At 34.0% G+C, this 144,179-nt stretch overlaps 1 protein-coding gene across 1 annotated transcript; it reads right to left on the minus strand.

Annotated features, from left to right (window-relative positions):
• Nucleotides 1-10,926: 10,926 nt before the first annotated feature.
• LOC124369707 (alkaline phosphatase-like) lies at nt 10,927-120,544 on the minus strand. The gene is made up of 3 exons (XM_046827762.1): nt 120,511-120,544; nt 76,589-76,698; nt 10,927-11,106 (listed from the first exon to the last, which is right to left on the minus strand). The coding sequence occupies exons 1-3, from the start codon at nt 120,542-120,544 to the stop codon at nt 10,927-10,929; spliced, it is 324 nt and encodes a 107-aa protein (XP_046683718.1).
• Between the last annotated feature and the right edge of the window lie 23,635 nt (nt 120,545-144,179).

A 144,179-nucleotide genomic window follows, 5' to 3' on the forward strand; every position in this document is an offset into this window, starting at 1 on the left:
CAGGAGAAAAAAATGGAAATCTCTTGATTAGAAATGGTTGAAGATGACAATATGGAATTTTTTCAGATGTTGTTTTATACGACCGAAGGGATGTCACGTTTTTCTAAGTAAAAGTACATTCATAAATGAACACATAGTATATTAAGACATATATTAGATTTAAATTTTTATTTATTTAAGGCATAGTTCATTCAAAATAAAAGTAAAGTAAAAGATAGTGTGTGGAATTACGCTCATAGCTAATCAATAAAGTTAGCTAATCAATAAAATTACAATAAACTAAATTAAAAAGCACACATTTTATGTATAATCAATTACTCGAAATTATTTAAATAGCTATTATTGCTGCTACATATGAACCATAAATTTAATCAATTATTTTGAGTATTTGAGTAATGTGAGTTGTTTTTTAATTTGTTTACGATGGTGATGGTTTATAGTTAGCTAATCAATAAAATTACAATAAACTAATTTAAAAAGCACACATTTTATTTATAATCAATTACTCGAAATTATTTAAATTATTATATTGCTGCTAAATATGAACCATAAATTTAAATGCTGTATTTGAGTAATGTGAGTTGTTTTTTAATTTGTTTATGATGGTGGATTGTGCCAGGTATTTTTAGGTCTAAATTTCTATGCATATTTGCTTTCCAAAACTCTTTAATTATACACTGTAAACTGCAAACTCCGCTTGACAATATGTAATACAAACAAAGGATGGACATGAGAATTGCATCTAAGAAAAGTATGGCAAAATAGAATGGGATATAAAGTCGCTCATATGTTTGAACATTTGGAGAACAAACTTTTATCTATGGCAAATGCCAATAACAGTATTTTAATTTAAAAATTAAATACAATATTTTACTGAAACCTTTGAACAGTTAAACTAATTTACTATAATTAACAAAGAAGTACTATTAAAATTGAAAGTACAAATACAGGAATCGCTGACAGAGACACTTAAGTTTTAAAACATTAGAGATAAATCCTTTATGTTTAAACAAAGACTAAAACAATTGACAACAACTTACAGCGGTACTACAAGTGAATAAATTATATTCTGTTATTTATTTTTAGAGAGAAAAATACGATACTTAAAACACAACTCAACTCATTAGTAAAACACAAAAAAGGAAAAGTTATTAATATAATCAATTACTCTCAATACGTAATACAAAGCGTGCATTAATATTATAGCACTGGAATACCTACTTAAATCTTTGCTATTAATAGATCACACCACTGCCACTTTAAAACAATGTTAACACAATTAAAATATTAAGATATTTCAATCTCGTCATGTTCAGTTAAAGCATGTAAAAACAAAATTCACACCTGCTTTGGCACAATACGCACAAAACATCGCACTCGGAATGTATGGTGTCCCTATGGAAAAAATGAAGATATAGTAAGTGCACTGAAAGAGGCAAGAAGGCACTGGATTTGAACATTTCTGACTCGATGGTGGACGCTTGACACAGAGTGGGAAATAAGCTAAATTAAGGCAATCCATCCGGAACAATAGTACAGTTCGTGAGGCATGCGGCAAAAGAGGAATTCATCCAAAAACTGCTAAGGAACGTACTCCGGGTATGAGCCACATACGAGAACAACTCGCTGTCGGAGAATTCTCGCCATGATAAGGGCACCCTGCAAAGAAAAAATACAAGTTTCTTTAGGTCCGGAGTGCATAAATCTTCTTTCGGAGAAAATGCAGCCGTATATCTAGTACATGATCAAGCTGATTTCAGTAAACTTTAAACCCCACATGGTAACAATAATCTAGGTTTGAATAAACTTTATTGTTTAAATTTTGGTTTTTTCATGTAAATAAATAAATATAATTAACATGCATATATTTTTAGTTAAAACTGGATTACTTTATCTTTCATTGTGCTTAAAAGTTTTACGTGATATAAACAAAAACACTGAGAAAAAAGTAAATAATTAAATAATCATGATATTATACAGATCCATGATTATTATTTATTTCATGATTATTTTTATTTCAAGTGTCTACCTATTCCCCGGTTATATATTGTATTTTATTAATAAATGAGTGTGGTACATAATTATTAGATGGTATTACAAAACGGTACAAAAATGGTAGAAAATTATTATGTAACTTTAACATAAAAATATTGATGTCGGGTGCAAGTGTCCACCTGTTCCCCGGTTTATACATAGTACTTTATTAATAAACTATCGTTGTACAAAATTATTTATTGGTATTACAAAAAGGTACAAAAATGGTACAAAAATATGATATAACTTTAACAGAAAAATATTAATGTCGGGGAACAGGTGGACACACGTGTTTATAAGCCTGGGGGATCATTTTATAATATGTGAAATCACATATTACAAAATCAAATCAAATTAGTGTTAGTAAACGTTATCTTGCAATTGCTTAAAGTTTTATTTAATTCATTTATAAAACGTGTGTAATATTCCTTAGGATTTTTTTTATTTGGGTAATTGACTAATTTGAAAATGCTTTTTGTTTTCAATTCGGGAAGAAGTATAATAATTCGCTCTCGGCTAAATTTTCTTAAAACATATATCTTCTACACTAATTACCTTTTTACTTTCTTGTCTTATATTTTATAAAATAGCATTGAACGTGTCAAAAGCAGACGATGCATCACCCTGACTACACAACAGACCAATCAGCGTTATCTAACAGCTGATTAGGTTAGGAGTAATCAAATCGGTGGTAGAGTGTCGGGAGCGCCAGGAGACGGTACAGCTCCCCCTCCCCCACCCATACAACCAGCCTTATCACAGAGTGATCAGTGATACTCACATATGCAACTGCCGCATACATGATCTCTGGTAGACTTGTGATTCGAGCAGCATTAACTAAACTCTCCAAACCATTCACCAACAACACGGTTTTATACCCTATTGCTGAATTGGTATGATCCAACAAATTAATATTTGTGTTACATACACCGATCTATAATTATCATTACACTTAATACAGAGGGTATACTTGGGAATAGTCTACGAACTAGTTTCACTTTAATTAATCCAAATTTCTGAAAGTATAATTACATCGGGAAAATCTTTAAAGACTTGATGTAAAGATAAAAATCGTTTCCTAAAGTTCTAATAGTTTTTTGAAATAATATTTAGTTTTGCATAATATAATGTTATGGTAAAGTGTTTTAAACAAAACAATTGAAGTTTAGGCCTTTTGTGATAAAGTTAGTAAAATTAATGAAACTAGGAAATTGACTAAACGCATTCATAATGATTTAAAACTAAGAACCGAAACTGAAATAAAAAATTAACAATTTACAGGCCTTTTTGTCATAAAAAATTAAAATTTAAACAAGCGTATGCACTATTACAATGACAAGTCACCTGAATCGTCATCTTTTGGTAGGAAGATCTTTTCCTCAACCCCACTGGTGCCGATCATCATTGTCACTCTTTAGCTGCCTCCCCATCCCCAAGAGCCGCCTCCTCGCTGGTGTTAGGTCCTTGTTCACGAAGATAGAGTTGTGAGCCGCTCTGTCACCCATCCGATGATACGCATCAAACATAGAGTCCACGACGTCCATGTCCAAGGCCTTCCCTACCTCATTAACTGCACTCAATACGTCCTCCTGAGGTTGCATAGGGACACCATATATTTCCACGAAATTCACTCTCGAGTACTTTCCATTCCCTTTACTCGTTTTTTCAAGAAATTCACCCTCTTTCCCAGCTTGTCATTAAGTTTCAGGAGACCACCAGTGATCTCCAAAATCCCATTGAGCAACCTTCTATTGGTATCCAGTTTTTCATTTAACAATTCAATTTTTTTGTTTAAAACTTTCTTCCTGACTTTTCTGATTTTTTTTTTTTCAATTTTGAATACTTTCTTAGTGATGTCTTCCAGGGAAAGCTTTTCTCTCCATCCACATCGACTCGCCGGCGCTTCATTTTCTGCTCAGTACAGTTTATACATTTCCAAGTATCAGCCGTTATACACCCCATTTTGGCTTTGTTTATATCCAGACAAGTGCAATGAAAACCTCTTACCGCACTTACAGCATGTCAATGTCTTCTTTTGTTCAAGGGGGTTCATACAAATTCCACAACTGGCCATTTTTCTAAAAGGAGATGAAAGTGAATAGGTTCAAAACTCACCACTTAATATATTTGACCTGATCGCAAAAACTAAAGGCTTTATAAGTTCAAGACAGGAGCACGATCTCACGACTATCCTTATCTGAACGCCGCCGACACAGCACTGTAACTATATGGATAACCGATATAGGTAATGGAAATTTCATTTACAGTTTTACTTGTTCTGCCGATAGTGGAGTGTTGTGTTTTACCGACGATGCATGGAATTAATTAACTCACTTCTTGAACGAAGATTTATGTGCCATTCAATTGTGATAACGAACCATATGCTATTGTATCCAGAAGAAACTAAATTTATCAACTTAGAAATGGACGTACATGTTTAAAATAATATTTTACAAAAATGTGCTGATTGTTGCTTTAACAGAAATATTGCAACTTCGAATATGCTCGGTTTGGGTATAATAACAATACTAAATAATTAATTATGAATTATTCTTGATCAAAAAAATAAATTAGAAAATCATGTAAAAAAAATCAAATAGCCATAAGACATGTTTATTTTCTAAAATTATTATACAAGGCAAGAACGCAGAGTATTTGATTATGAACTGTTTTACTGGTGTAGAACTAACTAGAACAATATGAATTCTATATTTATTCAAACTAAAGATAATTATGTATAATCTAATGACTTTTTCCATAATAGTCATGTTTGTTTTATGACCATTTTTTAGCATTTATCTGTTCCAAACCACACCTAACTTTTCATAAAAATTTGTTTTTGTTTGTTTTTTTGGACAAACAAATTATTAATCGGATTCCAACAGATGTAAAATTAAATTTATCTATTTAAGAAAAGAATTCACTTTTCGTTAAAAATATTAGTAATGATCATTTTCATATTAATTAAAACGATTGGAATCTCTAAATAGGCATTTATTTTCTAGCCGCCCTTATAATTTTCTAACATTGCTGTAATTTAATATAATAGTATTTTATAACGAAAATTATGAGTATCGTCTTGGAAATTACTGTTCAGATATCAAAACGTAATTTTGGTGTCACGTTTGTCAAAAGATTTTTGATAAAATGTTTTATCTCGGGCTTATTGTAGAGGGTCAACTTAAATGAGAGTCAAGACAAAAGCCGCATGAGCCTAAAATGTATGATTATTTGAACTGTGTTTAATAGTCAAGTGACTTTACTGATTACAACAATCCTACTAATTACACAAACAATCCTGCAAACAAAGTTCAACTATTAAAATATAATTCATATATTTTGCAGCTTTAATGTATTGCTAAACAACATGCTTCATGAGAAAACAATAATTGAGAATTCCAATTATATATTGCTCCTCCCGCTTGCAAAACTTTGCTACAATAATCTGGTGATTACAAATATTATTATTTAAGTATTACCCTACATTCTTAAGGTGTCGAACGCATGTTTAAAAATGTAATTGTACATTTGCCTAATCCATAGTTTTATCAACGCTATTAATATATTATCGTTGAATTTGATTCCATTCTGATTTTATTAACAAAATATAATAAAATGTTTCGTGAAGTTTAGATCATAGGTAAAGATACAGTGTGTTGCCAATTATGCTTGCCCCCTCCCCACACCACACGCACACTCGCACACACACTCACACGCTCTCTCATACACACAACAGTTTTTGATGTCAAGTCATTCAATAGTTTAAAAAATTATTTATAAATCATACTATTATTACCATGTACGATGTATCCTTTAAAAACACTGATATTCGTGTTTATTAAGGGAATAACATTAATATGTCTACATAACGTAATATTTATATACCTTATAACAGAAAACAAATATATAGTTGGGATATTTTTCTGAAGAAAGCCTCATTAATAAAAGGAAGAGTTTTCATTTATAAATATATAAAACTGTTATAATAATTAAACAGATGGAAAACGAAACGATTAATACGACAATGAACAGCAATAAAATACTTAGTTACATTTTCAAAGCGAAAAAGTATATTTATTTCATAGACATTAATCTTTAGCAGTAAAAAATAAAAAAATATTGAAATCATGTTAATAAGCTTCACAGACCTGAGATACTACTGCTGCCTTGTCTTTGTCTCTTAAAAATATCATACACGTTAAAGTTCGCCCTGACTAGGCTAGACAAGTTTAAAGTGAAGCACCACAAACTAAATTTCAACATATTGTGTTGGCTTCCGTACGAATTGAAATGAAGTCACACATCGGAAACTTCATCTCTTTAAAACCAAAATGAACCAATAATAAAGAGGCCCATTCCCGTTTCCTGTGTTGTCCGTAACTTCTGCCTTGACGGTTGTCGTTTACAACTGACCTCTGGTCAGTTCCTAGTGGTTCAGTCGCAGACCTGTTGTGAGCGATATACTTCAGTTTGATTTTAATAGCTTTTTTTATTAAGTACATGTTTTACAGATAAGTGTGCATGGAGTTTACAATTGACCTCTGGTCAGTTCCCAGTGGTTCAGTCGCAGACCTGTTGTGAGCGATATACTTCAGTTTGATTTTAATAGCTTTTTTATTAAGTACATGTTTTACAGATAAGTGTGCATGGAGTTTACAATTGACCTCTGGTCAGTTCCCAGTGGTTCAATCGCAGACCTGTTGTGAGCGATATACTTCAGTTTGATATTAATAGCGTTTTTTTTATTAAGTACATGTTTTATAGATTAGTGTGCTTGGAGTTTACAATTGACCTCTGGTCAGTTCCCAGTGGTTCAGTCGCAGACCTGTTGTGAGCGATATACTTCAGTTTGATTTTAATAGCTTTTTTATTAAGTACATGTTTTACAGATAAGTGTGCATGTAGTTTACAATTGACCTCTGGTCAGTTCCCAGTGGTTTAGTGGCAGACCTGTTGTGAGCGATATACTTCAGTTTGATTTCAATAGCTTTTTTATTAAGTGCATGCTTTATAGATAAGTGTGCTTGGAGTTGGCTAAAGGTTTAGTATGATTTTTTTATTTTAAAGTACATTGTAATTATTTGTCAGGTTATTTAATAACCTGAGCAAGATATTATATTTGAGATTTAAAAACTTATTGTTACTGATTTATTATATTACTGAATGATGGCAAATGTCTGACAATTGTTACTACACAACAAATAAACATAAAATTTAAAAAGCTCATCCATTCCTTAATGAAGGTTCAGTTTGAACGTTCAGGACACTAGAGTCACACCTTACTGAAAACGGTTCTGCTGTAGAGAATGGAAACTATGCATGGAGACTAGAAGCGTCTCTTCACTTTAACGTACTCAGTACACAACGCCTTGTTTATTGTTTAAATATTCCGCAGTGGAGGGCAAAGTAAACTCACCCTAAACCGGATATCTCATTACCAGAAGGCAATCAATAAATCTATTCAGATTAATAATGTAACTTGATTGTGATTCCCTTGTGTTATCTCCTCTAATGTATTTAATCAATGTTTTGATTATTATAACTAGACAAACACTCCCTACCAGTTAAATAAAATAATAGTTTGTAGAGTAAAACTCGTCATATCCGATCTTGACAGCTCCGAGACATGGTCGGAACAAAAAAATTCGGATAACCCTAGGAGCGAAACCTCATATTCATAGAAATGTCGTGTATATATTTGACGAAGTCGATGCTTATATCAATGCACAAAAGTGCATACATTATTGCAGTTCGAGATTGTTTCTGATTTCTTCTACCTTGGAAAATGCCCAGATAATTTGGTTTCCTTCATAATGTCAGAATTTTTATTTATCATCCCTATACAGGTTGAAAATGGGACTCGTCACGCTATTGCAGAGTTAATCAATTGCGGAGCGCGGCGTAATTGCAAGAACTAAAGTGTACGTGATAAGCTTGGATGTGAAGAAATTGCCCCTTTATCGTACTAGACCTAGACAGCGCCGTTATCGTCCATCAGAAGATAAGTAAAGGGTATGTTCTTAGCGTTTTCACCCTAAGAAAAGGTTAATTCTTTACTTATAAAACTTTAAGTTAAAACTAATTGTTTTTGTATTATTGTACTACTTATTACTATAAAGCTAGTCGTGTTCAAAGATATTTTTAATGATCATTAATTAAAGTGTAATAACCTATCTTATTAACTTCTTTTATGATAGTTAATTTGTTAAAACAGCGAATGATCATATCTGTTATCATGAAACATGTGGCTCTGTGGGAATTATAAATTAATTTTCAAGCGTTCTGGAGTTTTGATACCATTATCATCCTCACAGTTACAATTACTGAGTGAAGTAGATGTACCGCTATAACTGACTCGACGAGATCGTACAACGGATGTCTATTAATACAAGGCCGCATATTATATAATAAAGATTATTATATATGACTAAATGAATATTCAAAAATCGCGAGGATATGTTTAAAACTTATAGTTTTACGAGATAGATTTTCTGACCCTTTCACTGAACTGACAACTGGCAGCCATATGGCTTCTTTATTGTGTAGCTTACGATTAAAATGTTCAGGTATTAATATAATTTATTTGTTAGTGAATGTTTATTATAGTATTTATTCTCTTTTGGTGGTCACGTAATAGATCTATTAGGTTGAAAATGTTATTATTCATTGAGATATTTAATGTAAGTAAGACCAACTATCGCAATTAATTACAGTCTGAAGAATGTTTTCCTGGACCATATTCAAACGGCTACAAGTTTTTATCTTTAGGCTGCATCTATTCTTAAGGTATTAACTCTGATTTAAACCTCTGTCGATTGGTGTTATTGATTTTACATCTGTATAAGTCTATTACATGACTGTTAATGTTTGAACTGACTATAAACCTCAATTTCGAATTTAATATAATTAGTTTTAAAAAATCATTCAAATGATCAAATAATCAAATGGTTTACAGTTCACGTGGGTCTAAATTAATTTATAATACGTGAGGACGACAGTATTTATTAAACTTTCACATTCAAGATTCATAAACACATATATTTTAAATACGGTCTAAACCGAAATCGATCCGATAAGAAAGACCTCTCACCTCCCAGGCTACAATAAGCTACCGTAAACTAACGATAGTCAGGCGGGAACAATTTCCTCATTCTCTCACCACGAGACATACTGCAAATGAGGTGGCGCCCTTTTTATAAACAGCTATAAATACTTTAAAAAATTCAAACAGCTGTCTCTTTATTGTGGCCTCTAGCAAAGAGTACAATATTCTCACAATACGCTTCAGTAATAAATGTGTAAATCTTAGACCAATTCATGCATTTACTGATATTAAAAACGCGAAGAAAACCTGAGGACGCGGCCTTAACCATAAGGGTAATGTCGAATGATTCGAGATGTATATTTCAACAGTTTTTGCGTGTTGTATAAATACATCATTTAATTTTTCACTCAGCTCAAACATAGTTAAATATTTTTCAAGTTCATTTCCTTTCAACAATGTTTCTTAATGTTTTATTTAGCTGCTATGCTTGGTTATGCGGAAATTGTGCCTTTATATTAATCTTGATATAAAGGTTTAAGACTCTACATGTAGGGAAATGCACCACACACAATAAACTTTGGCATTACAAAGTTAAACATAAGATTATTTTAAATCTTCATGTAATTTTAAAGTTAAACTAAATGTTTTTAGCATTTAACTAAACTATAACACCAGGATTGTTTTTTACATCTAAATTACCTTTCGTTGATATGTTAACTCTATTTTTACGTTAATTTCCTATTTTATCCTGATATTCCCTATAAATATAACGCGTGAAACAAATATATAAGTCAAAAACAATTATCATTTCTTTCTAATCCTATTTAGACATGTAATTCCTTTCGTACATGCACACCAATTCAGCCCAATTCTTCATAATTCGTACCTTATAATATAATGTAAAATACGCTTAAAGGCACAAAAATACTTTACGTAAAAATTTCAAACTTATCACATAAGTTTTTAAAATCCATTGAGGTCACGCAGATTTTACACGATATACAGTATTTTAAATACTTCAGTAATATTCTTGTAGCTATTTTTATGCCCCAAATAATCTACAAATTCTTTATATACCTTAAACTTAGCTTCTACCCAGAATGAACATTAAACTAGTTAATTTAGTAATACATTTTTAAACCACTGGTTAATTTCTAGCCCCAACAGAATTTTTTCATATTTTTAGGTATTAAATCATCTTATAGAGTAACTAACTTGTACTTATTTTATGTTCAAATATTCTTGTGGTAAATTATCAACGTATTTTTTATTATAGGATATTTAATTTCTTATCTTTTATATTTAGACTCATGAACATTTCTGTCTCCCATCCACGTGTGTAGTCTTTGTGGGGGAAACATTCTCTAGTTATGAATGTTTGTAGCATTTAAAACGTTTGTTCTTAAATAATTTGTTTATATTAAATTGAATCAAATTATCTTATTAAAAAACTAACTGACAGAACGAGTCTTAACTAATGGCTTACATACTGTAAGTTTTAATACTCTGTCTCAACGAATACAAAGAAAATACATCATAGATATGGAGAACATTAAACGGACATGTTTCAAAGTTCACATCCTAAAAATGTAAGAACATTCTATTTAGGTGCATTATAATGTGATATAACAAGTCTTAACTGATGGCTTACATACGGTAAGTTTTAATACTCTGTCTCAACGAATACAAAGAAAATACACTATAGATATGGAGAACGTTAAACGGACATGTTTCAAAGGTCACATCCTAAAAATGTAAGAAAATTCTATTTAGGTGCATTATAATTTGTTTTACAACATGGGTTCTGTATGGTTTCTTAAGCCTTAAAATAATGGTTACGTTCTGTTTCACCTTCCTGTTTGAGCCCAGTCAATGAGGGAATCCACCCTCGACACGAAGGTAGACGTGCAGTTCCCGAACTTCCCTCTAATGTCTAGGCCGACAGTCTCGAAGTTCGCCTTTACACCGCAGAGGTGTGCCGTAGCGAAGGCGGACGACTCGCCGATCTGAGCGTCGAGATTGTACGTCTAAAAATAGAGTAGTATAAATAAAGTCTATTAATACAATTACCGGGAAAAGCTTTAATTTCGCTCTTATCGTTATCCTCCTCCTTAGAATATAATACATCCCAGAACCTAAGATGAAGTAAAGTACGACCCCTCCTCATATCTGACCACAAGGCGTGACCGACTCCTCGGGATATCCGACCGAATCCGATTGTTCCCGGTATCAGGCGATAACTTTATTCATTAGTCCAATTAAAAGTTTCACATTGCGGTTACATTTATTTTTGTAGAGCTAATAAAAACATGTGAATTGCAATTATAACACCAATTAATCCTATTAATAAAAAGGAATATAAATAAAAATAGAATTTTAAAATATTATACTGTTTATTAACTTAAAATATTAACTTAAATGTTCTTTTACGAAATGGTACACTCGGTTTTTAAGGTACAACGTTAGGCATTATTAAAGGATTTTATGGAACATTAATTTTTTAAGGAATCTGTGCATTTATGTTTAAGTTATAATGCAGAATAATACATTAGCCAATCCACAAGCTAGTGTAGAGAATCAATATACAACATGGCTACCTGCCAATACTCATAGTGATAAGTGATCCTAGGAAACTGTGAAATAGTGATGGTTTTAGGTAAATTCAACAAATTACCTACAAACTACGCTTTACCTGAAGTACTGTAAGTGATCCTCACACAATTATTTCACATCTTAATTTCAAGACTTAAGAGAAACATTCAATTAACTGATTTCCAACAACTGACCTAGATGATGATGTCACAAATACCACATAGCAATCTAGCTGAATCATTGCAGCCACATAAAATCTAGAAAGCAAAGCTAAAAGAAAATCTTTTCTCATATAACATGACAACAGAGGTCAACTAATCACAAACACAATTTTAATGAAGAATACAAGTGCAGTCTATCGTCAACATATGTTGAACTGACAACTCGCGCCTGACCTCATTACAACCAGCTCCAGCATTTGTTACGCAACCTGCTGACAACTGCTAGCAGCTGTGTACTTACTGACCTAGCTTAAGCTGTACTCCTGCTCTACTCTGTACCTAGCTGTACAAAATGCCCACAAAATATCCTTGTGGCAACTGTGATATAGGTGTCAGATTTTCAGGAATAAAATGTACAGGAAAATGTAAAAAATGGTACCACTCAGGATGCCAAAACTTCCAGAAAAAAGCTTAAAAAAATGGACCGAATCTGAAATTGCAAAATGGCAATGTATTACCTGTAGAAGAGACCAACAGCTTGATCAAGAACATAGTGATCCAAATTTAAATTTAAGTACAACTCCAATCACTCCAGACCGTTCTTTTCAAGGCCTTGAAAATAGTTTTACTCAATGTGTTAGTTTTGGAAGCACAACTTCCTCTCTCCCTCCCTCCCTGACTGACTTAAAACTAGACGAAGTAAAATCTAAACTGATTGACCATGAAAAGCTAGAAGATCAGGACTTAGACAAATCTCTGACCCTAGCTGCAGAGGCCGGAACAATCTTACTACAGGAGAATAATAAATTTAAAAATAACATCCACTATCTAAATAGTCCAATTTCTCTACTTGACGCCAACTCAATTAGTATGGAAGCAAAAGTTGAAGAACTCTCAGCCATAGAAATTAAACATATACAGAAAATTGAAATCCTGCTAAACAAGTTGGAGGATGTAGAGCAAGAGCTTATTAAATGTAAACAAGATAAATCTGACTTACAAAATATTTTTGAGGAACACGACATAAAACAATCAGAAATGCTCACTGGTTATCTATATAAAATAGACGAGCAAGACAAAATCAACTCAAAATTGAAAATAATGACTGAGCAAACTGACAGTTACAATTTTAAAACTTTTAATGACATGGAAACCCAAACAACCTTTGTTAGCTCACAATCGACAAATCCTAATCCTGCTTCTTTGTTGGATCTAGCTCTTGTCCTGGAAAAATTTGACCATATGGAGCAGTCCATGGCTGATCTTGCGAGTTATGTCATGAATAATTATGCCCCTCTGCCAGCCCTTAAGGCTGATGTCCTGAATATAATAACAGGACAAGAAGACCAGAACAAAGAAGTAAATATAAGGAAGAAACAGAAGGCTCGTCTTACTAAATTAAAGCCAGTTTCAGAACTAAAAAGTAAAAACTACCCAATAAGACAAACTAGAAAATCAAATTACTTTAGTGTTTCATTACAAGTAAAAAAGTGTAGAGACCACAAAACACCGGATTTGACCTAATTACGCCTGACCAGACTATACAGAAGAGTAGGGGAGCCAGACAAACCCCGTCACAAAAACTGATCAGCTCTCTTGCGACGCATGGTTCCGGCCCAATACCTGACCAGCATGAACAGAAGAGTGGGGGAGCCAGACAAACCCCGTCACAAAAACTGACCAGCTTTCTTGCGACGCTTGGTTCCGGCCCGATACCTGACCGTCATGAACCGAAGAGCCAGACAAACCCCGTCACAAATACTGAAAACACCAGACACTCCAGTACTAAATAGCAATAAGATAGTTGTTGAAGTGTAGGTACATTTTCCAAATGACTATTCACCACCTAGACAAAGTACTTTTTATAGAGTTCATCCGGAAAAACATTTTTTAGGCAAACATCCAAAGGCATTTCACAAATTCAAACCAAAATACAAAACCAGGATCTTTGTAAATCCCCATCACCCTGCAAACAAGTTAACCTAAAATCACTGTTCTACATCAAAATATCCAAGGACTGAAGAATAAAACTAACAGATCAGTCCACCTTCAAGAAGGTGTTCTACTATCTACTATCTTTGTTCTACTAAAGTAGGTGGCAAGTGTGTAGCCAGAAATATTGATATTTTTAAAAATGTCTTCTTTAAGTCCATATTCTGTGAGTATTAAGATCCTTGGCTGTACTTCTTCTACAGCCAAGGATCTTAATACTCACAGAATATGGACTTAAAGAAGACATTTTTAAAAATATCAATATTTCTGGCTACACACTTGCCACCTACTTTAGTAGAAGTAACCATACTAAAGGAGGAGCAGCAATATATGTTGACAAAAACATATTCCACCTGTCAGAGACAATCCCTGTTTCAGCATACTGTCAAGAATTAATCTGCGGAACAGCAATGATTAAGCTAACATTGAACAAAAAACCATTATACATTACTGGAAATTATAGACCTCCTTCTGGTAACCTTCATCAAGCAATGAGTCTAATATCAGATATGTTGAAAAAACAAAAGCAGAAAATCACCCCATTCTGTTATTAGGTGACATAAATTTTGACTGCTTAAAGACTGACAACGAAAACAAACAACTTAATAATGTTTTGACCAGTCACAACATTTATAGATTGAATCTACCTCCTACTAGGATTACATCGAATACAAGGTCTTCAATTGACTGTGTTTGTACAAATCTACCACTTGAAAACGTAGAAAGTAAGGTATTTTACAGCCGCCTATCTGACCATACTGCACAACTTTGCACGTTACAAATAAGGACTTGTCAGGAAAACACCTATTACAGTGGAATGAGCCGAAACTATTCCCAGAATAACCTTAGTATGTTAAAGGCTTTACTGCTACAAGAAAATTGGGATGAAGTGCTCAATGCTTACACTGCAGAAGAAGCTTATACTAAATTTATGTCAATAGTTACCATGGCTCTCAATCAAGCATGTCCATTAATTAAAGAAAATTAGAAGGAAAAAGAAGGTGACAAATAAACATTTTGTAGACCATCAGGTAAACTTGCTAAAAGAAAACTTCCTTCAGAAACTTCTAGTATATGAGAAAACAAATAATGAAGAAGATAAACGCAATCTAGCAAAGGCTAAGAAAGAATATGACGAGGCTGAGAAAATTAAGACAAGAGGCATCAGCCAGTTTCATAAATAGAGCAGAAAATAAATCTAAAGCCTTGTGGAAGATAATAAACGATTAAAGACAGACAAAAAATGTAATACAACAAACACTCAAGCTTTAAATTGATGGACATGTAGAAGATAACCCCTATAAAATTGCAAACCATATGAATCACTTCTTTACCAGCATCGCTGAGAGAACGCTGAAAAACAATCATGAACCATCTATAGACCCACACACAACCTCGCACACCGGCCATGACTTACATAACTACCAACACGCAAGCCAAATAAAAATACAAAATATTATAAAAAATCTCAAACAAAAAACTTCTGCAGCAACCGACAATATCTCCACAAAAATACTTAAACATTGTAAGGAATCACTAACGATCCCCATCACAAGTATTATTAACAAATTTTTGAGTCAAGGTCAATTTTAATCAGCCTTAAAACTTACAAAAGTTTACCCAAAACATAAAAAGGGAAGTAAAATCGAAGTTGGCAATTACAGGCCAATATCAATATTGCCAACTTTCTCTAAAATCTTAGAAAAAGTTGTCCTGAGAAGGCTTTTGGACCACTGTGAGAAGTTTAATTTATTAACTGAGAGACAACATGGTTTCATCAATGGAAAATCAACCATGACCGCCCTGACCGATTTTGCTGACTACACAATGGACAACCTTGAGGAAGGAAAACATGTTACTAGTTTCTTCCTAGACTTGAGTAAAGCGTTTGACTGCTTGATCCATGATCTCATATTACACAAATTAGACAAATTAGGAATTTAGAGCACAGCCAAGATGTGGTTTAAAAGCTATCTTAAAGACCGAAAACAAATAGTAGAAATAAAATAAGCAACAAGTAAAACCACAGCAATAACTAGATCAATACCTTTACCTATAAATCGAGGAGTACCCCAGGGGTCTGTTTTGGGACCAGTATTATTTATACTGTTTACAAATGACATACCCGAACACCTGGACAAATTTTGTACAGTTTCAATGTACGCTGATGATACCACCTTGCTCTTGAGTGGACAAAAAGACAACCTAGATATCAGATCATTCACAGCCTTGAACATGGCTTATCAGTACTGTCAACCCAAATGACTTAGAGGTAAATCCAGACAAAACTAGTCAAGTCGCATTTAGGAGAAGATGTGATGAAGTACCAACAATACCCGACGTGGAAAAAAACACCCAAGCTAAATATTTAGGAGTCATTGTTGATGAGGGATTTACCTGGTCACAGCATGTAGACAATCTTCTCTCCAAATTAAATTCCTCCCTTTATATGATTAAACGTACAAAATGTATAAGCGACATATCTACTGCGAAAATTGCCTACCATTCCTTGTTTGAAACTCACATCAGGTATGGCCTAATGATATGGGGAGGAACTTCCGCAAGTAATCTTCAGAAAGTTTTGATTCTACAAAAGAGGGCCGTAAGAACCTTAGCTGAGCTAGGCTACAGAGAAAGTTGTAGAGAAGCCTTCAAAACCCTGAAGATTATGCCAATAGTAAACCTCTACATAAAAGAAGTCATCTTATATGCTGTTGGACAACCCCTGACGCAGAATAGATACCTACATGACTACAATACTAGACACGGTACTCGTTACCAACTACCAGTTCACCATCTCTCCCTATATGAAAAGTAACCCTCCTACATGGGCATGAAGCTGCACAACCTTCTACCTGAAGAATTGAGATGCCTCACCGGGAGAAGACTGAAGACTACTCTTACTGACTGGCTAATTAACAATCCTTTTTACTCACTTAATGAGTTTATTGAAAGAAGACAATGAACATTGCCATTTGAAAAACTTATTTTTGAAATTGCAACAACTGTTTGTGATGATTTTATTTAACGCCATTTCAATACCTAATGTATTTGAAAATAAAGAATATTTGTATTTGTATTTTTATTTGAGTATAATCTCTTGTTTCTAGGAGTGACGTAGTTCATTTTTATGGAACTGCTCACTATTAGAGAAATAAAAACTTCCTACTTCAAAGGTGTAATAAATAAATATACTTTTAAGTATGAAAATTGAATTATATTGGCTCTCGGGATCGAGGTTTTAAACATTATTTTCCGTAAGCATATAACTTTTATTATTTTCATCAATGAATACTGTATACAGAACGCTGTATAATTTTATTTTAGCCAAAATCATTTCACTAATGATGTATAAACTGTTACATACATTACTGTATAACTGTTCATCTTAAAATATATACACGATTTTGCTTAGAAAAAATGGGACTTTGCTCCTAAGGTTACTCAAATTTTTCTTGCTCCGACCATAGCTCAAAGCCGTCAAGATCTGATATGACGAGTTTTACTCTATAAACTATTATTTTGTTTAACTGGTACGGAGTGTTTATCTAGTTATGATAATCAAAACATTGATTAAATACATTGGAGGAGATAACACAAGGGAATCACAATCGAGTTACATTGTTAAACTGATTAGATTTATTGATTGACTTTTGATAATGAGATATCCAGTTTAGGGTGAGTTTACTTTGCCCTCCACTGCAGAATATTTAAACAATAAACAAAGCTTTGTGCACTGAGTACGTTAAAATGAGGAGACGCTTCTAGTCTCCATGCATAGTTTAAATTATTCTGTGCACCCTTAGAATGCTGAGTTTGACATTGAAATCTATTTGCACAATTTATAAAGAATTTTCACCTTCAGTTATTGCTCTACAGGTACTTATGTAGAGTTTATTTCAATGTCCCCGTATATTTCAGACTGTCATTCTGTCCAAAGTTTAAAGTCGATATTGTCCTTTTAATTTTGTTATATTTGGTTGTTCGGTATCGAATTCTAGGTTCGTAAAACCATGCAAAAATCATAATACTAATTAATATTATCTTAAAATATATAATTTATCAACAATGGAAATGTATTGCTAACAAAAGGAACTTTTACTTTTCAAACAAGAAGAAATTAGACCTTCTGTGCCATATTTCTTTCGTTTTGAGTGTAATTGGATTCTGACATTCTATTAATGACTGAGTGCAACTAAACCAATGGGATGACTTTGAATGCTTTTCTATATTTGTGTTTGTATAATTAGTTGTGTTAAAGAAAAATATAAAACTAGATTATTATATGCAAAATCTTAACTACTAAGCTATTATTAAATGTTTTTTTTTATGTATTCCATCAATGCTAGCCAGATTACTATTAAACTAGTATAGACATATGGTCACAGCAATATGGACAGTATATACACCTGAGTGTATTGCTCTCACTTTAGCATCTTGGCTATTAAGGGTTACAATAATATTAATATATTCTATTAAAGCATTTTTATTTCAGTATAATTCCATAAACATTACTTGGTTAGCTTCCATATTACTGACTAGAATCTATTATTTTTCATTTTACTCTATGAACTGTTTGTTGGCAAATTTATTTTATTTCTATCATTATGGTTACTTATAAGGCCAATTTATAATTATTTGCTAACACTCAGCATTGCTTATATATATATATATATATATATATATATATATATATATATATGACTTCACGCTGGAAGTCATTTGGAATTTTTTAAGCCCATGAGTGATAGGCTTCGCTAACGCTCAGCTAAGCACATTTCTTCTAATAAAATAGTTTCAGTATCATAAATTCTTAAAGGAATTTCCTAACACATGTCATCAACAGCTCATAGAGATAAAGTCACTGTTGATCTGTGTGGTTGCCCCCTCAAGTGACTAAAGCCTTGTTTTTTGTCCTCATTCTTTTATGAGGCAATCTCCGGCCCCATTAGAGTGAACTCAACTCTCAACTTCCACAGCCATTCTCCCTTCCCACCATCGGCTTCTCTCAGACCGCATGAAATAACAACCCTCCACGACCAGGAGATCATACGAGTACGTAATAGGCACCACCTAATAAACCGGTTGTATACTGTCACACCATCGGCTTCTCTCAGACGCACGAAATAACAACCCTCCACGACCAGGAGATCATACTAGTACGCATTAGACACCACCTAATAAACCGGTTGTATACTGTTACACCATCGGCTTCTCTCTGACACATGAAATAACAACCCTCCACGACCAGGAGATCATACGACTACGTAATAGGCACCACCTAATAAATCGGTTGTATACTGTCCTAGTATACTGTAAACTCTAAAGTTTTTTTGCACCCTTAAAATATCAATTATATGAGGAGCCCACACTTTTCCCTCCACAGTACCACTAACCTTTCTTAAGTTAATTAACGAATTTCTTCAAAAAAATTTTTTAGCAATATATGCTTAAAGTTGTTAAAATTTTAAATCTCACGGTAAAAATTACAAAATCTAAATTTACAACGAAAATGGGAAGCTTATGATGCAAAATATAAATTCTAAAAGTCTAAATTGCAGCTGAGGACGCATACTTATTCTCGGATTCTAGTTTTGACTGTTTTATCACCGCACTATTCTATACGTATATTAAATGATGGGATACGGAAATACAAACAAGCATAACTTTTAAATTCTATATGAGGAAATCATTTAGAAATATATATTTTGCAAAATTCATCCAAACACAACCATACTCTAATATATTAGATTTACAAATTTTCCTGCTGCACTGTATGATGAATATCCGAGCAAAGCATGCTGACCACGTCATTGCCGGGTAGGAATGATATTATTTGTGAATTCCTGTTACACAGACTGTCAGCGTATCTGTACGTGGCTCCTCTGTCAATTCCTAAGTTGTAAAACATTTCATTCATGGATGGCTTTATCGTGTTGAAATATGAATATTCAATAGCATTTCTTAATCCTGGAATGCCGAAGACCTCATCCATTCCACCCCACAGTCGACATTTGTCATTACGCCGTCTGGAAACCATTTGTAGCAACCCAAGCCCTTCATTCCCAGTTGGAGCACTCCAGCCGTTGTAGGAGGGACTCCCAGGATAGGAGGGACTCCCAGGATAACCCTGCGTACAAAAAAGGAAGTTGCTATTATGAAGTACTAAATTAGTAATTATTAATCCGATATATATATATATATATATATATATATATATATGTGTGTGTGTGTGTGTGTGTGTGTGTGTGTGTGTGTGTGTGTGTGTATGTGTTTTTATCTACTATATTTTTGTTGTTCCCTGGACACGGCTCACTGTTTTGTAAAATGTGAAATAATGGGAATGTTGAATATATAAATAACTATTACCACCAACGTTAAGGCATAACTGGAAATGGCGATTAAAATGTAGGAATAATTAATAGTTCATAACACATATCGAGCCCAAGAACTATTTTAAAATTATTTCCTCTGCAATATTGTAAATAAATTGTTATTCTTTGGTAATTGCATGACTCGATAATACCCGCACTGATTTGGCTTTTTTGTTATAAAATGTTCGTGATAATCCAAATTAGGTATTCATCGAAAGACAAATAGGAAATTATGGAAAATGGGAGAATTACTTACTAGCTGAATAACCGTGCTTTACTACGGGACTAAAATATAAACTTGTTTTACCTAGTTTGTTATGTCCCAACTATTACTGTGTTGAATTTTTAGTTTAACTCCAGTTCACCTTCTTTTTATTGCAGCATATTCTGGTATATGACGCTGCCTCAGACTTCACTCCTAGAATCCAAGAAACTCAAAATGAAACATTGACATCGTTTCGACATCAGAGACACCTATAAATACTTAAAGTGGTAGTCTCATTGTCTCATCATCAAGTACACAACAAAACAATGTAGATGTTTCGTTATGACCTTCTTCGCCGTCGACTTTTTTCAGACAAACATGGCTCCAAATTCGAGGAGTCAAGTCTGAGACAGCGTCAGATACCAGACGATGCAACAAAAGGAAGGTGAACTGGAGGTGAACTCAAAATTCAATTGAATCAACACTTCTTACCATAGCTACGTTATTATTGTGTATTGGATAATTTAATAAATTATTTAATAATTAGTATTGCAGATCTTTCGCCTGAAACATTCCATTAACACGACATTACTTCATCACGAGCGAAGTCTAGACCAGGCCACATTCAGCTGGCCGTGGAAGAAATAAGGGTTCCTTAAATCCACTGTGGCTCTGTTTAACTAGTCGTTGAGCTTTATTCACCGTCATAGAAAATCAGCGTTTGACTGGGAACTGTAAGCTTTAAATTGAAAAGGATAATCTGAGGGACTCATGTCTATCTACCTGCCCTTCTGTCTGCGATAACTCTTGGTAGAAAGAAACAAGAGATTTGAAATCTGGTACATGCGTTTCCTAGAGTCCAAGAAAATCCTCTTTTGATCAAAAGATCAAATGAGAGTCAGTACATCTGTCTTTCCCTATGCCCGTCTATAGACAACTCTTGTTATAAATAAACCTCTTGATATATTGGTTCCTCACGGTTCAAGGTTGAACCCTATTTGTATTTGGATAAAACAACATTCAAACATTCCTTTTACCCCAGAATTTACATTCCAGTACGTACATTATGGCCCCTGGAAAGATTAGTTCACAGGATTCGAGTTCTTATATGGATTTAAGTACAAATAACCGCTTAACTAGGTCTTAAAATTGTTCATAACTGTACAAGTTGGTTTACTATAGTACAATATATATATATATATATATATATATATATATATATATATATATATATATATATATATATATATATATATATATATATATATATATTCCAAACCTGGTTCTGGCAAATAAACTGTTCCTTAATGCACTTAGACCTGACGTACATTGTTTAATTTTGCATAAGTATACACGATTTATTTCTTGAGATAACACCAGTATTCAAATCGTTCCTTCGGATTTATTTATATTATTAGTAAATGATGAAGCCAAATGACCAGGATTGCACTGGTATACCTTGTAATATAGTAAATATATTATTAGGATTCACCTGATAACTCCAATAAGGTTGTGCGTCCACTGTTGCCACATATCCGGAAGCAGTAGCGATTATCGAGATTGTCAAAGGTACAAAAATCCACATGATTGAACAATGTTTCTGAAATAAAAACATAGGATAGAATAAAAAATATATCAAATCATATTATCACTAGCACTGATTTGTCAATATTTTTCTTAAATATACTAAAAAAAATCCATTATAAAGTGTCCTTATTAATATAATCGTTTCTGTGTGTTTTCCTGAATTGTGATCTTGAATGTCTCAGGCGTGCCAACTTAAAACCCCCAATCGTACAGTTACCTACAAGTATTCATTTCCCATAAACCAATAATTTTTTGTGTCAATCAGTGTAAAGAAACCGTCTGGAACGGTAATATTCACACCTGTCACTCAAAGAAACCAGTTCAAGCAGGGAGCAGACTCCCTCAAAAATGTTCCAATCAAAAAAGCATAACAGTATTTGCCATCTTATTTGATTCCTTCTTGCTGATTAGCCTTTTTTAATCAACTTAAAGGCCCATGGGTTAAAAGCTAATAATGTCAGAAAGCAACGCAAAGAATAAAGACTTCTATACATAACGTACTCTATGGTGGGAAGGGTTGATTCAATGTGAATTTGAGTTTAGCTCCATTTCACTTTCCTCTTAGTGCAGCGTCTGGAATCTGACGGTATTACAGACTTGACCCCTGGAATTTGGAGTCATGATTGTCTTAAGAGATCCACAAGTAGCGGTGTCGAAGAAGCCTAAAATGAACTCTTTTTGGATCTCTTGAGATGACTCCAAATTCCAGGAGTCAGTGACAACGTCAGATTCCAGACGCTGCACTAAGATGAAGTTTTACTGGAGCTTAACTGAACTATAAAAATTCATTAAAATTAAAATTTCAAATCTGTAGCAATAAGAAAATTTGTTGACATAGTTTAAGACGGTGCGATTTTTAAGAATGGTGAGAAGATATTTTTATTCTTAAGAAACTCGGGTAAATCTCTTAAATAGGTTACCAATGTTTTTAAAGATTTACAGTATTATGATGATAATAGAATGGAAATATTTAGATATAAATTACATTAGGCAAATTTTTTAAATATTATTTCCTGATAAATTTATAAATAGTATAATATTCACCATATTTATTTTCAGATATACAATGTTTGATCACATTTCCAGCTATTATTAAATATTACGTTTATGTTAAAAGGTTTGGTTTTCTAATTACTTGCAATCAAAACGTTCACTCCCACATCTTAAAACGGTAGGTTGCGCTACTCGCCATTTCAGTAGACAGTGTGCAACTTGGGAGCTAAATTTTTGCAAGGTTCCTCTGCTAAATCCATTTGAACTTAAACTACCAAACTTTAAAAAATATTTTAAAACTTTTCAAGATTTTTTTGAATGTAGGCAGTTAGTATAACATTTTTTAATTTACACTAATGTAAAACTGACAGTTTATAACGTATTTTACATTTTCATCTAAATCAAGTCTCTCGAAAGGTGACTAAGATTTTATAAAATTATCCAATACATATTATTCACTTTAGGCCTGACTTCTATAGCTCTGCTATGTGCTCCATAAGTTCAATAATATAAGAATATTTAGTAAATAATAAACTGTATAATTTCAACACCTGGACGATAAAGAAATTTGTAAAAACAAAATTGATTTTGTCTGAGAATTGCTAAAAAATAATCTAGATTATCCTTGATTAAAATACTCGTAATTATATAAATTAAATTCAATGACTGATCGATGATATTTTACATAGCAGGCAGTGAAATGTGGGGAATAATACATTAAACGGATGGTTATAAGACTAATATTATTTTCCTTGTTAGACAGTATATAGTTTTTTAGATGGTCTTATGTTGTTTTGGGTTCGTCGATACGGTTTTCGGTTTTTAGGAGGAAAATTTAAATCGTCTATCTGATCTGGGACGCATTGCACTACAACCCGCAAAACGATTAAACAAGATCAATTTAACAAAATTCAAATTTTTATTAAACACGGACTTCTAGTAGCTTATATTAAATAGTTTCTAACTGTTTTGATATAAAAATAGCCCATTTCAAATGTATTGACTCAATAGCCTATGAGCCTCGATTTTGAGTGTAGTGTCAATTTACTGGATAACCCTGGTTTATCCCGGAAGGATTTGGATCCTTAACGCTAAAAAACCTGTAAGTATGTCAGTGCAAAGCTGAATTTTATATTTTATTCAAAACAATTACTATATTAAAGACTCTTGAAGCAATTGAAAAAGGTCTACACAAGTGGTCAGTAAAAAACACTTTAAAAATGAATTATTGGCTAAAAATAAATAATAGTATATAATATTTAAAGTAAGTAAAACATGTATTGGTGTTGTTTTATCAACTACTAATTAGTACAATGACAAACTACAATTTTAACTATAAATAATAGCCTATATAACAACCAAGCTTTAATAACTTATAAACTATAAACTCAAATCTAGCAATGAAGTTTATTTATTACTTAATCTATTATAATATTTGTCAACTTTGTTTTAGTACATATTTACATACCTACGTAAACATGCACTCATATAAATTCATAAATACATGCATACACACAACGTGAATATTCTATTAATATATACAACGTGCTTAAAGTAGAATGGAAAGATTACGCTATGTTTATTACCATTATCAATAAATAATAGTTTATAAAAAGCAATTATTCTATAGATCTTTTCAAAACAATTTTAAATTATTAACGGTCAAAACTAAGTGTAAATCCAAAATAAATGTAGAATAATAAAACAGAAATGAAAGAATAAGAAATTGTTAAAGAATACTGGTACTTAAACTAAAGAAGACATTTACCTCAGTGCACTATTAAACATTCTATTGTACAAACATTCAAAAAGCCAACGTCTCAATCCATCGAGGAGTACATGTATATTATTTCATTTGTGTCATTTCCAAGGTTAAATTATCTAAAACATTTAAATGTGTATAAATAAAACATTGTTCAAAAAGCTATAGGCCATTGTTTCTCTAAATATATTACGGACAATCTGTATGTTTCGTTTTTCCTATAAGGTCTAAAATATGTTTAGTCCAGTTTAATTTATAATCAAAAATCTTCCTATGCATTTTAAAATATATCTTTTTATAAACAAACAAATTTATAATATTTATTTCTTTTAGTACTTTTTTATTATACAGTAAGTTAAGCAAACTTACTTTTACTGAAAAACATATAAATTTATAGAAAAATTGTATATTTGACTTTTTTGTGATGTGACTAAATGAAATTGGAAGTAGTTAAACACTTTCATTTTATGTAACGCCAATTGATAAGACTTAACATTTTTTCGCGATTCTTAAAATTTAGAATATGTTATGAAAAGAAATTTAAATCTTTACAATTAGTTGAACAGTTGGTAAAATTAAATACATATATGTGAGTCTGCACAATATAACATAGGATTTCTAACAGATCCCTTACAGTATATTTTGATGGATATTTTGAGCGTATTTAAAAACAGCTGTGGTCAAAAGAGATAAAAAAAGAATAATATGAAAATGAACATTACAATGGTTTGGTAGACTACAATGTATAAACTTATTCTACTTACCTGGTTCGAGTAAAATGGAAAAGGATGTTGTCTATTTGAACTTGCAGTGTTGAACGTTCTCTGAGGTATGGGAGGTTCTTTTCGAATGGGAAGAATCAGAACACGAAGTAATAACCTGTCAAATAATATTTATGTACCGTAACATTTGTGTTCTGCTGTTTCTGTTGATAACAATGAGTAACCTGTAAAACAATATTTATGTACCGTAACAGATGTTCTGCTGTTTCTGTTGAGAACAATGAGTAAAGTGTCAAATAATATTTATGTACCGTAACATTTGTGTTCTGCTGTTTCTGTTGAGAACAATGAATAATAATTGATAACCTGTCAAATAATAATTATGTAGCGTAACAGATAAAAAATTAAACCTAGAAACAGTTTTTTAACTGAGATATGAAGCTGAGGAAACTTCTGCTGCACCTTAACGTGAAATGTATTCTTCGCATATTTTGGGGTGACAGAATATTGAAGTTACGCCAAAGTCAGGGTTTTTAACTGTCTCCGGTACTGATAATATCTAGTACTAAAGTGGCCATGGGGGTATGAATGGGTATTGAGAACTATCTAGATACATAGAATTCTTTTCTTGCAAGAGAAAATACCATGTATTGCATTGGAAAAGTTAACTGATAATTTTGACACGCACACCACAATTTCCCTCACTCAAACATACAAGGATAGTACAAGTAAATTTATTCGACTCAACCATTCGCCAATTTTCCAATCCAAGTCCCAGCTACGCGGTCAGTCACCCAAATGGGCCGTGAGTCATGCCCAGTTATATCCCTAAATAACTAAAGAGCGTTTTAGGCATTTTTTGATAGAATCCGGCAACCTTTTAATGAAGTGATCACCCGCTTGTGGGGGAAAGTGTTCAGAAACTACAGTCCTGTCTTCCAGTTTGCTAGCCTTCTATGCCCCTAGTATTATACTTATAAATGCCTTGGCCTCTTGTCAAGGCGGGTGTAGTTATATGAAACAATGTGGTTTCAAAAATGTATAAAGTGGGAGCGTTAACTGTTGCAGGGTTTTGAAAGCCACTTTGCATGACTCTCAAGTATGCAATACTTCGAACAGATATTTCCGAAACCGGAATGACCTCATGAATTCTGAGTTTGCCCAAAGCACTACTCCGTAAAAGTGGTGTGAGCAAATGAGCCCATAATACGCCGTCATCAGCACCTGAATTGTGTAATGTTTAGCTAACGATATAAGAACATACATGCCTGAGGATAGCTTGTAACAGACAGCATTGATGTGGTCATTCCACGTAGTCCAAGGAAGTTTATTTACAATCAATAGTCTGCAATCATTGTGAAATTTTTAAATCTCGGAAAATAGGACAACAGATGCCACTAAAGTTAGCTTGTTATACTATTGGTGCTCATTGAGAAACGGTTTTGCATTCTAGCTTCAGAACTCCAATATATCAACCTTTAAACGTAAAGCACGTTTTGCACAGGGAATATCTGCTCACCACTTATCCCAGTAGGATTTGATATTCCATTTGATAAGGGGTTCTATACGAAGCCTAGATAGTATCTATTTATTGAAATTATAACCTGCCATTTACAACGACACAATCGTAACTGTATTGTTCCATAACAAACACCAACCTCCTCTTGCAACTAGCTTATTAGATGGTATGTATAGCCGGCTCTTGTACTTCAAAACAAACAGAATTCAGTAAAACTCAGTAAATCTTGAATTAATTTATTGGGATTTTTTACAAAGACTCTACGACACTTTAATAATATTAGATCTACCACTTGTCCAGAATATTGTTTCAAGCGTTCAAAATAAAAGTGTATTTCTTTTTACATATATGTGTTGCATACTTATTGGTAAGAACAAAGAATTAAACAATTTTATTCGTGGAGATATTTAGACCCACATTAATATAAATGTATTATGTATAAAATTGTTTTCCTCTTCTAAAACTAATTTTAAAATTAGTCATAAAAATTTCAACTTAAATTAATTCAATAAAAAAGCATTTCAATAACATTAGTACGTACCGAAATAAATGGAAATTATACTATATATTTATACACTGGCTTGGGTTCACATTTCTGCAGTAAATATATTGACTGATATATAGCTTTTTGATCTGTAATCCACGTCTTACAGTACAAGATTATTTTTAATTATAAAATGGGCACAATGGTATTAGACACTTTGTATACGCTAGACTTATAAATTTATTAAAAGAATTATAACACTTCACGCTAATAAATAAAACACACAGAATATATACATACATGCATGATTCAGTATAAATATTGCATCATAAGAGTTCAAAGTACATACATCTGCGTAGCTTGGTCAAACACAACATACGAAACACAAAATAAACGATTACAAGTCGGAGGGTATAGAACAATTCCGGAATACATAGCCGACACCAGACATACATACATGCATAAATACATAGCATACACCAGAAATATATACATACATAGCAGACACCAGACATACAAACATACATTAATACATAACAGACTTCAGGCATATATACATGAATAAATACATAGCAGACACCAGCCATACATACATACATAAATACATAGCAGACACCAGACATACATACATGAATTAATTCAGAGCAGACTCAAGACATGCATACATACGTAAATACATGGCAAAGTTACTGGAAATGTTATACGCCCAGTCTGAAGGCAATATATAAATAAATAGAATTTTCTGGCATATAGTTTTCACGAGACTACTTCTACAGACTAACTTTGCATGAACTAATTTTATTTTGTGTTAATTAAGAAATGAATAATGAATTATCATATTTTAAAAAACAGCAGTGAATGAATGAGCTCTTTTATTTTACAGAGCCATTCCTACACTTAAACTTAGATAAACTGTAGTTACACAAATTATATTATTAATTGGAGTCATTATTGGAGCAGTGATCTAATATATAGTATGTAGGTGGAATAAAATACCATTCTGAAATTACTCCAGAAATTAATATAATGCTTTTAAATTAATTAAATATTCAATATTTGAACTAATTACTCATTCACTCATGATACATTATCAAAGTTAAATTGTGTTTCGTTTATACAATATATTTTATATGGATAATTCGGCCATTTTTGCTACAAGGATATTCGTAATGGTAACTGTTATACTCAGTATAGAATATTTTATGGTGTGGTTATACATTTTTTAAACAAATCTAGACTTGGGCAACATTTCTACGGGTTGTCCCTAGGAATATACTTAATTGCTTACAAGTAGAAGAACATAACCTACAATTTGTACAGTGTATATTATGATACGGAAAACAAAATGTATGTCTTATTTATTTCATTTGTATGTGTTGTGAATTTTATGCATGATGTGCCTACATGGCATTGTTTTGGCAACATTACATGCAAAAACATTAGATTGCCTAGCAAAATACATTATTACTACTGTAAATCTTCTGTCTCAGAGAATTTAGGACACATAATTAAACCATTGAGACATGATACATTATTACACACCTTATGACGTCAGTAACTGCAATTAATTGTTTGAATTGTAAACTAAGACAAACAGTAAGTTATTTTTCGTCACTTATTGAACTATGCTCGTTCTCTATAAATTTAAACACACATTTTCCGTATCGGACAGAAACAATCTGATAAACTTATCAGCGCAAGTCCAGAAGCTCAAAGTGTGATTATAAGTTTCGACAAGGCCATATTGACTTTCCCACTCCCATCCAATTATTCCATTTGAATGAAACAAAACAGCTAAAGGACGCACCCAGAAGCCGTCTTACTTAGTGAAGTTCTTATTTTTTTTGTCTCAAGCTTATTATGTTCTTTAGTCCTTGGCAAGCATCAAAATCGTTATTATTAAAATTAATAATACTTTATTTCATTATGTTAACAATATAAATTGTATCACAATTGTCAACAGATTTCTCAATTCAATAGGAAGTTCCCTAATCGAGACATTCATACATTCAGACTTACAATTATACCCGCATACATCCAACACACAGTCGCACTGACTTCAGATCCACCACTTTCAAGTATCAGTTAAAGTTAGTTTTTACCATTGAATGATACAACTTTATGTGTAAATAAGGATAAAATGTCATCCTGTCTTGAGATAGCACCATTAGTGTATTTTAAATTTACAGTAGTCTGAATCGAGAGTAAAAGTGGAAATAGTTTAATTAAAAGGTATCAGTTTGTATGAATTAATCTCTTAACGTATAATGATACTCATAACTCCTTACTCTAGGTATAGACCTTAAATTTTACTTACCCCTCCTAACACACACAACCTTTTTATCCTAGTTATTGCTATATTCTAGTGTTCTTACTTGTTATCATTCTCGTATTGGAACTTTATTATACTACGCAGCATTCGTCTTCTCCCTTAAATGTGGTCTATTGCAGATATTTACTAGCATTATTTCACTATCACCAATTCATTTAAAACAATTGACTAATGTAAGAGATAATAAAGTTAACTCCACTTTGCTCCTGGGGTCTTAAGTTAGCCAATTATCGCAACCTCTTAAAATTATAAGTTAATTAAATGGTGGACTTCAGTAACGAGTGCCTCTGAAATCAATCTTATTAATCAACTACTAGTTTATCACATACTGGAGAATTAATTTAGATTCTGTGAAACTAATTATACATAAAAAACAGGATTTTGTAGTACAACAGGTTGCTCAAGAAGCAAAGTTTGAAACGTACAAATAAATTATTTCTTTACGCCTAGTAAATTATCTTACATAATTGTTCTATTTTTGTATGCTTCCCCGACAAGGTACACCAAAAGAAACAAGGAATACTCTGAAAAAGAATCAAGTTCCTAAACCTATCGATGATATAACCTCGTTGTGAAACGTGAACTAAGCAAAGATTATGGTACCGATGGCTGAGCGGTCTAACGCGTCGGATTTAGGATCTACGTTAGAGGCATCGGAGGTTCAAATCTGTCTGTGATCGTTGTACTTTTTATCAGTACTATTGACCTTGTACTGTGTCGACTCTCCCCCTTATTCTGTTTGATACGATCCTCGCACAGGCCAGTGGCCCATGAGGACGGCTAGGCTAAGGCTTAAAAGGCGTCGGCTTTCCTTTAAAAAACGAAAATGGCAGCGCCGTGAAAACGCTATTGGATTCGTATGTGATCTTATTCTAGTTTGTTATCATTTAAGAGAAATAAGAGAAGAAAAACGATAAAATTGGGCTGTTAATTTTTTGGCATTTGATTGCGGGAACTCTTAACATTAGAAACTATAAATAGTTCTGAATTTACAGCTATCAATAGATTAATAAATTACTAACATTTACAATTTTATATGATACTTCTCAAAAAATTACATCTTCCTCTTTTAAATAAAATATAAAGGTTTACTGTTACAAATTAATTAATATAAATTGAACACATTTAGTAATTTTTATATGTATTTGGATATAATTTTCAGATGGTAAATTTGTGTAAACACATTCTGAAATGTTTTGAAAATTTATTGTTCCTGTCAAGTTATGCAGAATACTTCAGTCAGATGCGTACAAAAGTGTAACTACATTTAACTCTTAGCCGTATATAAAAAAATTAACCCAATCCGTTATAACATCGTTAGCATCAATTGAGACTTTCAGGAAATTACATTAAAAATCTAGATGATAAGAATAAACAAAATTATGATTGAACAGATTTAGCAGTATCATGAACTATTCCTTTATCAAGAAAACACATTTTCGATTACTGTTAGTGTTACTTAGTATAAAACTTGCCTGTAATGAATCTGTACCCGATATATCTCAGATAACAAAGGGTTCTGACATATATGGCCAGTCGTTGTCCTGAGAACATCACTATTTGGTAGTGTTTTGGCAATCTGACTCTTGGCCACCGATTGGTCTGATCATCTTTGATTGCCCAAATTATGTCGCATTGGAACCTCTTCCGCAGTGATTCATGGACTTTAGGGAACACAGTAATAAAGTAAAAATAGTTTGTTTTGTACTTTCCTATTACACAGTATAAATGACTATTTTCAAAATTTTCAGAGTATTGTTACTTTTATTCTGATTAAATTAAGAGATTATTTACAATTAAACGTATATAATAAATTATACAAGACAACAGTTAAGATAAAGCACAACGAACGCTACTCTATGTTATTTCTTGTGAGCTGATTCTATTATCTTCCTGTTAAGCCTAATGGACACGTGATTCAGGAAATAATAACATAAATTTAATAATAAGTTAATATTATTAAAAATGAAAAATATAAATTTATCAAAGTTATTTTTGGTGGAAAATAAAATTATATTATTGGAAAGTAGCTACACTGAAATTATTAGCAGCGATAAATCGGCTTTATTTATTTCAACGTGCGACAAATAATAAATACAATAATGAACTCCGATCTAAATTAAAACAGATAAATATTATTAGTAACGTTGAGTCAGTATTCATGTTAGATATCCAACTGAGCTAATTTAGTTTAGTTCTGTCAAAGATAAATATGAACAGGAGCAGTTAAATTAATCCTTAAAGGAAAATGTAAATGCAAGCTAGGAAATACCCAGAACAAATCAAAATCCTACTTAAAATGAGATAAAAGCCATTGATTAAGTTTAACTGTACCAGTTGGAGCTAGTAGACCTACAGAAAACATTTCATCAGTTTGTAACTTTGCAAACCGTCATGGAACCAACGAGCATAACTAATTATTAATCCTCTAAGTTTACGTCGTAAATTGGCATATCCTTTAGTATTTGTGTAAAATGTCATTTTAGTATATTTAAAAAAGCAAAAATGTTAATGGACTTTTATTAACCAAACTAATTATTTGCCTTTTATCAATCTTGTATCCCTAGCATATAAGGAATTGGAAAAGAATCAAAAATTTGAAGAGGTATTTAAACTATTACTTATAGAAGTATATAGTAATGTAGAAAAAGAACATTGCAATTTAGATTCGTATTTTTTTACCAAGAGAATGGGTAAATTTAGTCTAAGAACTGTTTACAGATCAAAAATCGGAGAGTCGCTGAAACTCATCAACTAATATTTTAATATACCAAATCTGAATGAACCAAATAAATAAAAGTGATGAATGTCAAATTAGTTCGACTAAAACTGCTCAAGGAAAGTATCAGGGCGAATTATTTTCCATACAACTCAGCAGTAATGTGGAGTGTTTGTTTCTAGACTTAATTGGGCCACTAACCAAATGGAAATACTGTCACAAAAATTAAATATCCTACCCAGTACCCTACCCTGTACGTAAATCTAGTTTAGTCCCTTAAGCGAATGCACATCTGAAAATAAGCCAAATGTATTATGTTCAACACAGTTTGTATATCTAAAATAACTGTATCTGGAAATGCCGCATATTTTACTTGTATATACTGTAAAAAGTGTTACAGCTGCGTCGCAGGACATTAGCTCACAAAGCCAGTGGTAAAGAGGTTGAACGTTGTATTCGAAATGTAAAACACTGCATTTCGGAATATTATTACAACTAAGACTGATCAGAATACAAACCAAGAATATTTGCAAAAATAAGTTTTCACAAAGCATATAGTGAATTCTTATCTTTACATCATGTAGTTTATGGCCCAATCAAAACTGCAATCAAGTCTTATCTAAATTAAGAGAACTTAATGGCCTTGTAAGCGAAACACTGCCAGCCAACACTGTTTATTTAAAAAGGGCTGCATATAAATAAAAAGTTGAAGTAATTGAAACATTTTAGTAATTGGCAGTTGACATTTTAATCAATCAATGTTTATCGGGGAGACATGATTTCCATGTATAGCAAACTTCAACAATTAGAGTTCAGAGCAAAATTTTTGAACATTCTCACTACATCAGGACTACACTCAATCATACAATGCAAAATTCATTAATTCTTCATCCATCTACCAATTTTCTACCTAAAGCGCCAAAGTCAATCCCCTGATTGGGTGATCTCCCAGTCAAATGCAGAAAACTCGGTAACATTATAAAATGCTAGTGTGTAAAAAGCGCTTCAACCGAATTTTTTTTTTTTTGTTCATTGGGTTCTGTTGCATTCTTTATCGCATTGAGCAGCTTTTTGATGAAGTGAACACCTGTCTTTGAGGGTAGATAATCATAAACAACCATTTGTGCTTACCAGTTCGGTAGTTCATCTACTTCTGGTCTCATACGAATAATTGTCTTGGCCAGTTGGCACATTTAGACATACAGAACAGAGTTTAGCACAATTTAGAGACTTGGCAGAGTCAACAGGTGAAGATTGTTGAAGGTCTATAAAAGACCGTCTGAACTTCAAACGAGCGATTCGAATCACTTACTTCTGCAACTTTAACACTCTCGTTAACTGGTAGTTAGGCACCCCATAATACCACTCCATAGGTAAGGTGAGGGTTAATTAAGCCATTCTATGCCGTCATCTCAACCTGAGTAGGGCAATACTTTGCCAAAGTCCTCAAAAAATAAATGCCAGAGGATATTTTGCCTCAAACATGGTGAATGTCATCATTCAATGGCAAACCTCGAACAAGGTGTATTTCAAGGAATTCAGTGCTGTAGCCTTCTTCCAGAATTGAATCTACCAACATGACAACAGGACCACAGTCTGAGTCAGCGGTACGCAGAGTAAAATTCATGATGTTGGTGATTGTTTGAGAATGAGGCTGTTGAAATTTTGATCACAATAGTTGATTTCTACAAAGTTCTGTTTTTCCGAAAGAGATTTTGATATTACACAGAAACAGAGTTATCCATCAGCATACTGTACGACTTCCTTGCATTAGTGATGACCTAACGTCATTGAAGCATATGAGAAGCAGAATTGGACTGAGAGTTGGATTTAAGTTTTCGCTTGTCGTCGAAACGCACACACTACATTTGTTACACTAAGAATTACACTTTCACGCAATTAATTAATTGGATCACTTTTTAATTGAAAAACATAATTATTATACACTAGCAATACGCCTTTTTTCACGCCTTGACCAACCCCCTCATTAGCGAAATCATATCATTCACATCAATCAGTGGAAAAGACGTACAGTACAAGTAATTTGTGATGACTTAATCAGTCCTAAACAGAGTACCATCTTAGAAACTGACTTGGTATTGGGTTGCAACCAGCAATCACATAAGACCACTGCTGCAACGTCTATTAAGAGCAGCATCTTACAGGGTTAATCGATCGATCAGTCTATCGGTTAGTTCCGTTCGTACTGCCGATAGCTTATCTTATCATAGTGCGTCGCGTGTCAAAGCTTGCTGTTCAGTATGCATTAAAGCGTCATTTAATGTTTATCTAACTCATATATTGATTGTTAATAGAAATTGCTTACTATTTGTTTTCTAAATTGTATTGAAACACTTTTTTTCTTGATTTACATCAATAGATAAATCTCAAATCCAAGAAATGTCTCATTAGTGCAAGAAATGAGATGAGATATATCTCATCCGTGAGATTGATCAAAGTACCCGCACTGTAATATAATGTTTAATTACGGATGTGTTTCGCGATCGGATCGAAGATTACAGAAAAATACTAAATTTGTCAGGTGTCTGATACATGTCAACCAATATTCAGGCGCGAGGGGATAGAGAGCTCGTCTTCACCTCAAGATATCGCTGTCTTTAGAAGTGGAGCGCGAGAACAATGGCGTGAGGTTCATTCATTCACAATTATGCAGGGTTCAACTCTCATGTGAATGAAAGACCTTCCTCGTGTGTGAGACCTTTCGAGTGTGCTTGTTAAAACCACTGATTTACGAAGACAGGAAAGACAGAAGTAATTTGTGTCTATTGGTAAATACATTGGAAAGTGATAACAAGGAACTGAAAAACCAACTGACCGCGCTAAAACAAAAACTAAAAATGCAGATTCAATAGCGTGCTAAAATACTAAAATTTTGCGATTCACTTAATTTTTAGGATAACTTTTTCTGTGTAATCGTTTAATCGTTCAAAGAAAAGTATAATTCTTTCTTGTCATGATCTAGATTCGGCTATTCTCAAATCTCCACCCGATCGAGCATTCGAAGTCAGTTTTCAGAACATCTACCTGTTCTGGGTTAGCAGGCGCTGATGATCGAGTTAACTCACTGAGTGTACAACATCTTCACCTTAAGCCTCAGCAATAGGTTCTCCGCCTTACACTTAATCTTTAAGGCGTCCGAAATCAGAGTTGCTCATCTACCTCGCAGTATACCTCCTACTTGTACTTGAGACGTTTATTTGCCGCCGTGCAGAGCGCCTGTCTTTTAAGATGTCATATCCTTTTGGAAAGCTTTTTTATATTTTATATTTTTCAATGTTTTTACTAGTTACTAAGATATGAAAAGAGTACTTAAAGTTTACTCCATTACTTTATGATCTATAACGAAATCACCACTCAGCAAGTGCCAGGAATGTGTGGTTAGAAGCATGTTTTGCAAATATTACTACCCTAAGTAATTTAATAATTAAATATATTGTGAGAAATAACATGTATAAACATTTGAACTACCGAAAGCAATTTACAGTCTTTATCAGCTATACCAACTCGGTTCTAAAGCTTACATAATTTGTGTAAGAAGTATTTAGAGACTTGAACAAAACAAGATTATGATAAACAATACACAGCCTGGAGTGGTAGGTTTAAGTTGTATACACTAAACTTGGTTTACCAGTCATACGAACTTAGTTCAATACCTTAAACAATTTCTCTTAAAAGTATTTAGAGACTTGGGCAATACAAGATTATGGCAAACAAAGCTGAGTTAAATGTACGAAGTTCAGAAATGAAATACAAAGCGGGAGTAGAAGTAAAGTTGTGGTACCGACCAAAAGTGGAGAAGTTGGTGTAGACCGTATAAAGTAGACCAACCTCGACCTAAAGTCCATTAAGCCACCAAAAGTTTGATTACTTGGTAAAAAGGTTAGGCATAATGCAATGATCACTCCATTTTTAAATCATGTACTGTACTTAGTATTTATATATTTAGTTTGTTCTTGCATATATTTCATCAAAATAAATTTTTCAGAAAGTAAACACTAAAAAACAATACGTAAATATCACCCCTGTATATTTAAGTTTGGTATTTTCTCACTGTATTTGTGTTTTATAAATATTGTCTCAATAACCCTTAGCTCTGTGATAAAACCTTATAGATTGGATTTGCCTTTAAATGGCCTAATATTTTGTGTTTTGACTTTTTTAACTTGTAGATTAACATTACTTTTGCAGTTTTTTTTTACTGTCTTCTTTTTTAATCGGACACCTGCAGGAAGGTAATGTTTGGTGTTAAATAGATATGTTAAAGTCTCTGCCGAGTTTCTTAGACTTTCTAAATAGTTATAGAACTATATTCGTTAGCAGTTCCAAACTTATAGATATTTGGATTTTATTACAGATTTATCGACCAAAGAATGGGTAATATATCTCAGGGAATAGATATTCATTCTACAACACAGGGACGTTCAGATTGGATTTAAAATTTCAAATTTAGAATAATATTTCATTAATAAGATTAGTTCCATAAGGATTCAATGAAAATTATTAGTTCAATAAATATGTATTACTCATTTCGTGCCTGTAAGGGCTACCTTTTGCGGGAATTTACAAATTTATAATACATATTTCAGCAGTAAATATGTTACTTTTAAGTAATTATTGTATAGTTATGAACTGTTTTAATCATTTATTATTTGTTTCATTTCATTTGAAAGAAAATGAGTTTGTGTATTCCTGCAATAAAGAGTTTTCTATTCTAATCTATTTATTACATCGTTTGTTTGTCATCTCTCCTTATAGGATTATTAAAGACGTTTAAATTAATAAACAACATCTTTTGCGCGCCTACACTAAACATTCTCAATCATTATATTACAGTAAATAATTAGAATGGTAGGATATTGTCAGACTTGTGATAAGCAACACAGAAAGAACCTGGTTGTTGTGGGGGGAGGGGTAAAACAGAATGACTACATATCGAGTTTCCTGCCAACCTTTTTGTATTGGAAAGTTTTGTAAGGCAGTAAACAGCAGAAGTATACGAGAATGGAGTTTAAATAAATAAGATATGTTTTTTACCGTATAACGTGGACTAGATACAACGAACAATAAACAACCTTCAATGTGTCAGACTGTTTTACGATTTGGCTTTACTAATTTAATATATTATTTACTACCCATTGTTTGATATTTGCAATATGTATAGTTAGAGAAGTCTCTAGTTTCAGTACTTAGAATAAGACTATTAGCTATAATTTAAAACAGTTTAGAGCATTCCTATGTAAATAATTCGATTAGCCGGTTTAATGGACTTTGGCTTTGTCGTACGATGTGACGGCTTTTTTATTGGTGGACTGATATCGCGTGACGTCATTTTTAGATCGACCTTGTCTGACAATTTCTATGTTTTACTAAACAGCTGATTCCAAATATGTGTGCAGTGAAATATCAGTCAGGTTTACCAACTATCTGAATAGTAGAACAAAAATTCCCTTATTACAACCATACAACCATGGGTTTTATATGAATTATTTTAATAATGCCACGAGGAAAGTATAACATAAATGGTATTATTTTTAAAATTAGTAAAATATCCACTTTATTTCCATTAAGTACAAAAAGGGTACTGTTGTATTTAAACAGTTTGTCACGAACCCTAGGCCTCCTGCTTGTTGGTCTCGAAAAATGTTTCCTTATAATACTAAAACACTAGAAGACGTTTCTAGGATTAATAAGAAAGCTGTGACAATTTGACAATGCTAACCAAAAACCGTTTTGAGCGGAGCGAGTGAACGACGCAACCAATAATCAACTCGACCACATTAACTTTTAGGCCTTATTACACACAACTTTGTCCGTTTTATCTTTGTTGCGTCTCTTATAGTTTCCAATATCCCTGCAGTGTGCTTAAAATGTGGAACACACTGTATATATTCGTATTACACACTATTGTAGTAGGTTTATAACAAAGAAAAATTATAATTCACCGAAACACCATAAAAACTAATAGCGGCAGGCCAGGTGCATCAGTGAGGTTTATGGCAATAAACAATGAGTGCTGAAACACTGGATCTGCATTTTGGGACCATAAACAATAAACAAGCCTATCTGTGATCAGCAGATTTTGCGGTTTGGTTTTTATATACACGTAAATTACATTTAGTGCAAGTTAAAAAATTGCTATTTTTGTAATTGTTTTGTTAATTTTTTTCACAAATAAGTACCTAGCTCCTGAATTTAAATAACTCTTATCCTTTATTGACAATAAAGCTATATTAGTAAGTGATATAATTCTCCTTTCTTGTTTTATTTATTTATTTGTATTTTCCTACAAAGAAGTGGCCAATCCGCTTTCACTGCTATAACTAAAAACACTATACAGACAGTTTATAGAGGTGCAAAGTTTTGGATCAAACTCCACGAAACTGCTCCTTTGTACCGATCAAACTCTGTTGTCGGCTTGTAAATATAGCCTTTGATACACCTTCTTCTGTATATCCTCTACTTCTAAAGAACATATCCAAGTCCGTGAGTTTTATTCGATTTGTATTCGATTCAAAATATACCGCTTTGAATGTATTAAAACAGGAAACAGCCTTTATTTACTTTTATATTGTACTAAATAGTAAAAGGTTCTGATTATTAAGGCGCTATTGTATTAATCTGTGTATGTAGTTCTAAGCGTGAGAAAAAGATACCAATTTCTGCATTAGCTATATATCTATATATAAAGTAAATAAACAACCAAAAATATTGATCAAGTATTGTTGAATGAATGAATAACATACGTGTAACTGAAAAAGAATTTATTAAACACGATTTACATGTGTTATTGTTTAGTTCTCGTCTTGAAGGGAATCAAATATGTACTAATCATCCACCACTGCTTGTTTTTTTTTTTTAATTTTGACTTTTTCATGGCAATTAGTTTAATTTATTAATCACACCACCTGATATTAAATAATCTTACATAGAAATAACACAGCACTTGGAAATTAAAGTATATATCAAATTCTATATCTATATTAAATCTTATCATCAGTATTATTATTTATTAGTGAACTTTGTACACTTCAATATGCTTAACTGACGTCTAAGCATTATACATTACAAAATTTAATTCATTGAAACCTTACCTAGAAAAAATATTATTATCCCAAATGAATAAAAGTTATATCATTTGTAATTACTTTCAAATATTTATACCAGTTCATCAACGAAAATAAAGTATAATGGGCAGTCTAAACACATTAGTAAATTTGCGATATTTCTAGCCTTTTAATTAACTTAGTCAGTGCACTAGAGTTACTAGATCATAACCACTTACACTTAAGTACTTCATTGCGTACTTGGAATCAATCAAACATACACAATATATGACAACTCTTCTCTCACATTAGGTGAACCAAATGTATTTAAAACTCAGTCTATGAAACTTTCAGCTAACGGTTGAGGATAGTGTTTGGTGAGGCAAAGCCGAAAACTCAGCTACTTCTACGAATGCAACTTTCGCTTTAGGTATATGTTACAGGAATTGAATCAAAAGTAACAAAAATACATCTTCTCTTATTTAAATTAAGATTTATTGTATGAGACTTGCGTTTTTAAGATGAGCTACTCGAGAATAGGCACCATAAACACGTTGGATATACTTCTCCTTCCTTCTAACCTGTGAAAATGTCACAGTGTACCAGATACGTCATACCAATCAAACAAGGTCGAGCGTGGCTGCTGCTTGAATGGGTGTCCGCTGAGCGATCCTGTCCTTGCAAGCAGCCCGCCTTCCCGGCCATTGGTGGTGGTTCGGAAGTCACCTTTAAGCCGTTGGTATACAGATTAAGTATTAGGGACAGGGTGTCTCAGCCCTTACTTCCCCTGGTATAATAAGACATTCTTTGACTTTGGACTATTTTGACGTATCAGATGCTCAAGCACCCATTAGACAAAGAGCTAGTCTCCCTTGTTTACTCCATAAGAACAGTCTCTGAGATTCATGTTTAATTGGCTGAGTTTTGTGCCAGAGTCCAAATCTGTGTCCATTTTTACTTTTTGCTAGCCCTCTAAACACATAATCCAGTAAATAACAATTTTTTTACTTAAATTTTTCCTGAATTGTTGTTTATAAAATACATGTCATCGATGTTTAAAAGTTAAATCTAATACATTTTTGCCAAGTTATAGACCAAATGGATTTTCAGCTTTTATGTTGACGAGTATATGTAACGCCTACTCAGAAAATGTTGTAGCTTTATAGCCACATTTCAAAACTTCAAAACAGTCGTGCTTTGTAAGAATTTGTATTGTTCAAGAAACGTGGTTTATTACAGACCGAATCCATAGCAGAATCACTCTTTGTCATCTCAACCTCTCTGCAGTGAATCTCGAACCCCCCACTTGTGCTACTATATGCAAAAGTAGCTATTGTTAGAGAAATATATTTATTAAATTTTCTTAATTAAAAAACTGATATTTGTTGTGGCTCATTGTATTAAGTACATCTTGATGTTTTCTTAGTATTCAATACAAAAATCGTGAACAAAGGAGTGTTTTGACCTACAATCGGTTCCCACGGTGTATATACGGCTTGTAACAAGGAATAGTGCAATTCTAATGAAAGTAAATGTGAGTAACAACGGTATAAAGACGAAGGTTTAAACATGACGGTATCTCTTTGAAAGGGAATGAGATTTTGATGCTGTGTGGTTGGCGGACTTATTCGTCAGTCCTACCCACAACCCACAAAGGCGAGCATTCCCTTTATGTTGTGGCATTTCGCAATTACAAATTTCTGCACTGGTAACACGTGTAAGATATGGTGAATGATAATTCACTGAGTATTCAGTTTAGCTTAACTGTTACCAAGGTGAGGTACTATTCAGTTCTGAGCAGTTGACTTGATAATACAGACTTCATATAACATGCATTATATTACGTTATAAGACATTATAGGCTGAGCGTTAACTAAGCCTATCACTCATGGAGCTAGAAAATGTTCATTTCTGTCTGTATGTCCTTCCATCCACACGATATAGTGAAAATGAACTGATCTATAGACCTAAAACTATGCACAAGCTTTATTCGATATGAGCAACACTGTGATCGATTATGGTACAAATCACTCCATGGACTTGGCTGAGCGTTAGTGAATATTTTTACATTGGTCTTATTGGTAAACCATGATAGCAACCAGAAAATAGAGAATAAATAAATTTGAATTGACTTAACCTGACTTGTTGCTAGTTGAATCTAAACAGAAATATTACCTGATTATTTGTTTCATTGTTCTGAAAGAAAAGTGTTGATTTCCTAAAGAAAAGAAACAACGTATTTTGTTTCACATAGAAACAAACTAGCAATTCTTGATAGTCAATATTTATACAATTAAAATTATAATGTAATAAAGTGTTGTCATTATTGTCACCTAAAACAGATTTTAAAGCAATTAAAACCACATAGTTCAAGGTTATACGTCAACTGAAAACGGAACTAACCTACCACTTACAATTTAAAAAGTATTTAATATACATGTTATATTTTTGTCTTAACACAACTCGAAAATACACATGTATTATATATTGCAATATCTAAAATGAACTTTGGAATAAAGAAAATATTTTATAAATTTAAATGTAAGAGTTCCTTCTCTAACTGCCTTTAAACCATGGCCATTCCATTATAATGAAGTATATTTATTTTTAAATGCTTAGTTTATATGAACCATGAACTCAGGGTGAAAATATCACAGATATTTAAAACAGCTTCCTTTTCTATATCTCCGCTTTTTAATAAAGTTGACCTGTATTTGTCTCATTGACCTCTTAAGTTTTCTTTTCTAAAATCTTCATTGTCAGGACGAAATGAGTGGTATATTGAGAGATGAGATATGATGATATAAACTAAACTACCACAGAACTACAAAGTACTTAACCCATAAAAAAGTTTGATCTTATAGCACGCAAGGCCGATGTGAGGTAAGGGGAATGAATAAAGTTGGTCCATTAGATGAGGATGACAAAACCTCGGAAATTGCAAATGGCCTCCTTTACCCTGCAGTAAGTTAATCAAAATGAATCCTGGTTCTGTCTTACTTTCCACCTACGTTCTTTTGAGATATTAATCTTCAAATCATAGAAGTTCAATTTTGTAATTAGTCTAACAACTCTCTCAAATATTAAACTTTAAAAAATATATATTTTTAAAAAACACAAATGATCAATGTTTTATTGATTTTTAGACGCCATGGATATAAAAAATTGGATTTATTTTCTATTTTATGGCTCTCAAACTAGGAACCCTCACTAGCATCCTTCTCACATTCCAATGCCCAAGTGGCACGCCGCAATGTTACTCAAAGATATTCCCCGGAGCCCTCACCATTAAACCCCTGACCTACATCCCGGGGGCGAGCGCGCGTTTATTGAAGGCTCTAATGTTTGTTTAAAGAACATTAAGGGCGCGCTACTTGTATGTATTGACAGTCTTGTATATTATCGAGTATGAGATCGGTAATTAATTGAATTAATTATCATGATTTTTGATTGAGAGAATGTATTAGAACTTTTTATGCACCAGAGGGATTTTTATTTTGTTCCTTCCTTTTAAGTCACAAAGGTTGTAAAAACTTTGAACTTAGTGAAATATTTACACTTTTATAATAAAAACAAGACGTTTGGAAAGTACGATTTTGTTTAGTGCATTCTCACGCTCTTCATCTCTCTGGTTATGTAAAATGATGTATTTTCTCTGCTCGTGAGGGAATAAGATAGAGTTCAACATTTATCGCGCCTTCAATAACTGTTACTTTTCTCAAGGTATGCTTTTTTTATTTAAGTAAAATATTTTAGATTTTTAGGAATGAATTTTACCTTCATGAAACAAAACCGATGGACGTTAACTTAATATTTATAAGTCTAACCCGTAATAAACCGTTTCTACAAGGCATTTCGGAATCAAGTTTTGAAATTTTTACTAATATGAGGTTAGATGTTTAGTTGATTTTTTCAATACCTCCTTAAGCCAAATACATTTATATTAAAATACTGTACCGTGTTTGTTATATCATTTATCAATTGATCAACGATATTCAAACATAGAATGGGGTACGATATTCTGGTGAAAGGGGTAATTATCAAGATATTTAACCTCACATGTTAAATCTTCCTACTTGGGAAATACATGTAATAAAAGCGAAACACTAATTATTAAAACTGAAGTACACTAAGCTGGTCACAATAGCTCTGCATTGAACTATCGTTAGCCTATTGAATTGTTTATTGATGTAATACAGTTTTTATGTGAAAGAACGTTATTGCAAGGGCAATCGTGAATGGCGACCGTCACGTTAGAACAAGATGGCGACAAGTAAATTACAGTGGGTCTTTTTTATCGCCCTTCTATATGATATTCTCAAAACAATACTGAGACTCCGCTTTGGTGTACTAGAAATGTTTAATCTGTTCTATTCTCTAGATTCGCTTGTAAGTTTATATTTTAGAATCGGTTAAGCAAAGCGGCATAATTTGGACTGACGGCTGACTAAATGCATGTTTTAGAGATAGTTTGCATAGAGCCGACATACATAACATGTTTGTAGTGATTCCTGACTTATGCATGTCACAATGCTCTGGTATATGTATGTGTGTGTGTGTGTGTTTGTGTGTGTGTGTGTGTGTGTGTGTGTGTGTGTGTGTGTGTGTGCGTGTGCGTGTGCGTGTTGTAAAGGTACTCATTGTAGTCGTAATTACAATATGTTTTCGGATTATCGTGGTTTTGTGTTCTGGTGGTTATGATCGTATCTGTAAACACAATTCCCTATTATGAATATTATACCCCACATCGCAAAATCCTAATAACTTGTGCACTGTATATAATTATGTGACTTTACATATAGTTAAACAAATTGACCTACATATTATTCGCACAACAAGATCAAACGTATAAAAGTGAAAATGCAATGCTTTAATATGCACTTAAACAGTACTTATACTATTTAAAAAGATCGGTAGGGCCTATAGTGTCACGTAAACTTTAAAATACTGCTACTGATTGATGTAGAAACTAAAAGCAAGTATGATTTTCATGAAGTTTAATTCTACAATAGAATCTTATTGTAATAAAATTTCATATCTGAATCATTCTTGTTAAAATTAGATAATTACTAATTTCATAGCCATAATTTTGTAATGCATGGTCTTCAAGGTATAGAGGTTTCTGTAAAGTAAGAAAGCAAATTTCAATGCTTAAGTACGGCAGAATCATAAGATATGCTTAAGATATAAAAAACAAATGGACAGATGCACGAACGAAGAAAGATATTACGTGAATTTCGTTTCAATACAATGTTTTGCTTGTATTTTCTGTATACTATCATATCATGAAGATGTGCGTACCTCTCTTGAAAACACCCTAAGTATATCAACTGATAAAATATATTTAAAATTAATTTTATATTGATTTTTTTATTCATTACGTTTAGATTTTTATTTACGCGTAAACTCTAGTTTTCGTGCAAAACCATTAAAAACCATCTTCTGATAACATTTCATTACTTTCCTACTGGTCTGATACGGTAGCTAGCAATTATACCTGGTGAGTTTTATAAAGTGATCCAATAGCTAACTTTTTAATTACACAACTTAGCACACACACTTTAAATTTGGAACTTGCTCAATTTTAAGTTTTACTCAGGAATACATTTTCAAATTTTTTTAAGATGGCCTCCATTTTCCAATATGGCGGCCAATTTTACAATCTTTTGGAACACCGCGTATTTTATTCTACTTTAAAAAATAAGACATTTTTGCTCTTGGGAGTTTTTCAATATATCTAATGGTTCAGGAGCTACGTGGACTGGAAGTTTTCATTATCAGTGGCATGAACTCTTAAAGCACGTTTTAATCAATGTTACTTTTATGTGTTTTTAGTGTGTTGTTATGTGTATAGTTTGTATTTGTTTTGATATTAGACATATTTTACGCCGATTAATCATTTTGCTTTGATATTCATTTAACTTTTCGACTAAATGTTTAGTAAAAAAAGATTTGAGATAAAAAATGATTTCAGAAGCAGCGGCTTAGATAGATCACAGTTAAACAAACACATTAAAAGAATACATATTTTATTGAACACATTTAAAAATTATTATTTTAATAGCAAAACCAAAACAAAGGACCAGTTCTAATAGCTTAGTAACTTTACAAGTTCAAATGAAATGTTCGAAGTGCCGCCCTTCTGTCTCAATTCACTTTCTAAATCGTGGCAAATGCACTCTTTGTACCCTGATTAAAACGTCTTCGCCAATTTAGCTGCACTCGTTGCGTATCCTTTTCACGCATGTCTTCGTGAGTTGTAGGGGGCGTGCGGTACACCTTATCCTTTACGGATCCCCACAGAAAGAATCCAAAGGAGAAAGGTCAGGTGATCGAGGAGGCCACACTACCTAATGGTTCGGACTTTTTCGAATGGCGGCCATCGTCAAAAAATTTGAAAGTGCATTCCTGAGTGAAACTTAAAATTGAGCAAGTTCCAAATTTAAAGTGTGGTGCTTAAGTCGTGTTAATTAAAAAGTTAGCTATTGGATCACTTTAAAAAAACTCACCCGATATATTTCAATACTAAAACCATCAAACAATAGTCGACTGTACTGATATCGAGCGTTATCAATTTTTACGAGCGTATCTGTCTTTTACGACTTATGTCTAAGGAACTTTTATCAATGGTTACGCTAATTAGCCAAAAAACAATGGGAAATCTGTGCGCTTGATATCAAAACTGTCACGGGATATGGTTTTATTTCATATAACTGATTATGATGACTATATAAGACAAAATACTTCTGATTAAATTCTCAGTCTTGGACGATACTCTGAAGATATAGCCTACATCACGTAAGGTAAGTAGTTATGTTGTATAATTTATTTTGTCATACGGAAATTTAATTTGCAATTCTATAGCAATATTTTATTTAATATTTCATCTGAACCTATACAGTTTGCTAATAATTTCTTGGATAATCAACAACTAATTTGATGGTAAAAGCATTCTGACACTATAATCAAGTATTGCACTTCCCAATATGAATTTTACGTTTAGTGTAATTAATAGTATATTTTTTATAAATTATTTACTGCAGATGGAAAGAAATTATATGTCAGCGTTATTATAGTTTATTGCTTTATAGGAACGAACATTTCTTATTGAGTTAAATAAATGTAAAATTTCAAATAAATTATAAATTCAAGAATAACGAAGAGGAAAACTAATGGATAGTATGTTATTGTCTTTTATTTACTTGAATTCAATGAATCCCTTACAAAAGAATGTTAACCTAAATATGGTTTAGTAATGGCATTTACTTTTGTATTTGTAGACTATTATCTATTACAAATTGATATACGTAAATTGAGAATTTAGTTGTTTAACTGTTTAATTATATATAAATTGTTGCAGGAAATGATGTTTAAGAAACTCATCTGTTTCTGCCTGCTAGTAACGATAGTTCGCACCGACCTAACGGTAAAAAGAATATATAATTTATTAAGTATTTAGTTATATATGCTTTTATTGGCCATTAATTTCAATGTAAATACATATTTAGCTTAAAGATATATTTTTATGAAGTATATCCGTTAATATATCCATAAAAAACGCTAGGATAAACAACTAAGAAAATGGAATTTTATGGGAATATATATATTTCTTGATTTTCTATGTTATTACAATAATTTTTATGCCTTTTGACCATTAAATTTAGATAAAAATTTATTTTAGCCTTACATAAAAATAGATTAAATTACACCGACATAGAAAAAATATGACATTATGTCAAATTTAATTCGCTAGAGAGTTTTTGTTAAAATACCAAGTAACGGGAGACTCTTCAAATAATGTAATTTAAGAAAATCAACAAATGATAAATTGTTAGTTGACATATATATATTATTATGTCAACTAATCATTTATCATTTGTTGACGAGAAAATTTATATATATATATATTATAATATATATATATATATATATATATATATATATATATATATATATATATATATATTACAACGACGTAGAAAAAAATTCATTAATTTAATATTTACAATATGTCAAATTTAATATGTTAGAGAGTTATTGTTAAAAAACCAAGTATCCGATACTCTTCAAAATATGATTTGAAGAAAATCTACGAATAATAAGTGATTTTATATATATGTATATAAATATATATAATATACCAAATTTGTATAAATGGCAATAGCATTATTTAATTTCATTAAACATTGAATCGCAAAAAGTACTTGCTCCGCCGGGACCAGTTATTCCACCAAAAGTGTTAGTGGAATATCTGGTCTTATATGGATAAATACTCTTAGATTGGGAAAAATTCTTAATACAATAATGTTTACAAGTGTTGTGGCAGATGTTTTATAATATTATCTTTTAAATCTTTGGTTGGATTTCCCTACAAAAATTTTATGTGACATAAGAAATAAAAATCAGGGTTTATATCTTCTATCTGTACTAAAAACGTGGGAATATTCAGTACCCTACCTAAATACGAAATTTTCTGTAACGGCAGTAACACTTAAACTAGGCCTACTAATTAAAATAAGAATTTTAAAATAAGCATTACCTGTACTTTGTACATACTTTAGAACTTCAGATTCTCGATCACTTAAGTTAAGTGTATCGTCTAATTCAGTCATTTTACGATCATTTTTTTAAGCAGATAATATTTTAAAGACCTTATTTTACTCGACAGTACTTTGTGGAGATTTCAAATGAGCATCTTTAGCGTTTATGAACTTACGCTTGTAAGCTCCACTGGTAGTTTGTAAATTTTTACTCTTGATTAATTATTCGCCTGTAGTCCTACTACGAATATTTGATAATCGTTCACAGATACACTAGAGTCACTTGTCATCATTAACTAAATTAACATTATCAAAACTTGTGTAATTACATTTAAAACACCATTGCGGTTCCACTCATAATTTGCAATAAAATAACCACAAAATATTCAAGTGTTTGACGTGAACGTTGCAGCGGAGGGTGGAGGGTGGGATGACGACTGATCCATCATAGGAAATCAGCGCCACGTGTGCGATGCATCGCTTCTACAGATAATCACTGTGAAACTGACAAGCAATCGTAGTTAACTGCCTCCTTAGCACCATTACTTTGCGTGTATATACAGTATGTAGATAATATTTTGATAATGTGTTATGGAAATATATTACACAGGTGGAAGTCACAGGAAAGCTTAACTGCTAATAGATACTCAAATCTTTCCTCCCTTGTTAGAATTCAACCACACACAATGTAGGTCCAGAATCATTATCCACAATTAGACTTCACCAATACTTTTGAATTGGCAATTTTGTATTCATCCTGAATTGAAAAACCATTTTTAAAACTTTTAAGTTCTGCTTATGATTAAGTCTTTAGCAAGTTCTTTGTACATATATAAACTTACCGCTGTTAGTATTAGGATTATAAAAGGGCAATTTGCTTCTCAACCGTCACCTCTCACAATGAGTCATACGAGGTGCATTCGTTGTGAGCTTTTTAGTTACCGAATTTCTTTGGATCTCTTTAGACGAACAAGACCCTAGATTCCAGGAGTCAAGTCTGAGCAACGTCAGATACCAGACGCTACAATGAAAAGAAGGAGAACTGGAGCTAAACTCAAACATTTAAAATAATATGTACGTTTACCAATTACTACCCAAAAGGCCAACATAAACGTTTAGAACTCTTTACTTTACTACCAAATGACCCAAAATTAATTGGCAATGTTTCTTGGTATAAGAGAAACCAATGTTCTAAATCTGAATATTGAAGGAACTTTATGTCCATAATTATCACATAGACACTCTGATACGAAATAAATGTCGGCTTCATAATAATGCAGTGGACTGGTCAATATAATCTACATAACAGAACGCAGCTAATACTAATTTAAGTAGAAATTATGTACATCGTAATTAGCTTTTACAATGACTAAACTTGAATTTTTTAATAATTTTTAATGTATAAATTATTTTAATAATAATATTTGTGTAACACATGAAAAACACTTTTTATTTTTATCAGCTACATTTTAAATACGCTTGCTTTTTCAACGAATTGTTATGCGTCCTTTTAATTTCAGCCCCATAATAAAGATTTTAAACTTTAAAGACATTTATCATTTATTTTTAATCGGATAATTATGAATGAAGTCTCATTTGAAAATATGGTTACTTATCCATATGCATTTTAATTGTTTATATTTTATTTTTGATTTTAATAAATAGCTCTCAATATAATTGTATTTAATCGTTGCACATTGTATTTTATTTACATAAATTATTATTTGGTTTCTTGTGTTCACAATATCTCACAGTGTAAGAGAGATAGAAGATGCAGAGCGTGGAACGAAAATGGAGTGTAAAACAAAGATAAAACTCTGACTTCACGGGTTTCCTGTTAAATACGGATAACAAAACGACGTTATTAACCTTCTTTAATGACCCTTGACGGCAATCGGTATTAATACGTAGAAAGACCTCCTCTACAGTTGGTATTGTCAGAAACACTTTCTAAGTTCTCTACAGGTTAACAATAATATAAGAATAGTACAACAGGACTTGTGAGCAAGGTCAAACCACGCACTCGTACAGATACAACCTGGAACTACGCAACTTTAATTATACTGCGGAAGGAGATATTGGGCATGATAAGAAGGTAAACTCAGAATTACGGTGGTTAAATTCGTTAACACCATTCCAGGACGCGGTTTTCTTAAAATCAGGAAACCTACGGACGATCATATATTACGAAATAGTGCAGAAAATCCATTGACATTACAATCAATTTGGATTTCATTAAAATATATCTAAGGCGTGGCTGAATGGCTACGGTTTTTTAGCCCTTCAAGCTGTTAGGTTGTAAGCTGTTAGATAATTTAGGGCCCTTTTTAATCCGGAATAAAAATTATACAATGATTAAATGTACTCACATTTTGATGGAATTTATACTAGTTCATAGACGTCCTCAAAGGCAAACTGTCAATTTAATTAATAATTATGGCAATAGATTTATTCCAGTCACTTTTAACAATCAGTGCTTCTATTAATTAAAACAAAGAGGCAGGTAACGTGCAGGGCGTACTAGCTTAATTAACTTGAATAAACATCAACATCACGTGACCGCAAGGTTAACCGCACCTACCTATCCCTCTCTTTATTACTGAACCGCAATACCGGTTGTAATATAGATATTTATACACAGTAGCATTTTTAATTCAGATCCATAATGTACACATATTTTATAGTGTGCGCAATATCGATCTTCCTGATGGATAAGGTATAAATTAATAACCGTATCCCTCATGTTAACAAATGCTTAGATTCCCTTCCTTGTAGGAAGGGAGCTTCATGATAAATATATTAATCATGATGTGTATACGTAAATGAATGTCAAATTACCGGTGTATAATCAATAGATTCACTCCAATTATATTGCTGCAGCTTCTTAGTTAACACAACACGCAGGTTATTAATCCAGATAAATGCTAAACCTAAAATGGAAACCTAATTAATCATTTCCTAAAAAAAAAAAACAAGCAACAATATTTAACTGTGAGAGTGTTAGGGAACATGGAAAGTTAAATCACAGTTATGTTTTTTCAATAATTTCTAGCATTTAATTAAATAAACTACCACGAAATAACTCACAGATTAAAACTTTCTCCCTATCATATTTTTACACATCTAAGAATTGCTGTGTATTCTTTCATGTGTGAAATGAGGTAAATTATTTATTTTATTTTGAAATTATTGATTTAACAATACGTAACCAATTGCTAAAGAAAGTTAGGAGATTGGCTCTTAGTAATATTTATGTTTTATTAATTTTCAACGAATTTGTAATCCTTTTTTTGTATTTGATCGAACCTAATAACAAGTGTAAGGTTTGTATATAAAGCATCTGGTATAGATATGGAGCGACTGTCAGGTGTGTACGAGTGTACAATTATTCTTTCTCTAGTGCTCAGTTAAATTTGGAAGATACTTGTAATTGTACTGTTGTGTTATTTAGGCCTAGTTAAGTATTGTGAAATGACTGAAGTTCTTCTTTGTTTCTAGCACTTTTACCCTATTTTACCTAGAGAATTGATTATTTTATTTATTTGTCACCTTCAAAGTTTTTTGAAATTCGATTTAATCCAATCTATCTAAAACATTGATACATTATTCAAGAATTACTAAATCAAGAAAAGAAGAAAAAAAGTAAAAATAAATATGTAAAAGTGACTTTGAAACCATATTCAGAAAACTAGAAAACCATTATTTAATCAAGAATATAAACTAGCGTTTAAAACTTATATATTTCACCTTACGATATAACAACATAACCAATAATGCAAAATCAATATTTGAAATTTAATAATAACGGTATTTGTAATGTTATTTCAGAGAAAGGATATGACCTGACATTAATGACATTAAATTAAATTTTGGTAAATACTTTACTTTTAACCAAAAGTAAAGTAAAGTGTATTATCTTATGAGTGATTTTGTCACGTTTAGTACAATATTCCTAATAGTAGCTGGTATTTAATACTAGGCTATATATACATAAATAGTTCCAACAGACTCAGCTATACTTTCTACACATAGGCTAGTTTTTGAAAGTAAATAATATTACAAACTCGGCCTACAATATCTATGTAGTCGTGAGTTATACGTTGATCAATCTGCGTTTGGCACGTTTTGAAATAGTTGTTGTGAAATAATTGTGACTCAATATTAAAATATTGCATATACATATAATATTCTATATAATAACTTTATTTGTACTTTTAGTTTATAAAACATATACGTAACACTGTTTTTTAAGAATAACATATAATCATGTAAAATTATGGAATACGCTCCTTCCAACCCAATTCAATTGCGTTCCTAATAATGTTAGCTATAATTTAAAAGAGAAGAAAACTATATTAAATCAGAATACAGAATACAGAATACAGAAATCTTTATTCACAGTCTTGGAGATCGGAAATGGTGTCAATACAATTAAATTACAAAGTCTTCAGTTTAGGTTAAAATTTTGCCAGTCCATGTACTCTTTGACACTATAAAACGGCATCTTCGAGAACCAGCTAACTAGTTTCTTCTTCAGAGTCATTGGGTTGTCATCCTTCAGTTCTCGAGGCAGATTGTTGAAAAATCTCGCCCCGGCGTATGATGGCTTACGTTCATACAGAGTCAGGCGATGAGCAGGAAGGTTATAGTTTAACTGGTTTCATATTGGTGGACTTGCTCATTGCGTTTCAAAGCTTTGGTAGAGGCCAGAACAATGGATTCGACTATGTAGAGACTAATAACCGTTAACAGATTATGTGCTCTGAATACTTCTCTACAGCTATCACGCCATCCCATACCAAACATGATCTTCATAGCTTTCTTCTGTATTATCAATACTCGCTCCAGATGAGTGTGGGCAGCAGACCCCCAAACAGCAACTCCATATCTCAGATAACTTTCAAATAGGGCGTGATAAGCCACCAGTACAGCGTCTTGAGTGCTAGTAGACTTGACTCTTCTCAATGCAAAAAGAGAACTGCTAAGCTTTCGACAGAGATGGTCTAAATGGTCTTGCCAGGAGAGACGATCATCCAGCACAACTCCAAGATGTTTTGTGTTATTCACAGCAAGCAGATCTGGTAGTGGAGCAATTTCATCTTTTATGCTTCCAAAGGTAAGCTGCTTAGTTTTTGACTCATTAAAAATTAAGTCGTTGCTGCTGCAGTAATCTTCCGCGTAACCAAGCGCCACCAAATGAATCGATCTCAAGAGAAATAAATAATGAAATGATATAATTAATCATTCCTTGATGTAATTATATTAACCTGCTGTGTGTGTTTTTTTACTGTATGCCTGCTTAAAAGATTAGTTATTATATTGAGGTAGTTTTAGCACTTTGTAATATCCATAAAGACTTAGAGAAACATAAAAAGGCGGTATATAACAGTTTTTTATATTTAACTTTATTTTAAGGTAGCTGAAATTATGGATGCCAGTACAGCATCTTACTCTGACTACTAGTAGAACTTGGAGTTTGTAACAATACAAATATTATGTTTAGTGGGGTGTGTCTGTTACAAATATAACTTGTAACAGAGTTAATCGTTTTCCTCACACACTGTTGATATGGCGAAGTTATTACTCTTGTGTAGGCGAGCCAGAGTTAGAAAGTAGAATTACATTAAAAATAATGAGTTTCTTGGAACTCTCCTGCTGAAAACACTACTACAAAGTAAAATAGTATTCCCTTTGGTTAACCTTTGTAAGTGCAAAACGACTTATATCTTAACTTAAATTACTGTTGTTTATTTTAATACAACATTTCAGATTACTAAACAATTATAACCTGCGCTAGTAAGTTGTTTGTATTAATCGGAGTCGTATAAAGTAAGGGGATATTATTATATGGGATATACTAAATAATATAATATAAGTAACTAAGTAATATACATATATTCTAAGATAACATTGCTTGCATCAACATTCAGACAGTACATCATGTTTACTTCTGTTATATAAAGTAACTCATATACCAATTCAGTTACACTCCTTAGTTCAATAATAGTCGAAGATTAAATGGTGGTGGACAGTATCTGAAAATAATATTATATTTAACCTCGTTTCATGTTCTTTCTCTCATATTCAGAGACTTCTCCAGAGTGTTTTTTGTCCACCATAGAAATAATGTATATGTCAACAATAAGGAAATTAATATGTTACAATATATGAATGTTAAAAAAAAATTTTGTTCAGGACTATATTTAATTACTGTAACATAAGTAAAAGATTTAAAAGAGACAAAAATGAAAAATTGTTGTTGAATTTACATTTTATGGGAGCACTTTTATTTTTTTTTTTGCGATGGTATAATTGTGAAAATTTTAGAACATGTTAAACAAATACTCATTGAATAATATTCTTAAAAACCTTAAAAGCACGAAACAATTTTAAGAAATATTACCTAAAATTCTAAATGTAGTAGGTGGACTCAACCAAAAGTTAAGTTTTGCATCAAAATATCATTACTAAAAATATTTTAAAAGACTTCTAGGAAAAAATTTTAATAGGACAGTTTTATTTATTTCTTAATTTTTAAAATCTTTGCCTGCTGTACACAACACATTAAAGTAACCACCCTAGAGGTGAAATAAAACATTTACACGTATTGTTAAGTTTTATGTGCTACTGCTTTTTTAAACAAATAAATCCCACAAATAAAATATTATTATGGTCGATATTGCTGCTCCCATCTTAGCCAAAGAAACTATTTTTTATATTGGATTGTTTTGACACACAGGAGACACATACAATTGAAACATACAATAAATGCGCATACAGAACATCACTACAGAACGTAACTACACGTAAATGTTGTTAACTGAATACAATAACCTTTGATGTTCCTAAACAGTCTGTTAGTAAATTAATAATAAATTGCACTGTTTATTTATAGGGTAAATAGGCTTTTTAAATATATTTTTATTACTATATGTTTATGATATCTGTTATTGTTATTGATTAATTGTTTAGATTTTACAAGAAGTTAAGAATAATTGTTGACTGTGTATAATAAGTTGTAAACCAATTAAGTTCTATATATCGTCGATGAAGAGGAAAGTCAATGTACTATCCCTTTGATTTGTCAATAATTTATTACAATTTATATGTGACAATTTACGTAATATAACTGCTAAAATCAAGTAGTTTATCAACATTGTGGTAACAAATTTTATAATATTTATAATTACAACTGGATTTTAAAATTATTTGTCATTTGCTGTAAAATACTGAGTTAAAATAAACAAATCCTATCTTAAAAATCTTAAAAAATTTTAAATCTAACGAGGGACTGTTTATCATTTTAATTCAGGCTAAATTAAAAATATCGTTAGTTAAAAGCGTTTCCTAATACATTCACTATTTCCAGAACAACTAAACTCCGTAATAGTCTTTAATAGCATATTACAATCTAATAAACTAAAATTTTAATTAAGTTATTAAAAAATAATTACAATAAAGATAATAATTTTACACTCTTGTAACAAAAACTATAAAAAATTATATAAACGATAGTACAAGAGTTAGTTGATAGCAGTTTAAAAGTCCATAAGTTTTAATTTAAATAAACTACACTTGTATTATCAGTGGTTGTGAGGGAGGTCCTTCTAAAATTTAGGGAGAGAAAGGGAGAAACACTTCCTCCTGACTTCAAGTATCAAAAATCATATGAACATACGAGATCTTTTTACCAACAGCATAAAACTCCTTTTAAGTTGAAATTAAAATAAAAGACAATACTACTGAGGCTATGGAGTATGTCGTTGTACAATTTAGGGACAAAATACAGGAAACACTTCCTCCCGACTTCAAGTCTAATTTTAAGAAAATACATCAGATAGCTATGACGAGTGCTAGGATGTTAGATCTCTTCCTGGAACAACAATCGCTCGCTCAGGTACTTCGGTTCCCTGTGAGATAGGATGTTGTGAACCATGGTTATAAGCATCCTAAAAGGGAATTCCACTGACAGCGACTTAACAGCACTGTGATTCCTAATTTGTGCACAACGCTGTGGTATTATTTGCTTTTTTAACCTAGATTGTACTTATTTGATATTTCAGTTATACAACTGAGGTAGACGCCAGATTACTGTTCTTGAAACGTAGCGATTAACTGCATTATTGAATGATGACAAATTTCCGGGAAAAAATCCAGTTCCCTTCTCAATCCTTTCGTTTGCAAAAGCAAACTTTACACAAAGAAGTAGCTTGATAAGATTGCAAATCATATCAAATTTAAAATAAAGCGAACAGCGTGTTTGGAGTACAATTTACATCACCTCGGGAGCTGTTGCTGCATCATAGCCCTACTAAATAAAGGACTGAATGTGCTGAAGCTTTGTAAATTCCTGCAGCAGATTACTGAACCCGTGCAGACCCCTCAGTCTGAAAAGATGCTGGATATCACGAGTGATGTGATGGTCACAGAATGTAACGTCGCAAGATTCCGAATGATTTAACTTGTACATACACTGTCACAAACCCACCATCAAGAGCGATCTGCACACCTCTGTACATGAGTGTCTGTACCATATTGTGAGTGATTACGTGAAGGACAGAGATTGAGATTGAGACCATTGTCTTCAGACCATTTAACAAAATATAGTTTCCAAAGTCCGAGTTTATACAGGCAATGTATTTTCAAACTGAGCTAGGATACATATTATTAGTGCAATTGGAATTCATCAACATACATCTAGCCAATAATATCTTGTGACTTACTTTGAAAAATCCAACATAGTTATAAAATTATGTCTTAATCTGTCTATTCTATCAATAAAAATACAAAACAGATTCGTCAGTGCAGTAAACGTACTGTGTTTTATCTAGAGTCAGATTGTATTTTTGTAGGAAAATCCTTAACGTCTATGTGTTTCATCAGTAAAATATAAACCTTTTTCTCTAGGATTTTTGAAATTACGGAAATACATTGACATCAATCCAATCTAGTTTGATTAACGCTATAAGGCATGAATACCTTAGGTAGACTATAAAATATACCTCTTCCCTTTTCGAGTCAAGTTTCCCTTACACAAAGACTCCTTTATGAGCTACTTAATGTCACTTAAAGCACAAGGTATTTCTTTACTGCTTATGACTTCATCTTGTTCCATGCTGATTTAACAGGATCAATAGCAAGTGAATGGAAATTATTAACGTATGTTGTTTACAAACTGTATGAATTTATAAAACTGTAGCTTATATTGCCGTTTTGTAACTTAGTCTTCAGTTATGTGGATAAGTAATTGTATGTTGCAATTGTTTACTTCAAAAATCTATCAATGTGATTGAAAACTCGATAAAATCTTTTTAAATATGTGTTATAGTTTTGTATTTTTGTGCTATTCTCAGACCATTCTTTTGGAATGAACGAAAATTGAAATAAATTATCTTTTATAGCTTCAGACGTTTTATAAGAATGTATTGCAAACTTCATTACTTATTATATATGATTTAAATGTTGATCTATTCCATTTTCTTAATCGTATTTAGCTTAACTTATTCTGGTGTTAAATTTAATTCAAATGGTTTTTTTTAACTATTTATCAGTAAATCAGTTTTAGGTTAACTATTATATATTTATATTCTTGTTAGTATTAGTCGTAAACCAAAAAATCTGTAACAAGTCATTGCAGGCAAATGAAAATGTGGAAATAAAAATAAAGAAAAGTAAGAAATAAAGATTTATTACACTATAAAATACTACTAGTTCTAACACATTCACTCACACATTCAGAATTTCTAAACTGATGCCATAAATAAATTATCCTTTAGTCATTCTCACCATTAAAATTTAACAGTAAGGACTATAGGTCCACGTCGTAAAACTGTCGGGATCATTTCTTACCTACTTCTTAAGGTGTGTGGACAGTGGGTCCAGGGTCCCGGCCTGGGGCCCACTGACCGACTCTCGAGTTTCTTTAGACGAGGGGTTGACAAGGGATCGTCGTACTCACTCTACAACACTTGAAGGAATGTTCCGAGATCTATACTCTAAACCTGCTAAATATTTCTCAGTAGAATATAGAAGAAGGTATCTACATAAAGAATTAAACAAAATCTAAATACATAAAACAAAGTCGGATTAGTTACACCATTACTTACTTAAGAATTGTTGTAACAATTATAATGGTCTTTGTTTCATTATTTAAACTTTGCCCCGACTAGCTAAAAAACGATTAAAGTATCATATGGTAGCACAATCATATGTGTAATTAATTTAACCACTATTTTTTACATTTGGTCTTGAAAGCATATAGTAAGCTTGATAATAGTAACACTTCTTATTTCAAAGTTTTCTGCAACCACTGTTAAGAGCAAAGTAAGAAAGTATTTTGATAAGAAAATTAAAAGTTTTAGTAAAAGTCTAGTTTTGACTGTACACTTTAGCAAATATTGAATATGTACTGGTTGGTGAGTGCTATAATGCAGACATCAAGGAAACATGTACTAAATAACTTTTACTAGAAATGTAAAGACTGTTATAAAAACTCATAGTTTAGTTGACTTTTGACAGAATTAGGCTTCTCAGATTCTTTGTGTGTGTATATATATTTATTTATTTATTTCCTTGATCGAGGAAAATATATCAAAACTCGAATAAATTAAAATCGCACCACTGGCGTCGGATATATAATTCGAACCAGAAGTGCTCATACGAAAACCTACGAAATAACCCCGTAATCAATTTCTGCTACTTTACTACTAACACCCATTATCGACACCAACTGACGCCTATCACATCAGTAGTTTTTAAACCAATCAAGTGCTAAGTCCCTTATACCAGCATTAACCAATTTTGTTAATAAAATACCACGGTCAACCGAATCAAAAGCTTTCGCCAAGTCAAAAAACACCATAACACATTTATTATTATTAAGGCCGATTGTTTCATGAATTTCTTTTGTAACCATAAATAAATTATCATTAATATTTTTATCTCTTTTAAAACCAAATTGATTTGTAAACAAGAAATTGTTCCGGATTAAATAATTGACAAGCTGTAATCTAACACACTTATCAATGAGTTTTTCCATAACAGAAGCGAGAGTAATAGGCCTGTATTTAATGATCAATTTTTTTTACCTATTTTATAAATTTGAATTACTTTGCCAATCTTAAAAAAAACATCTGTATATCTTCCCTGAGACAAACTAACAGTAATAACATGAGTAATAGGCATTTTTAAATTTTGAAAATTAATTTTAATAACTTTTGTATGGATCCCATAAACGCCAGGAGCTGATCCCCCTATCAGGTCTACAACACTTTTCTCTAATTGTTCAAGAGAAACTGGAGAAAATTGGAATACGGAGTCTATCTGATAATCCTCGTCATTGAGAACCACCTCCGTGACAGGAGGGATTGCATTAGCCAAATTACTACCCACATTGGCGTAGTACTCATTAAACTGATCAGCAGCATAGTAATTTTCCTTAGCACTTTTTACTAATGAATTTACCCGATTTCGACAATTTTTGAATTCCATTAATGCTAATGGGTTAAAAGGCTGTTTTTTTAAATTGTTTACTGAGTTTTTCCCTGTTCCTGATTCCTTTAATTCAATTGTTTGTGGTCCAATGTTTGATTGTTTTGTATTTTGCAAGGATAGTTTTTTCTTTGGTGCATTTGTTAATGATATTTTGTAAATTTGTAACAAGTAAACCCGCACTAACATTGACATCATCGTTTTCTATGACCAGAGACGGAGTATCGTAATTGTACATTTCTGACGTGGAACTTTAACAATAACAAAATAAAACGTAATTTGCTTACCAAGTAACAAAACTGTGTGTTTTATCATTTAATTGTAAACTGGAGCCTACAAATGTTAAAATCATTTCATTTGTTGAGTTAACATCAACAGGCACATTGACAGTATTCTTCACGCTTACTGGTTATATACATTTCGTTTTATCATTTAATTGTAAACTGGAGCCTACAAATGTTTATAATCATTTCATTTGTTGAGTTAACATCAACAGGCACATTGACAGTATTCTTCACGCTTACTGGTTATATACATTTCGTTTTATCATTTAATTGTAAACTGGAGCCTACAAATGTTATAATCATTTCATTTGTTGAGTTAACATCAACAGGCACATTGACAGTATTCTTCACGCTTACTGGTTAGTTACATTTCGTTTTATCATTTAATTGTAAACTGGAGCCTACAAATGTTATAATCATTTCATTTGTTGAGTTAACATCAACAGGCACATTGACAGTATTCTTCACGCTTACTGGTTATTTACATTTCGTTTTATCATTTAATTGTAAACTGGAGCCTACAAATGTTATAATCATTTCACTTGTTGAGTTAACATCAACAGGCACATTGACAGTATTCTTCACGCTTACTGGTTAATTACATTTCTCGTTGCATATTATCCTCTTAACGAACCTTTCACTGATTCCTCTTTAAAGATGATTTTCATGCAATACTTAAGAGGTGTAACTAAGTAAAGTGTGACGTCACACGTTAAATAGCTCTGTTATACCACATGTGCGGACTCAACATGTCTCCTTTACTGCTGACTCGCTATCATTGGCATATATGTAATGTTCTAAAAGGAAATAAATTAAATATTTAAATACAAACCCAAATATATGTCTGGTTTTACTCACTAACTAATATCTACAGGATAAAATCATTTATAAAATACAAGTACTCAAAAAAACATAATACATTACATACTTTCTTTACAGTATCTGAACTAACCACATAATAATAATTTATTTTTTATTAGGGTTGTTTGTTCTTTCCATGATATTGATTAGTCTACAACTAAATTTTAAAATTTACAAGTTACTTTAATATCCTTTGTTTGAAGGTTATTTTTGACGATGGAAGGATTGTGAAGGAAACAGGATTTTTCCGGACATTTGCCATCGTTCAGTGAAACAAGAAAACAGTAACACTACGTTTCGAGATCTGTAATCTGATCTCTTCTTCAGGTAAAGAACTAACCAAATACATAATTACAAACTAGGTTAAAATAAACAAATCTTACTAAAGCGTTGTGGCACGCCTAAGTCAGGAATCACAACCTACATGTTGTTTGTCAACTTCACTAACTCTATAGACATGCACTTAATACAAAACACTAATCATTAAAACTAAACTACGGAATACAGGTCACAATACGTCTTCACTCGTCTACTAACCACCTATACTGACCATAGGGACTAGCCAATGGTAATCATGACGGCTGGCTAAAACAAGATGGCGGAAATACACGGGAAGGGGGACAGGAATGGGCCCTTTCGTTATTATTGGTTCATGCGAGATGAACTTCTTAAAACCATATTGTGACTCCTCATTGGTTTATTACAAATATTCGATCCGTTTGATACTTTTGGTTTTCTCTTTAGTTCATTTTTTAGAATTGGCAACCAAAGCGGCCTAATCTCGACTGATGGTTGACTGATTGGTTGGTCTGCCACTTTAATGTATGTTGCCTCAATTAATTTCCTTTTGAAGAAATGTGGTTCCCGATGTATTATGTGGGCTTCATCCCAATTCATATGATGGTCTTCGGACCAACAATGGTGTGCAATTTTTGACTTTTCTGTGAGACCCTTTCTCGTGTTTTCTTTGTGTTCTTTTATCCTTACGTTTAGTGGTCTTTTTGTCTCGCCTATGTATTCCCTATTGCAGCTACATTTTATACTGTAAACACAGTTTTTGGAATCCTGTGTGCCATTTTTTGGTTTTGTTTTTACGAGACTTTGTCTAAGAATGTTGTGTGTTTTAAACGCGGTTCTAATGTTGTACTTTCTACCTACTCTTCTAATTTTCTCCGATAATCCCGGCATATAAGGGATTGACATAAAAGCAAATTTATCACAATTCTGTTTTTCTGACTCAGGAATGATTCTTACGATTCGTTTGCACTTATTAATTACTAATTGAGGGTACCCATTGCTTCTGAGATCCGATTCAATTTTCTTAAATTCTTCTTTTAGTCCATCTTTATCTGAGCACAAGCTCTTTGCTCTATCAAACAACGAGTAGGCTACTCCTTCTTTGACAGATTTTTGATGGTTGGATTGATAATTTAAATATTTTCCTGTGTGTGTTATCTTTCGAAAAACAGTTGTCTTAAGGACATCCCTATCTCTTAATACACACACATCCAAAATGGGAAGCTTGTTTTGGATTTCCACTTCCATTGTGAGGCGGATGGAAGGAGAAATACTATTAATGTGATTCAAAAAATTGTTTAATTCAATGTCTCCATGAGAAAAAAATAACAAAGGTATCATCCACATACCTCCACCAAATCTTCGGTTTGAACTGAGCTGAAGCCAAAGCTTGTCGCTCTAATTCCTCCATAAAGATATTGGCGAAAATATGAGACAGTGGAGAACCCATTGCCATCCCCTCATCTTGACGGTAAATTTTACCCTCTAACTCAAAATAATTGCATTGAGTGCATAGTTCTAACAGTTCCATAATTACTGGCACGGGAAGTTTAGTTCTATCCTTTAATGTTAGGTCTTCTTTGAGACGTGATTTAATAATTCCGAGAGTTTCTGGAACTGGTACATTTTTAAATAGACTTTCGACATCAAAACTTACCAGTTTGTCAGTTTCAGTCAACTTTAGGGATTTTGACTTCTCTAGGAAATCCCTGGAATTTTTGATGAAAGAGTCAGTTTTTTCCTACCAGTGGTGTTAAGATGTCCAAGAGGACTTTAGACAATTCCCTGCAAGGTGAATCACGAGAACTAATGATGGGCTGGAGAGGGATGGTAGGTTTGTGGATTTTGGGAAGGGCATACATATGGGGGATTTTGGAGTGGTGAGGAGTTAATTTAGATCTAAATTTATCTGAAAAAAATTCTTTATGTTTTCTTAAGGTGTTTGCTACTTTGCGTTCAAATGAATCAGTCGGGTCTTTATTTAAAACTGTATATTTGCCAGTATTTAAAGTTTACGCAATCTTTTCTTTATACGCTACTGAGTCAAGTACCACAGTAGCGTTGCCTTTGTCGGCAGGTAAGATTTTGACCGTGTCGTCTTTCCCAAGGATCGACCTGGCCTTTTTCTCATCTATTGTCAGATTGGGTTTTGTGGGAGGAATTTTTCTGAGTAAAAGACTGGCCTCACAACGAAACTGGTCACCCTGTTTCCTCAGGTAACTGTTAAACAGCCGACTCGATTCCAGTTACGAAATCCAGTGCCTTTACCGATTTTTGTGCCACAGAAAAGTTTAAACCCTTGGATAAGACTGATATTTCCGCTTCATTAGGATTTTTGAAGAGATGTTGATTCCATTTTTATTATTTGCATCCGCATTCACGTTGCCATCCTTGGGCAAATCACATTTTTTAGGCCTAATTTTTTCCAGTTTGGAGATTTTCTTTTTCTTATCTGTTTCAAAAACTTTTATACATCTATTTTGGATGCTTTCGAGAGTGTTGTTGAATTCTGTACCGATCAGTGTTTTTAATTCAATTTTTTTACACTCAATACTATTTTGGAGGAGGCGTCTTTCACGATGATGATATGCAATTCTTTCTTTAAGTAAAGATTTAGAAGCTGAAGACAAAATTTTACTGGCTTTCCTACTATGAAAAGGAGTTTTTAGAGTTAACCCTATAGCCATAAGGTCTTCAACCTTACATTTATGCAAGAAAGTTAATTGATTAATGTGTTTTGTTAAATTAGGATGCGAGCTCTCAAGGTCTTTGATTTATTTACTGGTTCCGGGTCCGTACCGAGAATCAATTCTTTGTTTGAAGGTTATTTTTGACGATGGAAGGATTGTGAAGGAAACAGGATTTTTCCGGACATTTGCCATCGTTCAGTGAAACAAGAAATGACTAGAAATAACAAGAATAACTAGGCGTGCCACAACGCTTTAGTAAGATTTGTTTATTTTAACCTAGTTTGTAATTATGTATTAGGTTAGTTCTTTACCTGAAGAAGATATCAGATTGCAGATCTCGAAACGTAGTGTTACTGTTTTCTTGTTTCACTGAACGATGGCAAATGTCCGGAAAAATCCTGTTTCTTTTACTTTAATATTATTCACGTTACAATGTGTGCGTGTTCTCCGAATAAAGAAGTAAAATTAAAGGAAAGGAACTTAAAAAACAATTGAAATAAAAGGATATCGTTGACCGAGACACTTAAGTGTTTGATAAGTTTGGAGATCAAATAATTGTTTGTGTCAAAGGCAAAAATTATTGTATTGGCAGTAAACAGTATTTCCTTACTAATTAATATCTACAAAATAAAATCATTAGCAAAATAAAAATATTTCGAATACATCATTTATATACTTTAAACTTTAGACATTATAACACCAGATTACCTACACATATTGTGACAGAGCCGCCCATTAGTTTGTAAATTTGGGGAACAAAATTTTATATAAGACATAGACATAACATGTATTTTAAAATTAAAAATTTTACTACAATCGTTAAACAATTTTAAAATAATGTACTATTTTGTGTCAGTATTAACAAAGAAGTAATATTAAACAAAAATAATTTATAACAAATTAAATTAAAAATTTTGAAGATTAAATAATTATGTGTGTCAAAGACCAATAATGCTACCAAGAAAATGTAAGATAAAAATGAAATATTTGTTTTAAAATTTAAAAAATGGTTGTTTTTTCCATACTAATTAATACAATAAGATACACTCGTTAAAAAACAAGTAATTTCAATAAGTAATGCAACGCTTACTTTAAACATTTGATACTATAACATTGGATTGCTAACTTACTGTAAATTATGACTATAGTACTATTACACCGCTATTTTATTTACTGTTTTAAGCAAAATAATTTCTTTTAGTATTTTTGTCTCGCTGTAAATAATATAGATACGAAAATGCAATCAATGATAACAAAACGAAACTGATGTGTAAAGTTAGCTGGCATTCAACGTACCAGTCGCGTGGACTTACGAGCTGTGAATTGTGTTTAATAGTCAAGTGATGCTTATATTTTCATTTACACTCAATCCTGCAAAGAATAACTGTCAAAACGTAATCCGTATAATGGGCATGGTTCATTGTAACTATTCAAAAAGAATTTCTTTATGTGAAAACAATAATATAATATCGTTATTTTTATGTTATTCTACTGGATTGCTGACCTGTACGTTAGTCTAATACTAATAATTTTATTTAAATCTAAACCTACAAAGTTAAATATGTCATCATACATGTACAGTAGTAATGTTCAAACCTTCTTGCATAGAATCAACTTCAGTTTTAAAACACTGTGGTTTTTTAGTTCATACATTTACATGACTGTATCATATCTGTTATCTAAGGGTTTCGATTTATACTGCTTTGAAACTCGCAACGTTTGTTTATGAGTTATAGAATACGAAACTCCCCTCATTATGCAATATCCGCGGATAGTTGCAGTTGCAGCTAGCTGGCCATTATCCAGGGGTCTGAAGACAACATGTTTGTTATCATACATGTACAGTTGTAATGTTCAAACCTTCTCAAACGCTTTTGAATCAACTTCTGGTCTATAATTTTTAATTCATCAGATCTCCAAAATAGCCTAACTGATATCTAATGTTTTCGGTTTACACCACAAATAGACCATAGTTTAACTATAACATAGGTCTATATATGTACATTATCGTAGATGTAACATTTAAACCAATCTGGTTGCTCCTTCGAAACGGTTAAAGATGAGAATATGGAATTTTTCAGATGTTTTGAATATGACCGAAGGGATGCCACGTTTTTCTAAGTAAAAGCACATTCATAAATGAACACATAGTATATTAAGGTATATATTAGATTTCAATTTTTATTTATTTAAGGCATAGTTCACTCAAAATAAAATGTTTATCCTTAAATCTTGTATCCCAATATAATAATACAGAATAATATATTCATACACAAACCTCAAGTACATGTGCAGGATACTCTGTTTCTTTACACATACATAGAGGAATAAATTGTAAGTACATTAAACCACTTTACAAAAAAATTTATAAGTAGCTATTTTGATACAATTACTCAATTATTTTCAGTAGCTATTAGTTAGCTACATATAAGTAGCTATTTTGAGACAATTACTCAATTATTTTCAGTAGCTATTAGTTATCTACATATAAGTAGCTATTTTGAGATATTTACTCAATTATTTTGAGTAGCTATTAGATAGCTAATCAATAAAATTACAATAAACCAAATTACAAAGCACACATTTTATTTATAATCAATTACTCATAATTATTTAAATTATTATATTGCTTCTAAATATCAACCATAAATTTAAAAACTGTCTGTGAGTAAAGTAAAAGATAATGTGTGGAATTACACTCATAGAAAAAGTGGTCTGTTTCTTTGTTTTGTTTAAGGTGGTGGATTGTGACAAGTATTTTAGGTCTGAATTTCTATGCATATTTGCATTTCAAAACTCTTTAATTATACACTGTAAACTGCAAACTCCGCTTGACAATATATTATACAGACAAAGTATGGACAGGAGAATTGGATCTAAGAAAAGTATGGCAAAATAGAATCGGATATAAAGTCGCTGATATGTTTGAACATTTGGAGAAAAAACTTTCATCTATGACAAATGCTAATAGCAGTATTTTATTTTTAAATTTAAATACAATATTTTACTCACAAAACATCGCATTCGGAGTATATGGTGTCCCTATGGAAAAATGAAGATATAGTAAGTACAGTGAAAGAGGCAAGAAGGCACTGGATTTGAACATTTCTGACTCGATGGTTGACGCTTGACACAGAGTGGGAAATAAGCTAAATTGAGGCAATCCATCCGGAACAATAGTACAGTTCGTGAGGCATGCGGCAAAAGAGGAATTCATCCAAAAACTGCTAAGGAACGTACTCCGGGTATGGGCCACATACGAGAACAACTCGCTGTCGGAGAATTCTCGCCATAACAAGGGCAGTCTGCAAAGAAAAAATACAAGTTTCTTTAGGTCCGGAGTGCACAAATCTTTTTTCGGAGAGAATGCAGCCGTATATCTAGTACATGACCAAGCTGATTTCAGTAAACTTTAAACCCCACAAGATTAACAATAATATATGTTTGAATTCACATTATTGTACAGATTTTGGTTTTTTTTTTCATGTAAATAAATATAATTAACATGTATATATGTTTAGTTAAAACTAAATTACTTGATCTTTCATTGTGCTTAAAAGTTTTACGTGATATAAACAAAAATACTGAGAAAATAGTAAATAATTAAATAATCATGATAATGTCAATATCTTAACGTCAAAACATAAGAAGAATATAAAACGATTTCTATATTTTCTTAGCTGAAATATTCAAGGCAAATTTAACTCCAGTAATAATAATTATAAATGAAATTGGCAGTATGCAAAATTAAAAATAGTTCTTTTGAATACCGAACTCTTTAAGTTTGATAAAGTTTTAATGAGGTTTATAAGGCTGGGGGATAATTTTACATGTGAAATCAAATATTACAAAATCAAATCAAACTAGTGTTAGTAAGCGTTATCTTTCAATTGCTAAAATATTTATTGAATTCATTTATAAATTGAGTTTAATATTCCTTTTTTTGGATTTTTGTTATTCGGGTAATTAACTAATTTGAAAATGTTTTGTTTTCAATTTTGGAAGAAATGTAACAATTCGCCCTCGGTTAAATTTTCTTGAAACATATATCTTCTACACTAATTACCTTTTTACATTATGTACCTGAAAATTACCTGAAAAAAACAAAAAGCGTACACACACACTTGTGTATTAAGTGTCACGTTTTCTTAACGTAATTTCTAGTCAAACTGAACAAAATAGGATTAAACAGTTCTGCTAAACAATTTCGTTTATCTCTTTGTTTAAACCTTTTTCGAGGCCATAAATTGCATTACCAAAGAATAATAAACTTCCCCATAGAGTTCCTTTTTCATGTCAAGTTTCATAACTTAAAACTTTTTTTAAAGTTTAATACATAACTAGAAATATAAGTAAAAGGATAATTAAATTTTACAATGTGTCTCTTCACTTGCTTCACCCTCAAATTTCAAACCTTTTCCCGAATTATTTTTGTTCTAATTGCAGTTGAATTGGTGTCTAGTTTGAAAACTTTTCAGTGTTGAACGCGGGTTTGTCGCCGAGTCAATGCAATTCTTTTACAAGTATAGTATAGTTTTTATCGATCGGTTCAGTGCAGATACTCGCGCCGTGGTCTCTAATCTACATCTGATCAATAATAACAATTACCACGTAAGAACAAATACTTAACGTGAATACCTAACAGGTTAAATCTGTTATTATAATATTATATTTATTACCATATACAGCGTTCGTTATAAGAATTGTTTATATTAAAAATCGCCATGTGTAGGATACTTGTACTAAAGCTGAGGCACTTCAAAATCCATATATTAATGCATAATATATAGGGAACCAGTATGCTGTAAACATCAGTATATAATTTCCAATGAATTGCCTTCGCTAATTTTACAAGTCCTCCTGGAATAACGTAACAATATTGCCTCAACTGTTAATAAGGTTAATGTAATCCCTGCGGAAACTTTTCTTCAGGAACCAAATAAAATGTGTCATTTACAAAACCATACTCCTGTCTCGGTACCTTGTATTGTACAAAATACAAGCCGCTTTGTTTTTATTCTAAATTTAGTATCAACAATAAAGTAGGTTGCAGGCAATACCATATTGTACATTACAGCTCAAATTATTGTTGTGTTTATTTATATGAGTACACAACAAGAATATGATTTTACAAATATACGCGTAACACAAAATAATTTAAAGTTCATAATAATTTACACGTTTTATTTGAGATTATCGATTTTTACATTGTTTATTTGTATCATTTGAAGTAACAAGATACCACTATCAAGTTAATAATTTTATCTTAGCCTTACTTAGAGGTAAAATTTAACTTTGTATCAGGAAAATGTTTTTTGATTCCTATTCCGAAAACAACATTTGTTTATTACTACTGATTTTTAAAATTAGATTTTAGTAGTATATAGTATCTAACTTAAATAATGTATTTTAAGTTTTAGCATAAACTTTGTAACAAAGTTAAAATCTTCACCAAGTTAGGTTATGACTTTTTAGATTTCAAAACGTACAGCTGTGAAAGGTTTTATATTCGAAAGAACGCTTATTAATAAATATTTACATCTGTCTATAGCTAATAGACCTCATAGTTCATTGCTAAGTTTCGAAGACAAAGATGCCAGCTGTACAGTTACTTTGGTTATTATAAAGTTTCTTGGCATTACAAAGTTAGACTGAAGGTTGTTTTAAATCTTCATGTAATTTTAAAGTTAAACTAAATGTTTTTTGGCAGTTAACTAAACTATAACACCAGGATTGGTTTTTTATATGTACATTACCTTTCTTTTTTATTTTAACTCTATTTTTATGTTAATTTCCTATTTTATTCTGTTATTCAGTTTAAATATCACGTATGAAACAAATATATAAGTCAAAACTATCATTTCTTTTTAATCCTATTTATACATTTCATTCCTTTCGTAGATGCACAACAATTCTTTATAAGTCGTATTTCATAATATGATGTAAAATACGTTTAAAAGTACAAAAATACTTCAAGTAAAAAATTTCTAACTTATCGCATAAGTTTTTAAAATCTATTGAGGTCACGTCGATTTTACACGATATACAGTAATTTAAATACTTATTATATTCTTGTGGCTATATTTATGCCCCGAGTAATCTACACATTCTTTATCTTCTTTGAATTTTGCTACTACCCAGAATAATCATTAAACTAGTTATTTTGGAATAAAATTTTAAAAAACGGGTTGATTTGTAGCCCCAACAGAAGTTGTTCAAATTTTTATGTATAAAATCATCTTATAGAGAAACTAAATTGTACTTATTTTATGTTGAAATATTCTTGTAGTAAATTATTAACGTTTATTTTTTATTATAGGGTGTTCGATTTTTTTCGTTTATATTTAGACTCATGAACATTTCTGTCCCCCCAACCACGTGTGTGGTCTTTGTGGGGGAAACATTCTCTAGTTATGAATGTTTGTAACATTTAAAACTTTTGTTCTTAAATAATTTGTTTATATTAAATTGAATCAAATTATTTTATTATAAAACTCACATAACAAGTCTTAACTGATGGCTTACATACTGTAAGTTTTAATACTCTTTGTCAACGATTACAAAGAAAATACACCGTAGATATGAAGAACGTAAAAAATCCCATTGAGTGACATGCACCATCACCGAATAAAGTTTTCCACATGTAGAAATGAAGCTTCATACAAAATTGTAAGTCTATAGATCAGTTCGTGTATGAGATATTGTGTGGGCAGAACCACGAGTGATAGGCTACGCTAAGGCTCAGCAAATTCCCATTGAGTGACATGCACCATCACCGAATAAAGTTTTCCACATGTAGAAATGAAGCTTCATACAAAATTGTAAGTCTATAGATCAGTTCGTGTATGAGATATTGTGTGGGCAGAACCACGAGTGATAGACTACGCTAAGGCTCAGCAAATTCCCATTGAGTGACATGCACCATCACCGAATAAAGTTTTCCACATGTAGAAATGAAGCTTCATACAAAATTGTAAGTCTATAGATCAGTTCGTGTATGAGATATTGTGTGGGCAGAACCACGAGTGATAGGCTACGCTAAGGCTCAGCAAATTCCCATTGAGTGACATGCACCATCACCGAATAAAGTTTTCCACATGTAGAAATGAAGCTTCATACAAAATTGTAAGTCTATAGATCAGTTCGTGTATGAGATATCGTGAGGGCAGAACCACGAGTGATAGGCTACGCTAAGGCTCAGCAAAATCCCATTGAGTGACATGCACCATCACCGAATACAGTTTTCCACATGTAGAAATAAAGCTTCATACAAAATTGTAAGTCTATAGATCAGTTCGTGTATGAGATATTGTGTGGGCAGAACCACGAGTGATAGGCTACGCTAAGGCTCAGCAAATTCCCATTGAGTGACATGCACCATCACCGAATACAGTTTTCCACATGTAGAAATGAAGCTTCTTACAAAATTGTAAGTCTATAGATCAGTTCGTGTATGAGATATTGTGTGGGCAGAACCACGAGTGATAGGCTACGCTAAGGCTCAGCAAAATCCCATTGAGTGACATGCACCATCACCGAATACAGTTTTCCACATGTAGAAATAAAGCTTCATACAAAATTGTAAGTCTATAGATCAGTTCGTGTATGAGATATTGTGTGGGCAGAACCACGAGTGATAGGCTACGCTAAGGCTCAGCAAAATCCCATTGAGTGACATGCACCATCACCGAATACAGTTTTCCACATGTAGAAATAAAGCTTCATACAAAATTGTAAGTCTATAGATCAGTTCGTGTATGAGATATTGTGTGGGCAGAACCACGAGTGATAGGCTACGCTAAGGCTCAGCAAATTCCCATTGAGTGACATGCACCATCACCGAATACAGTTTTCCACATGTAGAAATGAAGCTTCATACAAAATTGTAAGTCTATAGATCAGTTCGTGTATGAGATATTGTGTGGGCAGAACCACGAGTGATAGGCTACGCTAAGGCTCAGCAAAATCCCATTGAGTGACATGCACCATCACCGAATACAGTTTTACACTTGTAGAAATGAAGCTTCATACAAAATTGTAAGTCTATAGGTCAGTTCGTGTATGAGATGTTGTGTGGGCAGAACCACGAGTGATAGGCTACGCTAAGGCTCAGCAAATAAATCGGCAACACTAAGTTTCGATATCTGACATATGATATCTTGCTCAGGTGGGTAACTAACCTAACACGTAATTACAATCTAGCTGAAAGTAAACACAGCTTAGTTATGCGCGTAAGGTAAAAATTACAACACACATATTATCATTACTCTATTTAATGCACACCACCTATAAACCTGTATTTAATAAAACACTTATAATATATATATATATATATATATATATATATATATATATATATATATATATATATTATTCTATATTATTAAACGAACTGAAATACCAGTTACTGAATGAATAACCCCTGAAAACTGAACAGACGCCAATATAAATCGATTTCAAACTAGAAACAATATTTAGGTAAATAAGGTAACTGGTGAGGCTTGTATAACTGCTCCATTCTAAGTGAACTGTTCAAAACCAAACTTTGAATGGTGTGATTTGTTTATCTTATCCTAAATCTGTTCTGTTAGGTTAGTTATCCACCTAAAGAGGAGACCAGATTGCAGATATCAAAACGTAGTGTTACTAATTTCTGGCATAACTAGACAATAGCAGTCCGGAAAATCCTGTTTCATTCAAAATCTTTCCATCTTCAAAAACATACTTAAGCAAAGAAAAACATTTAATAACACTATTTATCGATTTAAAAATTACCCTGCACTAAATATAATAAGGGGTATGGAGGAAAGTTCAAATATTATAAGTAGGAAACCTATCGAGTAATCCTCCAAAATAAATGTCTTGATGAGATAAACCACAAACAGAAAAATCCGAACTTCTGATTATTTTTCCAAAATGGGTATCGTTTTAACAAAAGTAAAACCATAAGTTCAATCATGTTATGTTTAGTGGAGTCAACATGAACTTAAACTTTTACCACTCTTTTTCTTTTATAAAGATCTTAACATTGTTTGCTACCACTATTGTTGAGCCAAACAAAAAACCTCAAAAACCGCAATTTTTGTAGACGACCAAAACCGTATTGTATTATTACAGTCACACTTTAATTTCTATTCACGCTGTATTGGATGTAGTCAACCTAGAAACTATTTTTCACTGATCTGTTTTTTAGTGAGACTTTTAAAATTTGGTGTCATACGATGTAAAGAAACAATAAAAAAACATCTGGCTCAAAATTCTTAGACAGCCTAAGATCTATTTACTAAAGGCTGTAACAAATTTTAGTTCAAGTTGTTCTTGATTTCTTCTCAAAATGCTTTGAGGAAAGATACTTTTCTTACATATTTCTACTTTCTCATATCTTAGTCTGAGCATAAAATACATTTCATCTACGTGGAAACGATGTATTAGTTGACGTTGTTTATTTTTCCTTCTCAAAACTGTATAAAGTGAGAATAACCAACATTCATTGTACATAATTAGAGATTTAGTCTAAAGTACGATTAAGTTCCTGTATTCTCGTTCTGTATTGTTCGTTATTTGGGGTTGTTCTGTATTCCACCTAAAATACTTGTACAGATACATAACAAAAGTACTTTATACACATTCTTTGACCTGAATACTTACTGAAAGATCCATTTCTTGGCTATCCGTAAATAATTTACTTATGTTGATATTTATTTCTCCTAAAATGTTGTTTGAGGAAAAAAAAGACAGAGATGTTTTATACTCTTAGCAATAAGCTGAGTACATAATTCATTTTATACGTTGTAAAGGCGTTAATTGAGGTTTTATCGTGGTCCTCAAAATGCTTGGAAAGGAAAAATTATTCAGTAATGTGTTTCCACAATTTTGTTTATTTTGTGAGCATTTAGACTGAGCCTAATTTACATTTTATGCACGTCCATAGCATACATTTGACGAGGCCTTTATATTTCTACACAAAATGCTATTATAGGGACAATGTTTATTTCCTATTGCTTGGGATGTATATTATGTAAATCTCAAACAAAATTACTTTCAGGTTAGCCTGCATTCCTTTTAAAATTCTTTTAGAGATAATATACATAAGATATTTTACATATTTCTAGGACGTTTGTTTACGTTATTCTGTATATTTTCTCAGAATGTAATAACGGAGGTAAATTACACAAAATTGCTTTCACACCAATAGGGTTGCAGACTATATTGGACATTTTACGAGTACCACCGTTACAAACACTAGTTAAGATTGTCTTAAATTCATTCTAAAATGATTGTGTGAGGAAAAAGCCTAAACTTTTTCACGACGTGCTGGCTTAATTTCACGTAAATCCTTAAAGTTTCTTTAAATATCCTTAAAGATCTTTATTTCTTTCTCATAAAGATGGCCGATACATACATTATGATGCTATGTGTTTATAAAACTCATAGTAATTTACCCAGCCAATAAGCTGGCGTTGCTTGCTATCACACATATATTTCAAGATATAAACAAAATTATAGGTTCAACATATGATCTAATTTTATATATAATATTTTAAAGTTAGATTACAATTTTGCAATATAATATTATACTAATCATCTTCCAACGAAGATAATCTGGACAATGTATTAATATTACGGAACGTTCATATTATGGTCCTGTTCAGAGTTTTTGACAGAATCAGATTTCTGACAGTGAAACAAAAAAGGGGTTAGTTCATTACACAGGTTCGTGGACAGTTTATTAAACAGCATGATATTTCTTAATCCGCCAAACAATGCTCTACATGACAACAGAGGATTATGTAGGATGATTGGACTGACAGCAGCCTGTTCACCACTGAAATGTCTCTATTGTTAACCATGACTTGTGTGGTTAAAAACGTTATCTTCTTTTAAAGGGTGGCCAAGTTCCATGAATGTAGGCCTCGATGGTTAAACCCCTTAAATGTTCAGTTTGAACCCTAACTGCTTACAATATTATATGTAGGTATATAACAGCTTAAAAAAAATTAACTCAAAGTTTCCTTAGAAAATTTTATATAATTTTTAAAAATTCCATAGATGGTAAAACGTCATGGAGCAGATCATGGCAGTCACAAAACAAGTGTTCTGCAGTACGTCTTGCTCATGACTTAACCTGCAGAGTGGACTGTTTCTAGTGATACTTACTCTGTGAAGGCCATTCCTCATATATACATGCTTTGTGATTATATCCACTATAATATAAGACAAAGACTAGTTATTCTGAGAAAACCAGATACTATCCTATTGGTAGGAAGAAAATTCAAGCTTTCTCATCTATCCTTAAGCACAACAATGTTTTTCTCTTCTTGGGTGTTCAGAATTCCTCACATTTTGAATTGGATATTAAGTAGTGTAGATCTATTGTGACCTGTATTATGTTGTTCAGTTTTCATAATTAGTGTTTAGTTTAATTAAGTGTACGTTTTAAAGTTAGTATGGATGCAATAGACACACAACATGGTTTATGTTGTTCCCGACTTATGCGTGTCGCAACGCTCTGGTATTTTTTGATTACCTTAACCTAGATTGTAGTTTTGTATTAGGTTAGTCATTCAAATGAGGAAGAGATCAGATTGAAGATATCAAAACAAATTATTGTTTCCTTTATAATCCTTCCATCTTCAGAAACAAAATCCAAACAATGGAATGGATGTAAAGGCTACACAATTGCGGACTCCACCGAATTGTTGACGTTCTGTCACTTTTTCACTGAGCATAATCTATAACTGAACAAATAGTAACTCTGTTGATCCTACCTCTCTCGGACACTCTCTAATAAAATATCTTATACAAATCCTGGAAATATTTTTATTAGAAATACAGGGGTTCGACGCTTTAAAATTTGCGTGGAAGTTATTGTATTGCGCTGATACCGCAGTCAAAGATTCCCACAAGCAAACTAAACAGTTTGGAAAACTGCAGAAACTCATTGGGCTTATCACATAACTAACGGACTCGACGCCAGCAATTTCCACCATATTGGTCTTTGACCCATTATTGTAAATTATTAAAGTGGAGGGGAGTTGATAAAGAAGAGTTTTAGGATTGATATCAGATCAGAGGCCATATATCTCTGGGTTGTTGTGCTAAGTAACAGCGTCAACTGTTGAGCCAAAAAAGGGCTAGTGTCCTTCCTGGGATAATACAGAGCATTCCAAGGCAGCGACTGAAGAACTTTGTAAAGTTCCAGTGACAGCAGACATTAACCAAGTTAGTTACCCACTTCGGCGTATTATTTAAGGTAACTCGCTTAGCTCAAGTAACAACCACACAACTATTCTTGTGTTCATACGATAGTACTATACGGATTTGGTCCAAGAAATATTTTTCATACCATTACACCATCGCCATCATATAACCTGCAGACATATGAATACGATACATGTGAAGTTCGTACAGACAACACAACTGTAATAAGAAACAATTCCTATTCAAGCATCATATCGAAACACAATATCGAAAGACTTCTCAAATAACATTGAGTTAATATTGCCTACCCAATCTCCGGAAGTGTTCACTGTTTGTCCTGGTGTATCCAAGCCATCGTCAATTTACATTTTCTGTAGATATCTGTCGCATTCTTCATAAACTGGCAAATTTTGAAAATTAATTAAATAAAATAAATTAAAAACCTCACCCTTTCTTACATGTATCGGATGAATTTAACGTTCCTAATACGAACCCAATATTGAGTTTTGTTTTGTTATTTAAAAGTATAAGGGATTCTGAACAGAGTGGAGTTTCCAGTGGTTTTCAATAAATTTAACGTTTTTTCACCAGCATAATTTTCAAAATAAATTTAGGATATTCACTAGATTTCACGACATACCTTTGCTAACGCGACTGCAGAGAACTTCTCCCATGCCAGGTGGCTGCTCTCCCCCGGTTGTCCCTGCCGCTGCCCCTTGAAGATCCTCGCTGCCGTGATTGACGGCGGATCTGCAGTGACAAGCGCCGCTTAAGCGCAGCATTACCTTCCTCGAACCAGAAGTCTCGGTCTGATTCGACAAGCGTTTTTGTTAATTTACAACTTAGCGATATTTCTTTGTTCAACCGTACAACTGTTCCATTTATAACTCATCATTACAAAGTAACTGGTACATTGCTTGATAAAAATCCTTCTTTACAGACTGTGAGCTAGTGAATGATCAATACTAACTATCAACATTTACAAATAACTTAAACTATACACTTGAGCTACTCGTTGTTATAATAGTATATGTATATATGTTATGTAAGAGTAAACACGAATTTCACATTTTTAGTCTTGTATCACATCACTGTTTACAAATTTATTACTGATGATATAATAATGTATATATAATTGATGAAGATTAATTGACCTTAATATTTAGTTTTGCATTTTTAAACCTCCCAATGCTCTCAATATATTGGCTCCAGTTATCGTGTAAATAGTACAGGCGAACAAGAAAATCGGAAAATTTGTTAAAAGTCAATTCTTATATTTGAATGGTAAAAATGTACTGTGAATATATATATATATACTGTTTGGTTAATTTAACTCTATGTTAAATTTAAGTAGATTGACCAAGGATATTTTGCCACTACTTATGCAAACATGGTAACATTTCAAACATGTTAAGATTTAAACATAGTTTGATCAGTAATTATATCAACATACATTTTCGGTACTTCTTTTACGACTTTTTAAATACACGGATTTGTCTTTATTTTTAGACAAAAACTATTAATACCTGCAGAGAGAGAACTTAGAATTTGTGAACAAGGTTTTACGATTCCGCTGGTCAAGTATGCAAGTGTTCCATCTACACTTTCCTACAGCTTTTGAACAATCCCTGAAACCTACAAACCCAATGATTTGAATCATATGGTTTACATTATAAGAGGTCTTTTAAAATAATTGAATTATAATGGAAGAAAATAGTAAAAGTTGAATGATGCTGAATAAATCTTTGATATATAGTTTTTAGAGTTGATTGATTTAAATTTCTTTTGTAATTTCTCTTTTGTATATGGCATGCGTCATTTACATATAGCTACAAGAAAACGAGTAATATTAAAGTACAATATACATACAATGTACAACATTGTAGATATTGATTGCCAACATGAGATACTCAACTAATCACTTTGTGCCACCTTATTTAACCACAGTTAGGGGGGTTTGAAATAAGACACGTATACAATCCGAGAACATTTAATACGTATAAAACATTATAATTCTGAACAGTTAAATATATACCTAAATATATATATATATATATATATATATATATATATATATATATATATATATATATAAGTCACCGATGATTAATTGCTTCCGAGGAGGAACTTGTTTTGGAAATAAACTTTCCGTATCGGAGAAGATGGAATCTAAGTTGAAGTTGGGAATTGCAGAGTTTATAGCAATGAGAATACATTCGCCATCAGTCTTTTTATTTTTTACAGTATATCTATCGCATCTTTGAAATGATTGTTTATAGAAACCAAGTTTACTATCATAAATGTCGGTTAGTAACTAATGTACATTTAATTAACAAGTTTATTTATAAAGTGTTCATTGTTGCACCAATTATTATAAAATAATAACAATAACAAGATCCCAGTAAACATTTACTTTTTTATTTAGCACAAGTAACTTGTGCATATGTAATTTTAGTGTAATTCAATGAATGTAAATTGGAATGGAATAATAACATGTAAACAAAATAATGAACTCGAAAAATAAAAATCATTGATTCCTGAAGTTTAACAAATTCTACACCCAATTCACTTTAGAAAAATCTCACTCACAGCTTCAATTTAACAATTTTACTAAAATATTTCTGAAATATAATGGTAATACCACATTGTATTGAGTTTATACAAAAAACATTACTGTATCAGAAGACAAAAACGCTAAAAAGAATAAACTACAACAGTAAGCTCTTCATGGAATGTTTTGAAATGATTATTTGAAATAAATGGCGTTCAGTAAAACATGGAAGAGAACGCATTCCATTTTACATTAGTTTTAAAATTAAAAAATTCCTTTCAAGTATTAAAGTTTATTTTGGTAAATCAAATGGAATTTTTTCTTTCGAGATTTTTACCTAATCACTCTTTATATATCTTATCAGGTAGTGACCTGACTTTCCGAAAGCATCTCTCCGTTACCAAGGTGTTCGCAAGAGCATTGCCTATTATTCCTATTAATAATATATTATTCTGTGCAAGTCACGTGTTCTAAAGCGCCTCTATCAAGTCTACTCAAGAGGTATGTCAAGTTCGATGGTTCACGTCCACGCTGTGTATTATAGCTGTCGTAAAGCGCCTCTATCAAGTCTACTCAAGAGTATGTAAAGTTCGATAGTTCACGTCCACGCTGTGTACCTTCTTCAGTTCATGCCAAGTCAATTAGAATATTTAATAATAAGATAAATTTTATTTATTTATTATTTATCATCAATATGTTACGGCAATACCCATATTAATTCATAGTAAATAGGATATGCCAGGTACATTTTATAAAGTACAGGTGCGTAATACAGTAGTGTTAAAACAAAGCTGATTCACTCACCAGCTGATGGCTAAAGTAAGAGTACCTGTTTCCTGCTAATCTTCCTGCATTTGTCTTTTGACAAACTTGTCTTATTTCGGCTCTCGTTTTGGGGGAAATAGTGTTTAGACTTTTATATAAGAATTATCTAACTGGAGCCTTAAATTGAAGTTTAAATAATTCATACACCAACCTAGACCTCACATAGCAAACAGGACATGAGTGTGACAGTGTTAAGGAAACAGCTGATCAGTCAGCGGACGGATGATGTAGCACAATGTGTTTACAACTAATCTTCTCACACGTCTCTTTTCTTATCTGTATTTATTAAAAATAATAGAAAGTCGGTAAAGTCCAGGTCATGTCATCATCGTACCTAAAGAAATAGGATAGCAATGGTTTGGATAATAAGCAAACATTTGAGAAACCCTATGGTTTTTGTCCTTGAACTTAAAATTCCTAATTTTTTACAGTAATGACATCTGAAAACAGGACAATTACAGCTTTTTATATTTTATTTTATTTTTGTAACGTATAACTATGGCAAATGTCTGAAGTCCTTGTATACTTTCAAATCTATCAAGAATAATGAGTTTTAAACAATAATTAGATTATATTATATTCAGATACAATAAGTACCAAATAAATAACTGAGTGGAACATGACTGCAAGAATCTGCGTCATATCTTAATAGCAAAAATCATTGATTCTACCCTTATCTTATAAGCAATGTTATCTTAATTGTTGCCAATATTATTTATTTAAAATTAGAAAAATTGGTATATACTGTACTTCAAAAGTACAAATTCTACTCATATTTTGTTGAAATAAAATTAGTTTACTTCCAATTTGTAAAACTGTAAAATAAATACTAGTGCATATTTATATTCCTTGTAGATCGCTCTCATTTTATATATACATACTCAGTCCTTCTCCGGAAGTAATTAAATTAAAAAGACTATAGTAACTTTATTTTACGAATAATAAAATAATTCTTATGTTTAACTTATTAATTAAGCTACTGGTTACTTTGTTAGTAGATCAAACTTTAAAATTGTCTGTTGGCCTCAATTTGATGACTTATATGAAGGCTCAAAACGAGATGTCTTTATGAGCTTGGAATTATTGACCTTATCTTTCCAATATATTCTCGAGGTATCCATGTACTGCAGGTTCTGATGTCATTTACTACGTATTGTCCACTGGTACATTAATATTGGTAGGGACAACTTTATGGGTTCAGCAACATCGAGCAACTGACTTTGAGAAACTTCCTTCCCAGGTTGGTGTCGCACTGGCTCCCTCAGAATATGAAACTGCAAAATTAAAATTATTTCAACGCTCTATTAAAATACTTCTTGGTGTCAAACACATTTATTCACTTGGGGAGTTTACGAGTGCACTGGAAGATCGATTCACTGGCTCTGTTGCTTTGTTTGCTAAGTGTGAAAGAAGTGAATATACGATATTTCTTTCCCGAGTTGGCAACTCGCTGCCCTTTGACATTTTAACTTCAAAATCAATTTTTGGACCAAGAGAAATCTCTGTTATAAACTTAAAGTCTCTATAACCTTTCTCTCAAGAGTTATGGCCCATATGAACAGGCCGACTCCGATTTTAAGAAGATCCTGTTTCATTCTTTATATCTTATATTTGTCTGAACCATCCAGACAAAAAGCAATAAACCCTCCGAGTTCTACCACAACACTTTTGTTTCCTTGCCTATTGCGTTTCAAAAATAACTCAATAATGATTAAATTGTTAACATTTTGAGTTAGGATCAATACATCTTGAGAAGCAGTCCTGTCAAATTAATTAATCTAAAAATAAATTAGGTTTTGATGAACAAAAAATACTTCAGCAGATGATTTAATCTGCAATAATTACAAATATAATAAACATTATGTTAACTCTCAAAATAATTTATTTTTCTATACAAAATTATTCAATAGTTCAACAGCTAGCCTGAATAAATATTTTAACTTCCCGTTTGTTTCCAGTGTTTTGGAGAAAACAAAATATAACACTTAAATCCAAGGATCGTAAGTAAAAGCTAATGCTGTGGTTTAATTTTTGGGGTGAAGCCGCAAAACATCGGTAGAAGTGTAAGTTTAACAAAACTCAACCTCGTAATAACATTTGCCACCATCTCACTGAAATAACAATGTTAGCTCCTTTTACCTCAGGTTGTGATTCCAATTTCATCATAGCTTAACATATTTGTTATTAATAGAGTGTAAAATTGTATTCTTATGAAAACATTGTTTCTATATTAATGATATAATCTATTATACCAACATTTGCTTTCAAATTGGCTCAAACTACACAATAATGATTATAATATGAGACCTTAAGTAAATGTCTAGACACAGTTTGCCCTCTAGCAAGCTGTATTCTACCCTTATGATCATTTAGTGACCCTAAATCTCATATTAATTATACTTCATTCAAATTAAACTACTTCATTAATTTATAACGGCTACTAAGCAGCTTAATAAATCTAATAACCAATTTAGTACATGTTATAATTTACACTTTTTTATGTGTATTTTTTACATGTTTAATTGATTTATTTACAAACCCTTGTATATATATATATATATATATATAATATATATATATATATATATATATATATATATATATGGGAATAATTATTTATCTTGTTTATTTGATTTGATAGTTATGGTCATGAAAAGTGGTGTTTTTCTGTGATGTTCGGTTTTGTAAAATTTACTTTTTATTCGGTTATCCCATTGAAGAATATACATTACATTTAAGTATATATGAGTGAATACTCAATCCAGTCATGATGTAATTTAAGGTAGCCGAATACTCTAATCAATTTTTAATTTTAAAATCAATATTTTCTTTATATATTTCTCAGATGTTCATGCTTTATTTCCTTGTGCTTTCTTTTATGTAAATATAATATAGCAAATTGTAAAAATATGTAAAGTTATGTGTTATTACATGTAAAATCTAGATTGATATATATATATATATATATATATATATATATATATATAATGTTTGTTTCGGTTATTTATCAAGTTTGTTATTACGTTTTTTATTAGTTTATAATTGATACAATGTATCTGAAATTTAAATTTAGAATACGAATTTCATCTCTACGTTTGTATTTTTAGTTAATAGTTTTGCATCTGTTTATGTATTTTTTTTCTTAGATTTTCCTCTCAAATAGCTTCGTCTAGACAGGGTAAAAAATAACTGGATTGTAAAAAAATTGTTAGTCTTGAATAAAAAAAGTTTGAATTTTAATTTCAATTATATAAGGAAAATACTGCGTCAAATCTAACATAACGCAAGTGACTTTGGATATCTGTACATTTAGACTGTATTTGACTAAGATTATATGTAACTTAATAACCTTTTATGCTGTGTTTAAACAATTGTACCGTGATCCCCATTCCCTTACAGTGATAGGACCGGCGCAGCTCAATATCGCCAGGTTTCCTCGAAAAATTTTATTTTCATGTAATGTAATGTTTTTAACATTTCTAACACTATAAGTACTTAAGGAGCACATCAATCGATTTGTTGCAGTTTTTTACATTTATACAACTATACAGGCCAAAAAAGTCATCTTAGTTATAAAGCTACACGGCCAGTGCTATAGATATCATCGAAACATTGTTAACACAATTAAATCCTTAGAATATTTTTCCCTCGCTAAGGCAGCATTTTCAACAAATATTTAACTGAAAAAAGCTGTAAAGGAAACAGGATTTCTCAGGACATTTATACCATCGTTCAGTGATACAAGAATTAAGACATTCTGAATTTCGAGATCTGCAGTCTCACAAACTACAACTACAATTAAAATGTACAGTTAACTACATAAATACAGTTAAAATGTACAGTTAACTACATAACCACAGTTAAAATGTACAGTTAACTACATAACTACAGTTAAAATGTAAAGGTAACTACATAACTACAGTTAAAATGTAAAGTTAACTACATAACTGCAGTTAAAATGTACAGTTAACTACATAAATACAGTTAAAATGTACAGTTAACTACATAAATACAGTTAAAATGTACAGTTAACTACATAACTACAGTTAAAACGAACAGTTAACTACATAACTGCAGTTAAAATGTACAGTTAACTACATAACTATAGTTAAAATGAATAATCATACCAAGGTGACGTGATGCGTATAAGTCACGAATCAGAACAAATAAGTTTCGTGTCAATTCCATGCACACTAACTTTAAAAATGTATTTAATAAAAACAAAACACTTTTATTATTACTGAAAGCTATAGAATACAGAATACAGTGTATCTGCACTGACATACCCAACCACTGATAACTGGGTGAACTATGCGTGTCACATCGCGCTGGTATAATTGTCTGTTGTTAATTTTGTTTGTTTCTTTTATCTTTTTGTGAGATGGAAATATCTTGTACTTCCAAAATTCTAATTTTGAATTAACTAATTTCAAAAAAATAAAAAATTTTTGGAACACTACTTTAATGACCTTAACAATTTTGTTATTTAACAAACTATTTTCAAGGTCTTGGCTCGTACTTCGTTACTTAGCACCTAACAAGAGGAAGGAAGAAGAATATTATCCACTACTTTATACGGCGTAGTGAGATTATTATTACTTTCAGTTACATAATTTCCTGCATACGAGTATATGTGATAATTATGCTAATCTGGTTAATAAAATGGATAACTGAGACATAACGTAGCTATGGTGAGAAGGGTTTATTTAATGCAAATGTTGAGTTTAGCTCTATTTAAACACTTAATTTGAAGTATAACAGTGAATAATCCTTTCCCACTGTAGTTACATTATGTGTTGAAAACTCGGTTGCTTCCCCGTGACGGATGGTGTCTAAAACATCGTAATGCACTCAAATGTTAACTTTAAGAGACGATGACAATACCTCGTCATCTAGAGTACACTGTATAGCTGCAGGTAAACCAGCCTTACTTTCATTGTGGTCTAGATGTCTTTCATGTCGAACCTATGCAAACAGTTCCTTTGGCCCAATTGTTTTGGATTTCTTTTGGATAAAGTGGACTCCAGAGTCAAGGACAATGCCAGATTTCAGACGCTGCACTAATCACAGGCTGAAATGGACCTAAACTCAACATTTGCATATAATTTAGATGACGAATGTCTTTAGATATCAATACAGTTTGCAGTGTTGTTTAGTTATCAATTGTAAAGTATTGTTGTGACTATTTTAAATAATCATTCAGTGTATTAAATTCCAAGCTAATTTTTAGTTTTGTTATAAGACAATAATGGCTACTTTTATGTGGAGATGTCAAGGAGTCAGATATTGCTATACTGCAGTACTCAGGTACACTTTAATATCTATTATTTTGTACTACCTTATCCCGTATGTGATCGAACCTCAATATGTTGAGGTGTGTTGTTAGACGGGGTTAGTGTTATGTTCGTGAATGTGCTGCAAGAATTGTACAGGCATTGTGAATAACTTATATCTGTAAGTATAAACTCAGAACATTGTACTTTTAAACCACGCCGCTTTCCTGTGTCTGACTCACAAAAGGTACTTTAAGTTAGAGCTGATGACGTTTCTGTGTAAACAAACTTGTTCACGCCTCAAATAGTGCAGTAGCATTGTAATTACCGCTGAGAATTTTATCATTAATAATATGAGATTAGTATTTTTATATCACCTCCATTAATGACAAACTGAACGATAATTTATATTTTACTGTAATATGTGCAACTGCAGTGTAGCTGGCGCGCCATAGCGTTCAACGAAAGCCTAATTATAAATTTGATCACTATGCTTTTATATACTATCTCACTTGTTACCAAACATCCATAACTTTCCAAATACACTCTCATACTTTCTTCGCTGTAAGAAGAACTGTAAGTTTGAAGTCCACAATTTGCCTTATAAGCCCCTACTGATAAGGTCAAAATAAGGATCAACTGAGCTATATAACTTGTTATTATTTTGTATTTGAAATTGAGCTAATCTTCACTTCTTGAAGTAACCTATAACGAGAAACTGACAAAAAATATATTATTAATCTGCCCTCTCAGCCAATGACTGGTTGATTGTTTATTTTTTTCCGAAGCAAATGAAATACTCTTAAAAGAGGATTGTTTAGTGGCAGTATATCAAACAATACATAAAATTGCCTTGTGGTAGGTACACTTCTCACACAACAGAAAATAAAACCTGGTTTAGTGAGTTATAGGTATAATTGACATAAAATTGTCCAACCATTGATTGGCGAATTAAAAAAAATATAAATTCGTGAAGAATTTTCGCAAAACTTACTTGAATAAAGGATATTTGAAAAACACACAGATTTTATTTGTAAATTTTATATTTTGTTTTTGTAGCTTGAAGCAATCCATTATATTCTAACGTATGACGCGTTTAGCACGATTATGGCATTGTCAAACGCGAAACAGTATATGCTTTCACATAAATAGTTAAAACGTAAAAAAATAATTAAAAGTTCGCCTAAGCTGTTCGTCAAGGTAAAACAAATTTTACACGTGGTAAAAGTCAACCGTACGGTCGACTTGAGCGTCGTCGTGCACGGTCTGGTTGCTTTGTTCGCGTACATGTGCCTGGTTTTACTTAAGTTGTCCAGTTTTTATTCTTGGTACACATTCTTACATTCTTGATAAAAAAATAATTTTCTTTTCAGATACTACCATTGCATTCTTTTAATTTATTAATTTGTTAACAATAAATTCGGCTATTCAAAATATTCAAATCTCGTTTGTGACTATCATAAATACCAAAATTAATTTAAAGAAATATTGATAAATATTTGAGAAAAAAGTAGTACAAATGTACAATAGTAAAGATATAACAACAGCAATGAAAACGTTATTACAGTGTAAAGTCTAATACAACGCAATATCATCAATTAACCACGTAGAAGTACAAAAGTTTATGAAAATTTCGATTCATTCATTCTATATTCAACAAAAATACTAATTATATAATTGATGTACAATAGCAATTATAAATACTTTACACATGTTATGGTTATAACCAGAAATTCATTAAACCCACTGTCATAAACTATTCAGCATCAGTATTAAGTGACTAATCTGCCATATATTATGCAACGTTCTATTACGGACTAAGACGATAAGGACAAGACATGTGTAGGGTGCTGCATGATCAATCAGCTATACAAGCTTGAGTAATTGGCACTGGGAATTGATATAATATAAATAGTTAAAGCTGTTCAAATAGTTTGCACATCCTTGTTAACATGTGTAACAGCTTTGATAACGACTAATCTGGGTGTAATTAATCATACTTTATAATTGCTTATGTTATTATATAAACAATTATTCTCAAAACGGGTAAAGTATACTGATGAGCGAATACAGGAAAATGGGGGTTTACTGAACGTCTGAATGTTGTAAACTCAATCTATTATTAAAGAAAATGTTATTTGCAAAAGTTATGTTATTCGGAGAGCCCATGGCCGAGAAGTTTATAACGTTGGGGCTTTGTGTCTGAGTCAGAGATAAGCGAGATTCATATGCTGTCTGTGACAGTATTATATATGTCTGAATATATTCGTTAACCAACGTGACAAAAACTTTATGTTGATGCCCACTCAATTTCTGTGCAATATTTAAATGTACATAGGACATATTGGATTCTGGGACAATGTCAGCAATAATTTTTAAAATCATCATTATATGTAAAAATGAAAGAACGTCTTTTGCTACACAAATGGAAAATTTAAAAGGAACAATAATAATTCAAAAATATCTTATAAGCAAATATAAGATTGCAAAATCCGAAGTAAAGCTATTTTCGTAAAAACATCATCGAAGTAAAAATCCACCAAAAATATGAACAGATGTTCTTAAGTTGCTCTAGGAGCTTTCCGCATTGACCTATAGAGCTGGAATGGGTGTTTGCAGTATTTTTTATGCATTTTAGTATATAATACAACATGTAACATAATAAAATGTTTGTATATGTATTTTTATATAAATATATGTACATGCAAGTATACATATTGATTTAGTTTTTGTAAGAAAGTACACAATTTGAAACGTCTCCATAAATACTTGATACGTTTGTAAACAATATTTTAAAATATAAATATGGGATGATAATGAATGCATGGTTCAAACAATTTTCTGAAGCTAGGTTTCCACAAGTAGCTTGTTTTGATTGAATAATAATCCTTATATTCTAATAATTATCTATTTTACAAAAAGTAAAACTTTAGAGTTAGGCAGCAGTTGAGACTTTAGGAGTATGTTTAATTATAAACACCGGATATCCTCCTGAAAATAAAGGGAGATAAAGATAGCAGCTATGTAACTGAATATTTATAAGAAAATGTTCAGATTGAAAATATACGGTTGAAGTGAATCGACATCAAGCTGTTTGTTGGAATTTTAATAAATCAGATTGGCAGAAATGTGGAGTAACAAAGAAGCTATTGATCTGAGCTTAAATAAGGAGCGCTATGGACAAAGAGGCTCTGTTTCTCTGAGACAATAAACTCTAGACTGAACCACCTGAACCATTGGAAATTAGTCCTCGAAAGTTATATATAATCGATTACTCAATTACTTCAGATTTTCCGTTCTTACATCACGGTAATAATAACCATTGGTTTTAAAAGTTGTTGCAATGTTTGTTTACTATATATGTTTGGTTGCGTTAACTATTATATTTGCTTTGAAATGCAATGAAAATCTATTTTACTTGTAGTGGAATAAATTTGATAATAAAGCCATACAGAACTAAAATGTCAGACATGATTAGTTTAAGACTTGACTGTTTCGATTATGTAAATTTTATTGAAGATGATCATAGCAATTTTACTATAAATTTTTTTCGAATAACCACATTTAAGTTTTGAAAAGCTGTTTTATAAAATATTTCTATTATTAAAAAAATGTATCGATCACCTTTTTTAAAATATGATTCTATTAGTCTTATTTTTGATGCTTCAAACAGTACTAAGCATAACGCTACTATGGTAGGAAGGGTTGATCCAATTGAATTTTGAGTTTAGGTCCGGTTCAACTTACTTTTATTACAGCGTCCGGTATCTGACGCTTCGTTTTGAGCTTCTTCGTCGTCGACTTCTTTTGATCTCTTCAGACGAACATGACTCCAGATTCGAGGAGTTAAGTATGAGACAGCGTCAGATACCAGACGCTGCTGTAAAAAGAAGTTGAATTGGAGCTAAACCAAAATTCAGTACCAAGCTGTTCTCATTGTACAAAAACTAATTTGCACTGGTTGCTTTGAATATGTTTTATACAACGAGTTAGAGATATACTTCTTAAACATAGCATATGCATGTATCTACATTGTTTTACAGTATGTATATTGATGTGGGTGTAAGAGTTGTTAAGGATTATTGCGTTAAATAACTTGTTTTTTATTGCCTAATATGAAAAGGCTAATTTTATTGAACAATAATTATGTATATATTTTTTGGGCAATTTATACTCTATATTCGCCTTTATTTTACTAAACTGTATATACTGCATTAATTCTATATCTCTTTCTGCGGCCTAGTGCCTACAATACCATTCCTTACTGGATTAAAATATTCACGTACACTGACAGACCAATGAACAATTGTTTCACGAATCAGCTGTTTACTGTACACTCACCAACCAATCACAACGGTTGACTTATCAAGGCTCCGTGTTGTTGCCCACCTTGCAAGCGACGGCACGCTTGACCAGTACACTAAAAATCCCGCCTGGGGCACGTACACTCTCAGCCACTGCTGACCATACCTACTCAACACGTGACTTTATGCCCCATGTGTTACTCTCTCATTTAAATATTAGTTTTTATCTCTATATGTTGCACATTTACATTAACATTAAATTCAGTGCTCTGGATTGGCAATCTCTACCAGAACGTCTCTGTTCCCGGACACCCGCGTCTACCGTGCTCTACAGGACTGGCCACAGTGTTATGAACTATTCGTTTGCGGTCGTATTTTGCATGAGTGAATCCGTGAAGGACATCTTCCGTCTTCACACCTGCCTACAAGACAGCAGCCTATTTCCATACTTCCTGATCACAACCTGGCCCTCAACAACGGCAGACTACGGTTACCCCTCATGAAAACAAAGGTATCTGTTTATTTTCTGCACTTTATTTGAATATGCACTGTTCATAAACTCATTATGTGTAACCTACTGAACTCTTGTTAAAATCAGTGTGCTCGGCGTCTTTGCTGCCTAGTGTGAAGTGGTCCTTCTTAATCGAGCCTCTAAAATCTTATTTCATGGTTCTCATAACCAAAATTTATTCTTTTCATGGTCCTTAGCGAGCCGGATAATAAGAACTTTAGTCCATTGGTGAATATCAGTGCAATCTCAACTCTTATAAGCTCTATACAGTGCACATTTCAAAGCGTGGTTTCAGGTTCCTTCACGATTGCAAAGTCCGTGCAGCTGCAGAGCAACGTGCTCGGCAGTTGGTAAACCTGGGTTCCGGTCCCCTCTCCACTCATATCAGCTGTGACGTCATGATCATATCAGCTGTGGTGCTCCGCTCTGTCGACTGCATTGTTTTGTTGACAAACAAGCTTTCAGACTGTCACAGCACAGATGAACTGATTACTGTTTAATGGTTACCGCTTCTCAATACTTGTTGGTTATCAGCCCTACTTGTAATACGCATTATTCTAAACAGGTTACGCTTCTGAAATATAAACAATCTTGGTTATTGACACTTTACCTTGAGCAGGACTCTATACGTACGAGCACCCTTATTGCAAAATTAAATGTTTATTTTGTCAACACTATATTCTAGTCTCAGCTTAAAAAGAAAAAAGCTACTTACTGCTCACAATTGTTTATTATAATTTCTATTTGAACATTGCTCACGCGTATGTATGCATGGTTTATGGTTACTGTCACAACACTACCATACTTTTCCACTGACAGTTTACATGTAGTACGTGCGCATACTGTTTCCAGAGCCTCTGCTACATTATAGCTGAATTTAGCTCAACAGTAACCTTAATTGTTGTTTATTATTTAATAACAACTTGTCTTGTTTACGTTTTGCCATAATAACAGTTTATTTTATTTTCTCAAAACAAAACTATACTATAGGCCTATACGAGCCTACTCTACTTATTGCATTATTATTGAGTTTTTACCTCAAAAAACTAAACAATAATTTTAAAATTGTTTTTCATTGTATTATATTGCTTAGATACTTCTTATTTCTTGGGGAAAATACTTCAGAGGAAAATAATGTAGTTTCTATTTTTATCACTGTCTCAATTCAAGAGTACAAAATTCTGTTTACTTTTCACCTTTGAAGTTTTACTCAAATTGATTAATTTTCTACAAACACTTTCAACATGGCGATGTCTCTTAAAGTGGCCAATGCAAAGCGAGAACACCTCTTTTCTCAGATACAAAGTTTCTATGATTTAACTAAGAAGACTTCCGATCCAAATATACTTCAGCAGTTGCTTGCCAGAGCTAAATCTATTTAGAGACTTAGACAGGAATTTTCAGCAATATTAGACTTGTGCCACGAGTTGGAATTAAAAGTAAATGCCGACTATACACCTAACTATTCCGCATTAGCAAGCGTGGACGAGTTAGTTGATTACGTTTCTGCTAACGTGCTTATGATTGAGACCAAGAGACAAGCTAAAGCTAATAAAAGCGAAACTATTCCGCCTGCCTCCCCTCAAGTCAACGTCCGGCTACCGAAATTGGAATTAAAAACTTTTGATGGAGCTGCCTTGGTCTTCTGTACGTTCATCAACGTTTATGAACAAGCCGTACACAACAATACGCACTTAAGCGATTTAATGAAATTTAAATATCTCTTGAGCGTGCTTTCAGGCGAACTACTCTCTCTGATAAAGTCACTAAATATAACTGAGCAAAAATATGCAATCGCTTATCAGCTGCTGAAGGATCACTACCATAATACTAGGCGTCTACTCACACTACATTTAAATCAAATACTAGACCTTCCTGTCATCTCCAGCACACCTGTGAAGAATATCCGTGCTTTCCTTAATCTTTTTCACGAACATACGTAATCACTTAAAGCATTAAACAATGACATCACTAGTAACAACCCACTTCTCTCAGCCTTGTTATTACATTGACCTCGGTTGAACAAATAAATGAGTTTCTCAACCAGGAATGCAGCCATTCCATTGAGAACAGTAGTCTACATGACAATATTGTGGTCCTCAAGAACGCTTCAAGTTCTTATTTTGGGTCAAAACCCAGATTTTATAAGCCCAAATCGTCTCTTAAACACGTGGGCTTGTTAGCGGCTTCCTCTCCACCCTCCTCGGCCTATAAACAAGGCCCATCATGTTTTTATTGCCATCAGAGCGGTCATAAAATTTATGGCTGTCCCAGCTTCGGCCAAAAGACACCTCAAGAACGGCACGGGATTATTAAACAGGAAAACCGCTGTTCTTCTTGTTTGGGGACGCACAGATTAAGTGAATTTCAGTCTAAATTCACGTGTCGAAAATGTCGTGGTCGTCATCATACCTTGCTACATTTCACTGATCGACCAACGCGGTCTAGTGTTAGTACGTCGGACCGCGTTTTTTTTCCCGTTGTGGAGAACGGCCGTGACGGCGGCCGGCCTGCGCAGAGCAGTGCAACATCTACACCTGCTGTCCGCCCCCCGCCTGCGACCATAGCGCTCTCACCTCCTAGCGTGGCCGAACACACCACACTACACGCTCATGGCACACTGCATCGAGACCTCGCCCCTAGTACGGTTCTTCTGGGTACTTCTCTTGTCAAGCTCACCGCCTCTAACGGACATGCTTATATCTTTCGTGCCTTAATTTATTCAGGAAGCATGCTAAATTTTACTAGCGAGAAAGCCTCCCAACTGTTGGGTACACAGCGCCGTCCGGCCACTATTAATGTCACCGGCCTTTCTCAAACCTCTGCTCACACACGCGGACTTTTAACTCTGGGCGTGGAAACTCTTGCTGGCCACCCAGTTGCCACCCCGCACTCGTTCCACATATTGCCACAAATCACTGTAGACCTCCCACGAGTGCAAATATCTCAGGAGGTCATGAATAAGGTTAAAAATATTACACTGGCTGATCCAACCTTCCACCTCCCTGGTGGCATTGACGTGCTTTTGGTGGAGCGCTATTTCTACATATTCTTACTCACGAGACCTACTCTCTTGGTCTCAATTTACCTCACGCCCTGGGCACCTGTTTTGGTTTCGTGCTGATGGGGACGGCTCCCTGCACACCACTGACGCAGTCTGTCTCTACTATGGCTGTCTCTCTTCTCTCGACTGCTGAGGTGGACCTCCACGCCTCTCTGCAGCGTTTCTGGACACAAGAGGAACTGCCTGCTTCCATTAAAAGGTCTGCAGAGGAAACTCAGTGCGATGAATATTTTTCTACCACACACTCCACGGACCGTGAGGGTCGATATATGGTCCGCCTTCCTTTCAAGAACACCAGTACTCATCTGGGAAGTTCCAAACTTCATGCTGAAAGTAGACTCTATTCAATCGAGTGCAAGCTAAACGCTCCCACTAATGTGGAGTATTATAATTTATATTCTGATTTTATACATGACTATCTCTCTCTAGGACATATGCAGGGCTGCCCTACTCCTGACTTAAGCACTCCCCACTACTTTCTGCCACACCACGGTGTTTTTAAGGCACAAAGTAGCACAACCAAACTACGCGTCGTTTTTGACGCCAGTGCCAAAACCAGTTCCGGACTCTCTCTCAACGACACTCTGTTGATTGGACCTAAACTGCAAAATAATGTTTTTGACATTCTTCTGCGCTTCCGCCTTCAGAACTTAGTGTTCTCTTGTGACATCAGAGAGATGTACCGCCAAATCAAGGTGCATCCTGACGATCAACATTTCCAACTGATCTTATGGCGTGATCACCCCACCGACTTGATGTCCACGTTCAAGCTCACGACAGTTACCTACGCCCTGAACTGTTCACCCTACTTGGCCATCAAAACGCTACATCAATTGGCAGAAGACGAAGGTCACCGCTACCCCCATGCTGCTGAGATTCTCAAGCACCAGAGCTACGTCGACGACCTGATCTGCGGAGCTGAGACTGAAGAACTCGCCGCTGAACTTCAAGATAAACTCATCAAACTCCTTCGGCTCGGTGGCTTTGAGCTCCGGAAGTGGGTCTCGAACTCTCCGAGACTTCTGCAACACCTTCCTGAAGATCATCAGGAAATCCCAGTTTTTCTGCAACCCTCTCAGGGGCCTCATTTCTCTATTCTGGGCCGAAAATGGACCCCTCTGACTGACACTTTTACGTTTAATTTTAATTTTTCTTGTGAAAACCCTACTAAGCGTAAAGTGTTAAGTCTCATTTCTCAAGTATATGACCCCTGTGGTTTTTTGGCGCCTTGTATAATGCTCGCAAAAAATATCATGCCTCGTATGGATTTCTGGCATAGATTGGGATGATCCGCTCCCTCCATACATATACCAAAAATGGCACGCCTTTTTATTTGAACTTAATTAAGCACGTTGCTACTATTACAATTCCTCGTGCTATCCCCTACTCTGCTGCTACTCACTTGGACTTGCACGGTTTCTCTGACGCCTCAGAACTAGGCTATGCTGCTGTAGACTACATCCGCTCTACCTCCAATGACACGGTTCACGTAAGCCAAGTTATGGCTAAAACTCGCGTCGCTCCTCTCAAAAGAGTGACGCTGCCCCGACTGGAGCTATGCGCAGCTCATCTCCTGGCCCAACTTGTGAAATATTGTGTTACTCAATTAGCTCCCACCCGCAAGTTTGGTTCTATTGTTTGCTGGTGCGACTCTACTGTGACCCTCGCGTGGATCAAAACACCTTCTTATCGCCTCAAAACCTATGTGGCTAATCGTGTGGCGCAAACTCAAGAGCTTGTGGCTGTGGATTGCTGGCGCTACATACCCAGCGCAAAAAATATCATGCCTCGTATGGATTTCTGGCATAGATTGGGATGATCCGCTCCCTCCATACATATACCAAAAATGGCACGCCTTTTTATTTGAACTTAATTAAGCACGTTGCTACTATTACAATTCCTCGTGCTATCCCCTACTCTGCTGCTACTCACTTGGACTTGCACGGTTTCTCTGACGCCTCAGAACTAGGCTATGCTGCTGTAGACTACATCCGCTCTACCTCCAATGACACGGTTCACGTAAGCCAAGTTATGGCTAAAACTCGCGTCGCTCCTCTCAAAAGAGTGACGCTGCCCCGACTGGAGCTATGCGCAGCTCATCTCCTGGCCCAACTTGTGAAATATTGTGTTACTCAATTAGCTCCCACCCGCAAGTTTGGTTCTATTGTTTGCTGGTGCGACTCTACTGTGACCCTCGCGTGGATCAAAACACCTTCTTATCGCCTCAAAACCTATGTGGCTAATCGTGTGGCGCAAACTCAAGAGCTTGTGGCTGTGGATTGCTGGCGCTACATACCCAGTGCTTCCAATCCTGCTGACTGCGCCTCACGTGGGATCGTTCCCTCTCAATTGGTGGATCATCCCCTTTGGTGGCATGGACCCGACTGGTTGCGTCTCCCCTCCTCGGCCTGGTCAGATACTGATTCCAGCCTGGACTCGGTCTCTCTGGAGGAGCTAGAGGAGCTGAAGCATTCCACTCCTGTCATTGCCTTGGCCACAGCACCGCCTACGTGGGACCTCCTCATCCAGTACTCTTCCTGGAGGAAATTGTTGCACGTGATGGCCTACGTCTTGCGTTTTATCCACAACTGTCGTTCACCAAACCGCCACTTCGGACCTCTCTCCAAGACAGAACGGGACTCCGCCCAGCGGAGAATCTTCAAGACCGTGCAAGAGGAAGCTTTCACTGAAGAACTGCCTCTACTGCGGGACCGAAAGACGTGTTCTACCAGACTTCAACGCCTCGCCCCATTCCAGGGTCCTTCGGTGGCAGACCGAACATGTCTCACCCGTGCATCCTGCCCAAGAAGCACCCTGTCGTGGACCTCCTCATTGACCATGTCCATGTCAAACATCTCCACGCTGGCGCGCAGCTTACTCCCTCTCTGCTCTCCCAGCAAGTCTGGATCCTCTCTGCACGCAGCATGGTGAGATCTCGCATTTTTAGATGCCTCACATGTTTTAAGAATCGGCCTAAAAATAACGCCCCTCTCATAGGCGACCTCCCCAAAGCTCGCATTACTCCAGCCCGTGCTTTTCTCTCCACCGGCATGGACTATGGTGGCCCCTTTTCGCTCAAGGTCCATAATTTACGCTCTTTCCGCATTATTAAGGCCTATATTTGTTTGTAAGGTATTTTTGTTGTAAGGCATAAGGTATTTTTGTTTGTATGGTTACGAAGGCCGTTCACATTGAGGTGGTGACGGACCTGTCCACCGAAGCTTTCCTTGGTGCTCTCACTCGCTTCGTTTCTCGTCGTGGCCTGTGCACAGACCTTTATAGTGACTGTGGGACAAACTTCGTAGGTGCTAAAAATGCCCTACACAAAATCCTCACGGCTGACCAGCGCAAAGTCCAAGACTTTGCTGCTGACAGTTCAATTCGATTCCACTTCAACCTCCTGCTGCTCCCCATCAAGGTGGAATTTGGGAAAGTGCCATCAAGAGTGCTAAACACCATTTAAAACGTGTCATGGGACTCCACATACTAACTTTGTCTCAATTTATGACGCTCACAAGTCAGGTTCAAGCGATGCTCAACTCCCGCCCGCTCACCGCTCTCTCCAGTGATACCAACGACCTTCTCCCACTGACGCCTGGATACTTCTTGATCGGCTCTCCTCTGGTTTCCGTGCCTGAAGAGAACTTGCTGGACATACCCACGAACCGCCTTTCTCACTGGCAGGTGGTTCAAGCGCTGCACCAACGTATCTGGAAGCGTTGGCAGCGAGAATATCTCCAGACTCTTCAGCAGCGCCTCAAGTGGAGCACTCCTTCCCGCAACCTCCAACCTGGAGATCTCGTCCTGGTGCATCAGGATACTCCCGCTCTCTCTTGGCCCCTTGCACGGGTCACTGATGTCACTCCCGGACAAGATGGTACAGTTCGAGTGGTACATCTCAAGACCTCAAGTGGAACTCTCACTCGTCCAGCAATGAAGGTGTTTCTCTTACCTCATCTCTACAATTAATTAACTGTCTCTCTACAACCGCCTATAACCTTTGTAATTTGAGCCTATGTTGCTCTTTCTCTCATTCAATCCCAAGGTGATTCAAGGCGGCCGGTATGTTAAGTGTTATTGCGTTATATAACTTGTTTTTTATTGCCTAATATGAAAAGGCTACTTTTATTGAACAATAATTATGTATATTTTTTTGCAATTTATACTCTATATTCGCCTTTATTTTACTAAACTGTATATACTGCATTAATTCCATATCTCTTTCTGCGGCCTAGTGCCTACAATACCATTCCCTACTGGATTAAAATATTCACGTACAGTGACAGACCAATGAACCATTGTTTCACGAATCAGCTGTTTACTGTACACTCACCAACCAATCACAACGGTTGGCTTATCAAGGCTCCGTGTTGTTGCCCACCTTGCAAGCGACGACACGCTTGACCACTACACTAAAAATACCGCCTGGGGCACGTACACTCTCAGCCACTGCTGACCATACCTACTCAACACGTGACTTTATGCCCCATGTGTTACTCTCTCATTTAAATATTAGTTTTATCTCTATATGTTGCACATTTACATTAACATTAAAGTCAGTGCTCTGGATTGGCAATCTCTACCAGAACGTCTCTGTTCCCGGACACCCGCGTCTACCGTGCTCTACAGGACTGGCCACAGTGTTATGAACTATTCGTTTGCTGTGGTATTGTGCCTGAGTGAATCCGTGAGGACATCTTCCGTCTTCACGCCTGCCTACAAGACAGCAGCCTATTTCCACACTTCCTGATCACAACCTGGCCCTCAACAACGGCAGACTACGGTTACCCCTCATGAAAACAAAGGTAACTGTTTATTTTCTGCACTTTATTTGAATATGCACTATTCATAAACTCATTATGTGTAACCTGGTGAACTCTTGTTAAAATCAGTGTGCTCGGCGTCTTTACTGCCTAGTGTGAAGTGGTCCTTCTTAATCGAGCCTCTAAAATCTTATTTCACGGTTCTCATAACCAAAATTCATTCTTTTCAAGAGTATTGCAAGTAAAAATAATGATCATCTGATACTTTATACTATGAGAATGCTGTTTATTAAATGAAATTAATTGAAAAGTTTCCGATCCATTCGTTTCTTTAATACCACAGAAATAAATAATAGACTACTTCAAAAGGGTTATTTTTTAGATTACTCCAAATGATCGAACCAGAAGTATCGATTGTAAAATCTGCTAGATAATCACATCACTGTCACGGAAACCGACGAATCGGGATTACCTATTAATGAGCCTCTTGTTATTATATCCTCGCTACATATATACACACACCGGTATATACTAGTAGATTAGTGTAGTTCTATAGTAAATGAAATCGTTGGAGATATTCAATCAAGTATCACTTATCTGGGCTTACTGTTTCACAGGTGTCAACTACATTAAGGCACGACACTTAAACTCTGGCATATTTTCCCAGCTTTGTAAGGAAACGAGATGTGAGCATGGACACCTGTTTGTACACACAGAGTTTGTTGGCTTTCTAGAAGAAACGTTTTCACGCGTTTGACGAGTTACCTAATAAAGTAAGAATATTTATGTTTTATTTAAAAAAAGAAAAGTTTATTTAAAGTAAAAAATGTCATGAATTAATCATGGCTCTGCAAAATTGCGTACTTGGTAGATTTATTTATACATTTACATTTTTAAAACGTGAAGATGCAAGTATATTACACTAAGTTACAAACATATTTGTAGTAGAAGACAAAATCGAAGCAATATTTGATAACTGAAACTGTAGGCAAATAGAGTTAAAAAATAATCTTACTCATAATTGCCTGCGTTACAACAGATTATAACCAAATATGAGTAATGTGTACATGTTGAGGAACAAGACATTATTGTCGAACATAACACCTACTTAAGAAGTGCATGGAGGAAGTGAGTACTTCCCTGCACCAGATGCAAACAGTGACTAGATAAGACACCCTTTCAAACAACAAGGTGTTGCCAGCCTTAATTAACTTTCTAAAAATGAAAAAAGATTAACTGGTAGGTTTGTCTTGTAGTAAGTCTTCGGAAACAATCTTTAAAGAGAATGATTTGTGTCATTTTTTGTTTCTTGCCCGGTCCGGATTCTCATATTTAGCAAAGCCCTAAAACATCTTGTCTCTTTTTATTACTTCCTTGTGTAACCAAATATTTTCTACTTTTTAACATACAACTATTCAAGAGAAATCAATTTAAGAACGTTGAACCAACCTTAAGGTTTAAAATTTCCGCAAATTATTGTCAAAACTTCGGCAATTATAAAATTAAAGAAACAAATGCATTACTCCCATTGATAGTGATGAGTAATAATTTCATATGTTTATCAAGAGAGATAGAAGAAACATCTATACTTAATACTAAATATTGTTGAAAGTAATTGCAGATGTTTTACTAATCCAATAAAAACCTTTAATACCAAATATCGTAGAATTCCTTTATCTTGTGCAATGTTGATTATTCCATAGAATCTGTTGAACAACCATGCACAAAAAATTCAACACATCTATAATATATAAATAAATAAATATATATTCTTATTCTGCAGAGCCCACTGTTTCAGCCCTGCTTGCTGAAGACAGTAGGCACTCCTCCTGACCATAGCCCGAATAACAAAGTTCAGGGGGCGAGGTTGCAAGCCAACCTTTGGATGCTATCCAGGCCAGCTATCGGCATCTTGACCTCCGATTTTGGCCACCAGACAACAGCCCCAAACATTAGTGCAGGTCTAACCACAGAAATCTAGAGCCAATATAAAAGTCCTCTTTGCAAAGACACGAGGAAGTCGTACGCAACTAGGTTCCATAGCGTTCTTAGTTTGCATTCATAGTATTCACGCGGGGCCCGCACAGTAAGGTCTGCCCTGAAATCACCTTAGAAAAAATCGAGTTGGCTGAGCACATAATTTATCAAGTTGTACCTAGACACCAAAGGCTTTTACAAGAGTTCTATTCAGTAGCAACACAAGCCTACATAATTAATACATTCGAAAAAATTGTAAATAGGACCTAGAAACATTCATACTTACTGTAAATTTTTAGTTTAATGTTTTATATCCGTAACTAAATATCAACAAAAGTTGGGTAATACGTTTAGAGACAGTTTATAATTTACATGAAATTATACTTAATAGATAGACAACATGGAGCCCTCAGGGGCGGTCTTACTTTCAAGGCCGTACGGGTAGTGGCGACCCCGAGGTACCCTAGCTAATGCTCCAGATCCCTTCTCTTCTTGTTCTGGAGGCCTATGGCTGGCACACTTATCTATGTGTCAGCCTATCTCTCTTCTTCACTCTCTTCTATCTGAGGTAAAGTTCCTCAACTCTTCGATCTAGTTTCCCTTTCATTTCTCCCACTAGGGGCCAAGCCACGGTGGAACAGCGTAGGCCAGGGCTGAATGGCTGGTGGCAAACCAGTCTATACTATGCGGACTCTGGACACCGGCGACCCTCCAGTTTAAAAGCAGCTTACCCAGGCATGCGGGGCTCTGTCTGGGCGGACCTTCCATTCCCTAGCTTCTCGTGGGAACAACATGGAAAGAAACAAACACAAAAAACAAAACAAACCAACCCTTGAAACAGCTCCTGAAGCTGTTTCTAACCTACCTCTTCCTGCTGAGGTAGCTCCTGAAGCTACCTCGCACATACCACCACCTGGCAACACAACTCAAGAGGTTGTTATGCCAACATCCCTACCTTCTCCTCAACAAAGTGCCTTAGGAACACAGGAGGTTCCATTGCACACTGAAGCTCCCATACATGGCAAGGCTTTATCTGAGGAAGGCAGTACAAGCGCTGAGGAAGTAAAATCCCTTCAAGATATAGAAGATCAGCTCCTCAACAGCCCAAGCACTCCCATGTCTACAGGTACGCTGGATGATGCCACAGAGCAACTCGGCAACCTCAGAATGAAGAGGCCCAATCTCACCACTGCTCAAAGAAGAGAAGCACTAAAGGCTAAACTTCTTGAAAAGGGTGAAGCTTTTGACCCTTCCAAGTGGAGGAGGGGGAAAAAGAAGAAGAAAAAGAATCCAGAACGGCAGGAGGTCTCAACTCCGGGCCCAACTGCGGGTACCAAGGCGGGGGTGGGGTCGGCCAAACGCCCCAGAGGCACCTTGGTCACCCCGCCCTCCGCTGAGGGACCCGCAAAGAAGGCTAGGAGGGAAACCCAAAAGCCCGAAGCCCACGATCCCGAGGCCTCTGGTAGCACACCCAAGGCTACCTACAGAGAGGTCGCAGCGATTAAAATGGCCATAGCCCTCGAAGGCTACCCGGAAGCGAAGCTTAGTGCAGAGCAAGGAGAAGCCATCGAGGACGCAATTATGGAAGAAATCCAACCCCTGGAGGATGGTTCCGTTCCATCGTTTGCGGGCACCTACCTAGAGAAAGGTGTTTTAATTGCTTCCTGCATCAACGAACACACCAAACGTTGGCTGGAAGAAGTTATCCAAAGAATAAAACCTCTGGGAGATGATATCTCTCTGAGAGTGGGTCTGCGTAAGGACATCTTGAGGTCCACCAGGGTGTTTTTCAGAGCTCACCCGAAGCTTCTGAAGAAGACACCTGAAAAGGTACTTGAGATGTTCAATAAGCAGAACCCCAACCTGAATGTAAACGAGTGGAAAATCCTTCCATCCAAGCCAGACCCGAAAGGTTACGGATTCGTCTGCTTCCTGGACGAGGTCTGCTACAAGGCTGTGAAGGCTTCCAACTGTAGAGCCAACTTAGGACTCTGGCAGGTCTCAATTGTCTCCTCGACAGTCAAGGACAATGCCACGAGTTCTACAAATCAACCTCCAGCACAGTAGGGCTGCCTCGGCAGCCTTCTGCCAGTTCTTCCTCCAGGAGGGATTTGATCTGGCACTGATTCAAGAACCATGGCTTCACCAAGGGAGAGTGGCGGGCCTAAATGAAACCAAAGGTAAGTTAATTTACTGTACCTCTCTAAGGAATGTCAGAACCTGCATCCTGTTGAGGAGAGGCTTGGATTTTCTAACCCTCAACGAATTCTGCTCCAGAGATCTCACTGTGGGCACACTGACCTGGAAGAATGGAGGTATAGTGCAGAGCACAATTGTAGGCTCCGTATACTTGCCATATGATGCCAGGGAACTCCCTCCATCAAGAGACCTAGAGCTCCTGGTGGAAGAAGCACAAGCCAGACGTCAACAACTTCTTCTAGGTTGTGACGCCAACGCCCATCACTCTGCTGGATGGGGCAGCACCAACACTAACCCTAGAGGTGAGGCACTTTTACAATTTCTTCTAAGTAGGGACCTATTTATATGTAATAAAGGTAACCGCCCTACGTTCGCAACACTAATTAGACAAGAAGTTATTGACATAACAATCTGCACACAAGGAATACTTGGAATGGTTGATAAGTGGCACGTAAGCGAAGAGGCCTCATTATCGGATCACAGGTATATCCTCTTTAACTTGCAAGATGAGGCTGCAGAGGTCCTCTATCGTAATCCCAGGAGGACTGACTGGTTGGGATATAAGTCTGACCTTCAGTCACAGTTGGGATCGGTAGGCGGAAGGGTGCGATGCTTCACAGACATAGATCAGATAGCTTCTGACCTGCAGAATGCTATAATCAATAGCTTCCATGACAATTGCCCATTGCGACGGGGGAAGAGTCGAACCAATAGTAAGTGGTGGACTGCAGACCTCGCTCGCAAAAGGGCTAATGTCAGGAAGCTGTACAATCAATTGCAAAAGGAGCCGTATCTGGGAGTCCTATCATAGAGCTCTAACAGAATACAGCCTAGCAATTAAAAAAGCAAAACAAAGTTCCTGGAGGCAGTTTACACAGAAGGTAAATGAGTTAAGCGCGGCAGCTAGACTGCAACGCTTGCTAGCCTCAAGTCCAACCGGTCACTTGGGATCTTTAAGGTCCCAGGGAGGTCAACACACTTCCGGGTCTAGTGATAGCCTCAAACTTCTCCTTGAGACTCACTTCCCTGATTGTATCTTTGAGAATGACGACACTGGAACGTCTGGTAATCACGAGGCAGGCTCACGGCCAAGAGCTTGTCGTGGTAGCTGGGCCATTGCCAGAAGGATTGTCACTCTCTCTAAAGCCAAATGGGCAATTTCTAAATTTGCCCCTTTCAAATCTGCAGGAGGGGATGGAATCTTTCCGGCCCTGCTTCAACAAGGGCCGGAAAATCTCCTTACCCTTCTATGTGAACTATTCAGGGCGAGCCTAGCCTATGGGTACATACCACAAGTCTGGCGTCTCAACAGGGTGGTCTTCATCCCTAAAAAAGGGAGAGCGGACTACTCTGTCCCTAAATCCTTTCGTCCCATCAGTTTATCTTCGTTTCTACTGAAAACATTAGAAAGACTGGTGGAGAGGCACCTGAGAAAGGGAGTTCTCTCAGACACTCCCCTTCATCGCAACCAACATGCATACCAGCAAGGCAAATCCTGTGAATCAGCACTGCACCAATTAGTCAGTAGGATTGAGGATAGCCTGTCCGCCAAGGAATTGGCATTGTGCACCTTCATAGACATTGAAGGAGCTTTCGACAATGCCAAATTCACTGCAATGGTAAGTGGAGCACAGCGACGTGGCCTCGAGCCAGCTCTGTGCCGGTGGCTTAGGGCCATGCTGTGCTCCAGACGGATCAGGGCCGATCTCAATGAAGTATCGCTTGTAATCGCACCCACAAGGGGATGTCCTCAAGGAGGCATCCTGTCACCTCTACTGTGGAATCTAGTAGTAGATGGTCTACTTGAGGACCTTACTAACAACGGAATCTATGTCCAAGGATATGCAGACGACATAGTCCTTATGGTACAGGGAAAATACACAAATGTTGTTGTTGATATCATGAATACCAACCTTCAACATGTACACAACTGGTGTCAGGGAGAGGGACTGAAAGTAAATCCCTCTAAGACAGTAGTTGTACCATTCACTAGAAAAAAGAACCTAGACGTCCAGGAGACTTGCAGGAATCTCATGGGGCGTAAAACCCCATATAGCACTATGGCTTTACAAAGCAGTTGTAAGGCCTCAAATCACTTATGGTTCATTAGTCTGGTGGACAAAGGTGAATCAGGTAACTGCCAAAGCCAAGCTTGAAAGCTTACAAAGGCTTGGCACAATCTTTGTAACCGGAGCATTCAGGAGCAGTCCCTCAGCGACCCTCGAGGTGGCTTTAGGACTTCTACCTCTTGATGTTCATATAAAAGCTGAAGCGCGTAAGTCAGCTTATCGGCTGATGGTTGCTGGCTTGTGGAGGAATGGCGCGTCTAACGCGAGCCATGGCGCCATCACTGAAGCTGTAAACCCAAGCGCTATTCTCGAAATGGTCTCCGACACAATGAGAACGGAGTTCGTATTCAATAAGCCATTCTCTGTTGACTTCTACTCCAGAGATGAGTGGAAATCGCAAGATAACATCCCAACAATAAGAAAGAGCTTTGTCTGGTACACGGATGGCTCGCTTATTAAGGGTAGAACTGGATATGGAGTGTTTAGTCAATCCCCTAGAACTGCCCTTAGCGGCAGTTTGGGTCGGAACTGCTCCATATTTCAAGCCGAAATCTATGGTATCCTAGCCTGTGCCAACCTAGGCCTCACCAGAAGGTACCAGGAAATGAACATCTGTATAATGTCAGACAGTCAGGCAGCTCTTAAAGCTCTTGACTCCAACAGCATTTCATCCAGGCTTGTGTGGGAGTGCTTTAACACTGCAAGCTTGGATCACGCAACTGTGTGCGTCTTGGTTGGGTACCGGGCCACACAGGCATAGGTGGCAACGAATGCGCCGACAGGCTTGCCAAAAGCGGAGCAAGCATGCCATACACCGGTCCAGAACCGAGTTGTGGTATAAGCAAGTCAGCCGCTTATCAAAGTATAAACAAAAGGTCCAGGAAGACACACCGCTTGCGGTGGCAGAGTCACCAAGGACAAGCACTCGGCAAAAGACTGCTTGCCGATTCTAGCTCCGGATTCACCAGATGGCTGATGGGGCTGGGGAGGGATCGGGTTAAGCAAGTGATTGCCTTGATCACTGGACACGGCCACTTCAGGAAACACCTAAACACTCTAGGTTTACGAAATGAGGACTCGGAGTGTAGACTCTGCAATAGGTCTGAAGAGACTGCAAAACACATAATACTGGACTGTGAAAGACTGGGAGCAAGGAGAAGGGCTCTTTTCGGTGATAAACAACCAGGCGACGAACCAGATGCTAGTATCGGGGAAAAGCTTCTTAGCCTAATTAAGGGCACGAAGATAGGCTTACCCCTCTAACATCAAAGGGGCACACAATAAGCTCAGGTTGACGTGTGAGGATCTAGGAATCCACCCCAATATCCCAAAGGAAAAGAAAAGAAACATGGAACATTTCTGTGTACCGATTCTTATTTGTTGGGTAAAACTGTTCATCACATTGAAATAAATGCTACACACAGTGTAATATAGCACTTATCTACAGTATGGTGTAGTATAGTTCATTTTACAGTTAGCTTTCGAAAAACATGAACATATCGAAGTATGGCGCAATATCTTTTTCGATTTATAATCCCCTTCAAGATAAAAATATGACGTGGTAAATTTTAGTTTCTGCTTTGATGTAAAACATAAAATACTCTACGATAAATGTGTCTTTTCCCCTTAGTTCCACTGATTTATACTGGTATTTGCTCAGAAATATAATTTCTCAATAAATTAATATTAATGAAAGGTTATGTTAGTAAAATGCTATGAATATATCCCATGTTGCAAGCTGGTGAACAAGCATTTCTTATCTCTTTAATGTGTTTTTACCAGAGAACTAGGGTAATCACCGTAGCTAACTTTTATATACGTAATTGTCTTTTAATTACAAGCTCTCCTAACTTTTATTCGCAATTGTATGTTACATAAATGTATACTATTATGTTAGGATACTAGGAATAATAAAAATAGTATTTTATTTTGTATCTAATTAACTATTTCTGAATCTCATATGTTACAGATATAATTTTAAGTGTAATATTAAATTATACATCTGATAGTTTTTTGTAGATTTATTGAACTTGAAACTAAGATTAATAATATTGAAATACTGTATATGAGTTAGTTTGTACTATAGTGTAAACCACAGTATTTATATTACTCATGTACCGTATACAGATTACACCACTGAGATGAACTGTTACACCTTATTGCTTTATTATTTCTTTTACAGTATTAACTGTTTATTGTTTACAGTACAAGTATTTAAACGGTATATTAATCCATTATAAAAACACTCGTAAGTGTATTTATAAACATAACGTAACTATTGGGGGAAGGGTTAATTTGAATGTTGAGTTTAGCTCCAGTTCATCTTTCCCTTGGTGCAGCGTCTGACTTGGTTGCTCCGCCATGCTTAGAGATAGTGCTTAAAGCATCTTATTTTACTCAATTGTACAATTGAGGAGATATTGTGAATGGCTCTTCCCCAAATAATTACTCTATCAGGAAAACGTTTCGTGGAATTAAAATGTTGGTTAAGAGGAGAACGTCAAATATGCTTAGAAAACATTTTGATAAATTTATATAAGATTGTGTCATCTGACAGACACTACATGTAATTATTTTGATTGTTACATGAGTCATTAACAGTCTTAAGGTATTCATAACATAGGGAATACTTGTAACATGGGCACTGTTTACTGTGAACACCACACAACTGCTACATTTATTTTCCATGCTTGAATGCTTTTATTATTTTCTTTTGCTTTTGAGGATGTTTCAGCAAATTATATAAAGTAAATAAATCAGTTAACTATTACCCATCTTGCCTCCGGATTTTAAGAGTTCATGAAATCGTTAGTGTATGAAATACTGTTTAATTAAACAGGATATACTTCTTTGGCTGTACTGGTAAATACAAGTGAGCCTAGCAATTGTTTAATAAACTATCGGGCTAACACACTAACACACAAAGCACCGACTGACGATCACAGGTTGTTCCAGGCGTAACAATAAATATTCATAAGGTTATAACCAACTATGTGTCAGCCATGTTTTCATTTGTCATGTAAATTACGTTTGTGAATTGATCACTTTGGATGAATAGAATTTATTGGATTAAGTGAACCAGTGACATTATTGTATCCATGACCTTAGATTTTGTAATATTGTAAATCTTTAGTCCATTTATAGCATTGTATATTTCGTTTATAAATTAAATGTTTGTTTATAATAAAATTATCTATTTTGACTTTAGTTACAGGAAAATAATGCTTGATGTAAAAAATTGTATGTACGTTGTTTTTGTTTCAGCCAACCATGTACTTTAGACGATAACTCGTGTTTGTGTGTGTGACAGCTGTTGTGAAATCACAAACTCATCTACATAACACCGACATGTGGTGTTGGATGTGTGTGTGTTAGTATGTTTAGTCCAAATGTGGTGAAATAGGACAAGATTTAGTTTTTTTAATAATTTTACAATCTTGGTTACCGATTTCTAAATACTAAATATAAAAGATTAAATGGTTAAGTAGATTGCAGTGTTAAGTACTTAATATCCTAAACATAAATAATATTAATTATGTACTATTATATCGAAACGTAGTTCTTTTTATAAAAAAAATATAATTTTGTCTTTTATTACAAGTTAAAAAATGTCTATTAAACAGAAAATTACAATTTTTTTTTTTAATTGTATGTTTACCAATTTCTTAATAATAAATATGTTTATTTATAAAATGAATGATTAGTAGTTTGCACAGCAAGTAAAATAAAACAATGACTCAGCCAAGAGCAGTTACCAGAGCGGTGCACACAACATAGCCTGAGGGTGACAGGTGCGAGCAATAAAACAATGACTCAGCCAAGAACAGTTACCAGAGCGGTGCACACAATATAGCCTGAGGGTGACTGGGGCCTCTCTACATCCCAATCACTGTTTAAGTTTTATGTGTGTGGAGAATTACTGATTTGTCTGAACATCGTCAGCTGTTACCGTAAACAAGTACACGTACATTTGATTTCATTCATCTGTTTCCAGACGATATGTATATCAAGCAGACGGCGGAAGCCACGTCATAGCGGAAACAGGTGGTGGTCAGCAGATATGTGACATCTCCGCCTCACAATGTTGGTGTGGGATGCTGTAGTGATTTATTTGCTCTATATTTTAATAACTTCCTCGATTTGTATATGGCAACTTTAAATATTTTTTGGTCTGATATTTATGACTGATTTAAGGCTTGAAGTTATGTTTTCTCAAATACACGAGGGAAATGTCCTTAATTTAAACGGTTCATTTTGTATGTGTGCCCATAGATTAAGTGAAAAATGTTCTAAATCACTTCTCATGTGAAGATTACGGTACAGATGTTACTAAATATCCAAACTTTTTACCTTGTTTTCCAAAAATGAGGGAAATTTACTGCAGGTAATTTGATCTAAATCCGTTTAGTTCAGATTGACAAAATAGTTTTGATGAGTATCGGTGAAATAAACATTAAACAGCTTTAAAGATTTATATTCTTTTTGAACCAAGCTTTCTGTAGTCTTGAATAAGTGTAAGCAGCAAGTACATGCTGGGGTATATTTCCATTAAAAAGTTTCCGTTACAGAAACTCTATAACATAACAACCTATAACACTGTACCTTTTCCCCCTTAGCACAACCCCCCTTCACCAGCAGGAACTTTTACTATATTAGGACTATTTAAATTATAATTCTATCAGTTTTCAAAAATATTAGAATTTGTTCTCATAATGGCTGTTTTGTGGTTAATTTGAATAGCCTATAAGTATAAATGTTAGTGTTTATTAACTACAGGGGACTTTATAAACCTCCAATCTCACCCCCTGACGGCCAGACACGTGGCAGATCCGCGGTGTGCGCAGTAGTCCATCGCGCATCTTCCCCGCTACATTTGTCACTGCCTAGTTCAAATAACTAGTTTGGGCTGCGGTACAGTCACATAAATATGACCGCTTCTATCGACTCTCCCGCCATGTGAATTGAGGAGTTTTGTTCGTTTCCTGCAAACAGAAGAGAATATTGCAGCAGATCCATTGGAGTATGTTAAGTGTTGGCCGAGAAAAAATTATCATAGTTGGTGTTGTACGTGAATAGTATAGAAAACCAAAGATGTTGCCTGAAGCCAACAAAAATTTCCGAATGACTTCAGCTTTGAAATTTCTCGAAATTATCCATGAATTTGATATCTGCCATCATTAAAATTGGACTCTTATTTCTTCCTAATAAAACTGTAATGCAAATCTAAAAATTTATGGTCAGTCTGTATAACTAATATTTAGCAGCATTGTATGTTGAATGCACATCACAATTCAAGTAATGTTAAACATAAGTAATACGATTTATTGCTATAGTAGAACATGTTAAGTAAAGAAAATTACGTTTCCAAGCTATTAAAATAGATACACATTTAAAAAGGGTTAAAATATGCTTTCAAAATTGGTGAAAGTGTTTCTTGGATACTCATGTTGTTAAGCTTAAGGTTTGTGTAAAATGGAGAATATTGTCCCATTCAGAAAGAAGAGATGGACATTACCATATGAGCTGTATTTTTTCTATTCTTAAATTATTCTTTGAATGTGTACGACGTGTAATTTCAATATTTAGTATGAGCTCTACTTTGACTATCCGGCTTGATCTTCTGGGGAAATCCACTGTCCAAATTCTAGTACTTATGATAATATTGGCTCTAGTATTATTCTTCAGATTATCTGGTTTGTTTGTGCCGATATAGGATTGGGGGAAAGAAAACTATACAAAAATAGTACGCTCGTCTGTCTTTGTTATAATTCTGAATCTTACGTCAGTTCAGAGGATCCTTTGTATTACATAGATACTAATATTACCTAAATTTCTCTATATTATTTGCAAATAAAGATTTTTTTTAGATTTTTAAACTTCAGTTATAGATACGTTTCATTTCAATTATTCCAGCTGTTATTCATTTTTAAGTATTCTTTATATGTAGCCTATATTATCTGTACAATGAACTTGTGACAAATAGAATAACAAAAATTACAGTATACTCTAAAAGTACCCAAAATATAATATATCTTAAAGTAGAGATTTCTATTTCTATATACAAAATAGTGGGGTACTAGTGTTCTTATGTTGGGCCTGACACCCCGAGATAATACTACTGAATCTGGTGTATATATTCTCAGTTTATGAAACGTATACACGTTAACGTCTTTCATGTTTGAATTCGAGGTTAAATACGTAATTAACTATAATTAGTAATTTTACTGTGCAGTGGTTGTTTTCTTTATAAGAACAAACTAAGGCTTTAAATTCTTAGTGTTGAAAAGAAGTTTTATAAATAGATTGGTCGCTACCTCTCACACAACATTGGATAGAGAGGATATGGCCTGTCACCTGGCGGCCGTATTCAGTACTACGCGCGCTCTGTTCCTAGCGACAGCACGTTGCCAGAAAGGACTGCGCGCGGCGCGGTGGCGTGAAACAGAACACTAAAACACTAAGTAACTTTTTCAGGAAATACTGAAAATATTGTATTGTACTGAAAATAAATAGTGTTCTTTTCAAAAAGGAATTTTTCTATCATTTTCAAAATCCGCTAAGTCATTCCAATCTTTACAAAGGGCGATTCACGCAGCCAAGCATTTATTGCCCCATTTTAATACATCTAGTTCTTGGTAAAGTTTACGAAACAGTTTTTCAGAAAAACAGATGAAGTGTTGCACAAATTGGAATCACATGGTGTACGTGGTCTGCCTCATAGACATGTTCGAACATAGTCTTTCTTTGCTGTTCAGTTCTGAAGTTGTCCTGCCTCTGGTCTCGTACTGGTGTACGTCCCTGTCCTGAACCAATTCACATTTGAATCGGCAGTACATGGTGAAATCAAGAATATAGAGAGAGGCTGGGTAATGTCAAAAAACCAAGATCCCTGAAGGTAATTTTACACGAATCTCTGGGTTTTAATTTCGAAATTATTCTTACAGCTTTCTTTTGTGTTCTAAATACTCTATCAAATTTGTATTAGAACAGCTTCCCCTTAGTCTCAAACCGTAGATCAAATGTGAATGTATTATGGCCAAAGTAGGCTGTTTTTAATACATCCAACGAGCAGAATGTTGCTAGATTTCGTAATACATAAATGCCTGAGGCAACCTTTGAGCAAACTCTGTCAATGTGATCGCTCCAGGTCAGTCCCCAGTCCAGGTACATACCCAGAAACCTGGTGGATTCGACTTCATCTAAGATAGCTCCATCTGCCATCACAATTGGTCTGTATTCGTCTTCTAGTTGACGGAGACAAAATTTGATTTCGTTAGTTTTGTCATAGTTAGTTTTCATATTTATATTTGAAAAGTGCTCAATGAATGCATTTAGTTTGATAAAGGCTTTGTTCTCAAGATTTTTTTTCGTATTTTATCTGATCCAGAGAGTCGTATAGTCCACATATTGAATCACCTCTCCATTTTGATATGTCGAAATCAATCTGTTGACGTATATGAGAAAAAGTATGGACCCCAAAATTGAACCCTGGGGAACACCGAATTGCATTTTTACTTTGCCTGACAGGGTGTTCGCGATATGCACACACTGCTCTCTGCACTGAGGTATGACTAAAACCATTTATGCGGTTGACCTCGGACACCACATCTCCATAACTGATGCAACAGTGTCCCATGATGCGCACAGTCAAAGACCTTTGAAAGGTCGAGAGATATGCTGAGCACTTGTTCTCGCCTCTCCAAGCCATCAACAACACAGTCAATGGGTTTTGTTACAGTATCAATAGTCGATTTGTTTTTCCTGAATCAGTACTGCTCAGTGTTAACAATTTCAAACTGTTCAAGAAAACCTTCAAGCCTTCTAATTAAAACCTTTTCAAAAAGTTTGCTCATGACTGGAAAAATGGAAGCAGGACGATAATTAATTGCCATGCATTGATTATCCTTTTAACTCTCCTTTTAAGTGAAAACAGGATGCAGATGTGAGGACACGTACACGCCTTTAACAGTCCTACTCTGCATTTACTTTGAGAAACTTACAATAATGAATAGTTAAAGAACGATTATTCATTATTCAATTGGCTAATTGGCACAAGGAAAAATAAAATTTTATTTGTATCCACAAGAAAAAGCGCTTTTCTATCAGAAACACTCAATTTCCCTTGGCAAAAGCAAGCCAATTAGTTTATTCTGGCGGCTTGAGCTGACTGAAGTCATCACATCATACGCCTTATTACCTCCGCTCGCTACCAGATCGTGAAAGCACCTTGGGAATGTAAATATTACGTGTATGTACCTTACGGGCTCGCGAGCGGCAGCAGCAAGCCAATTAGTTTATTCTGGCGGCTTGAGCAGACTGAAGTCATCACATCATACGCCTTATTACCTCCGCTCTCTACCAGATCGTGAAATAACCTTGGGAATGTTAAATGTTACGTGTATGTATGTACATTACGGCATTTTGAGAGTTCTAGTTATAAATTGTTGTTATTTGTGAAGTGTACGTAGGAGTCACAATATTGTCGCCTTTATACATTTTCAATTAAATAATTTTGACCCAGAAGATTAGTAGGACTAAGCGAAGCTATCAGCTGTTTTTGTGACGATAAATAAATGAATATATATATTTTATCGTCAATTAATATTTTAAAGAAAGACACGCAGAGCCATCTGTTTTAATAATTTAAAGAAAGCAGATACATAATTACTTTAGAGACAATAGTATATAGTGTTTTCATCCTAGACTATAGATATATTGGCCTTTTATGTTTGTTCATTTCAATTCCTTTGTCATCTACCACCGTATGCTGTAACATCGGTTGAACAATGTTATGTAGAGTGTCCAGGCGCTGGCTGACATTCCACCTTAGAGTGTGTCAATCTGCACAATGTCAAAGATGAAGAGGTTGGATGATCCAGATTCAAGGTTATTACTGGCGAACAAAGTCTCTGATATTAAATACACACAAGATCATAATGTTACACCAGTTAAACGCATACATTTGGTATACGAAAGTACCATGATCCTGCCTGCATACCTGTATAAGGAGACGTTTAATCGCTAGACATGTGATAAAGTTGAATAGTTCCCTTGTGTGCCATTCTAATCAGACACGTAATAGTATAGTGTTGGCAGAGGAGCATATTTCCAGGTGGATCAGGGTCTCCATCTTCTCCCTCGTGATGCTCAGATTGTACTCTAGGTAGGCAAGGGTGTATGGCAAGGTAGAAGGGGCTGAGATAAGCGAGTGTTTTGTGTTATAGAAGACCAGATCGCATGTTCACCAGGATGTCAATCAGACTGCTGGGAGTGTCACGGAGATAGCTGGTAGCTGCTACTGCTATCAGTTCCACATCTGTTTGGAACACAACAGAGCATGTTAGCACAATAAATTATATAATAGACAGTGAAAACTAACCTGGAGTGTCTGATTGTGCAAAACTACTTGCTTAAGATTATTAACGCGCCTTCTGGAGAAAAGAAAAATCCGTAGAAAACTTATCAAGAAGGTTAAAATTATAAACTTAGTTATAATGAACCGTTCGGAATTAAATTTTTCCATTGTCCTAAGACGAAGTATTAGAATAAGAAGAACTTGCTAAGAAGTCATACTATAGCCGAAAGTAGTGCAAACTAGACACTTAAGACAAAATATATTAGTTTATTCTATATTTATTTCGTACATGGGAAAATTAAATAAATTATACAATATAAGAGTCCAGGGCCGTGTGAAGGGAGACTGGAAACAGGAGCAAGCTGACTCGGCTGCTGCGATTGTAATGTGAAGAAGGGGGGCTGGGTTTTCAGGCTGAAAAAGGGGGGCTAGGGTTTCAGGCTGAAGAAGGGGGGCTAGGGTTTCAGGCTGAAGAATGGGGGCGCTGGGGTTTCAGGCTGAAGGAGGGGGCGCTGGGGTTTCAGGCTGAAGAAGGGGGAGCTTGGGTTTAAGGTAAATTTTGCAACAAAATCTATCAGCTTCGAAGCAATACTCGAACGTAGTATTATTTTAATTACGATTGGGTTGTCTATTTTAAGCCTAATATTTAATTGCACAAGTTGTTTATATAAAACTTCTTACATAATTGGACATTCCACCTAACCATGTAGAATCCAGATTGTGTGTTTATTGATTTTTGAATTAATTTCGCTGACCACGTATAAAACAATCCGATGTTTATTTTCAAACACGAGCAGAAACTTTGTCTTTTAAGAATTAAAGCAATAACTTTTATTGTCCATCCTGGTGAAAACGATTAAATTTGCTATTAGGCTTGAGGTATAACCAGGAATAAAGAATAAACAGGTAAGTATAAACATTGGTTGTCTCAGTGGCATGTTACACAGCTTGTAGATTTAACTTTCAATAGCAGAAGCTATCAGCAAGACAATAGGTCATGTAGAACTATATTAGAATCTTTATAGCTCAAGTCTTTTTTGTTGCACTTATCTTACAGTAAAGAAACGTAGTTTACACTCTGATGAGTAGTTATAGCTTCAAAAGATAACTTAGAATAGTATAATCCCCTATTAAGTGTCCCGTAATCATTACATAGGAAGTTCCGTAGTATATAAAATTAACTTAAGGTTTATTAAAGGCAATTATTTCTCGTCTCAGTACTTAATTTGTCTTGATAACTTTACTTTAATCGACTATAAAGCGTCCCATAATCATTAAAGTTGAATGAGAACTTAGTTGTGACAAATGCCAGTTAATATTTTGTTCAGTACTTCTGTATGGCCAACCCTATTAAAGCGTTGCGTCACGTCCTTCGTATTGGGTTTGAAATTTCAGTCGCACTCGATATCTTTGCTCTTACAATCCGGCATGTTCCAGCTAAGGAGATTCTTTTATTCTGTATTTTACTGCTCAGCCAATAGCAGCTTAATGTTTCATTTTGCGAGGAAAACATTCGGTATAATCATAAACATTATTGCTGAACGGTTTCAAAGCCTTAATAGAAATAACTTGCTCGTTCCGAGAATGTAATTCAATTCACATTACATTTAAAGAGTATCAGGCAACTAAAGTAGCCAATAGGAAAATTCTGATGGAGTGGCTAATCCTCTAAACCGTTGATCGTGATCTTTAATACATATTTAAATATATTTTCACAATTGAAAAAGAAACCTCAGGACATAATTAGCTAACACAAAATTATGAGTACCTATAATCTAGGCGAGATTGGAACACTTTAATTATTCTGGCTGTGTAATGTAAATTTAAATTTTTTAGTCACCTTAACGTATAAATATATTATATAAGAAGCCAGAAACACGAAAAAAAAGCTTTATACGAACGTAAATAGTGCATATTTTATAGTTACTTAATTTTTAAAGTTAACAAGAATGCCAAATATTTACATCCAGTTTAGAGAAATTGATATTACTTGGAGTATACGGTTGAATACTAGATGTAGCATGTAAAAACTACGGAATTAACCAAATCAGACAATTGCCGTATCTAATGTAGGGCTTTTAATATAATTTCTAACTACAATAAAATAAGTATTTGACATTACCTATAATGAGGTATACTAGAAACTTTTCTTCTTCTGTCAGGAAAAGAAGCTTATAAATTGCACGTAGTCCTGTAAGAATTTTTGCGCTGTTTCCGGAGTTCAGGATGGGTAATGTTAGGGAGTAGGGGCCGCCTCCTTTCCAGATCCATGAAGAAGAACTAGGGCACTACATCCCAAAGTCATGTCTTCCCAGAAGAAGGGGAGGCCAGCTTTGAATCATATTCTCCAGTTAAAGTATACAGGGGGTGAGCACACCCTTGTTGAGACTAGCAAGGAGCTCTGAGGTTAAGGGACAAACCCTACCAATTCCAACAGTCATCTCCCACAGTCGGCTATACCTATTGTATTACCCATGAACCCCAGAATCTCGACATTTGCGGTTAGTGATGTGCCGCTCCTGGACATCCATAAGGTTGCCCAGATTTAAGTGACACATCGGTTTTTGCTTGACCCAGTGGTGGGTTCAACTGGAAGGTATGAACCAACCAAAGTGATCCCTGCTGGGTAATACTAGCAACTTACGGAAGAATAGACTTTAATTGCTTCTAGTGAAGGCGAATGCTTACAATCTGGACAACGGTCACTAAAGGAACAAATGTATTTGAATATGGTCTTGAGGCTTTTAAATACTTCATTATGGTTTAACTGTATATGTAATTCTGATCCATCCTTGAGGCTGTAAGATAATAGATGGTGTATTCCCGACAACACTTTGATACAAGTCTGCTGATGAAGACATTGTATTTTCAGACTTGAAAAAAGAAGGCGACCTAGTATTGGCTATAAAGTAAATTTAAATTTTAGATTATCGAGGTAGCGTAATGGGCCAGTTTAGCCGGTATTTTCTCAACCCAACTTTAATCAAAATGACTATTACACGTTGTACGCGCACGAAAATAGTCAGATAGCATTTGATGCGGTGTTGCCATATCGTAGCTGACTATCAGCTATTCTCGGTATGGCATGGCAAAACAATTTGTAACAGTTTATTTTCATTATAAAGCTGGTAACTTTACGTTATTAAAAAGAGTTTTTGGAATCTGATTTCGGGAGTATTTGTTAAACACGTTCTAAAATTGCTAAAAATATAGCTTGGCAAATAGAATACCATCAATTCCCCTATAAAATAATAAATCAACAACTTTTATTTCGTCGACAGTTGCAAACGGCAAAAAAAAAGATTTTTTTATGGTGTTTATACATAATATTTGCTTTAGATCCGGACCATTCTCATTTTAACACCGATTATTGTTAAAATAAGCACTGCTACTGAATTAATATACGTTTCAAAATAACGGTACTAAACATAATGTGCTGTCTGAACATTGATGCAAGCAATTTCAATAATAATGTCCTCTAATTATGGCACACACACACACACACACACACACACATATATATATATATATATATATATATATATCACATCCGAAGTATTATATCTCATATACCAATATGACTCATATTAACACACTACCCATATCATTTGCTAGAGCTTATTATCATTGTTTTGTAATCTCAAATTTTGTTTTAAATAAAGAAAAAAACAACAATAATTTAAGTTAAGAGATTTGCTCTTACAAAAAAGTTAGCTAAAGAGATGCTGTTACTCTGTAGTATAGTGTTTTAAGCAGGAGAGTTCAAAGAAACACGTCATTTGTAATTAATTTAATTCTACTTTCTATCTATGACTCGCCTGCACAGGAGTAATATCCTCGCCATATGAACTTGTTTAAGTAAAACGCTTAATCTTGTTACAAATTACATTTGTAACAAACTACATTTGTAACAAGTTACATATGTAACAGAGAAACTCAATTAAATATAGTGTTTTTCTATGTAATATGTCCTACTGGGAGTCAGTTACGAGCTTGTAGTAATAGCCATGATTTCAGCCCATAATATTAAATTAAAACAAAAAAGATTGCGACTTTCTTCATGGTTATAATAGTACAGAAGATGTCTCGTTTTAAATATATATATAACTTATAGGTATACTTATCTAAACGTACGTTAAGATATACTTGTGTGAATTTTTTATTAATATTGTGTGTATGTGTGAGTTTGGGATATGGAAGAGCAAATCAAATCTTGTATTTCTCTTAACAATAGCACGTCATACAAGTCTCATTCATTCTTCGCCAATTTCAAACTACTTCCAACGTTTGAGTACTCATAAAGGTAATCTCCCAGTTAAACGCCAGATTTACGACAACGCTGCAGAATTCATTTGACACCAGAAGACGTTTAAAAATAGTTTTATGCGCCTTTCTAAAATTCACTGCAAATTTTAAAATGTTGCTCTTCTGGAATTAAATTTTTCTTTTGAATTTAAAACATTAAGGAGAGCAATATTTTCCGGCCTTTCTGTCCCATATTGTTTTGGTACAGTTTGGTTCTCTCACTATGTTTTCACTAGTGACAGCCCCTTGGCCATAGTAGTCCGAGATTGCTGAGTTGACCACCTGATTATATTGTTAATAGCCGACAGCGTTGTGACCGTCAATCTCGGTGCAGTTTTAACTAACAGTTCAATGCAAAATTACGTCAGCAGATCGACTTGTCCCTTGGTGGATGGATGCTTGTTGTCCATTGTATCCACGTTGAGATCGCTGATGAAGACGTAATCGTATTGATGGAGAGTCAGGTTAGTGAGCAATGCACCGAATTTTGAAAAAAAACCTATCTCCATTTCCACAGAGAGAACCGTAACTACATATCACATTTAATGTTGCCCTGTCTATTTTGACTTTGATCAAAACTGCTTCCAAATCTTTCACGGTTGTTTCTTCGATTGGGCATTTTGTGAAAACTAAATTTTGTCTCAGAAAAACTGCTACACCACTTTCCATGGAAGCCTGGCGACAGTACGCATCTGCCAATTTATAAGTTGTCATAAACGTTCTCGGATTTGTGCGGGATGTACAGTAAATTCCTACGGCCTTGCGGATGAGGAATTTGTAATATTTAGAAATGTTTTACGAAGAAAAGAAATGTTATGTTTTCCATAGAGTATATAATTTTACCATATATTTGTGGCCTTATGTAGATACGCCCCACCCGGAATATAGTTTATTTTTATCCTATTTTATAACCAAATAATCAATAAATTTGTACTAATTAATATAAATATATCAATTAACAAATTAATAAACTGATCATGGACTGATCAGACTCGATTCTCGAGCCCTGGTTGCGACCAATTCGGGGATATTTTCTAGACGTAGGGAAACACCTATTGACTTTTTTGGCTGGATATTTTTTTTCCTCAATATTTTTAGCACTAAAGTCAAATATTCCTATTAACACGCTTTTTAAATTATATAAGAAGACTTATAATAATTTTAAATTAGAAAAAATAACGATATAATAATTATAGAGAAAACAATTACTCTTATAAAAAACGCGTATTTGAAAAGGATTTCTTGATATTTCAACTGAGTAAGGAACAAATAATTCAACAGGTAAGCGTGCAGAACTAAAATAACGCTTTTCACTTTGAAAGTACCCAGCTGTATAAGCCAAAATGCAGTGTCTTATAAGATTAACCAGTCTGTTTGCTTTACTAACGTCCAAAGGCCCGAGTTGCTTCTTTGCTTCCATTTTCAATTAAATAAAAGGGAACAAAGTCAACTTTACTGTTGTTGATCAATGTTCGTCGTCACTTTATAACTTGAACTTTGCACAGTGTCAGTTAATATTGTTGACAAAGTAAGAAATTCGTTTTATCTTGAAATACACATTTAAATGGTTCATATGAAAATAGAAAATACAAGTGAGAGATAAACACATTTTTTAAGCCTATGGAAGTTTATCACAAGGTATCGATGAAACGTGAAAACTTTTATCATTAATTAGTAATAATTAATTAGCAATATAATACTCTTACAAGTATAATAATAATTATTATATATTACTCTATATAATTCTTCAATATTAAAAATATGTACGACATCTATAATGTTATTGTTGTTAGGTGCAGCTTACAGTATTATTGTGATACTATTTCTCTGTAATTCATTATTCTTTGGGGTTTGGAGGAACATTATACCATTTGAGTTTCACTTATATTTTTAACGTTTTTGGTACTTTTTGAGTAAGACATATTCAGGAAACCCAAATTGAAGCATGTTACGTAAAAACACATCTACGTGCATACATGTAACGATTTTCAGTATATCAGCAGAACAAATTAACCAGCATTACGGATTTGTTTACAATAAGGACTGTGTTACAAAGAACAACATTTGTGTTAAAGGAACAGGGTGTTGTCTTATATCAGCCCTCGTTCAATTAAACAAGAAATAAATGACATTAGGCTTCGAGATCTACAATCTGATCTATTCATCATATAACCATAACATAACAAAACCATAATTTAGGCCAGGATAATTATTCACTTGGGTAGGAGATGAGTTTCTAAATATAGAAACTTAGTGTTTTTATTGATTTACTGTATCATTGGACAATGGCAATTGTCCGAAAAATTCAGTTTCCTTCACAAGCCTACATCGTCATAAACAAATGTTAAACTAAAAATACTTGTGTAGACATATTTGAATATTTCTCGTATTCTGGGTTCAGTAGTAGTTGTTTGATTGCATGCTCGACGCTCAGCCAAATGTTAATCAAACCAACTACAAAATTTTTATACAGGCCCTTAAAGTACCTTGTGTTACACTTATTCATACACATTGCTGGATACTCCGGGTAAATGATTCTACTACTGGAGTTAATTGTATTGGTTACAATATTATTAGTGGAGTGAAACAATGCTATAGCGATGGGCTTTAAATCCTTGCCTTAGAATGCTACGCGTTCCTAACATATGGGACCATAGATACTCCATGATATTCTTTCATATCAAATCCATAGATCTGTGAAAGCGTTTTTTAATAATTTATTACCCTGTTATGAATGGCTCGATGAAAACCAAATGTGTGTCTGTATGCTTCAAAACAAAGATAAGCTGGCTATACTTGTCTCTGCTATACTTGTCTCTGTTATACTTGTCTCTGCTATACTTGTCTCTGCTATACTTGTCTCTGCTATACTTGTCTGTGCTATATTTCTCTCTGCTATACTTTTCTCTGCTATACTTGTCTCTGCTATAACGCTTTCCTTAGAACACGAGGTGACTACGAGTTTCGAAACATTTAGTAGCGAAATGAGACTTCAGTTCAGTGGAGAAAATCTGGACAACATTTAGCAAGACATTTAATGTTGAATATCCTTTATTATTTATCATCCTTTAGATTGAAACTACTCAGGAGACTTAGTTTGACATTGAACATTTATAAACAACTTTCAGTTTCAATTTATCTTACAACAGGTCCTTGTGTAGAATTTATTTCAATGTACTCAGTATATTTTAGACTATCGTTGTGTTTAACATTCTTTATTTTGTTATATTTGGTTGTCCGGTATCGTATTTTAGATTCATATAATCATGTGAAAATCATAATACAAATTAACATCTTCTTAAATTTAAAATGTATTAATTTATTATCATCGGAATTGCATTGTTACAAACGGAATATTCTACTTACCTGTAGAAGAGACCAACAGCTTGATTAAGAACATAGTGATCCAAATTTAAATTTAAATACAACTCCAATCACTCCAGACCGTTCTTTTCAAGGCCTTGAAAATAGTTTTACTCAATGTGTTAGTTTTGGAAGCACAACTTCCTCTCTCCCTCACTCTCTGACTGACTTAAAACTAGACGAAGTAAAATCTAAACTGATTGACCATGAAAAGCTAGAAGATCAGGACTTAGACAAATCTCTGACCCTAGCTGCAGAGGCCGGAAAAATCTTACTACAGGAGAATAATGGATTGAAAAATAACATCCACTATCTAAATAGTCGAATTTCTCTACTTGAAGCCAACTCACTTAGTATGGAAGCAAAAGTTTAAGAACTATCAGCCATAGAAATTAAACATATACAGAAAATTAAAATCCTGCTAAACGAGTTGGAGGATGTAGAGCAAGAGCTTATTAAATGTAAACAAGATAAATCTGACTTACAAAATATTTTTGAGGAACACGACATGAAACAATCAGAAATGCTCACTGGTTACCTATATAAAATATACGAGCAAGAAAAAAATCATCTCAAAATTGAAAACAATGACTGATAGTTACAATTTTAAAACTTTTAAAGACATGGAAACCCAAACAACCTTTGTTAGCTCACAATCGACAAATCCTAATCCTGCTTCTTTGTTGGATCTAGCTCTTGTCCTGGAAAAATTTGACCATATGGAGCAGTCCATGGCTGATCTTCCGAGTTATGTCATGAATAATTATGCCCCTCTGCCAGCCCTTAAGGCTGATGTCCTGAATACAATAACGGGACAAGAGGACCAGAACAAAGAAATAAATATAAGGAAGAAACAGAAGGCTCGTCTTACTAAATTAAAGCCAGTTTCAGAACTAAAAAGTAAAAACTATCCAATAAGACAAACTAGAAAATCAAATTACTTTAGTGTTTCATTACAAGTAAAAAAGTGTAGAGACCACAAAACACCGGATTTGACCTAATTACGCCTGACGAGACTATACAGAAGAGTGGGGGAGCCAGACAAACCCCGTCACAAAAACTGATCAGCTCTCTTGCGACACAGGGTTCCGGCCCGATACCTGACCTTCATGAACAGAAGAGTGGGGGAGCCAGACAAACCCCGTCACAAAAACTGATCAGCTCTCTCGCGACGCAGGGTTCCGGCCCGATACCTGACCTTCATGAACAGAAGAGTGGGGGAGCCAGACAAACCCCGTCACAAAAACTGATCAGCTCTCTTGCGACACAGGGTTCCGGCCCGATACCTGACCTTCATGAACAGAAGAGTGGGGGAGCCAGACAAACCCCGTCACAAAAACTGACCAGGTCTCTTGTGACACAGGGTTCCGGCCCGATACCTAACCGTCATGAACAGAAGAGTGGGGGAGCCAGACAAACCCCGTCACAAAAACTGACCACCTTTCTTGCGACGCATGGTTCCGGCCCAATAACTGACCAGCATGAACAGAAGAGTGGGGGAGCCGTCACAAATACTAAAACACCAGACACTCCAGTACTAAATAGCAATAAGATAGTTTATGAAGCGTAGGTACATTTTCCAAATGACTATTCACCACCTAGACAAAGTACTTTTTATAGAGTTCATCCAGAAAAACATTTTTTAGGTAAACATCCAAAGGCAATTCACAAATTCAAACAAAAATACAAAACCAGGATCTTTGTAAATCCCTTATCACCCTGCAAAACAAGTTAACCTAAAATCACTGTTCTACATCAAAATATCCAAGGACTGAAGAATAAAACTAACAGATTATGCCACCTTCTTCAAGAAGTACAGCCAAGGATCTTAATACTCACAGAACATGAACTTAAAGAAGACATTTTAAAAAAATATCAAAATTTCTGGCTACACACTTGCCACCTACTTTAGTAGAAGTAACCATACTAAAGGAGGAGCAGCAATATATGTTGACAAAAACATATTCCACCTGACAGAGACAATCCCTGTTTCAGCATACTTTCAAGAATTAATCTGCGAAACAGCAATGATTAAGCTAACATTGAACAAAAAACCATTATACATTACTGGAATTTATAGACCTCCTTCTGGTAACCTTCATCAAGCACTGAGTCTAATATCAGATATGTTGGAAAAAACAAAAGCAGAAAATCACTCCATTCTGTTATTAGGTGACATCAATGTTGACTGCTTAAAGACTGACAACGAAAACAAACAACTTAATAATTATTTGACCAGTCACAACATTTATAGATTGAATCTACCTCCTACTAGGATTACATTGAATACAAGGTCTCCAATTGACTGTGTTTGTACAAATCTACCACTTGAAGACGTAGAAAGTAAGGTATTTCACAGCGGCCTATCTGACCGTACTGTACAATTTTGCACGTCACAAATAAGGACTTGTCAGGAAAACACCTATTACAGTGGAATGAGCCGAAACTATTCCCAGAATAACCTTAGTATGTTAAATGCTTTACTGCTTCCAAGAAAATTGGGATGAAGTGCACAATGCTTACACTGCAGAAGAAGCTTATACTAAATTTATGTCAATAGTTACCATGGCTATCAATCAAGCATGTCCATTAAAGAAAATTAGAAGGAAAAAGAAGGTGACAAATAAACATTTTGTAGACCATCAGGTAAACTAGCTAAAGAAAAGTTCCTTCAGAAACTTCTAGTATATGACAAAACAAATAATGAAGAATATAAACGCAATCTAGCAAAGGCTAAGAAAGAATATGACTTGAGGCTGAGAAACTTAAGACAAGAGGCATCAGCCAGTTTTATAAATAGAGCAGAAAATAAATCTAAAGCCTTGTGGAAGATAATAAACGATGAAAGACAGACAAAAATGTAATGCAACAAACACTCAAGCTTGAAATTGATGGAAATGTAGAAGATAACCCCTATAAAATTGCAAACCATATGAATCACTTCTTTACCAGCATCGCTGGGAGAACGCTGAAAAACAATCCTAAACCATCTATAGACCCACACACACAACCTCGGACACCGGCCATGACTTACATAACTACCAATATTATAAAAAATCTCAAACAAAAAACTTCTGCAGCCACCGACAATATCTCCACAAAAATACTTAAACATTGTAAGGAATCACTAACGATCCCCCTCACAAGTATTATTAACAAATTATTGAGTCAAGGTCAATTTCCATCAGCCCTAAAACTTGCAAAAGTTTACCCAAAACATAAAAAGTGGAGTAAAACCGAAGTTGGCAATTACAGGCCAATATCAATATTGCCAACTTTCTCTAAAATCTTAGAAAAAGTTGTCCTGAGAAGGCTTTTGGACCACTGTGAGAAATTTAATTTATTAACTGAGAGACAACATGGTTTCATCAATGGAAAATCAACCATGACCGCCCTGACCGATTTTGCTGACTACATAATTGACAAACTTGAGGAAGGAAAACATGTTACTAGTTTCTTCCTAGACTTGAGTAAAGCGTTTGACTGCTTGAGCCATGATCTCATATTACACAAATTAGACAAATTAGGAATTAAGAGCACAGCCAAGATGAGGTTTAAAAGCTATCTTAAAGACCGAAAACAAATAGTAGAAATAAAACAAGCAACAAGTAAAATCACAGCAATAACTAGATCAAGACCTTTACCTATAAATCGAGGAGTGCCCCAGGGGTCTATTTTGGGACCAGTATTATTTAAACTGTTTACAAATGACATACCTGAACATCTGGACAAATTTTGTACAGTTTCAATGTACGCTGATGATACCACCTTGCTCTTGAGTGGACAAAAAGAAAATCTAGATATCAGATCATTCACAGCCTTGAACATGGCTTATCAGTACTGCCACTCAAATGACTTGGTGGTAAATCCAGACAAAACTAGTCAAGTCGCATTTGGGAGAAGATGTGATGAAGTACCAACAATACCCGACGTGGAAAGAAACACCCAAGCTAAATATTTAGGAGTCATTGTTGATGAGGGATTTACCTGGTCACAGCATGTAGACAATCTTCTCTCCAAATTAAATCCCTCCCTTTATATGATCAAACGTACAAAATGTATAAGCGACATATCTACTGCGAAAATTGCCTACCATTCCTTGTTTGAAACTCACATTAGGTATGGCCTAATGATATGGGGAGGAACTTCCGCAAGTAATCTTCAGAAAGTTTTGATTCTACAAAAGAGGGACGTAAGAACCTTAGCTGAGCTAGGCTACAGAGAAAGTTGTAGAGAAGCCTTAAAACCCCAGAGGATTATGCCAATAGTAAACCTCTACATAAAAGAAGTCATCTTATATGCTGTTGGACAACCCCTGACGCAGAATAGATACCTACATGACTACAATACTAGACACGGTACTCGTTACCAACTACCAGTTCACCATCTCTCCCTATATGAAAAGAAACCCTCCTACATGGGCATGAAGCTGCACACCCTTTTACCTGAAGAATTGATATGCCTCACCGAGAGAAGACTGAAGACTACTCTTACTGACTGGCTAATTAACAATCCTTTTTACTCACTTAACGAGTTTATTGAAAGAAGACAATGAACATTGCCATTTGAAAAACTTATTTTTGAAATTGTAGCAACTGTTTGTGATGATTTTATTTGAAGCCATTTCAATACTAAGTATTATGTAGTATTATAAGTATTATGTATTTGAAAATAAAGAATATTTGTATTTGTATTTGAGTATAATCTCTTGTGTTGCAGGAGTGACGTAGTTCATTTTTATGGAACTGCTCACTATTAGAGAAATAAAAACTTCATACTTCAAAGGTGTATTAAATAAATATACTTTTAAGTATGAAAATTGAATTATATGGCTCTCGGGATCGGGGTTTAAACATTATTTTCCGTAAGCATATAACTTTTATGATTTTCATCAACGAATACTGTATACAGTACGCTGTATAATTTTATTTTAGCCGAAATAATTTCACTAATGCTGTATAAACTGTCACATACATTACTGTATGAGTGTTCATCTTAAAATACATACACGATTTTTCTTAGAAAAAATGGGATTTTGCTCCTAAGGTTACCCAAATTTTTCTTGCTCCGACCATAGCTCAAAGCCGTCAAGATCTGATATGACGAGTGTTACTCTATAAACTATTATTTTGTTTAACTTGTAGGGAGTATTTATCTAGTTATGATAATCAAAACATTGATTAAATACATTACAGGAGATAACACAAGGGAATCACAATCGAGTTACATTATTAATCTGATTAGATTTATTGATTGACTTTTGATAATGAAATATCCGGTTTAGGGTGAGTTTACTTTGACCTCTACTGCGGAATATTTAAACAATAAACAAAGCCTTGTGTACAGAGTACGTTAAAGTGAGGAGACGTTTCTAGTCTCCATGCATAGTTTAAATTATTCTGTGCACCCTTAGAATGATGAGTTTGACATTGAAATCTATTTGCACAATTTATAAAGAATTTTCACCTTCAGTTATTGCTCTACAGGTACTTATGTAGAGTTTATTTCAATGTCCCCGTATATTTTTCAGACTGTCATTCTGTCCAAAGTTTAAAGACGATATTGTCATTTTAATTTTGTTATATTTGGTTGTTCGTTATCGAATTATAGATTCATAAAACCATGCAAAAATCATAATAGTAACTAATATTATCTTAAAATACATAATTTACAACAATGGAAATGTATTGCTAACAAAAGGAAGTTTTACTTTTCAAATAAGAAGAAATTAGACCTTCTCTGCCATATTTCTTTCGTTTTGAGTGTAATTGGATTCTGACATTCTATTAATGACTGAGTGCAACTAAACCAATGGGATGACTTTGAATGCTTTTCTATATTTGTGTTTGTATAATTAGTTGTGTTAAAGAAAAATATAAAACTAGATTATTATATGCAAAATCTTAACTACTAAGCTGTATTATTAAACGCTTTTTTATGTATTCCATCAATGCTAGCCAGATTACTATTAAACTAGTATAGACATATGGTCACAGCAATATGGACAGTATATACACCTGAGTGTACTGCTCTCACTTTAGCATCTTGGCTATTAAGGGTTACAATAGTATTAATATATTCTATTAAAGCATTTTTATTTCAGTATAATTCCATAAAAATTACTTGGTTATCTTCCATATTACTGACTAGAATCTATTATTTTTCATTTTACTCTATGAAATGTTTGTTGGCAAATTTATTCTATTTCTATCATTATGGTTTACTCATTATGTGTGGTTGCCCCCTCAAGTGACTAAGGCCTTGTTTTTGTCCTCATTCTTTTATGAGGCAATCTCCGGCCCCATTACAGTGAACTCAACTTCCACAGCCATTCTCCCTTACCACCATCGGCTTCTCTCAGACCGCATGAAATAACAACCCTCCACGACCAGGAGATCATACGAGTACGTAATAGGCACCACCTAATAAACCGGTTGTATACTGTCATAGTATACTGTAAACTCTAAAGGTTTTTTGCACCCTTAAAATATCAATTATATGAGAAGCCCACACTTTTCCCTCCACAATACCACTAACCTTTCTTAAGTTAATTAACGAATTTCTTCAAAAAGCTTTTTAGCAATATATGCTTAAAGTTGTTAACATTTTAAATCTCACGGTAAAAATTACAAAATCTAAATTTTCAACGATAATGGGAAGCTTATGATGCAAAATATAAATTCTAAAAGTCTAAATTCCAGCTGAGGACGCATACTTATTCTCGGATTTCTAGTTTTTACTGTTTTATCACCGCACTATTCTATACGTATATTAAATTATGGGAGACGGAAATACAAACAAACATAACTATTAAATTCTATATGAGGAAATCATTTAGAAATATATATTTTGCAAAATTCATCCAAACACAACCGTACTCTAATATATTAGATTTACAAATTTTCCTGCTGCACTGTATGATGAATATCCGAGCAAAGCATGCTGACCACGTCATTGCCGGGTAGGAATGATATTATTTGTGAATTCCTGTTACACAGACTGTCAGCGTATCTGTACGTGGCTCCTCTGTCAATTCCTAAGTTGTAAAACATTTCATTCATGGATGGCTTTATCATGTTGAAATATGAATATTCAATAGCATTTCTTAATCCTGGAATGCCGGAGACCTCATCCATTCCACCCCACAGTCGACATTTGTCATTACGCCGTCTGGGAACCATTTGTAGCAACCCAAGCTCTTCATTCCCAGTTGGAGCATTCCAGCCGTTGTAGTAGGGACTCCCAGGATAACCCTGCGTACAAAACAGGAAGTTGCTATTATGAAGTACTAAATTAGTAATTATTAATCCGATATGTGTGTGTGTGTGTGTGTGTGTGTGTGTGTGTGTGTGTTTTGATATACTATATTTTTGCAGTTCCCTGGACACGGCTCCCTGTTTTGTAAAATGTGATATAATAGGAATGTTGAATATATAAATAACTATTACCACCAAAGTTAAGGCATAACTGGAAATAGCGGTTAAAATGTAGGAATAATTAATAGTTCATAACACATATCGAGCCCAAGAACTATTTTAAAATTATTTCCTCTGCAATATTGTAAATAAATTGTTATTCTTTGGTAATTGCATGACTCGATAATACCCGCACTGATTTGGCTTTTTTGTTATAAAATGTTTGTGATAATCCAAATTAGGTATTCATCGAAAGACAAATCGGAAATTATGGAAAATGGAAGTATTACTTACTAGCTGAATAACCGTACTTTACTGCGGGACTAAAATATAAACTTGTTTTACCTAGTTTGATATGTCCCAACTATTACTGTGTTGAATTTTTAGTTTAACTCCAGTTCACCTTCTTCTTATTGCAGCGTCTGGTATATGACGCTGCCTCAGACTTCACTCCTAGAATCCAAGAAACTCAAAATGAAACATTGCCATCGTTTTGACATCAGAGACACCTATAAATACTTGAAGTAGTAGTCTCATTGTCTCATCAAGTACACAACAAAACAATGTAGATGTTTCGTTATGACCTTCTTCGCCGTCGACTTTTTTCAGACAAACATGGCTCCAGATTCGAGGAGTCAAGTCTGACAGCGTCAGATACCAGACGATGCAATAAAAGGAAGTTGAACTGGAGGTAAACTCAAAATTCAATTGAATCAACACTTCTTACCATAGCTAAGTAATTATTAAGTATTGGATAATTTAATAAATTATCTAATAATTAGTATTGCAGATCTTTCGCCTGAAACATTCCATTAACACGACATTACTTCATCACGAGCGAAGTCTAGACCAGGCCACATTCAGTTGGCTTGTAAGCTTTAAACTGATAAGGTTCCTAGAGTCCAAGAAAATCCTCTTTTGATCAAAAGATCACATGAGAGTCCGTACATCTGTCTTTCCCTATGCCCGTCTATAGACAACACTTGTTATAAATAAACCTCTTGATATATTGGTTTCTCATGGTTCAAGGTTGAACCCTATTTGTATTTGGATAAAACAACATTCAAACATTCCTTTTACCCCAGAATGTACATTCCAGTATGTACATTATGGCCCCTGGAAAGATTAGTTCACAGGATTCGAGTTCTTATATGGATTTAAGTACAAATAACCGCTTAACTATGTCTTAGGAATTGTTCATAACTGTATAAGTTAGTTTACTATAGTACAATATATATATATATATATATATATATATATATATATATATATATATATATATATATATATATATATATTCCAAACCTGGTTCAGGCAAATAAAATGTTCATTAATGCACTTAGAACTGACGTACATTGTTTAATTTTGCATAAGTATACACGATTTATTTCTTGAGATAACACTAGTATTCAAATCGTTCCTTCGGATCTATTTATATTATTAGTAAATGATGAAGCCAAATGGCCAGTATTGCACTGGTATACCTTGTAATATAGTAAATATATTATTAGGATTCACCTGATAACTCCAATAAGGTAGTGCGTCTACTGTTGCCAAATATCCGGAAGCAGTAGCGATTATTGAGATTGTCAAAGGTACAAAAATTCACATGATTGAACAATGTTTCTGAAATAAAAACATAGGAGAGAATAAAAATATAGCAAATCATATTAGCACTAGCACTGATTTGTCAATATTTTTCTCAAATATACTAAAAAAACATCCATTATAAAGTGTCCTTATTAATATAATCGTTTCTGTGTGTTTTCCTGAATTGTGATCTTGAATATCTCAGGCGTGCCAACTTAAAACCCCCAATCATACAGTTACCTACAAGTATTCATTTTCCATACACCATTACTTCTTTGTGTCAATCAGTGTGAACAAACCGTCTGGAACGGTAATATTCACACCTGTCACTCAAAGAAACCAGTTCAAACAGGGAGCAGACTCCCTCAAAAATGTTCCAATCAAAAAAGCATACCAGTATTTCCCATCTTATTTGATTCCTTCTTGCTGATTGGCCTTTTTTAATCAACTTAAAGGCCCATGGGTTAAAAGCTAATAATATCAGAAAGCAACACAAAGAATAAAGACTTCTATACATAACGTACTCTATGGTGGGAAGGGTTGATTCAATGTGAATTTGAGTTTACCTCCATTTCACTTTCCTCTTAGTGCAGCGTATGGAATCTGACGGTATTACAGACTTGACCCCTGGAATTTGGAGTCATTATTGTCTTAAGAGATCCACAAGTAGCGGTATCGAAGAAGCCTAAAATTAACTCTTTTTGGATCTCTTGAGATGACTCCAAATACCAGGAGTCAGTGACAACGTCAGATTCCAGACGCTGCACTAAGATGAAGTTTTACTGGAGCTTAACTGAACTATAAAAACTCATTAAAATTAAAATTTCAAAACTGTAGCAATAAGAAAATTTGTTGACATAGTTTTAGACGGTGCGATTTTTAAGAATAGTGAGAAGATATTTTTATTCCTAAGAAACTCGGGTAAATCTCTTAAATAGGTTAGCAATGTCTTTACAGATTTACAGTATTATGATGATAACAGAATGGAAATATTTAGATATAAATTACATTAGGCAAATTATTTAAATATTATTTCCTGATAAATTTATAAATAGTATAATATTCACCATATTTAGTTTTAGATATACAATGTTTGATCACATTTCCAGCTATTATTAAATATTACGTTTATGTTAAAAGATTTGGTTTTCTAATTACTTGCAATCAAAACGTTAACTCCCACATCTTAAAACGGTAGGTTGCGCTACTCGCCATTTCAGTAGACAGTGTGCATCTTGGGAGCCAAATTTTTGCAAGGTTCCTCTGCTAAATCCATTTGAACTTAAACTACCAACTTTAAAAAATATTTTAAAACTTTTCAAGATTATTTTGAATGTAGGCAGTTAGTATAACATTTTTTAATTTACACTAATGTAAAACTGATAGTTTATAACGTATTTTACATTTTCATCTAAATCAAGTCTCTCGAAAGGTGACTAAGATTTTATAAAATTATCCAATACATATTATTCACTTTAGGCCTGACTTCTATAGCTCTGCTATGTGCTCCATAATTTCAATAATATAGGAAGATTTATTAAATAATAAACTGTATAATTTCAACACAGCTGGACGATAAAGAAATTTGTAAAAACAAAATTGATTTTGTCTGAGAATTGCTAAAAAATAATCTAGATTATCCTTGATTAAAATACTCGTAATTATATAAATTAAATTCAATGACTGATCGATGATATTTTACATAGCAGGCAGTGAAATGTGGGGAATAATACATTAAACGGATGGTTATAAGACTAATATTATTTTCCTTGTTAGACAGTATATAGTTTTTTAGATGGTCTTATGTTGTTTTGGTTTACGGTGTCGATACGGTTTTCGGTTTTTAGGAGAAAAATTAAAATCGTCTATCTGATCTGGGACGCATTGCACTACAACCCGCAAAACGATTAAACAAGATCAATTTAACAAAATTCAAATTTTAATTAAACACGGACTTCTAGTGGCTTATATTAAATAGTTTCTAACTGTTTTGATATAAAAATAGCCCTTTTCAAATTTATTGACTCAATAGTTTATGAGCCTCGATTTTGAGTGTAGTTTCAGTTTACTTGTTAACCCTAGATTATCCCGGAAAGATTTGGATCTTTAACGCTAAAAAACCTTTAAGTATGTCAGTGCAAAGCTGAACTTTATATTTTATTCAAAATAATTACTATATTGAAGACTCTTGAAGCAATTGAAAAAGGTCTACACAAGTGGTCAGTAAAAAACACTTTAAAAATGAATTATTGGCTAAAAATAAATTATTATTTCTTTTAAATTTGTATATAATTTAAAGTAAGTAAAAAATATATTGGTGTTGTTTTATCAACTACTAATTAGTACAATGACAAACTACAATTTTAACTATGAATAATAGCCTATATAACAACCAAGCTTTATAAACTATAAACTCAAATCTAGCAATGATGTTTATTTATTACTTAATCTATTATAATATTTGTCAACTTTGTTTTAGTACTTTTTACATACCTAAGTAAACATGCACTCATATAAATTCATAAATACATGCATACACACAACGTGAATATTCTATTAATATATACAACGTGCTTAAAGTAGAATTGAAAGATTAAGATATGTTTATTACCATTATCATTAAATAATAGTTTATAAGAAGCAATTATTCTATAGCTCTTTTAAAACAATTTTAAAATATTAACGGTCAAAACTAAGTGTAAATCCAAAATAAATGTAGAATAATAAAACAGAAATGAAAGAATAAGAAATTGTTAAAGAATACTGGTACTTAAACTAAAGAAGACATTTACCTCAGTGCACTATTAAACATTCTATTATACAAACATTCAAAAAGCCAACGTCTCAATCCATCGAGGAGTACATATATATTATTTCATTTGTGTCATTTCCAAGGTTAAATTATCTAAAACATTGAAATCTGTATAAATAAAACATTGTTTAAAAAGCTATAGGCCATTGTTTCTCTAAATATATTACGGAAAATCTGTATGTTTCGTTTTTCCTATAAGGTCTAAAATATGTTTAGTCCAGTTTAATTTATAATCAAAAATCTTCCTATGCATTTTAAAATATATCTTTTTATAAACAAACAAATTTATAATATTTATTTCTTTTAGTACTCTTTTATTATACAGTAAGTTAAGCAAACTTACTTTTACTGAAAAACATATACATTTATAGGAAAATTGTATATTTGACTTTTTTGTGATGTGACTAAATGAAATTGGAAGTAGTTACACACTTTCATTTTATGTAACGCCAATTGATAATACTTCGCGATTCTTAAAATTTAAAATATGTTATGAAAAGAAATTTAAATGTTTACAATTGGTTGAACAGTTGGTAAAATTAAATACATATATGTGAGTCTGCACAATATAACATAGGATTCCTAACAGATCCCTTACAGTATATTTTGATGGATATTTTGAGCGTATTTAAAAACAGCTGTCGTCAGATAAAAAAAGAATAATATGAAAATGCACATACAATGGTTTGATCAACTACAATGTATAAACTTATTCCACTTACCTGGTTCGAGTAAAATGGAAAAGGATGTTGTCTATTTGAACTTTCAGTGGAATGTTCTCTGAGGTATGGGAGGTTCTTCTCAAATGGGAAGAATCAGAACACGAAGTAATAACCTGTCAAATAATATTTATGTACCGTAACGTTTGTGTTCTGCTGTTTCTGGTGAGAACAATGAGTAACCTGTCAAATAATATTTATGTACCGTAACATTTGTGTTCTTCTGTTTCTGGTGAGAACAATGAGTAACCTGTAAAACAATATTTATGTACCGTAACAGTTATGTTCTGCTGTTTCTGTTGAGAACAATGAGTAACGTGTCAAATAATATTTATGTACTGTAACATTTTTGTTCTGCTGTTTCTTTTGAGAACAATGAATAATAATTGATAACCTGTCAAATAATAATTATGTGGCGTAACTTGAATCAACTTTAATCCAAGGGAACAACACTTAATTAACTAAAGCCATCCATATATGATTATTTGTGAATTATTTCTTATTGAGCACTCAAAAACGAAATAAAAATCAATACCGATTCCAGTGAAAATGTAGAATGACCTGTTCAATTCGAAATTTGGCCTGATGTCTTTGATTATGTGTCATCCGACTGAAGGGGTTTTGAGTTCTAAATATTAAGTACTTTAGCTGTCCTCATATGAGTGTTGGGTTAGCTGCACCTCTTCGTGGTTGTACTATCAAAAAACATCATCAGAACTGTCGAACTACAGATCTATCAGAAACGACGACTCATTGGAGTCGTTAACCAGCAAACCAGAGGTGGAAAATTTAGGAATAGGCCACTATAGTTCTTTTTACGTATCTATATTTTAGTATTACTTATATACAAAATCAGCCTATTGCAATTTTATGTTCTGAATGGCAGGACCACAACTTTTCCGCATATCATCACCGAACATGATCTCTAGAACAAAAACCACCCTTTAAAAAGTATGAGGAAACAATGAAGGCTCCAAAATCAGCACAACAAAGTAGAAACTTAAAATGGATTTTGGGTTGCTTATAAAATTTGAAAAAGATTTTGTAATTTAAAATTTTACTGTATCTCAAGCGGTTTTCAAGACAACTGAGAATAAATATATCTTTTAATCGTTACAAAATCTACCTCCTTTTCCGACTGAGCCGGAAGGATTATCAAACAACATCATGTTGAGTTATGGTATGATATGAGTGCCCTTTTTTTAAGGGCAGGGCCGTACCCAGCATTGGCGTGCTCCGGAAAAGATATTTGACCGACCTCATCATGTACCGCCACCCGCCCCCCTACAAGTGTGGTGGCTTTAGTAAAATTTCCCAAAAATATGGTCTGCGTGTGGGTCTGATTAAGGGTCTAATACTCAATCCAGGATAAAAAATGATTGTTTTAAATTTACAATAATCTGTCACAGGTCCTATAACGCCAGATTTCCCATGTTTAAAAATAAAAAATAAAACCTAGAAACAGTTTTTCAACTGAGATATGAAGCGGAGGAAACTTCTGCTGCACCTTAACGTGAAATGTATTCTTCGCATATTTTGGGGTGACAGAATATTGAAGATGCACCAAAATCAGGGTTTTTAACTGTCTCCGGTACTGATAATATCTAGTACTAAAGTGGCCATGGGGGTATGAATGGGTAGTGAGAACTATCTAGATACATAGAATTCTTTTATTGCACGAGAAAATAACATGTATTGCATTGGAAAAGTTAACTGATAATTTTGATACGCACACCACAATTTCTTTCACTCAAACACACAAGGATAGTACAAGTAAATTTATTTGACTCAACCATTCGCCAATTTTCCAATCCAAGTCCCAGCTACGGGGTCGGTCACCCAAATGGGCCGTGAGTCATGCCCAGTTATATGCCTAAATAGCTAAAGAGCGTTTTAGGCATTTTTTTGATAGAGTCCGGCAACCTTTTAATGAAGTGATCACCCGCTTGTGGGGGAAAGTGTTCAGAAACTACAGTCCTGTCTTCCAGTTTGGTAGCCTTCTATGCCCCTAGTATTATACTTATAAATGCCTTGGCCTCTTGTCAAGGCGGGTGTAGTCATACGAAACAATGTGGTTTCAAAAATGTAAAAAGTGGGAGCGTTAACAGTTGCAGAGTTTTGAAAGCCTTTTTGCACGACTCTCAAGTATGCAATACTTCGAACAGATATTTCCGAAGCCGGAATGACCTCATGAATTTTGAGTTTGCCCAAAGCACTACTCCGTAAAAGTGGTGTGTGAGCAAATGAGCCCATAATACGCCGTCATCAGCACCTGAATTGGGTAATTTTTAGCTAACGATATAAGAACATACATGCCTGAGGATAGCTTGTAACAGACAGCATTGATGTGGTCATTCCACGTAGTCCAAGGAAGTTTATTTACAATCAATAGTCTGCAATCATTGTGAAATTTTTAAATCTCGGAAAATATGACAACAAGTGCCACTAAAATTAGCTTGTTATACTTTTGGTGCTCATTGAGAAACGGTTTTGCATTCTAGCTTCAGAACTCCAACATATCAGCGTTTAAACGTAAAGCACGTTTTGCATTGGGAATATCTGCTCACCACTTATCCCAGTAGGGTTTGATATTCCATTTGATAAGGGGTTCTATAGGAAGCCTAGATAGTATCTATTTATTGAAACTATAACCTGCCATTTACAACTACACAATCGTAACTGTATTGATCCATAACAAACACCAACCTCCTCTTGCAACTGGCTTATTAGATACTAGATATTGCCGGCTCTTGTACTTCAAAACAAACAGAATTCAGTAAAACTCAGTAAATTTTGAATTAATTTATTGGGATTTTTTACAAAGACTCTACGACACTTTAATAATATTATATCTACCACTTGTCCAGAATATTGTTTCAAGCGTTCAAAATAAAAGTGTATTTCTTTTTACATATATGTGTTGCATACTTATTGGTAAGAATAAAGAATTAAACAATTTTATTTGTTGAGATATTTAGACCTATATAAATATAAATGTATTATGTATAAAATTGTTTCCGCTTCTAAAACTAATTTTAAAATTAGTCATAAAAATTTCAACTTAAATTAATTCAATAAAAAAGCATTTCAATAACATTAGTACGTACCGAAATAAATGGAAATTATATTATATATTTATACACTGGCTTGGGTTCACATTTCTGCAGTAAATATATTGACTGATATATAGCTTTTTGATCTGTAATCCACGTCTTACAGTACAAGATTATTTTTAATTATAAAATGGGCACAATGGTATTAGACACTTTGTATACGCTAGACTTATAAATTTATTAAAAGAATTATAACACTTCATGCTAATAAATAAAACGCACAGAATATATACATACATGCATGATTCAGTATAAATATTGCGTCATAAGAGTTCAAAGTACATACATCTGTGTAGCTTGGTCAAACACAACATACGAAACACAAAATAAACGATCACAAGTCGGAGGGTATAGAACACTTCCGGAATACATAGCCGACACCAGACATACATACATACATAAATACATAGCATACACCAGACATACATACATACATAGCATACACCAGACATACATACATACATAGCAGACACCAGACATACATACATGAATAAATTCAGAGCAGACTCAAGACATGCATACATACGTAAATACATAGCAAAGTTACTGGAAATTTTATACGCCAAGTCTGAAGGCAATATATAAATAATTAGAATTTTCTGGCATGTAGTTTTCACGAGACTTCTTCTACAGACTAACTTTGCATGAACTAATTTTATTTTGTGTTAATTAAGAAATGAATAATGAATTATCATATTTTGAAAAACAGCAGTTAATGAATGAGCTCTTTTATTTTACAGAGCCATTCCTACAATTAAACTTAGATAAACTGTAATTACACAAATTATATTATTAATTGGAGTCATTATTGGAGCAGTGATCGACAAGGCCCTATTGACTTTCCCACTCCCATCCAATTATTCCATTTGAATGAAACAAAACAGCTAAAGGACGCACCCAGAAACTGTCTTACTTAGTGAAGTTCTTAGTTTTGTTTTCTCAAGTTTATTGAGTTCTTTAGTCCTTGGCAAGCATCAAAATCGTTGTTATTAAAAATAATAATCCTTTATTTCATTATGTTAACAATATAAATTGTATCACAATTGTCAACAGATTTCTCAACTGAATAGGAAGTTCCCTAATCGAGACATTCACACACATTCAGACTTACAATTATACCTACATACATCCAACACACAGTCGCACTGAGTTCAGATCCACCACTTTCAAGTATCAGTTAAAGTTAGTTTTTACCATTGAATGATACAACTTTATGTGTAAATAAGGATAAAATGTCATCCTGTCTTGAGACAGCATCATTAGTGTATTTTAAATTTACAGTAGTCTGAATCGACAGTAAAAGTGGAAATAGTTTTATTAAAAGGTATCAGTTTGTTTGAATTAATCTCTTAACGTATAATGATACTCATAACTCCTTACTCTAGGTATAGACCTTAAATTTTACTTACACCTCCTAACACACAACCTTTAATCCTAGTTATTGCTATATTCTAGTGTTCTTACTTGTTATCATTCTTGTATTGGAACTTTATTATACTACGCAGCATTCGTCTTCTCCCTTAAATGTGGTCTATTGCAGATATTTACTAGCATTATTTCACTATCACCAATTCATTTAAAACAATTGACTAATGTAAGAGATAATAAAGTTAACTCCACTTTGCTCCTGGGGTCTTAAGTTAGCCAATTATCGCAACCTCTTAAAATTATAAGTTAATTAAATGGTGGACTTCAGTAACGAGTGCCTCTGAAATCAATTTTATTAATCAACTACTAGTTTATCACATACTGAAGAATTAATTTAGATTCTGTGAAACTAATTATACATAAAAAACAGGATTTTGTTGTACAAAAGGTTGCTCAAAAAGCAAAGTTTGAAACGTACAAATAAATTATTTCTTTACGCCTAATAAATTATCTTACATAACTGTTCTATTTTTGTATGCTTCCCCGACAAGGTACACCAAAAGAAACAAGGAATACTCTGAAAAAGAATCAAGTTCCTAAACCTGTCGATGATACAACCTCTCTCTGACACGTGAACTAAGCAAAGATTATAGTACCGATGGCTGAGCGGTCTTACGTGTCGGATTTAGGATCTACGTTAGAGGTATTGGAGGTTCAAATCCGTCTGTGATCGTTGTACTTTTTATCAGTACTATTGACCTTGTACTGTGTCGACTCTCCCCCTTATTCTGTTTGATACGATCCTCGCACAGGCCAGTGGCCCATGAGGACGGGTAGGCTAAGGCTTAAAAGGCGTCGGCTTTCCTTTAAAAAACGAAAATAGCAGCGCCGTGAAAACGCTATTGGATACGTATGTGATCTTATTCTAGTTTGTTTTTATTTAAGAGAAATAAGAGAAGAAAAACGGTAAAATTGTGCCGTTAATGTTTTGCCATTTGATTGCGGGAGCTCTTAACATTAGATACTATAAATAGTTCTGAATTTACAACTATCAATTATTAAATTATTAACATTTAAAACTTTAAAGATTACTGCTCACATAATTACATCTTCCACTTTTAAACAAAATATAAAAATTCACTGTTACAAATTAATTAATATAAATTGAACACATTTAGTAATTTTTATATATATTTGGATATAATTTTAAAATGGTATATTTGTGTAAACTCGTTCTCAAATTTTTGAAGCATTTATTGTTTTTCAAAATTATGCAGAATACTTCAGTCAGATGCGTACAAATGTGTAACTACATTTAACCCTTTATCCGTCTATAAAACATTTAACACAATGTTTTTTACATCGTTAGCATCAATTCAGGCTTTTAGGAAATATCATTAAAAATTCAAATGATAAGAATAAAAAAAAACTATGTTTGAACAGTTTTAGCCGTACTATTATTATTGCTATTAATTGTCAATTTTTATTAGTATTACTAGAAATAACATTTGCCTGTAACGAATCTGTCCCCGATATATCGCGGATTAGTTGGTGTTCATGTTTCCAACTATACTTTAGATACTATCCAATTTCCTACCCTAAAGGGTTCTGACATATATGGCCAGTCGTTGTCCTGAGAACAGCACTATTTGGTAGTGTTTTGGCAATCTGCCTCTTGGCCACCGAAATTATTTACACTTAAACGATTATAATTAGTTATACAAGAAAACAGTTAAGATATAGCACAATGAACGCTCTCTATGTTAATTTTTATGATCTAATCCTATTTATTTCCAGCTATGCCTAATCGACCCGTGAAACAGTAAATAATAATATAAATTTAATAGTAAGTTAGAAATTAAAAATATGAATTTATTTATGTTATTTGTGGTGAAAAATAAAAGTAAACATAGGCAAACATTGCATCAGTTTGTGACATCGCCAACTGTTATGGAACCAACAACCATGACTAATTATTAATTCTCTACTCTAAGCTTACTTCTTAAATTGGCATATCCTGTAGTGTCGTTTAAGATATTTAAATAGTACAAAATATTAGTGGATTTGTATTATCAAATTAATTAATTTGCCTTTTATCACTAGCATCTAAGAAATTACAAAAGTATCATTATTTTTGTTAGTAGATTTAGTTAATGAATTTTTACACATCAAAAATTTAGAGATCATCTAGGTATCGCTACAACTCAACACAAGATCATCCAATATTTTTATATATCAAATCTAAATGAACTTATTAAACAACTAGTGATACTTATAAATTTAGTTAAAAGAGTAAAACTGCTAAAGGAAAGTATCAGAGCGAATTAGCTTTCACAAAGCTGAGCAATAATATGGACTGTTTGTTTCTAGACATAATTGGGCCACTACGTAGAATGAAAAATTGTCGATAATTAAATATCTAGCAGTACCCGATCCTGTACGTAAATTCAATTGCTTAAGTCCCTTAAGCGAATACAAATCTGGTAAATAAGCCGTAATTATTTTATAATAAGTGTATGGTGTTCAACAACGTTTCTGTATCTAAAATAACTATATATGGCAATGCCGCATATTTTATTTGTGTGCATTGTAAAAAGTGTTTAAGCTGCATCGTAGGACAGTAGGTCATAAAGCCAGTGGTAATTATGTTGAGCGTTGTATACACGCAACGTAAAAACTGCAATACGCAGTATTATTACAACTACGTAATATAATCGTATAATATGAGCAAAATTAAGTTTTCACAAAGCATATAGTACTGGGTGTCCCAGAAAGGAATGCACTTTTATTTTGGGGAAAGCCGAATTTCCAAGAGAGATAAGATAAAGAGCTTATCAGGGCTTTGTAGCCATGCCCGCGGAAAATCATTTGCCATGGATCGCTTTACCGGTGAGCAGCGTGCTTTCTGTGTACGCGAGTATTACCATACGCTTTCTTATGTGACAGTTCGACGACACTTCCGCGCTCAATACAGACTTCATGATCTCAACCAAACGCCATCAGTGAACATAATTAAATGCTGGGTGCGCGAATTTGAAGCTACAGGATCAACTATGAACCCTCGTCCCATCGGTCGCCATAGAGAAGTGCGTTCTGAACAAAATATCGAGCGTGTCCGAGATGCTGTGGAGGATAATCCACATCGATCAGTAAGAAAACACGCTGCTGCTTTGAATATACCCCGAACCAGTATTCAATGCATTTTGAAACAAGATTTGAAGTTACACCCGTACAAAATCCAGTTATTACAGGCATTGAAAGAGATTGACTACCCGCTTCGGCTTAACTACGCAAACGAGATGCTTCGTAGTTTTAGAAATGTCAATAACATAATCTTCAGTGATGAAGCACATTTCCATGTCGATGGATATGTGAATAAGTAAAACTGCCGTTATTGGTCTGCAGAAATCCAAGGGAGAAACACCAACGCTGTTTACATTCCCCGAAGGTTACAGTCTGGGCGGGAATGACTCAAACAGGCATCATTGGGCCGTATTTCTTTGAGGATAACCAAGGGAACACTGTGACAGCAAATTCCCAGCGATACATAACAATGATTAATGATCATTTACAGCCGTTCTTGCAGACGTTACCTCGGGGTAACAGGCAAAGATTGTGGTTTCAACAGGACGGAGCTACGTGTCATACAGCAGGAAACCCCATGACTGCAATAAGGCAGCTGTTTCGTGGGAAAGTCATTTCCAGATTTGGCGACATCAACTTTCCTCCAAGAAGCCCAGACCTAACTCCACTGGACTTTTTTTGTGGGGGTATCTAAAAAGTCGGGTGTACAACAACGCTCCTGCTACCCTCGATCATCTGAAGCAAAATATTCGTGAGGAAATTGAAGACATCCCACCAGAAGTCTGCCGTCGAGTTTTCGCAGATGTAAGGTTTCGTTTGGCGGAGTGCCGGCGCCGGAGGGGTTTACATCTGGATGATGTAATCTTTCACAAGTAATTTCCCTGAAGTGTAAAAACAGGTAATCCTGGGATAATTGCTGTAAATAAAGCCATTTTTCTGTTTTTTTCTTTTTAAAAGTGCATTCATTTCTGGGACACCCAGTATATTTATATATTTATATCATTTAGTTTATGGCCCAGTCACAATTGTAAAAATGTTTTATCCATATTTAAAAAATATTAATTGCCTTGTAAGCTAAACACTGCCAGCTAGCACTGTTGATGATTTAGAAAGGGCTGCATATCATGTAAAAAAGATAAAGTAATTGAAAACTGTTGAGTAAATGACAGTTGAAATTTCAATCAATCAATCATTGGTTATTTCGGGGACAAAATTCAATAATTCGAGTTCAGAGCTAAAGTTTTGTACATTCTCGTTACATCAGGATCACACTCAACCATACAATTCAACATTCATGCATCCTTCGTCCATTTACCAACTTTCCAAATACAGCGCCGAAGTCAATCCCCTGATCGGGTGATCTCCCAATCAAATGGCTAAAACTCGATAGCATTATAAAATGCTAGTGACTGTAAAAAGCGCTTCACAGAGTTTATTGTTCATTGGGTTTTGCGACATTCCTTATCACATTGGGCAGCTTGTTGACGAAGTGAAAACCCGTCTGTGAGAGCAGATTTTCATAAAAACTACCCTTCTTTGTTAACCAGTTCGGTATTTTCCTCTACCCTCTGGTCTCATACGAATAATTGTCTTGGCCAATTGGCATGGCATATTTATGCATACAGAACAGATTTTGGCACAATTTAGATACTTGGCAGAGTCAACAACCAAAGTTTTTTTAAGTTTTCTCTACAAGACGAATCATCGAATCACTTGCCTCTGCAATTTTAACACATTCGTCAACTGATTGTTAGAACGGGTGCACCAAAATACTATTTCTTAAGTAAGGTGGGGTAAATTAAGACAATTTATGCCGTTATTACAACCTGAGAAGGGCAATACTTAGCTAAAGACCTCTAAAAATAAATTACTATTGATATTTTTCCGCAAACATGGTCAATGTGGTCCTTCCACGTCAAGCTTTCATCTGGGTGTATTCCAAGTGCTAGTTGAACACAATTGTTGATTTCATCAATAGTCTGTTTTTCCAAAAGAGATCTTGATTTTCCCCTGAAGTAGAGAGTCGTGTCATTAGCATACTGCACGACTTTTCAATGCAGTAGTGATGATCTAATGTCGTTAACATATATAAGAAACAGACTTATACTGAGAATTGGATTTAAGTTTTCGATTCTCGGTCGGTAAACTGGTAGTCGAAACGCACACACTACACTTTCTGTACCGAAAATTACACTTTCATCCATTGAATTAATGTGACCACTGTGTGACTGAAAACACAATTACTATACACTAACAATCCGCCTTTTGTCACACCTTGACCAACCACCTCACTAACGAGAAGAGCTCATACACATCAATTATAAGTAAACAATCCACAATAAAAAATCAGTACAGACGTACAGTATAATTAATTTGCGATGACATAATCATCGTTTTTTCTTTTTCATCTTAGAAACTGACTTGGTATTGGGTTACAACCTTTATTAAGAGCAGAATCTTACAGGGTCAATCGATCGATCAGTCTATCGGTCAGTGCCACTCAATCGGTCGACGACTGCCGATAGCTTATCTTATCATAGTGCGTCGCGTGTCAAAGCCTGCTGTCCGGTGTACATTAAACCATCATTTAATGTTTAACTACTCATATATTAATTTTTAATAAAAATTGCTTACCTTTTATTAATTTCATTATATTTAAAAACATTTTGCGTGCGTGTACAGTAATAGATAAATCTTACAACCAAGAAATGTATCATTAGTGCGAGAAATGCGAAGAGATATATCTCATCCGTGAGTCTGATTTGAGTCCCACACTGTAATATAATGTTTAATTAGGGATGAGTTTCACAATCGGATTGAAGATTACAGAATAAACGCCAAATTTAACAAATGTCTGATACATGTCAGTCAGGTGCGTGGAGATCGAGAGCTCATCTTGACTTCAAGATATCGCTGTCTTTAGAACTGGAGCGTGAGAACAATGACGTGAGGTTCATTCACAATTATTCAAGGTTCAAACTTATGTGAATGAGGAAGGTCTCTAGTGTGCTTCTTAAGAACTGACCATGGTAAAACTAAAACTAAAAATGCAGTAAATATGCATTTAAAAATTCAGTAGTGTCCCAATACAATAAAATAGTGTTATTTACTTAAATTTGAGTACACTTTTTTGTTTGTCATCTTTTCCAAGTAAAGTAAAAATTATTTTGAAGTTAAAATCTTCGTAATGTATGGCAAAAGTGTTCAAATATATTTGATTCTTTTATACTAAGTAGTATTAAAAATCTCAAATTTAGGATTGATATATTAGTGGCATAGATACTCAAAATCTTGCTTAGTATATAGATGATTGCTTTACAACGTATGTTTATGTTATGAAGAGGGTACTACGAGTAGTTTGTATGTGTGTTCGTGGTGTGAACCCAAGATCTCTTACTTTACATGCCAGGCTCTCGTGCACATCTGGCAAGTGGTATGTTTTGATCAGAGTCCTGGAGCAGCAAACACTCTGTAAATCAATCATTATTTAAATTAAAACTTGATACATTATGAAGTGTTATATTATACACATAACAAATCGTTCTTTGCAGTCATTGGTCCTCTTTAAAGC

This window comes from Homalodisca vitripennis, chromosome X (genome assembly GCF_021130785.1).
Source record: "Homalodisca vitripennis isolate AUS2020 chromosome X, UT_GWSS_2.1, whole genome shotgun sequence".
Lineage (NCBI taxonomy): Eukaryota > Metazoa > Arthropoda > Insecta > Hemiptera > Cicadellidae > Homalodisca > Homalodisca vitripennis.

Coding starts and splice junctions, on each gene's coding strand:
- LOC124369707 (XM_046827762.1), bottom strand. CDS start 120,544: ATGTTCTTAATCAAGCTGTTGGTCTCTTCTACAG. Junction 76,699..120,510: donor GCTGTTGGTCTCTTCTACAG/GTAAGTAGAATA, acceptor TTGTCACTGCAG/ATCCGCCGTCAATCACGGCA. Junction 11,107..76,588: donor CTGCAGTCGCGTTAGCAAAG/GTATGTCGTGAA, acceptor CTCTATTTTTAG/ACGTACAATCTCGACGCTCA.